Source organism: Mus caroli, unplaced genomic scaffold (genome assembly GCF_978045245.1).
Source record: "Mus caroli unplaced genomic scaffold, Mus_caroli_1 scaffold_14, whole genome shotgun sequence".
Classification (NCBI taxonomy): Eukaryota; Metazoa; Chordata; class Mammalia; order Rodentia; family Muridae; genus Mus; species Mus caroli.
The window spans coordinates 69,285,777-69,405,774 of NW_028227269.1; the positions used below are offsets into that span (position 1 = coordinate 69,285,777).

A 119,998-nucleotide genomic window follows, 5' to 3' on the forward strand; every position below is an offset into this window, starting at 1 on the left:
CCATCACAGTCTGGGCCCACATCAAGAGCCTACAAAGCAGTGATGTCAGTGTGTGAGCTAGCCACAGTGCAATAAGAAGCCCATCTATTGCACAGATGTGCAGAGTGAGGCAGGCTGCAGATGCCGGCTCGAAGATCAACCATCTCACTAAACAAGTCACTAACACAGCCTCTTCCCGATGATTACTTCCGATGTGTTTGCTGTTTGCACTACAAACACAGCTGCACATCTTTGAATTAAAAAATGAGAAAGTGAGTAATTATCTGCCTTAATTAGAAGGTAACCATAGAATTATAATAAAAAAAAAAACCAATGCTGTGTTTTTACAAGTAGAGCATGGTAAATCAAATGGTACTGATAGTAACTCTAATCAATTTTCACATCTGGACCTAAAAACCAAGGTCCTGAGAAGGAACGGAAAGGCTGGGAACTGACAGCAAAGTGGCTAGGTATCCCATGTGTAGAATGACTTTCGGAAGCAGCATCTTGCCATGCCTTCTCCCCCTCCCCGCCTGCTTTATGTTTATAAACGATTGTTGGGTGGACGGAGAAAGTCAGCACCTGCAGCCTGTGCTATGAGTTCAATCCTCTGTATTCTTAAAACTCTGTGTCATCATGTGTATGACATGTCACAGCAGAAGACACTGTCCCCAAGAAGAAAGCTCACATGAAACAAAGAGAGCTCGCCTAAGCACAACAGCTTGTATGGCTAGTGCAGAGTAGGTTGCAAGAGCTAACTCTGCAGCCCATTGCCTCTATGCTTACTATTATTTAATATATGTATGTGGGCTGCTTGAGTTTTCCCACACTTAAATGAATACATAACCACACTGAATATACAAGTACATTTTCATACAATAAAATGATGCGTAACTATCACTTAAAAATATTTGTATCTTGTCATATATGGTAGACTGCACATAGTCTTCTTACCATGCTTGGAAGACATCCACCTAATTTAAGTGAAGCCAGAATAAATAAATACACAGCCCCTTTGCTAAGAGGAGAAATGGGGGTATGGGGAACTCTCCCCTCAAGGGAAAGGACTATGCTGTAATGATGTATGCCTGACCTGGACCTAGCATGGTGTCTCAACCATAGTTGGCATGCAGTGAGTATCTCTTTGAATAAATGAATGGATGTTTATCATATCTCCGAATTATCTCTATTCCCCTATTCCCCAAACTAATTATTTGTCAAGGTGAAGGCTTTAATCAAAGCTCTTAGCCTAAGAAAATTAAATTGCTGGGCTTGGCCCCTTTTGTAGGAAATGCAAAACTCATGAAATTCAAATCCTTTTGAGAAATCCAAACACATTTCATTTACCTTTTTTCCCCTTTTCTTAAAAACAAAGGAAAATTTTTAAAAAATAATTTATTAGCTTTTTAGCAAGTCAAAACAAAACAAAACAAAACAAAACAAAAAAACCCTAGAGAAAAAAGTAGAAAATCCTGTCTCTCTCTCTCTCTCATGAATCTGGATGTAACTTGTAACTTAGTGTAGCTGAAAGAATGCAGTGAGGAAAACCAGACACAAGCCCTGGCACATTGGTTGCTCCTGATCCAGTAAAGTAACCTAATTGCTTCCCCTGTACAAAATGAACACGTTAACTTAAACTATCTGCAAGTTCCTTTCAGGTCTGAAAATAGTTTCCCAACTGTCCTTCGTCGAACAGAGACTAACCTGTGTTCAGTGGTAAGCTTAGCTTCTTTGGCAGTACTGTGCAGGGAGTCTGGCTATGTCCTGTTCTCGGATCCTTTAACATCACAAATGATGGGAACCTAGCTACAGGCAAACAAAATCCTTAGCTGTCGATCAGTGTTCCCAGTCGCACAGGGTTTGGTTTTGTTTTATTTTGTTTGTAAAGGATATTTAGGGGAAAACTCAAGTGCTCTCACTTCTTTAATGCTTTAAATACATTTTTACTGTGAGGCAGCGTATTTTAAGGTTTGAGAATATAATCTCTTGCATTGCCCAGGTTTGAACTGGGCTTTAGCTTCAGGTAGGGACTTCTTTATGCCGTAGGAAACTTCGCTTTTTAAGAAGAGTGATGATTAAATTACAAAGCGCTCGGCTTCTCGCGTTTATTAGGAGGCGTAAGAGCTACGTGAAACATTCTAGTGCCTGCCACATAGGGTGATCACTTGATGAAGCGGCCATAACTAACCGTCTTCATATTCTCTTGATCTAGAAGAACAGCATTTTGCAGCTAAACCACCATAAATTTTGTTACTTTGGGCTGAGTGTGATGGGGCGCACCTGAAATCCCAACACTTTCTAGGCTGATGCCAGAGCCTTAAGAGTTCAACGTCCTCCTCAGCTGCCATGGGATAGCAGAGTTGGAAGCAGCATGGGCTACTTGAGACCCCGTCTTAAAATACAAACACAAAACCAAAATACAAACCCACCTTGTAGGTGGGCCACCCTTCTCATGTTGTCCAACTTGTTTCCCTTTTGTAGACACATGAAGGGCATCGGTAGGTTACTGACAGCTCTGCCCACCCTTATCTGGAGGGCCAGTGGCCCCTGTCATGATCTGACCCTTTGGCTTGGATCACCCGCTTACCTTGCTACCTGGTTTTCTGTCTGGCTTTGTGCTGTGGCCCTTTATATTTCCAACCAGGAAGTTACTGCATGAGATGCCGTTTTGTGTGGAGGATGGCTCAGAAGGTCCTTCTGTCTGCCAACATCTGTTTCAGCAAGCTACAAGAGCTGTATCTGTGGTTTAAACATGTACCGTGTTTCTTATTAGTATCGTGAGGTTCAGTTTGAGGCCCAAAATGTGGGACACAATGTCTGAAAAGTCTCTCAGGGTGACAAGGTCACATGCTTATTTCCTGTGTGTGTTGTAGTTCCATGTCCCCAGTGCATGCTGAGAGGGAAGCAGTCGAGAGCCCATTCCCAGGACAGCTGAGAAAGACAACTGTAGGGAAGAAAAGCCCGGACTCATTTGGAACCATTTTTCCCATACTCATAAATACCAGAATAGCAGTTACAGTTCACATTTTAAAATACAAATTTCACTTTTTCACCGAGATAATTGGCCAGAAATTCTTTTTTGTATAAACATGCTTCCGACTTCAGGTCAGAAAAATAAACATTTTAAGTAAAAGCTTATTGCATCAATATCCTTTAGACCCTGACATGACTAATTAATGTGTTCCTGCTTAATATGTTAGTGATGTCAAATATGTCATATGTCATTCCTTTATTTTAGGCACATAGCTCTGCTCTAAATAGAAACATTTTTGAAGAGTAGCCAGCGCGATAGCAGTGCCCAGAAATAGCATCTGAGTTAAAGCATATGGCACGCCATCAGCAGAGGGCAGGGCACATTCACAGCTCTTCGCCACCACAAACTTCCAGGGCAGTGTATCCCAGGGAAATAAAGAAACAGAACAAGGAAAGCTTGATCCCCTGTCAACAAGCAGGGCCAGTCACAGAACTAAAGGGACCTCACTTTGACGTGGGAAATAGTAGTAAACCAAAGACTACATTCACATGTTGTTGTCTTCTCATGTTTGCGAATGTAAGCCGTACATCCAGCTAAGTTTTTTCACATCTATTCCAACTTAAACTTACCCTGATGCCACTGCCACCACCTCCACAACCACCACCACCACCACCACCACCACCACCACCACCACCACCACCACATGAGCCAAATCTCCCAGAAGATTCTAATAGTTGTCTTTTCTTGAAATTTGGGGATATTTATCTATGAATTCTCCAGGATGCTGAGAGCTGCAGGGTGGTCTGTAAAAAGCAGAAAATTTGCCAAGTTCATTCCAGGGTTAATGATTGGAAGGGCCGGGATAGCCTGGCAGCCAAGGCTAGAGGAAGAGGGTGTCCTGCCTCAATCCTCACATCCTGTATCCACCTGGCCTGTGAGCCTGCAGAGGAGGGTGGTTCTGCATTGTTTGAATTCCTGCAGAAGACTCTCCTTGCTGGGGCCACTTCTCTGGGAGCCACAGCTGACATCAGAGGCTCTGTCACTTTCAGGATTTTACATCATGACTCCAGCAGTACTACACAAAACCTGAGGACCCCATGGCACCAACGAGAGACTGACAGTTTCCCTCCTGTAACTTGAATGCTCAAATTCTCTTGTGGCTGTGTGTGAAAGTACAAAGGCTGAGTTCCAAACAGATCGCCCAGGGGTGTGGCATCTACTTGAGAGCTGGAGTCTGGTCCTTCCTTTAATCCCTTCAAGACCTAGGCAAGCCTGAGCTCTGGGGGAGGAAGCAGGGTTGCCAAGCTCTGCTTCTTGACTTCTGCTTGCCAAATAACCTCCAGGGATTCTTTGCAACTATTACTAAACAGGTCCCACCCACTGGAAATGGGTCGGGAGTTTGTCCCCAGCCCTTCCTGTTCCATATACATACGTGGGTCTAAATCAGTGAGTGGGCACACACCTTGGGTAATTTCCCCTGAATTCTGATACACAGCTTGCCGCCTGAAATCCTCACACTCTTGGAGAAGGTAGCTGACACTCACTGTCACCCATTTTTATTATTATTTTTTTTTCAATCAAAGCTAGGTGTTTCCACTTGTACAGACAGAACTGTTCTCTCTTTAAACTACTTGGAAATTTGGTTATTAATGAGCTATTCAATTGGGGATAATTTTAATGTCTTGCTTCTGTATTCGTAAGACAAAATCTAAGATGGCACCTATCTCCTAGTATTGCTGTCATGATTAAAACTCAGCACAGTATTTAAGACACTGTGAATAGCCATAAACAATCAGCTGTCACTATAAATGGATCACAATCCTAGAAACACTTACCCTTGTCATTTTCTCAAGAAACTTCTTTCCAGCCAAGCTACCTTGAATCTATCTATGAATTGTCTCTTTCCAAAGTCCAGATGGGCAGAACAACAGGGAGACATATTCATTTACATAGGTACACATGTGTGAAATATATATATATATGTTTAAACAGCCCATGTCAAAAGAGCAAACTCTGGAGTGGGAAAAAGAAATTGGGATGCTCACATATCTTATACAGTCTATATTCTTTCAGCGTCGGTGTATTTATGGAAATGTTAACTAAGGCTCTGATTCATTTATACACAATTAGATTGATGTGGCGGTCTCTAGGGACCAAAGGCAGTTATGCTCTTCACCATGACATTGGTAGTTTCTGTTTCATTATCTTTAGTTGAACGGCTTCTTACTGCCCAAATTAATAATCAATTTTGATTATTCTATTCACATCACAGGAAATTAAAAAGACAACCCTTCCTCAACCTGACTCGGCTACAATGACGTCAATGCCCTTATTGTGATAAAAACGTTACTAATCACATCTTAACACATTCCCTTGCCCCTACAGATTTTTATTCACTGAAAGAGGGTGGTAAGGCTGTAGTGTCTGCAGCATTTTAAAGCTTCAAATTGAACACTTGATAATCTTGACTTCACTTAAAACTTGCAATGGCATCAGCCTCAACAAGCCGACTACCCATGTGGTCATGAATGGCTGTCAGAATCACTTTCAAGTTTGCTACCGTTGTTTTAAATCAAGATTCTCAGCCTTGTCACCAGTGCTTACGTGGTTCCAATCCAATGCCAGCTTTAGAAACCATTGTCAAAAAGAAATCATCAAATAAATCTAGGTTGGAACTAGACACTATTTTGGCAAGATAATCTGTTCTACAGTTTATAACTATCCTCAAGTTGATGGTCATGAGATCATCAACATACTTAGGTATATAACATTTTTTGTTGTTGTTGTTGGTGGTGGTGGTGTTTGGTTTTTTCGAGACAGGGTTTCTCTGTATAGCCCTGGCTGTCCTGGAACTCACTTTGTAGACCAGGCTGGCCTCGAACTCAGAAATCCACCTGCTTCTGCCTCCCGAGTGCTGGGATTAAAGGCATGCGCCATCACGCCTGGCAGTATATAACATTTATATTCTTTATCATAAATGCTAGACATGATTTATGATGGAAATCTAGAGATAAGGAAGACATGTCACATGTCAATATGAATGTGATAATTTATATAATCAACTTTTGATAGCTCTCAATGATCATTTCAAAATTTAATTTTAAGTGATTGAGGATACAGCTCAATGGTAGTATGTTCACCTACCATGTGCAAGGTCCTGCTTTCAATCCCTAGAAATCAATAAAAACAAAACTTAATTTTACGTATTTAGTGATGGCTACTTGTTTAACATACATACTGTTTGATCTATTAAATACATCTCTGATGAATTGAAGAAGTATTAAAAAAGTATAGCAAAGTAAAAACAAAATTCGAGGCTTTTGGGCCCAGGCTTGGGAGTGTAGCCTTTGTGGCTTAGTGCTCCAGGTACTGGTCATAAAACAGATAGCGACATTCCTCCACCTACCCGCTTCCTGGGTTCAATTCAAAGAATGGCACCCTGACCATTACTGGAACCTGCAATGCAAATGTGCTATCTTTAGGGGCTCTTAGATTGTTAGGGGCTCTTAGAAACTGTCTTGAGAGATAACCTGACACTTGTGACTTTATACTTCCTTGTGACTCTTAACTGGTATTTTTGGTATTTTCCAACAACGCCCTCCCCACCTCCATGAATTGTGGTTTCTTCCTTTAAATACCCCCTTACTCAGCTACTCAGGGCGCCATGGTCCTCTACCCCTGCGTGGTGTATGACCATGGGCCCGAGAACGCTCTCGAATAAAAATCCTCTTGCAAGTTGCAGCAAGACCGTTTCTTGTGGGTGATTTTGGGGTGTCGCCTCTCCTGAGTCAGAACGTGAGGGAGTCCTCACGTTGTGGGTCTTTCAGAATCACTTTGTGGGTTGCAAAAACATGAGCTTCCCCTTCAGTGGCTTGGTTCCAAGTTTCCTGTAAGCTCAATCAGGATTCCCCAGGTGGATCCCACCCACCCCCAAAACACAGGCATACTATTCTATTTGCATTTACCTTTTAGATCACTGATCTCAACCAGTGGAAATTCTCCACTGTAGGCATGGTCCTCTGTACTGTAAGATGTTTAGCCATGTCCCCAGCCTCTACCTGCTAGCCTGACCACACCCCTTCTCCTCTCCCCTCCGATGGCTAAAAGCACCTCTCTAGACATGGCCAAATGTTCTCTGAGGACAAAGAACCACCAGAAGTGACAAATTATGAACTTGAAGATTCCTTTGTGTCACAAATATCTCCCACGTCTCAAGTGTTGAGATGCCTTTAAGACAACATATCCTTCCATAGTGGCAAAGTTTTCAGAATATTCTTGGGTCTGAAAGGAGCAGAGCAGGAGCTACAGGGGTTTGAACATTGTAAGGCAGAAAGAAAGATGACACTTCCAACCCTTTGTTACCTAGTTCATCTATTAAGCATGTGGCCCATGCTTTGGCAGATTATTTGCAGTGACTTTGCAGTCTAAGGAGGATTTAGGAGATGGGACATTTTGAATGTTTAAGACAAAGAGTGCAAATGAAAAGCTCTAGGCTGAGTGATGATGGGTCCTTTTCTGTATGCTGGGCTTTGATTTAGTTGAGTCCTTAATACCAGACATAGCACTACTTAGTAATTAAATATCTGCTAATGTGCCAACAGTTTATGATGGAGAAGGATACTGAGAAGTCTAGAGGTGGAGAGAGTGACTGCCCCTGAGGAAATGCCTGACCAACTGCACTGGAGGCAACCAGACCAGAGGGACAAAGAATGTGAGCTCAGATTTCCTATGGGTTTTCTGTAAAACTTTGAGCATCTATAAATGAAGATAGTGATGGTGATTTCTTCAAAGAACCACTCTGAGGATTCAACAAGGTCACATTTGTAAGTCTTTTCTATGACTGATGAGCAAGGAGGAAGGCTGGGTTGACAATGGAGAGTGGCAGGAGGAGGGATCTGAAAAGAGCTATGGATACAACTATATTAACACCAGACTGTTTAGCAGAGAAGGTGGAAAGGAAGGGAGAGGGAGATAGGTGGGAGAAATGCAAGGAGAAGGAGGCAGGAGAGGGGAGGGGAAAGAGGAAGAAGAGGAAAAGGGGAGGGAAGAGGGAGCAAATGCTATCTAGAAACATCTAAATGGTCTCTGTGCTAGAAAAGCGAGACAAGCGGGGGAAAAATATGAGACTGACCAAGCATCTGTGGGAACACTGATGGATCTGTTGCCTTGGTGACATGACTGACTACTCATTTGTTTGATTTTCTTAGGCTTCCTCAGTGACTTTAAAGCCAAAAGCAGGGAAAGCAGTGGTTGAGTTGACCTTCATTTTGAGGTTATTAGAAAAGCTGGATTAGAAGGCCAAGAGGCCCAGGACACAAAACTACCCTAGGGATTAAACTGAAAAGAAATGAAGCCAAAAACCCAGGGACTGGCCGGGCGTGGTGGCGCACGCCTTTAATCCCAGCACTCGGGAGGCAGAGGCAGGCGGATTTCTGAGTTCGAGGCCAGCCTGGTCTACAAAGTGAGTGCCAGGACAGCCAGGGCTACACAGAGAAACCCTGTCTCGAAAAACCAAAAAAAAAAAAAAAAAAAAAAAAAAAAAAAAAAAAAAAAAAACCCAGGGACTAAATTAAGAGACTGGGAGGGGCTTGGGAGGAGCTTGGGAACTGCTTGGTCTAGGGAGAGAGGGCAAGGCAGGATGTGGTGGACAGAGTGATCACAAGGGCTCTGAGGTGGAGTCTCTGATGCTAACTCCACATGGAGGAGCAGTGGCGTGCAAATAGAAGCCAGGCCACTGGTCCCATTCCCTGACCTCCCCACCCCACCATGGTGGAGCTCAAGCCATTCAGTCCCATCAGCATGTTTTGTTGCCAAGGATTCAGCAATTTGTAACTACCTGTAGAAAATGGCTTCAGCAAGCATCGTTGTACGTGGCAAGGCAACATGATTAGTCAAAACTGGAGGGAAGACTGTGGGAAGAAACACAAATCTACAGTAGGGAACATCAACTGACACAGGATTTTAATCAACCGCCCATATCTATACCTGAAAGTCTAAACATTAAGTGGGTTGATTGATGTAAGGCACTTTATTCATGCTGATCAAAATTCCTGTTAAAGGATGCGCCTTTTCCCACCAACCTCTGGGATACACGCCCAAAAAGCATCTCAAAAAATGTTTTTCCTTCCACATTATCATCTTGACATTCCTCTCTGCTCACCATGGTACCCTCAACACACAGACACAAGTGCATGGTGCATACATGTTCTTCCTCCCTCCATGTAAGTTATGAGATCCATCCATTCAGTAAATATATGCCAGGCATGTTCTAGGGACTAGGGCCACAGTGGTTAGAGATAAACTACGTGCTCATGAAAAGCTTAGATTCCAACAGACAAACACATTCACCAATAATTTCAGGGGCAAAATGTTATAAACAATATCATGAGTTCCTTATGCTGATTTTTATACATTGGTATTATGTGAAATAATCACAGACTATATACATGTGCCCATTATCCTTTAGGATGAGGACAAAAATTATTATGCAGTAGGGACCAGTGGCAGAGGAGACGATTCGCCTTCTGTTTCTCTAGCTCAGAAAACCACAGGAAAACTAGCATGGAGCCTACCTATGGTCCCAGCACTCGGGAGGTGAAGGTAGGATGATCAGGCCACCCCCAGCTACATGAGAAGACCGACACCTCAGAAAAGACACAGAAAGAAACCACATGGAATGTTTGGACTAGTTATACACAAATCAGAAACACATTGGTGCTCTTTAAAAGAGTATGTCTCACAAACGCATGCCCCTGTCTTACCTTCAAAGACAGCTAGTTAAAACTGGCACTGCCCAGGATTTTCCTGTCTCTGCAACCTATCAAAAGGCAGAACCTTGATCTGAGGTTCTTGAGGATAATTTCCCAATCCATGATTTCTAATTCAAGGTCTGAGCTACAAATACCAGAGTTCTTCCCCCTAAGAACTGCTGTACAGGCAATCACTTCTGAGAGATTCGATAGGCTACCCTTTAAAAGGGAACAGTGTAAGCATTGCTTTGCTCGGGCATTTCACTCCACACCCAAACTGAGTAAGAGTGACAGGACTGATTTTTTTTCCAACTTACAGATGAAGAAAGTTAGGGGTTCAATTAAGTTCTCCCAAATTATTTCTCGTATCCAGCAGGGCCTTGTTTTATCATCCGGTTGTTTCTAGAGGCCACACCCATGGTCTTTAGACTTTAGTGAATTTACTCCCTCAGCTCCAAGATCTCACTTGAACGTACACACCAATCTCTTTTAAGCCCTGAAAGCCAAGTTCAATAGCAGGTTTGTTATGCTTACAACCTACTCAAGGTGACCAAGTTAAGCCAGGAGGAGGGTGGGGGGCCATTTTGTGAAGACCTCTCAACAAACAGCACAGTTGGTGGTGTTCTCTAGAAAACCTGAATTCTCCAAGCAGGAAACACAAGTTCTGAAAGATCCATGTTCCCTTTTCCACTGTTCTCGACCCGAGGTTGCAGGAACAAAGTGATAAGACAATACAAAACAATGAATAAAACCTCAGACACAAAGATACCTATCTGTTATCATGTGTCTCAGAGTGACTCCTCCTAGGATTCCTCAGACACTTAGAGGAAGCCAGGACATGCCTGAAGCATAAATAAGGCTGAGGAGTCCATGTCCAGACTCAGGTTCCTTCCAGCTTTCTGCTACTGTAACTCCAGGTGGACGTGCCACCCATCAGCGTGGGGTGTGTTTTCTTTCAGCTTCTCAGAGAGCCACTGAGGAATCAAGAGCTGAAACACGGCTCTGGGTCTTCTAAGAGCCACACGTAGACAAAAAAGTCAACTACTGGTGAGTTCACAGTGTGGGGAATCCATCCCCACCTCTGCTCTGTTTTCTGTTGTGAGCCCTGTCCTGTCTTCCCCATCTGATGTGCAGTGGGAAGCCTCACTCTGAGACAGCATCTCATCTTCACAAGGAATCTCTCAAGAGCCCCTGAGTTAGCAGCACTGTCCCTTTGGCCAGCCCTGCCACTGCCATGTGACCTGCAACTCCTAGAGCTCAGAGCCATCCTTCAAACTGGGTCATACCTTTGCAGGAAAGGAAGACTGGGCAGGGCCCTCCTGGCCTTAATGTATGGAGCCTTCCTTCTAACTCTGTAGTATTTGAACTTTCTAGTTTTCCAGGGCTGAGACTGTGAAGTTTGTGGTAAAACTGACCTTTCATACTGCATGTGTTCTATATCCTTTATATGCTGCATAGACACACACCGTGTCTCTGATATTCTCATACATGCTGTACAAAACCATGCAGACTGTATCCTATATCCTGTGCATGCTGTATTAAACCAAACTTTGATTTTTTTTTTTTTTTTTTTTTTTTTTTTTTTTTTTTTTTTGGACAATGTCCTAACCAGCCTCAACTTGTGCAATTTTTTTTCTTTCTCTGACTCCCGAATGCCGGGAGGCACATGACATCACAGCTTCCTCAGGCCTTGTGAGTTTTTTGTTTTGTTTTTGTTTTTTTGGTTTTTCGAGACAGGGTTTCTCTGTGTAGCCCTGGCTGCCCTGGAACTTACTCTGTAGACCAGGCTAGCCTCGAACTCAGAAATCCACCTGCCTCTGCCTCCCGAGTGCTGGGATTAAAGGCGTGCACCACCACCGCCCGGCGCCCCGTGAGTTTTGATGTAAGGAATACATGCAGAAAGAAACCCAAAGGAACAAAAGATTATAAATTAGTTTTTAAAAATATTTTTAAGATTGAATTTGTTTAGAATTAAATTGTAATAAAAATTAACCACGTGAACATTTTCCAAATCACATCTGTTTTAGTAAGTATTCTATACAAGTTCTTTCCAGAATTTCCAGAATTATATGTGAACGGTTCAGATCAGCCCCACATATTGAAGAACATCTTTGGTTTTTTCATCTATTATGCATTCTGAGTCTTGGACACACTGTCTCCTATATTCTTGTACATGCTGTGTAAAAACAGCCATACAGACTGTGTCTCCTATATTCTTGTACATGCTGCATGTATAAAACCAACCATACAGACGGTGTCCTATATTTTCATACATGCTATATAAAACCAACCATACAGACGGTGTTCTATATTCTCATACATGCTGTATAAAAACCAAACTTTGTCCTTCAATAATCAAGTTATCCTACTTTTAAATACTTCCTCAAATATTAAAGAGTAAAGCCAAGCACAGTATTGAATGCCTGTAATCCCAGCTCTTGAGAGACTGAGGCAGGAAGAGACCTCAGTTCAAGACCTACTCAGTTTGCAGAGCAAGAAGACCCTGCCTCAAAACAAACTTGAAGAGCAAGTGAGAATCTAATGAAATTCTCTTTCAGTTTTGTGCTGCTAAACTCGATAGAGGTAAATCTTTTGAACTAGTTTGCTCAATAGCATTAATCCTTCTAATCAATCATTGATTGGTGCATACTACTGAGTGTATTGTTTACTCTGTGATTCTGTGACTTCTCTCTCTGTGTGTGTGTGTGTGTGTGTGTGTGTGTGTGTGTGTACTGGAGCTTGCTGAACTCAAGTTGACAAAAAGTATATCATTATCATGAACTCAAAGGAAGATCAAAGCTCCAAATCTAAACGGTGTGTGGGTTTTACTGAACACAGCCAGGTCACTTTTACAACAGAAAGTAAAAAGGGTCCCAAGTCACATGAGTTGGGACCATCTCTATTTAAATTTCTGAGTAGGTGTTCCTGGTAGAATAATTATATGGATACCTGAAATCCATTTTTCCAACCTGATCACTATAATCTCTTTCAGAGATTTTATTTTGCAGAACACAGTGATAACCTGCTGAGATCAGTAAGGGATTTACACATTCAGGCAGGAGAGCCGGCACAAAAGCACCCTACTATTTAAGTGTCTTTTATCAAGCTTTGTCTTTTATCAGCTACACAGACATTTAAACCTTACAACAATTCTGAAATGATTTCATCTAGAGTGTATTTTAGTTTGCTATAAAAATGAATCTCAATACTTACCAAAAGAAAATGTGAGCTTAATTGCTAAGACCTCCAGCCAATGTGATAAATAGTCTTTAATTTTGAAAATGTATTCTTTAAAAGCCACTGTGTCAAATTAATGACTTCTCTTTCAGACCAGAACTTATATTTTCAGCATTAAAATATACTATGAATCCCTCCGAAAACTGGAGTACACAACAGATCAGAAGACAAAGTTGGTCTTCACTATACAGAACTGATCTTAACTGATCTCACCTCTCATTCTGTTTGCTGGAAAGCATGTGGACAAGAAATGCTTACTATAGCAGATGTGATTTGGAAAATGCACACAGAGTTAATTTTTATCAATTTAATTCTAAATTCTAAACAACAAATTCAACTCTTTTTAAAAAAAATGTAGTTATAATATTTTGTTCTTTTGGCTTTCTATCTGCATGTATTCCTTACATCAAAATGCATAAGGCCCGAGGCAGCTGTGATGACATGTGCCTCCCAGCATTCAGGAGAAAAAGAATCTCCACAAGCTGAGGCCAGTCAGGAATGCATAGCTAGGCTTTGTCAGGAAGAAAGAAAGAAAGAAAGAAAGAAAGAAAGAAAGAAAGAAAGAAAGAAAGAAAGAAAGAAAGAAAGAGACAGACAGAGAGAGAGAGAGAGAGGGAGGAAGAGAGAAAGGAAGGAAGGAAGGAAGGAAGGAAGGAAGGAAGGAAGGAAGGAAGGAAGGAAGAGAGAGGGAGGAGAGAAAGAGAAAGCGCGAGCGAGCAAGCAGAGTTTGGTTTAATACAGCATGCACAGGATATAGGATACAGTGTGCATGGTCTTACGCAGCATGTACGGGAATATCAGAGTCATGATGTGTGTGGTTGGTTCTATGCAGCATTTAAAGGATATAGAACGCAGCCTGGAGAGTCAGTCGGTTTTACCACAAACTTCACAGTCTCAGCCCTGGAAAACTAGAAAGTTCAAATACTACAGAGTTAGAAGGAAGGCTCCATACATTAAGGCCAGGAGGGCCCTGCCCAGTCTTCCTTTCCTGCAAAGGTATGACCCAGTTTGAAGGATGGCTCTGAGCTCTAGGAGTTGCAGGTCACATGGCAGTGGCAGGGCTGGCCAAAGGGACAGTGCTGCTAACTCAGGGGCTCTTGAGAGATTCCTTGTGAAGATGAGATGCTGTCTCAGAGTGAGGCTTCCCACTGCACATCAGATGGGGAAGACAGGACAGGGCTCACAACAGAAAACAGAGCAGAGGTGGGCATGGATTTCCCACAGCGTGAACTCACCACTTTCTGACTTTTGTGTCTACATGTGGATCTTAAAAGACCCGCGCCGTGCTTCAGCTCTTGATTCCTCAGTGGCTCTCTGAGAACACTGAGAAATCAGAGAAAGGACGAGAATTACCACAAGTTGAAGCTAGTCGGGAATACATAGCAACACCTTGTTATAGACAGACAGACAGACAGACAGACAAAATTCATATGCCTCTCGACTCTCAGGAGTAAGTTGTACGGTTATCATGCTTTAAAAGAAAGGCATGCTTCTGGATGCTCTCTTACTCTGAGTCCCTACCCCAAAACATTTTAACCTCTGACCCCAAGTATTTCTCCATTTAATATGGGGATATTACAAATGTTCCAAAGCCACGTTTATATAGTCCAGGCAGTACATAGTCGTTGCTAATCTCTGGGTGATCCCAATATGCTGACAGATTTGAGAAGGACTGGTTCCTAGGCAAACTTCTGTTCCCACAGTGTCTGATGTTTTTCCTGGAGGCTCCAGGCTGGAGCACTGCTGCTCCAGAGCAGCTCTGTCGCAGCACTGAGGATGCTACAGCTCTGGAACAGCATTCTCCCAATCTGCTGTAAGATTCAGGGGGGTCTTTAATCTTTGAACCCCAGGGCTAACCCTATGCTCCATTATTGGGAGTACTTAATACACCCATGGACTAGATCCAAAGAAAAACAACTCAAAAAATGATGATATGTAAGTGCTTCCGAAAAAGTAATCATTGAAGATGTGCAGGATGCATCACTTGGTGAAGTATTCCACTTCAGAGAAACATCTCATCGGACCAGCGGAAATAAACTAGATCCCATTGTCAGAGGATAAAACCAGACCACATACAGACCTGCTGCATTCTTCATTGTAAGGAGCACATTAAGAGCCCATCCTGTGATAAGAAACACATCCTTTCTCAGTCCCCTTTAGTTGGCTGCAATGCTGCTTCCAAGGGGCATTTTATAAAGTTTATAAAACCGACTTAGACAGCTTGACATGGTTTACAAAAATATATCATGTAAGAGTGATTATTGTGGCCTTCACACTGTTAATATGACCATTACAATTCAGAAAAAAAAAATTCACATAGTAAATTTTACCACAATCTAGCCCTGGACAGTAAGTTTGATCTCACACTTTCTTTTTTTAAAAAAAAGCTCCATAAAATACTTTGCTCTTTGGATTACCTAATTGCTTTATAATCACAGTTATGTTTCACAGTCTAACAATATGCTGGGGTTTTTTTCTCTGCTAGATTCTAATATATATGAAACCTGAAAATAAGTCAGATTTAGGAACTCTTTTCCAAAATAGTAATATGTTTCTTGTTTGTATGCTTGTTTGTCTCATTAGACAGCAATTGATTACCAATTAATACCCAATTTGCACTCATCCGAAGTAAATATAAAAAGAGAGAAAAAAAATATCTTTTTTTGTATCACCGTCTCCAAAATGGAAAGGCAATTGAAAGGTCTGCTGGATAGTTGTTTTGGAGCCTTTTGTTTGTTTTGTTTCCAAGACAAGGTTTCTCTGTGTAGTCCTGGCTGTCCTGAAACTCACTCTGTAGACCAGGCTGGCCTCAAACTCAGAGATCCACCTGCCCACTTCTGCCTCCAGTGGGCTGGGATTAAAGGTCTGCGCCACCAAGGCCCACCAGGCTGGCTGGCTAGTTTTTATGTCAATTTGAAACAAGCTAGATTATTTGGGAAGAGGGAACTTCAACTCTTGAGACCTGCCCCCAACCACACTGGCCTTTGGTGAATTTTCTAATTGATGATTGATGTCAAAGGGCCCAGCTCACATGGAAGGGAGAGGGGCTACCGTCTCTGGCTTGATGGTCCTACATACATAAAGAAGCAAGCTGAGCCTGGCCAGTAAGAAAAACTTTTCCACGGCCATGCCGGGTTTCTGCATTGAGCTCTTGTCCTGATTTCCCTCAGCGACGCAGTGTGACTTGAGAGCTGTATGCTGTTTGGGTCATGGTGTTTAATCACAGCAATTGGCTATTTCAAATACAGCTTCTACGGGTATCAAGTGTCCTTCCTCAGGTGTCTGCACCTACATGAAAAAGCTAGACTCTCAAATTCTCCTCACTGGAGCAGCACCATCGACAAAACAAAAGCTTGTAGCTGTGGGTGGCAATGGGGGTCCCCCCCACACACACCCCTACTTAAGCTGCTAGACACCGAAGCAGGTCCAGATAGGTGCAGAACAAACAAGTGGACTTTGCTTCTTTACCCGACTATCAAAAGGAGCAAGGAACCCTCCATTCTTCTTGGGATCTTTGGGGTTATTGAAATCTTCTGTCTTTTGCACTGCTCATAGCCAAGCCGGCCACCTTCACCAAGGGTACACATCATTTTGAGGGCCACAGGCAGCGGCTGTTTCAACCTGGGGAGACAGACTGAGTGGGGGCGGATGGGCTTAGGAGGCACTCACAGCCCACATGCAGGATAAAAACCGTGAGGTCGAAGTGGGCGCCTGACAGGTGGGGGATAGAGGAGTCACGAAATCTCCTGTACTGGGGGCTGCCTCTTCTCGCAGGGGCCGCCCCAGTTCAGATTTATTAAGCCGCAGCTCCCGCAGCTCAGGTAAAACAACCACCCCCAGGTAACCCGTCTAGGCCTGTGAGGGAGCGGCTAGGGACTAGGGTGTGCAGGAGGAGGGGGGGGGGCATGAGCGGAGAAGGGGACCATTCGGAAGGATGGGAGGGCGGACAGTCTATTACCCTCGCACCGAAGCCTCTGTCCCTTTGGGAAAGGCATGCAAAGCATATATCACTCTATATAGCCCACTTGAGCCCGACTCGGTTATCCGATGTCACCCGCGTCCCTTGGTCCCTGGGTCTCTTCACCCCTCCGCAGGACTTTTGGTTGGGTCCTGGGCGGAGCGGGGCGGGGAGGGCAGCGCTCCACGTGCAGCCGCGATCGCCCCAGCTTTCTGCTTCTTCCGCTGCTCGGTCTCCGCCTCCAATTCGGGGCGGGGCGGGGCCTCGGGCAAGGAGGGCGTGTCTCGGGCGGGCCGTGGGCGTGAACTCGAGGGGGCGGAGCGGAAGGCGTGGGCGGGGGGCGGGGCAGCTGCAGCGTTGGTCTGGCGGCGGCAGGAGTGCTGGGAGCTGCGAGTAGGCTCGGCGCCGCTGGAGCAGACGCCGGTTGTGAGTCGGATGCCTGGCGCTGTCGACTTTGGAGGTACGCGCGGGAGCGGGCGCCGGCCTGCTGGCCCCCTTTCTGGGACGGCGCGCCCTGGCCGCCGCTGTGCCCCCTGCTGGTCTAAAGTGTGATTCCCGGCTTTGCCGCTCTCGGCGTCTTTCTTCTTTCTCACGGGGCTCTGGGCGTCGGGCACCGGGCGGGCAGGTCGCCTCTCCGCGAGTTGGAGCTCGCCCACGCTGGGGCGGGAGGCCCGGGGCCCCCGGGCAGCCTCGGCCGCGAGGGAAGCGCGGAGCTAGGGGGCTGGGCTCTGCGTTCCTGCGCCCCGATCTCCGAGACTCTGGCTCGAGGAGTGCCTGCCTGTAGCGCCCCGTCCGTGACTAGCTGGGACCAGCCGGGAGTCCCGCGTACCCGAGCGATGTACGGTATTGCCTGTTGTGCGCGCAGGCCGGGCAGCCCACTTCGGGAAAGCACCCCAGCGCGTCTGTCCGGTATCCCCGCCAGTGCCTAGTGTGGGAAACCCTGAAGGGGGCCTTGGGGACACACGAGTCCCGGGTGCGGCCTGCAGAATTTTGGTTTCTGGAGGAACTTAACACGACCAGGTAAAGGAGACCACTAGCCTCCCCTCCGGGAAAGCGGGGATATGGACAGCTCGGGGCCACCCAAGTGAAGTCTACAGGATTTAAACAACACTTGGAGTTCTAGAATGGCTTAGCCTAATGGTGGAGCGCTTTCTTAAAGGCAGGTATGGATGGAAAGCTGTCAAAGCAAGCACACTTAAAGTTGAGATAAAAGCTGGAACAATTTTCAGATCGTACAGTTGTGTGGCTAGTGTCGGAAGAAATTCTGGCTCAGTGGCCCCCTTACACCTTTTGGGGATTTGTTTATTTATTTATATAAGTGGCCAGTCTGTTTTGCTAGCATTGCACCCCGGGAGCTGTGTAGTGCCCACAGCGAGGAAGGAAAACTTGTGCAAGGATTCTCGGCGCGTTTGAACGTGGAAGGGAAAGCGTACCTTGCCAGATTTTCCACGCATGATTCCCCCCTTTCTTTGGACCGAGTGGTGTTTGTTTACCAGTCTTCGAAGCATCCACCTACATTTAGTTTTTGCACGAAATACCCCTTGTTGCCACAATGTGTAGTTTGAGGATTAGAGAATGCTTTTGGAGAAAACTGCTAGTGGCTTCATTTTCCAAGAATGTAAGTCATTTCCTTTCTGTGGTTTCAGAGAGTTGATATTTCACAGCATCAAAAACTCTGTGGGGAAAATTTTCCGTAATACATCTGTCATTTAAAAGGCCTGTGACTTTTGAGTTTTCTTAAGAGCAGTGCATAAATTTAGGCCCGACTTTGTTGAAAGGACAAAAAAAGTTTTTGTTTGTTTGTTTTCTCTTATCCCGAATCTAGAGTGTTGAAAGTGCTGTAGAAAGTTGTAACAGCCAAGACCTACAAATGGCTTGCAGGATGGAGAGTGGGGGAGGGGAAGAGAGCAGAAAGGAGCAGGAAAACAGATGCCTTTTGCTTCGGTCCTTTGTAGTAAAACTTCTAGCACCTAATCATTTTCCTTGGGTGTGGTTTTGAGAAATTATAGTTTTACCTTAAAAATGAGAATACTCCACAACTGGAGTGGTTGACATGGAAATGTGAGGGTTTTAAGGGGAGGGTATGTTTATAAACATACTGGCTTAATATTTTATAGTAAAGGAGACCTCTGGTAGATTATTGGATGGAGAGGGTCCCCCAGGGGATATCCTATATCAAGTTATCTGCAGGATATCTTCTCCAGAAAGCGCACTGACTGTAATAAGAACTACCTCCCCTTTCCCTGCCCACCTACCAGCTTTGAGTGGCTTACAGAAATACCTGCGATCTGACACAGTCGCAGTTCTTGTAGGGCTCAAAACATTTTGAGCCAGGAAATCTTTCTGTCTTTCCCATTGCTTCCTTTTTGGGGTTAGCAGGAGTTAAGACATCAGTTTCAGATACACAGTCTGAGGGTGTAGATTTGAGATACCCCGAGCTTTACAGGAAAATACCCGAAAGCAACACGGGCAGGCTGGAAGCCCTCCTTTTAAAACAAAATGCTAGTATGCTATACAGGTTTTTAAAAAATCTGCCATTCAACTGGGTTGGCTGAATTGGGGGCTGTTGGAGACCATTCCACATTTAACTATGCTTATAAAGCTTTTGGCTTTCAGAACTTATGACATAATGGGCTATGTAGCCTTTTGTGGCAGTTGCTTGGAATGCAGGTTTCAAATAGAATTGTTTTGGACTGAGTCCTCAGTTTTTAAGAGTTCTGTGTAAATGACTCCTGCCTCACAACTAACTTTCTGATAAAGGAATTCTTTGTAGTTTTCAACTTGGATGTTTAACGTTTTGATTTCTAAAGCCGTGTTTTCTTTCTTTTTCTTTTTTTTAAATAAAACCTGCAAACAATTATTTTATTACATGAAAGCCAGTACCAAGAAGAGATTAATTCAGTCCAGATGTAGAAATGTATGTGAATTGTAGGTTTGGATGATCTCAACAAGTTTGCCTTTTGTTGATGAGGCTGTCTGGATCCCAGATGGCATCCACAAATTATCCCATAGGCCTGTTTCTGAATTGAAGTCTGAATTTCATGGGCTTTCTCCAACGTCGCTTTAATGTTATTTTAAATCCTCTCAAGACTAGAGAGCTTTCTGGACATACGCAGAGAGGGCTATTTTCCTGTTATTCCTAATTGAGCCTCAGAGTGACCTAGTGTAGTACATGGAGTCTGTTTCTGCATGTAAGAGATATATACCCTTTCTGCAGGAGGTATATACCCTTTAGGGTAACTAGCCTTAAAGAGGGTTGGTTTTAGTTATTTGAGTCTAGCTTTTCTTTTCTTTTTTTAACGGGAGTTGGGGCAGAGGACAAACAAATTTCAGGTGTTTACAGTCTTCAATAGAATTCAGCTGTAAGAGTTTGTGGCTTCAAGTGTATTTTGTTGTTTGATTAACCTCAACCCTCTGCCCCCTCCTTACTCTAGACAAGCACAGGTTAAATGAGAAAATTGAATGATTGTTTTCCGAGAGTCAGGGTTCCTCTGTGCAACAGCCCTGGGCCTAGAACTCACTGTGTAGACCATGGTAGCCTTGAACTGGAAGAGAACTGCCTACCTCTGCTTCCTCTGTGCTTGGGTTAAAGATGCCCACCGCCACACCGACAGCCACACCGGTCCACACTGATACATTTTTTAACCAATCCATCCGTACTCCTCACACCCGGGTTAAGAGAGCTGTGACTGACATTTCCAACCTTCTGTTTTTAGGAAGTCTTTGTATGATTGTGGGGCTTGTTTTGTTCTTGTTTTTGGTTTTGTCTTTAGTTTGTTTTGTTTTGTTGAGAGGGGGTCTCACTATATAGCTCTCTGGCTTGTCCTGTGTAGACCAGGCTAGCCTCAGACTCAAAGAGATCCACCTGCCTCTGCCTCCTAGTTCTAGGATACTAGGATGAAAGGTGTGAGCCACCAGCTCTGACTTTTGTTTGACTACATAACAACACATTTGGTAACTTTGCTATGTTCTGGTTATGTGTGAAACATGGTTTCTGTGAAGGTGTTTTATGAATAGTGAAATTTTAATTAAAACCCATCTTCTCCAAAGCTGAGCAGGAAAAGTGGTAATGCCGGCTTCTCTGGCCAAGCTTTGGATAGGGGAGAGTTGAGAGGGCTTTTCAGTTTGCCCGTTGTCCTGGGGAAGGGCTTTGCTGATCTATGTAAGTAAGAAGAAACAAATTAAAGGAATAATTTGAGAGGAACTAGGTAGCAGAATATTGAGCACTGGGTTACTTGGAAAATTTAAACTTAGAAGGATAAATAGTGAAAAATCAATGCTGAAGTAGGAAGAACTTTTTATCTGAAAATAGAAATTAAAAGAATATCTTTCTAGCTGGGCAAAGGGCAGATTCGGAATTGATGTGCCTAGGGGTCTGTATAGTGCCTGGAATGAGCTGGCAATTGATTGTTGTCCTGGAAACCTTGACTCCCTTAATGTTGATTCACCAGTTTGCTGTTAAGTGGTGTGTATGGGCTGACTGTCATTATTGCTCACCCCCACCCAGCCACATCTCCTGTTAAAGAATGGAAACTTTTGTGTGTAAGTGCTAATGATTATACAGACATTTAATTGGCCAGTAGCATTTTAGAAAGCTATTAATACATACTTGATAAAAACTGGGACCAAAGGGTGCTTCAGTAATGCTGACATGATTAGGTTTGGGGTGGAAGTAGGCACTCTGCACATCTCATTATGTTCCATGATTTAGTAGTGTAATTACTTCTGGTGCAAGTTTGTATATGGCCACTCTTTGTATGCATCGAGTGGAGCCATGGTGCAGTATATCAAATTGATCAAAGAAAGATTACAGAACACTGAGGAGAAAAAAAGAAAAAGAAATTGATCTGACAGCTGGCTCTGTTGCTCCAGGAAGAGAAAAATGTGTTGAAACAAATTCACAGATGAACCAGCTATAGAGTCCTGAGGAAGAGAAGGCAATGTTTACCTGGGGCTTCCCTGACTTTGTCTCTAGCTCAGCATTTCTTACCTTTCTTTTCCCCAGTCTGCATGCCCACTGAGGCAGAGTTCGAATAGTAAGACAGTAGGGATTCAGGCATTAACCAGGTGACTGTATTTATCATGTACCCACGGGGCAAGATTCTGATCAAAAGTGTCAATTTAGATGCAGAGTATCCTTCGTGAATTATTCTCAGATGCTTTCCAGCAATCTTGTGATTTATAGAAAATGATGTTTTATATTAGCACACAGCCATGGCCTCATGGGAGAGAGAAAGTCTTCCCTAAAGTAAAGCAAACTCAGGAGCTGGCTCTCTGGTCACATTAATAGAAATGTAATTAATATTCTCCCCACAGGAAACAGCATGTGTTGCCCAGTTTCAGTGGCTGGCTGGCTTTCTTTCACACCTTTTGGTCCTTGCTGGTCCTTTTGGTCCTTATTTCTTTGAATCTGTTGCTCGCTTACTATATATGTTCGGAGAAATGCACAACTCAGAATCACCTGGCACAAAGCTGTCTGGGCCAAGGATGATCACCAGTCCAATTTCTTATCTAATAGGTTAGTTTTAATCTGTTCTTAGATTTCATCTAAATGCAATTACATATAGGTTGCTTGGGTTTCTTGTTTCCCTTTGGAGGGTTGCGTGGTGTGTCTTCTTTAGCCCAACAGTGTCCCGTTATACATAGAGATTGGTGTAAGCGTTGGTGGTTAGTATGTCTGTCTCCGAATTCTACTGACAGACACTTGGATAGTGTGGGATGATACGTAGTGACTAATTTTCTGATGACTCCAAAGAAATTTGAGTACTTCAGAATTGAGAGCATAATCTTAACATTAAAGGCAACAGAAATAACTTAAAAATAGGATATGGAAGGATGAGAAGGGCAGGAGCAGCAGCCACACTGCAGGTTCAACGTGGAGCTCAAGGTTTATGGGTTACAGTTCGAATCGTGTCAGCCAGACCGTGGCCACACTTAAGCTAAGCATCAAAGATAGGGAAAGGGGCCTTAGGTGACCAATCAGCTAACCATCGGTTTTTTAGAGGTGGAATGACTCATACCTCTTCTCAACCTAAGGACCATGTGAGCTTCTCCAGACCTGGTGTAGTCCAGCCAGCAGCTAAATAGATGGGCTGCTGCCCAGACCAGTGCAGGCTCTGCCCTGCTGGGGAGAACACGGGGCTGGAGCCCCGTCCTTCTCATTCTCATCTGCCTGGAGGCTCAGTGCCTAGAGGGTGATTGCCCTGTTCTGATTCACTCCACACTGCTGTGTGTCTGCTCAGATGGTCCGACCTGTCAGTCAAAATGGATCTGTAGCAAGGTCAAGTCTCAGTTCCTCTCTCCCCCTCCACTGCTGTTCTCCACCCTGAGCTGTTGGGAGTTCTCTCTTCCCCCTTCTCCATCCATCTCGTCTTCCTCCTGTCGAGGCTGGCCAGTGAGATGTTGGGTTGTAAATGCTGAGTGGGTATCTTGAGGACTGTCTTTAAAATCATGTATTTATTTTTATTTTATTTTATGTACATTGGTGATTTGACTGCATGTATGTTTGTGCGAGGGTGTCCGATCCCCCTGAAACAAGAGTTACAGACAATTGTGAGTTACCACGTGGGTATTAGGAATTGAACCCCAGTCCTCTGGAATTACATACAGCCAGTGCTCTTAACCTCTGAGCCATCTCTCTCTGTAGCCCTGTTGAGGACCTTTTAATTTGCTGCTGTTTCCCCTGTTTATGCTTTTCCCCACTCTCTGCAGTTTACTTTTCTCTGCATCTTCTCCCCCAGCAAATAAATATCCTCAGAACCATCCAGTCTTCACCAAAACCAGTGTTGAGATTCTGATGTTGAGTGCTGCGGCCTCCCGGGAAGCGCTTAACCAGAAGAGACCCAGTGATGAAACCAAGAGCTTGGGAACTATGGGTTCTCTCTCTCTCTCTCTCTCTCTCTCTCTCTCTCTCTCTCTCTCTCTCTCTCTCTCTCTCTTTCATGCCATGTCTCCCTGAAGAGTAGAGGACATTTTCATGGTTCCAGGCGAAGTATTACATTTCAGTTTAGGCCCATGAAAAAGGTAGTGATACAGATGGTAAAATTACAGAAAGTTTAGATGAGAGCACGTCATCCTCGGCCCTTTTGGGATGCTCTCAGCAGCACAGCGTAATCGTGCGTAGTCTTGGGAATGTTCAGATACACTGACCAGAGATCTGTAGCCTCTGACGGGTGCCCAGTAAACTCACAAGAGGAAGTCATGATAGCTTGAGCAGTGGGTTAAAGAGGCAGGGAGGTAAGATGAGGGGTCTTGTTTGTTTGTTTCTTTCTTCCAAGACACTGTACAACCCTGGCTGTCCTGGAACTCTGTAGACTAGGCTGGCCTCAAACTCAGAGATCTGCCTCTGCCTCCTGAATGCTGGGATTATAAAGGTGTATGCCACCTCTGGCTGGCTGATGAGGACTTTTTTTTTTTTTTTTAAGTTAGCATTTTTTTTTTACGCAGTGATAGGTTTCAAAAGATATTTCCATTCAAGTGTGTCACGTGATTTGTCTTATATTCACCCCTCCCCCTCATGCCCTTCCTTTATCCAACTATTATTGCTTCTCTCTTTATGTCACAGACACATAAGAATTTCATACATGTTTATGACATCTAGGGACCATGTATTAGAGAAAATGTGGTATATGTCTTTCTGACTTTGGCTTAATCTCATTTAATACAGTAATGTCCAAATTCCTTTCATTAACATGCAAATGACTTACTTTATGATTAACTAACACATACACTTGGGGGGGGGGTTGTCAGGGACCAAATTTTCTTCATTCATTCATTCATTCATTCATTGGCTGATAGGTAGGCACCAGGCAGACTCCACAGCAGGCTGTCATCACGACTGTGTGTCTCTAGTATGCTGACCCAGATTCCGCTGGGTAGCCTCAGAGTCACTCCCTGGCATCCATGCTCTGCTGTTCTCCATTGGGTAACAGGAGAAATCACCTGCGCTTTGCATTTCCTTCTCTTCTGTAAAATGATGGGTGATAGAAAGATTACCTGCCCCACAGGGTTCTCGTGATCGGTACATGAAATGGTGCATGCAAGACAACCAGCCTGGCTTTGGACATACAGTAAGCGGTCAAGTGGTTTTAGCTGTTATCAAGAGGAAACTACATATGGGAAGATAAATAGGCTTTTTAGAGGTTGTTTACTGCTAGTTCATCGGATTTTCTTCTCAGGAAAAGCAGGCAACAAAACCTAGTGATATCCATTAAAATATTGGGCAGTTTGTGCTGCAGAAGGGGCAGCCGGCCTTTCCCACTGATCACTAATTGATGGAAAGAAGTTCCCCTACCTCCTTCTAATGGGATTTGCCTTTACAGATATCAAACAGTAAATCCACATATTAAAAATAACCTCTTTATGGTCACTCATATTGGGTAAAGTACTTTCAAACTTAAGAGTGGCAGAGGACCCTGGTTTCTGTTCATACACCCTGCAGAATTTCCCATGAGCCCCTTTAAAGAAAGCCCCATTACTGGGATGAACAGTTGTTTAATACATATACATGCATGCACACACCCCCAGTTTATATACTGTGAGTCAAACCCTTAATGACTTTCTGTTATTGGGCCCAAAGTTTAAGATTTTTAAAACTATTCATTCAGAGGAAATTAATAGTCCGAAAGTTTCAGAGGGAATATTTAAGCCAAGAGGAACTTCGCTTAAGCACATTGGGAAGATGCATTTACATCTAAACAGCATAATTACAAGCGCAGCTATGGGCCAGCAGGACTCATGCTGTATCTTTCTCATCTGCTCCTTGGGAGTGAGAGGTGCTACCTCACATGGCCTGTTCCTGTCTCCGCACTCTGAAAACCTCAGACTTGGATAAACTGAACACTTGAGAAGTGTAGACTGAGCCCAACAGAGGCCAGGCTTTATGAAGTGTTCCGAACTGTGCCGGGGGGGGGGGGGAGGTTGGGGGCTGCAGCTCCTGCCAGAGTCCACCTGGGCAGTGAGATACATGCACATGGAAGGGGATTAGATGTTTCAAGCCTCAGTTATCAGATAACGAGCGGTGCTGTGCCAGTAATGGGTAGGAAGCCAGTCGGCACTCCATCTTCAGGAACTTCCTGGGGATGTGGGAAAAGCTTCAAGTATTACAAGGAAACTAAGTTAAAATGGCGAATGCTTAAATTCAGTTGTTCATCTAACATAAAACGCAGCCAGCATATGCCAGTTTGTGTTGTAGGCCCCAGAGATGTGTAAGTGAACAAACGTGTTTGTAATTAGGAATGAACAGTAATAGAGTACATTGTATGTGCTAGAAGAAGGTCATGAGTATGAAACAAAAGGAGGTCAAGGGACAGGAGAGATGATGGTCCAGGGAGATGGGGACATTCCCGCTGAGGTAAGGACACTGTTGTTGGGCTTATGTCTAGTAATTTCGTACTGAGTCGGTAATGCTGGGAGTTGAAAGTGTGCTTAAATGCACCTGACTGACTGAACAGCACAGTGCTGGGGAGACTGTGGGAGGGGTCTTGGGATCATTTGCCCTGCTCAGTCAGTATCAGGAGACTTGTCCTAAATATCACCAGCCCAGGAAACACCAAAAGCCAAAGTTTGGAACATTTTATTGTATATCAGTTTTTACAGTAAACAACAACAAACCCCCTCAGATTATCTACAGTGTAATTTAGCAAGATTGGAAACGTGAGTTGGTGAGAACCATGCAGAAGGTCTGAACAAGTCATTCCAGCAGAGAGTGGGGAGGATGGATGGAGCAGGCTCAGGTGGACAGAGTCTGAGAATGGTGAGCAAGAAGAAGAGAAGAGGAAGTCGGAGAGCTCGGTGACTCATCAGGTAGGGCTTGCCCAGGCCATTAGAAGGACTCTGGTTTTTACTCTAAGTGAAGTAAGGGAGCTGTGAGTGTTTTGAACAGAGAGGGTGCTTATGACTTGATAGGAGTGCCAGCTAGAGGGGGGCAGAAGATGCAGGAGTTGTCAGAGGTAGAAATAGGGTGCCAGTTTGCAGCTGTTGTTAGTAATCCATCTGGGGAGAAACAGGCAAGAAATCTGTAAGAAACAGTAGTGGTCTGACCATCTAAGCCCTGAGATCAGGCAGTCAGGCTCACACCAAAGCCTTTTGCTTCCTTGTGCCAGTGCCCCAGATGGGCAGGATTCCCGGAAGCTGTTCTGAGTAGTGTCTGACTTCCAAGTGGAGAAGCTGAAGAAACGAACGGTCGGCTGTATGTGACTCTGGAGTCCAGAGTGTTTGGCAATTGCTGACATGATATAGATCCAATAACTTGTGTAGACAGAGAAAGACCCACGAACCAAGCCTTAGGGCAGATAAGTATTTATAGTTGGTAGAGAAGAAAAGAAACAGTCCAAGATAGCATTAAGCCAAAGATCTTACACACATATTTCCAAAGGAGTGGGTCCTTCATTGAGTATTGATATTGTTACTGACACCATTGACCACACCATGGGCAGAGGAACTGAATTGTTTTTTTGTTTATGGTGATGTGTAGGATCAATGTTAGGACACTTTATCAACAGATTGGAATTTAGAACAAGCTACCAGAAGGATAGCTGGGAATACTCGTGAAGACAGAGCTTGGAGCTGAGACGGAAGGAAGGACCATCCAGAGACTGCCCCACCCGGGGATCCATCCCATATACAACCACCAAACCCAGACACTATTGCATATGCCTGCAAGATTTTGCTGAGAGGACCCTGATATAGCTGTCTCTTGTGAGGCTATGCCAGTACCTGGCAAATACAGAAGTGGGTGCTCACAGTCATCTATTGGATGGAACACAGGGCCCCCAATGAAGGAGCTAGAGAAAGTACCCAAGGAGCTGAAGGAGTCTGCAACCCTATACGAGGAACAATAATATGAACTAACCAGTACCCCCCACAAGAGCTGTGTCTCTAGCTGCATATGTAGCAGAGGATGGCCTAGTAGGCCATCAATGGGAGGAGAGACTCTTGGTCTTTCAAAGATCACATGCCCCAGTACAGGGGAATACCAGGGCCAGGAAGTGGGAGTGGGTGGATTGGGGAGCAGGCCAGGGGGAGGGTATAGGGGACTTTCGGGATAGCATTTGAAATGTAAATGAAGAAAATATCTAATAAAAAAAGAAAGAAAGAAAGAAAGAAAGAAAAAAAGAAAGGGAGAGAGGGAGAGAGAGAGAGAAGAAAAGAGAAGAAAAGAAAAGAGAAAAAGAGAGTGAGTGAGTGGTGTTACACATTACTCTGAGGTCTGAGGTCAAGTGGGGTAAGACTGGAGAGTCATTCTTTGGACTCTTGAAGTCATTCTAGCCCAAGGCAGAAGCTGTGGTAGTAGTAGGGGCATGGACAAAAACCAGTTGGAGAGGGCCTCGAGAAAATGAAAACTTTACATGAGATAACTATTGTTTGTAATTCTGTGGCTTACACAACATTTAATATTGGTTGTGTATATATTTTAACATGGGGGAGGATTTCAGAAATCGGATTGTTGGAAGCCGCGAGGGCTCAGTGCTCCCCTCTTATGGTTAGTGATTGTCTGGTTTGAGATTGTAGGTCGTCTACTTACTGAAATAGGAAAACCATTCTGATGCAGCTCTGACGTCGAAAGTTGGATGTCTCTGACTAAAGACTATGCTGAAAGCACTTTATATGACACTGATTTATCTGCCAAACAGTCTATTCTTGAGTTCCATATCTGAGTCCTTTTATAGAAAAAGAGCTGTGTGTTTTCAGGTGGCATTTTCTGAGATGGTGGTAGGTTTGGGGTATCCAGGCTGTGCATAGAACCCACCAGCCTGGAAGTCCTCATTCACAGAGTGGATTCGGGGTATGGGTTCTCAAGAGCCAAGACAAATAATAAACTTCTCTGTAGTGTTTATTCTATATTTTGTTAATGGTTTTCATGATGATCCTTATTTCTAAGCATGTGATTAAGCAATTTTTATAATTCTGTATTTTATATCATAATTGAACACCAAGAATTTTCCCTTCCTGGAATTATCTTTGAATTATAATGCTGATTTTATATAATACTGTCATCAAAGTGAATAACCACGTCTCTGATACTAATTATCTTTTCTTTCTCTAAGCTTATTAAATACTAATACTTAGGCTTTGAATGTGCAAGGATTGTTTTTGGAGCATTAAAAGCTTAAGAATGATTGGGAGAGTTAAGACTTGGTTACACGTATTTGAATATTGTTTGGTAATAAAAGATTCTTTAGAAAGTCACTAATCGTAGAGAAATGCTGGAAAGGGCAAAGATTTCTCGTTGGCAGTGGGCGACGGCACATGGTTTTTTGAGCAGTGGAGCACCACTGATTATAGCCTATTCCTAGTGGACTGTGGCGTAGGCATCTAATGTCAACATTCTCTTAGCTTCTGCTCGGTCGACACTTTTTTTTATTAGCATTTTGCATGTTTTTTCAGCTGAAGCTTACAAGTCACTCTGCAGTTAGTGAAGTGGTTATAATTGACTTGTAACAGAGGAACACACAAGGCCAGTGTGGAAGGATTCCGCAGTGCAGTATTTTCCACGGTGGGTGCCGAACTTTAAGCAGATTTCGAAATCACTGTTAGGCTAGGTCTCTTCTGTCAGGGACTGTAGGATGCTCTCCAGATTTCCTGGTGTGGGATTTTTCATGCCAAACCAAAGCTGCATGCCTGAGGCCCACCAGCAAGACTGGCTGTAGACATAATTTAGCTTTAAACACTTTTATTTGCCAACATCTAAAATTTGGGAAATTTAGCATTTAAAAAATTTTTTATTTTATGCTTTCCCTTGAGAAGTCAGAAATCCTGGCAGTGGCCTGTTGGCAGAGCGTAAGAGTTTCCTTCTTTGTGTGGCAAGCCCCACGGGGCCCAGCAGAGAGCCAGTGTCCACACCAGCTGGCCTTGAGTTGCTGCTTTCCACTGCCGCCTGCTCCATCCCTGAGGCTGTGCGCCTGCTGGGCGGGTGCTCTAACTAGTTACTTCTTGCTGGTGTCACTTCAGAACGTCAGAGGTCTAGTTAAATGGCCCTCCTCGTCATCCTGTCTGACACATTAACTCCATGCAGCTCTCTCTTCTGGGTCTCTCCAGAATCTGGGCTCTGTGCTGTTGCTCCTCACAGCTGAAACCCGGCACCTGCCACTTCGTCCAGTCATCTTCCCATGCATCAACCCCACTCACCCCCACCTCTGTTCATTTTTTGACAGCAATGACCATATGATTTACTAGCACCAAGACATTTTATTTTAAATTTACTAGATTAGCTGTTTTGATTTAGCTTCTGGTATGTAGTACTCTATAATTACGCTGATGGCATAGAACTAGAAAACAGCCTACTGTAAAATCTCCCTCAAATTGTACTTTCTAGATATGTTATTCCCTGTCCTTTGTCATAGCCTCTGCATAGTCTGCTGGGAATCCATTCACTGACCCTTCAGCCACCTTCCATGTTCTACTGTGTCAGTGTGTGGTGTTTCCAGATAAATGAGTCACACTGCCTAAAATCTGGGGGGGGGGCGGGGCTATGCTTCATCTTAATGATGAACACTGTCACAAGTCTAACGTTTTCTTCTTCTTTTTTTTAAAATTTATTTATTTTTATTTATACGAGTACACTGTAGATGTCTTCAGACACACACCAGAAGAGTGCATCGGACCCCATTACAGATGGTTGTGAGCCACCATGTGGTTGCTGGGAATTGAACTCAGGACCTCTGGAAGAACAATCAGTGCTTTTAACCACTGAGCCATCTCTCCAGCCCAAGTCTAAAGTTTTCATCCATTTGATGAATAATGTGTACATTATGGTGCCTACTCCTAAAAAATCTTACTTTCTAGCAAGAAAGATAAGATTGATTGATTGATTATTTATTTATTTATTTGGTTGGTTGGTTGGTTTTTCAAGACAGAGTTTCTCTGTGTAGCCCTGGCTATCCTAGAACTCTCCCTGTAGACCAGGCTGGTCTCAAACTCAAAGATCCACCTGCCTCTGCCTCCTGAGGTTTTTTGTTTTGGTTTTTGGTTTTTGGTTTTTCAAGACAGGGGTTCTCTGTGCAGTTCCCAGAACTCACTCTGTGCGCCACCACTGCCCAGCTCCTTTTTTTTTTTTTTTTTTTTTTTTTTTTTTAAGACAGGGTCTCACTGTGTTTTCCTGGCTGGCCTAGAATTCACTATGTGTGCCAGGTTAACCTTGAACTCACAAGTTTCAGCCTGTACCTACTGATACACACCTTTAATCCCAGCACCTGGAGGCAGAGGCAGGAGGATCTCTGAGTTCCAGGCCAGCCTGGTCTACATATCGAGTCTCAGGACAGCCAGAGCTACACAGAGAAACCCTGTCATCTTCAAAACAAAGCAGTAAAAGAAAAAAAGGATACAGTGAGATCTTACAGCAGACCTTAAAATAATCAGAATATAAAAACATAGACTTTGGGAGAAAATTTCATGAAGATGTAATTCCTGTAACTGTCAGAACCAGGGGGTGGGGTTTGAATGTTTAAAGAAGGAAAAACAAATTTCCAAAGAGATTTCTTAGGCTGTTGTCATTGCAGCAGTGTTAACACTTTACGACTCCAGAATTTGTTTGGTGATTCTTTCTCTTTTTGAAGATCGAATGAAAGACAAAAAGAAAATTAGGCTGAAAATGTAAGACAGCTAATTTGCAAAGTAACTTATTTTGATGAATATTATTTCAAAGACATTGACAGTAAGGACTGTTCTTTCTGAGATGAGAGAAATAAAGAGAAGTGAGCGCCCCTCCCCCATGAGGCATGGGTGGCACCTTTATTTAGTGAGTCCAAACTGGTAACTGAAGAGTGCCAGTGTTTTCCCCATCTGATTTCTTTGGGAAATGATGAGACCCATGGAGAGGAATCAGCTGATGTGAAGTCTGATGTGTGGGGAGGGTGCACAACCATCTCTGTGTTTGTGTTTATTCCTTCACCACAACCGGAAATTGCTCATGGTTGTCTTCCAATGAGAAGAGAATTCTCTGCTTAACGAAACCTATGTGAATGCAGTGTTAAAGTTAATGTTTTCATAGTAAATTAAAGTCAGCTTCAGGGGACCAGTTTGACATCTTTTTTAAGGAATTCAAGTTACTCATAGAAGGTGATTTTTTTTAAATAACATTTTTAAGTGTACTACTTCATACAAACCCAAGATTTTCAAATGTAACATTAAAAATATTTTTTCAAAAATCAAATTAAGGAACAGTTCCCCCCCCACACACACACACAAATGTCTAGTGCCTAAAATTTACAGTAAATTCTAATTGAATATGTTTAAAATGAAGCCTTTCTAATCACAAAAGTTCATTTCAGACATCAGAAAAAGGACATTTAGACGATTTGTAACTCACTGAATTATTTGCTTTTACAGGTGCCTAGAGAAACATTAAAAGAGAAATTTCCATGAAGTCACAGAGTAAAACCTGGTCCAGAAAACTAATGGAAGTGACTCAGATAGAGTAGAAAATTGCCTTTATCAATACCCTGTGTGCTCTTAAGTAGGCCTGCTTCCTGAGAAGTACGGTGTTAGGAGCTTGGGAATGAGGATGGTACAGAGAGAGATCTAAATCAATACGTTTTAATGCCTGCTTAGATAGGGTTTTACTGCTGTGAACAGATACCATGACCAAAGCAACTCTTACAAAGGACAACATTTAGTTGGGGCTGGCTTACAGGTTCAGAGATTCAGTCCATTATCATCAAGGCAGGAGTATAGCAGCATCCAGGCAACCATGGGACTGAAGGAGCTGAGAGTTCCAGGTGACTAGGCAAGCAACTAGGAAGATCCTAAAGCCACTCTCTCAGTGACACACCCACTCCAGCAAGGCCATACCTCCTAACAGTGCTACTCCCGGAGCCAAGCGTATACAGACCATCACAACGTATAACCAGTTTTTTTGTTGTTGTTGAATAGACATTGAAATAGTATTTTAAATTGCCTAAGAGATTGGAAAGGCTGTGAAATTTTGTTTGAGGCCTTGGGTGTGCTGCCTTGGAGCCAGCTAAACTGCGTTTGGGGCACCCCAGTCGTCGTGAAATGGTGTGGTGGTGATTCCTACATGTGTTTTCTGGTGGTGCACAGTGATATTGTTGGGAGGTTTTTGTGGCTTTGCAGGTAGGCAGCAAGCAACTTGACAACAGATAGATCCTCTCCTCTCCTTCTTGGCTCCTTCCCTGCCACCTGGAGCACAGCAGGGTCTTGACTCATGTCCAGCATTGTCACTGGGAATTTATTCCTTCTGAGCAGTGTAAGGTCATTCAACTAGCATTTGGGTTTACACCTTTAGCAAGTCACCATGTGACCTACTGACCCATAAGTGACACAAACAACTACAGAGAGTGTGTTTTATCCTAAGTCTGACATATGAGTAAAATCTGTGGTCTTGTAACAACAATACATATTCAGCTCTTAATATTGGCATTGGAAAAAAAATAGAAAATTTGTTCCTTAAATATTCAAAAGACCCTAAGTAGAGGCTGAGCATTTATGACTTACCAATAGAGGCTAACAAGAGAAATTACTTGTGATTTCTCAAAGTAAGATCGGGTATATTGGAATATATGAGATTAGGGATGTTGCGGGACAAAACTTTTCCTGGGGAGATGCAACACACGTCTCCTCACCTCAGATACAGAACCCACGAGAGACCAAAGTGCCCACACACCACCAAAGCTCAACTTGGTGAACCAATGAATTTTATAGGGGTTACTCGCAGGAGCAGAAATGTCTCGAAGACAGCTGAATCCTCAAAGCCCACCCCAGCATGAGTGAGAACTCACAAAAGCTGGGAACCTAGAAATTGATCTGGAAGCAAAATACAACTCCTTAGGAGCAAGATACCTATTTAATGCTTAAATTCCCTGAAGACTCTGAGAACTGAGCCTGAAGACTTCTAGTTAGACAAACAAAACAGCTGTAAAACAGACCTTTGAGGGGTTAAATGACTGGACGCCTTTATCTTGTGCAGTCAGTGTCAACAGAGGAGCTCAGTACTCTTTTAAGAACCGCACTGTCCTACCACTACTCACTGTGTTTGATAAAATAATTGCAGTATATGAAAAAATGAGCACAACACTTTTATTCCTACATATTCTCTCTCTCTCTCTCTCTCTCTCTCTCTCTCTCTCTCTCTCTCTCTCTCTCTCTCTCATTTATTTTATTTATTTATTTTGAGGTAGGTCCTCACTGCATAGCCTTGGCAGGCCTGAAAGCACTACTCTACTTAGAGCTAGCCTCTAACATGCCACAATCCTGCCTCAACCTTCCAAGTCCTTTTGGTACCTTAAAAAAGTCAATTTTAGTTTCTGCCAGATACAAGCAACTTTTTTTCTAGCGCGTGTTGATTTTGCCAGAGTTTTATTTCAGTCTAACTGAGGCCCACCTTTTCACACAGTTTTCTGCTTTTCACAACGGCTTCAAGTTGACACAGAATTCCAGATCATTGACCTTTAACCACAAAAAGCAAAGCCCTGTGTAAAAATGTACACTGTGGATCCTTTGTTGAATGCAGCTGTTACTTGTTACTTTACTGAACTGACTAAAAAAGTGAAAAGTGTTTTGAAATGATTCTACATTTAAGGATTAGACATTAAGTTCAGGGACGTGATCTACTCTCTACAACTTCATTAAAACTAGGCTGCAGAAGGCTATGAAGCCATGAGATCATTTAAGTACTGTTCTGTGGAAGTATTTCTGCCACATACCTTTTATGGGACACTCGCTCCCAGATCACTTTGAGAATGAGAACATCGATGGCTCCTCTCAACATTTGTTTGTGTGCCAGAGATTTTGCTGAAATTCAGAGATGAGCCTAGCACAGGTCAGCCAGAAAGTAAAGGAAAGCAAACGTACACAGTGATACAGCTCTCCTGGTTTTGTTTGAAAAGAAAGTACCTGTCACCTATTCAGAAGTCTTGCACGGTGGTAACTTTTGAGTATTTGTTTTATGAAGTTGCTGGTGTCCCGCCTTTTGGGGTGCTGAGCTGACGTGGAACCCAGTGTTGGACAAAACACTGAACATCTCCAACCTTGTAATATTTGCTAACTGGACTGGGGGGCTAGAAGCTCATGGCTTCTGTAAACTTAATACTCTTGCTTATTCCATGGCTGAAAACTGCTGGCTTCTTTAACTCTTTGTGCTTAAATAAGCACTGGGGAAACTTAACTGCAAGAATTCTGAACAGATAAAAGATAATTTCTTTGTCACTGCTCTGTGCTTCAATAAGCACTAAAAAACTTGACTCTTAATACTTAAATAAACACTGTAGAATTATGAAAAGGATGTATTGCTAATGCTCCTTTCTCTGGCGAATCAGAGTCAGCCAGAAGTCTCTCACTGGCCAGGCAAGAAACTTGGAGCTTGCTGACTCTTTTTGAACCAGAGAGAAGAGGAAAGAAAGGAAAGGAAAGAAGTTACTCACACAGAGAACATACACAAATGCGCACGTGCGTGCGCACACACATACACTGGTTAAAGTGGAAAATGGCTTCACCACTTTATTGCTTTCAGCCTTTTTATAGCTTTTAGGCAAAAATCTCTCTGTGTAAGAACACCTCATAGATAAAATGTTCCATAAAAGGGGAGCTACAGAAAAGTATCAATAACCAAGTTCAAAGCAGTGTTTCATTCTGTAAGCTTATTATAAGTTCAAAGCAACAGTTTTTAACATGGTCTTATTATTTTACATGCCTTATAGTACATACTTGTGGCTTTATCCTTAGACCTAAATGTTTTTCCTTAAAAACAAATCTATCCCAAGCCTATTTCTCTTTTTAGTGTAATTATAAAAGCTCATTGTATTTCTTATTATGCAACCTTTACTTATTATTATGAGTAGTGGAAACATTCTATTAGTGATTCTAACTTTATTACATCTTTCTAGCAAAACAGCTAAAACCATCTCTCAAAACTTTCTTCCTAAAATCATTTGAATCAAATCAGGAATTTCTATAAAATCATTAATTCATTTAAACAGTATTAATTCATGAAAGTTCATCTTTATGTTGATCTGCAGGAAGTCTGCTCAATAGGGTAGGCTAATGCCCAGGAATCCTTACACTATGCAATAGTGACAGGAAAGGCATATCAGTTGTAAGAAGCAATCCTGAGATGAACTCTTGGGGCCTTGCCTCTCAGAGCTCATCCATTACAGACCATGCAAAGATGATGGGCCAGGATGGACAAAGATGATCTCCAGGAAGGTCACCTTCTAGCCTTGGCCTTTCTTAGATGGCTCTTGACGTGAAGTGGCCTTGACTTCACCATAACTTCCTGCATTTCCTTTACCAGTTGAACTGATTTTACATTATATCCATTCATACATTTCACATATAACAAGAGGTTTGAGTTAATAACTGCTACTTAACATATAAACACTAGCAGATGTAAATTCATTTTTAAACATTTTAACTTTCCTATGACAAATTACATGCATGAAAAATAATGTTTACAAAATTTAAGTGGATAATTGAGCTTTGGCAAATGTAGTCACTCATGTAACCAACAAGACAACTAAAATATAAAATATAGAATATCTTTGTCAGGACCAAATGTTTACTGTGGCCCCATTTTAACTAACCCTCCCCCTTCCCCCGCCCAATTCCTTTTTTCACCTTGCTTTTATACATGGTTTCTTCTGTCATTTAGTGTAGTGTGTTTGAGGGATATCAAGCTTTGTTAGGGATTTTGGTGAACATGTTTGTGAGTGATTTTTTTTTAAGACAAAGTTCTTACTGCTTTGAATATGTTGCCCATACAGTAGTTCCTTTTGCCTTCTTGGGGGCATTCAGCTTCTCACTGCTGGCTCATCCATTCCCCTGCTGATGTAGGATATTTGCATTGTTTCATTTTGGAGCCATGATAAAGATACCGTGAATATCCACATTCTTTTCCTGTCTTATTTGCACGTTATACAGATATGCAACCTTAATAGAAACCGTCTAATTGTTTTGTGCCATTTCAGGCCTATCAGCAATGACCAAGAGTTCTTGCTCCGAATTCTCATTGAGTCTTGGTACTGTTGGTCTTCTCAGTTCTATGTGTACGCAGGGTGACTCACCATGGCTTTTATTCGTCTTCCTAGTGACCAGTGATGCAGACCATCATCTCAAGCATGTGTCTGAGCTGCAGTAACTCTTCAGATTTATTGGTATAGTTTTTTAAAGCTGCCGGTTTTGTTTAGTTACAAGAGCTATCTGTGTTATATTTTTTAGGCTTGTTTTGAAGCAGATGTTCAATTTTTTTCCAGTTTGAAGATTTCTTTATCTTTAAGGTGACGGTTCAAAGGACAAAGTTCTGTGAAGGTTTTGTTGTTGTTTTGGTTTTATTATTCTTGTTTTGGGGTGTTCTAAGAATGTCACAAAGGTCCAAACATTTTCTATAAGTTCCAGGAATTTATCTTTTTTAAGTTTAGATCTATAACTCATCAAAAGTTAGCTTCTGTATCAGGACAATGATAATTTTTTTCCATGTAGTTTCAATACTGTTGATAAAAATGTATTCCCCATTAAATTACTTGAGCACTCTTGTCAAAAGTTAGATAACTTTATACAGGTTTTAGTCCTGCATTCTTTATTCTGTTCTGTTGAATATTTCTGATTTTGTGCAGTTCCATTGACCTATATACCCATCCTTAGGCCCATATTATACTTTTGGATATTGTATCTTTTATAACAATTCTATGAATGAGATAGTAAGACCTAGTTTGTTTTCAAAAAAAATTTTTTTTGCTAATTTTGGATTCATTTGTTAATTTTTGTAAAGAAAAAAAAAACACTGCAAAGTTTAAATTTTTTACTTTTAAATAATTTGAGAACTACAATAAATTCCAAAGAGTAGTTCCATTGTGGAACCCTTTGATAGCCTCTCCACTAGGAGAAAATAAAAATCTCATAGCTATATATGCTTTCAAAACCAGGAACTTGACATTGACGTAAGACTGAATATTCACTGTGCTATAGGCTTAGAGTAGGTATAGGTTGTCCTGGGTTTTGGGGGGTAAGGGTGGATTTTGTTTTGATTTTTTGAGACAGGGTTTTTCTGTATAGCTCTGGCTATCCTGGAACTTGCTCTGTAGACCAGGCTAGCCTGGAACTCACAGAGATCTGCCTGCATCTGCCTCCCAAGTACTGAGACTAAAGGCCATGGGCTACCACTACCTGGCCTTATTTCCTTTTTAATTTATTTTTTAAAAAATTATTTGTGCTCTGTGTGCGCACGACCATGATTCTTGTCTAGTGGTCAGCGTGGGAGTAGGCTTCAGGAATAGGTTCCCTCCTTCCACTCTGGGATGCTAGGATTGAACTCAGGTTTGTGCATGAAGCTCTTTTATCCACTGAGCCCTCACTGGATCGAGTACTTTTCTTATTTTTGGTTCTTTTGAGACAGGGTCTCTCTCTGTAGGTCTGGCCATTGTAGAACTAAATAGGTAGCTTGGGCTGGCTTCAAACTCACAAAGATCTGCCTGCCTTTGATTCTCAAGTGCTGGGACTAAAGGTGTATGCCGCTGTGCTGGCAAGATGCATGCTTTTACTTAAAGCATTCGAAAGGCTTTGCTTCTGACTCAGATGAAATGGTTCTGAGGCTATGAGCAAGAGCTAGGCTTGTCCCAGTTAGGATTGATGGAGTTGATAGGGTGGTGCTGCACCACTGGTGATGGGCATTGGTCCTGCTGTGAGTGACAGCTGGCCACAGATGAGCCACCCAGCCAGTTCACCCAGGCCCAAAGTCCCTGGCTCATCTCAGGAATAGCTGCCTTTCCGGTGTGGTCACAGCCTTATGAAAAAAGTACAGAGCTAAGGTGGGGTAGTTTCTGGTTTTGTTTGGCTTGGGACTTTTTAAAACTGTAACCTTCAAGGTTGAGGCATATGGCTCCATTTTTCATGGAAGATTAAGCATGTTAGTGTAGGGTAAGGTGTGATTCTGGTCTCCTTCCTCCACACCCTTTAAGAACTAGACTGTAAGCCTCTCACAGCATCAGTGGGTGATTACCGTAAGAAGGAATGTGCTGTGTGGAGGGAGATGCACATCACACAACCAGGACTCCAGTGACAGGTGGGTCAGAGCGAGGTAACTGGACTAGGCTGGTCCTGACTCACTCTTGCACTCAGTCGGCCTCACATACCACAGGGCACAGAGGCGCAGTACGTGCCTCTGTTTCCATCCTTGTAGAAGAATAATTACATTGCCCCCGATTTGCATCTTATTTCGGTCAGTTAGAGAAATAAGACCTGTGAATGGGGGAAGCCATGCAGAATGCTACCCCACAGGTAAATGCCGTTCTGTTCAAAAATAACATTCCAGCTAGTGGACCTGTTTGATTTTGGTAGTTACCTTCCAAGAAGCTGAAGGAACTAAATACTGGCTACTAGGTAAGAGACAGCTTCAAGGTGAAGCGTCCCTGGGGAACAATATAAGGGCCGTAGCCTGGCTTTCCCCCATCTTCCAACAGCCACTTAACAGCGACACAACCCACCTCCATCTCCACAGAGCAGACCAGCTCATGAGTTTGATGACACATTTGGGACTCTTCACCAAGGCGTGGCCGGAGCAGATGTTTTTAATGTGTCTGATAGAGACTCCCTGTGTGAAAGTAGCTATGGTGAACATTTTGCGAAGCTGTAAAAAGTAGGTCAGGCACAGAACAAATACTTTTACCATTTTCCTTAAGTACTTTTAAAGCCATAAATTACAGCTCCGTCTGTATATGGCAGTCTCCAACTCATGTATCCAAAGCAAAATCCCCAAGGGGTGTAAAACAAGACTTCATAGCAGTATAAAGCTTTGTTGGACTGTTTTCCTTTGATGCCTGTAGACTGTGCTTTTGATCTTTTACTGAAAAGGGTGTCTGTCCCCAGATTACATGTGCACAGGTCATGAGTATATGTATGCGTGTACGAAGCCATACCTTGTGGAACTACCACATGTCTGGGTGTGCCTGTGTAACAGTGTAATCTCAGCCTCATAGTTAATATATATAGGGATAAAAGTTGAACTTCTGGCATGTCAAAGTCTTTCTCTAGCTTCGTAAGTTTTCCCATATAATTCTATGGCTGTCAGATTTTTTTTTAAAGACATTTTATTAGCACTTGAGTATGTTTGAGGTAGTCAAATGCTTCCAAATGTTTCTTAACTTTCTAGTAAATTTATAACTATTATACTTTCCGGAGAGATTTAAATTATCTCATATTCATTGCTGTTTTAAAGCAGGGAAGGAAAATCCTATAAGGAAAAGCCCAGCCCACATTGACAGGATCATTTGCTTAAATGACAGGTTTTTTTGCCTGTCAAGTTCCCAAGTAGCAGAGGTGAAGATTTCTCTGGTTGTACTTTGTTACAATGTTTCCGTTTAGTGTACTTTGAAACTCCAGACAGGAACACACATGTTGTCACTAAATGTCTTCTAAGCTCTCATTAACACTGGGCACCCTGGAGGTTGTTTTTCAGTCTCAAAGCTGTGATAGCAATTATGTGGTAGTCGTGGAATCTTTTATAATATGTAGAATGTGATAAGCCGCACACAGTTCTCAGTGGGTCCCATTGTGCAGTGTGGCAGGCTTGTATATCGTTTTAAAACTCAGTGTGTGCTGATTGTTGCTGTCCATACTCACTGATGTCACCTTCTAAATTGGAAGTTCACACATAGAAAAGAGCTTAAAGTGTCGTATGTAATTTTTAGTGCAGTTTTGAGATTAATGATTCCTTTGTCTTCCTAAACGAATCATCCTTTATTTTTGACTGTTTTTGAACTTGTTAGTCATAGAGATTGTGTCATATCTTTCTGTTAATTTGATTTTTGCACCATTTTTGAGATTTATATTTATTCATCTTTAGCTGTAGCTCACGTCTTTTCCCTGTGAGTGGTTTGAACACTGAATGCTTTACTCTTGGCAGGGGATGTCTCTGTTTCCAACTTGTATGTGTATTCCTATGAGGAACTATTTAATGATATAGAAAAAGTGGTCTTCCAAAAACAGATAGCAACTTCTCAAATGTTTCATTCCGTCTTTCTTGAAGTCATTGTAACTGTGTTCTCTTTGAACAAAAGTATTTCAGGAAAAACATCAAAAAGTTAATGTTTTAAATATGTGTGTGTGTGTGTGTATTAATGAGAATTTCACAACAAAGTTATCATTTACAAAACCATAATTCCTGTGTCAGATGGAATTGAGTGCAAGTCCCGTGGATGAAGGAATCAAAGATTTCATTGTAGAAATTAGAAGCAGATGCTTCTCGGGCCAGTGTTTTCCCTGAGAACAGCACTTTTTGTTGGCTGTGTCAGGCTGGAAGTTCATCTTGGCTGAAAGGAATTTTTGTGCCTCAGTGCTAAGCCTGCTATGACTTTTGAATGCAGAACGCTGAGAAAATAAAAGTTTCTGTGGTTTAAAATCCATGAATTTCCAGCATTGCTTCTGTGCTCTCTGCTGACTGCCTACCCAGCCGTACCATCCTGGCTTCCCCGTGGTACTAGAGGAAGATGGTTCTACCCCCGGATGTAGAAACAGACTTGTTCCTGCTTTTTGATGGGGCATCGTGACCCATGACCCTTGACCCTTAGCTGAGGATCCTTGTGTGCTACCGCATTCTAGTTACTGAAGCCCCTCTGAGAGACACCACCAGCCTTCAGATGTCAAGGTGTCAGGAAGAAATCAGGTCCTAGATGACATTGTGTGCTCCTCCATCAAATCCACTTAAGTCATTAGCTTTATACATTGTCCTTAAATTACTTAATGAGTTAGGCTACGTAAATAGTCGAGATTTGTGCTTACCCTGTGCCTTACAGTACAGAAAGGGAGTAGGACACACCCAGAGTCATACAGCTAGTAAATGACTGGTGAGTCCATCAGTGAACAGAGTCAGAACCAAGCAGTTGGCTCTAGTGTCCAAGTTTCCATTTCCCTGGGGTGGTTTTTTGGCCCTTGCAATTTGGGGAATCAAACCAATGCCTTTTCTGTGTGTGTATTTGCGGAATGGGGGTTGTTTTTTTATTTGTTTGGTTGGGGTTGTTGTTGTTATTGGGGGTTGGGTTGTTTGTTTGTTTGTTTGTTTTTCGAGACAGGGTCTCTCTGTGTAGCCCTGGCTGTCCTGGAACTCACTCTGTAGACCAGGCTGGCCTCAAACTCAGAAATCCACCTGCCTCTGCCTCCTAAGTGCTGGGATTAAAGGCATGTGCCACCACTCCCTGGCTTAATTTGTGTATATTTTAATAAAAATTGCTGTAACAGAAATACGGAGACTTTTAAAATACCCTTTGTTGAGAGTATTGGGGAATGTGTTTTGAGGAAAAGACAAGATGTAATCATTTTGTCTATACTCTTGTAGATATTAAAAAAGCTGTGGTCAGTACTGAATACCCATAGAGGAAAAAGGATTTATTTATTTGTTTGTTTGTTTGCTTGCTTATTCGTTAGTGTTTGAGACAGAGTCCCACTCTGTAGCCAGGCTGCCCTATAATTCACTGTGTAGTTCAGGCAGGGGCTGAAGCACTCAAGCACTCAACAACCTCCCTGCCTCAGCCTACTGAATGTTAGGATCGCTCGCAGTTATGAGCCAAAGGCTGTTTAAGAAACATAATATCACTTAATCACTAAGGAATTTCTTTGCTTGCTTTTTTTTTTTTTTTTTTGGCTAGCAAGTCTAAAGTAAATTCAGCAAGTCTCACTGGGGTTCCCAGTGAGTCTTCAGCAAGTCTCAGCAAGGTTCCCAGTGTAGCAGTGGAGCTGTTCCAAGCATTAGCAAGCTAATAAAAACCTGTCCAGCCCAAAGTGTGAGCTCCCCTCTGACCAGGAGCAGAGGCAGCAGCTGCTGACAGCCAGGGACCAGGAGACAGGCTTCCTAGACCTGCACCTGCACTGTCGAGGGAGCAGGAAGGATGGGGTTTGTTTTCTTGAAGAAGTTGGCAGATGGGACAGGATGCGAGGGAGGATGTTCTGGGCAGAGGAAACAGCGTGGTAAAAACAGCAAAAGAAAGGCAGTGAAATGAGTCACAGTGACCCAGAACACGAGTGACAGAGGACCACAGTGCCCGGACTGTCGTGTGTTCCAGAGAATCACTACAGGTGCAAGAACATGCATTATCCATGACCAGAGGTGCAGGTTGATAAGAGTAGCATGAAGTCCTGCTAGTCTGAGAATGTGAAAATCCTGGTGAGAAAAGCATTCGTCGTGGAGCGGGTTATCCAAAGGGTGGAGTACAGGAAGAGGGATGTTATTTTTCCCTTCTAAGATAATTTGTAAATGTTTATAGAGCACTCAGATCTTTTAAGCATTGAAGATCACTCTGTTATTTACCCCATCTCCCCAACCCCAGTCTTTTCTGTTTTGAAAGATTAGCTATCAAAACAAATCAGGTTGTCTGTTTTCATTTTATCACTATGCTGTCTTAGTCAGGGTTTCTATTCCTGCACAAACATCATGACCAAGAAGCAAGTTGGGAAGGAAAGGGTTTATTTGGCTTACACTTCCACATTGCTGTTCATCACTGAAGGAAGTCAGGACTGGAACTCAAGCAGGGCAGGAAGCAGGACTGATGCAGAGGCCATGGAGGGATGTTCTTTACTGGCTTGCTTCCCGTGGCTTGCTCAGCCTGGTCTCTTATAGAACCCAAGACTACCAGCCCAGAGATGGTCCCACCCACGAGGGGCCTTTCCCCCTTGATCACTAATTGAGAAAATGCCTTACAGCTGGATCTCATGGAGGCATTTCCTCAACTGAAGCTCCTTTCTCTGTGATAACTCCAGCTGTGTCAAGTTGACACAAAACTATCCAGTACACTATGCCATGTGAACTTGTGTTCCTCAACTAAGAATTCAAATGTAGGAGTGCTATTTAACTGAGTGACTTAACTTCATTTTCTCTGCGGTATGACCGGGGCAAATATGACATTTGTGTCAGGGTTTTAGGAAGAATGACAGATGGCCCTGACCCCTTTTATGGACTCTGAGAACAAAGCCTTTCTAGTCACTGAGCAGTAGAATGGTGCTTGTCCCTGCAGTCTAGAAAACAGGCATCCAAGTCTGCTCTGACGGAATAGGGCAAGAAAAGTCACTGTGGCTTCCTCGAGTGCCTCCGCTGCCTTGCCCTTTGCTTAACCTTCTCGCTCAAGCAAGTAGAGTGCAGTGTTACAGGAAATAATGATGGAGAGGCAGAGGTTGGGATCAGGAGTTGGAATAGCAACAGTAGAGCTTGAAAAAAACCTTCAGGATAGCTTAAGCAGGTGATTGGCTGAGTGGCCGTCCTCCTGACAAGTGTGCCGGCCCATTTGATAGCAGCACTTAGCATTTAGCTAGGATATCATAGTATTAACTCTCTGTTGTTTCTACTGCGTTAACTTTGACCCCTCTCACAGGAGTCCTCATGATCTCTGGTGGCCAGAATCTAGCAGCGGTCTGAGGGATAACAAGCACACACACAGGCTGGTCGTCTCCTCATATGACATCATAAGCTGGAATGCTGTGGCACCGGAAGCTTTATAGGCACCTGTCACCAGGACACTCCAGAAGTTTCCCATGTCGGAGGCTCACATTAGGAACTTTTGCTGTTATATCTAGGCAGGTGTTCCAAAACTGGCAAACCTCTAGAACCTGAAACACTCTGGTCTGTTGTCCCAAGAATTTCAAACGTAGGCTATTCAACTAGGAAGATTTTACCAAGCATCATGGTGCTCAGGGGCAAACCGGTTACTTATTTATTGGTTTGGATCCCTGCATTGCTCCTGTAGTTATACTGCAAAGGTGCATAGTGGCCGTGGCTGGTGTGGGTGTTTGTCATTGGAAGGATGTGTGGCAAATGGCTCTTCCTGACGGCATCTCTGATGCACTATGGCTTACAAGCACCTTGCCACGTATACACATCCGTTTCTTCCATCCTTGCTTAGATGCATGCTATTTCACTGGATGTGTTTGTTCCCAGGTGTAATATGCTCCCGTGCGATTATTGCTCCAGAAGTGCGGTTATTAAATCCAAAGATGTGACTATCTTTATCACTGTTTCTATAGATAATGCAGTATACGTTGTAGTGATTGGCCATGCCAGCCATGATGTAGGAGATTGTGTCAGCTGTTTTATCACAGTGTTACACACTTGTTTAGTTCTTCACATGATCTGCTCAATTCAAGAAGCAATACCTCATTTAACCTTGAGACCAGAGTGGTCTACTGTACAGTTCTTTTCCATTCCTAACTTTGAGGTGTAGCAAATATCACTGGTTAAATATAATTGTGAAATGACCACAGAGGGAAGGGTGGAGAGGAAAGAGAGGTTAGCTCCCACGAAGAGAAGAAATTCCTTTTAGCTCTCAAGATAGTCATTAGCAAAATAAGTTATAGATCCACATATGAGTCGTGTGCCCACTTTCTTTATATTATGTAAAGCCAGTTATATTACTTGGCATAAATAGTATACAGTGTGTTTACTAAGCATTTCACTTAGATGAGCAACCTGTTTGATAATCTTTGCAATAATCTCATATCATAGGTGAGAGAAGCAGTGAAGAGATTTGCCCCGTGGTTAAAGTGTCCCAGGCTGGCAGGCAGGTAGGCAGACACACACACAGACAGACACACACACACACAGTCTGGCAGACTCTGTTCTTGAGCAAGCAATTGCTCTGTGACCATCACATTCCTTCTTCCTAGACTTAACCTTTCTGCAGCTAACTGGCATTCTAGAGACAGAAAAAGGTATTTCCCGCACACTAACATAGCATCTGTGAGGTGGCTTTAACGATCACTTTAATGGCTTAGCTTGCCCCTTACCAGCCATACGAAACAGGCTCTAATTTTTTTGTTTCTTTGTTTGTTTTACCAAAAGTGTGTTTATATTGCTAATGGTTAAGTTGCCAAACCAGGGGGCAACTATTTTTTGGATTATCGTGTTTGCAGAGACTCTCCCACCCCCACCCCCAGCTACTGTAATTCAATTCTTTACAAATGGACAATGCATGCAGCAGCATGGCTCTGCAGGAAGGCATACTGGGACAGGGTTCTTCACCCACACAGTAATACTCAAGACGGGATGGCCCTTTGCTGTGGAAAGCACTCTTGTGAGTTAGTTGCCCGATATGCTTGTTTCCCTTAAATGAGTTTATTGGGTATGGAGCTCTTAGAAAGTAGTATTGTCTGCAAAGTGCGGATACCTGACATTTCCGAAGTCTCGTTTCCTTGGGCTCTCCCCCTCCCTTCTAGGTCTCCTCTGCTCACAGTGAATGTTCATCACACAGCTCATTCCCCATTGTCTCTTTCAAGTGGAGAGAAGTTTTAAAATACAGCATTGTTCTTTAAGTAAAATATGAATGTTGCTACACAGCAAGAGGTAGTCGTAAGTTCTTGTGAGTACATGGATTGGTCAACCAGTTAACTTATTGGATGCACTAAGTTAGAGAGGATCCACTCAGTAGTTGCAAGTGCCAGTAAAGGAGACCAGAAGGGATAGCTGGGCTTCTTATGGGAATTCCCGGGGGTTTCTGGGACAGATACCTATAACAGTTCAAATGATATGATACCTTGTTCTTCCTTAGTTTCCCTTCAGTGACGGACGGCATCCTTCCCAGGAATAGTCCTTATCACACCGGATGCCAGCAGGCTCATAGGAAGCAACCCAAAGAAGAAGATAGCTACTTCCAGCCTAGCATTTATATCACAAAGGTCTCGGAGGAGCCCCATTTTGCCTAGGGGTGTATGTTCACCTGATTCATAGATGAAGCATTGTGGTTGGAGACTGGGGTGCCCTACTTGGCCAGACTGGGCCACACCCACCCTACCCTATCTCTGAGCATCCTTCGGTCAGCCAACACACATTTGGACACACCCACCCATACTCACCTGCTCTTTTTAAACAGAATTTCAAAGGGGTAGTGACCTGATACACTGTCACTGCACCGTGTACAACCAGCAATGCACTTCCCCTTCCCAGGATAAGCCTGCAGTAACATAGCCCAGGTGCTGCATCCGGCTGTGAAATCGAGAGCTGAGATGACTTACTGCATGGCTCTGTTCCGGCTGTTCTCCCTACCTGGGAATTCTTAGCTGCTAGCACACAACCGTCTTACCTTAAAAACAACAACAACAACAAAGTGATACCGAATGCTTTATATTCATTTTGCCATTTCATTTATTCAGCATTTTAGGAGGCCACTGTTACGGACTTTACAAAATGTACACATGGTCGCCCAGCTGGTATATTAGGGTCTAGGGTTAACTGATATACTCTTTCCTGTATGTGCTGTAAACCCCTGAGAACCAGCTCTGGGGGCAGGGTGCATCCTAACCTTTTCCCCAGCGCTCCATTTCTCTACTAGAGCAAGGTTGGAAGTGCAGAAAAAGAGCAAACAGGAAATGGACATTCTTCCCAGACCACTTGGCTGCAGGGGCTTCGTGGCCACCTGGCACTTCCTTCTTAGGTGCAATTGTCACTACAAAAGCTAGCCATAGGGCTGGAGAGATGGCTCAGTAGTTAAGAGCACTTACTGCTTTTTTAGAAGACCCAGGTTCTGGTCACAGCACCTTCATGACAGCTTATAACCCTCTTGAATTATAATCCCATGGGACCCAGCTACCTTTTCTGGACTCTGAGCACAGGGCACTTATATGGTGCGCATACATAACCCTAGGTAAGCACTCAGACACATTAAAAACTGGCCATGAACAGACACAATCCCAGTTCACGATTCCTCTAACTAAATGATAAAATTAAATTTTACTATTCTCAAATATCTCATGGAAGCAAATGACCCCTTTTTAAATCCTTTATTAGCTAAAATATCCAGGAGGATCACAGACCAAACATCATGTTTCCAGGTCAATGTTCATATTTTCAGGTCTTGAGTAGAGAGAGCTCTTGGACCAGGTGCCCGGCCAGTAACAGGAGCGCATGTGCCTGTCTAAGCAGCCTGATAATAAAAGTGACAATGGATAATTTTGCCCCAGAGTAAACTTTGGCAGTGCCCATTAGCATTGTGGGTCGTCACAACTGGTAAAAAAGAAGGGGTTCTGGCACTTAGTGGGCAGAAGCAAGAAGCAGCTAACATGCATGTGATTCAGGGTGACCCCCACGCAAAGACTGTCTGGCTCCGGTGACAGCAGTGCTGAATTAGTTTATTTTCTCATTGTTGTGACAAAGCGCCCAATAGGAGTACCTTGGAGGAGGGAAGATTTATTCTGCTTCCCAGGCCATTCTGCAGGGATAACATTGGTGGCAAGGCTCTATGGTAACAGGAGCTTGTGGCCGTGTCCTATATGGTGGTGCAGCAGGGAAAGCCGAAACAACCAGGGGTAGGTGCAGCCTCCACAGGGCTTTCTTTTCTCAGGTACATATCTCTTTGAACTATGCCTTACATCTCAAAAGTTCCATAACGCCCCGCAAACAGTGCAACCAGGAGCCCCAAGTGCACCTGGAGGACTCTTTGCACATTCAAGGGCCAAGGCTAAGAAATGAGGTCTTCACTGTTCAGGGATGTGTGTTGTAAGCAAACAGGCAGCAGTTAATGAGTGTTATTCCACACGTCTGGTCTTGGCCATACCTAGTGGCCCCGCTCTAAGATCTGAGGAGAGCAGACAGACAAGCAAAGGCAGAATTGGAAGTGGCTGAGCTAAGTGGTCATATAGAGGTGATATTCTGATACAAGAACCAAGGTGTCTGCTTAAGGTGGTTGTCAGTGATGCACGCTCCTAGCCTGGCTTGCTCACACAGCACACCTAAGTTCTGGGGAGAAAGACCCCTGGTTTCTCCCTGGGGAGCATGACAAAGGGGTCACTATTTTCTTCCCTGAGTGCTTAGTAGCAATGCCCAACATGGAGCAGGTGTGTTGTAGCAAATGTTACTCCATCGTCAGCACTGTTACTTCATCCGTGCTGAGCAGCAAGCGAGCCTTCACATTTACCATTGTCTGCCTGGAGATCTCCTGAGACAGATGGGTGGGTGGGAGGGTGGGAAGACATGACACCCTGCTCTTTTCTCAGGTGTTTGCTCACATATCAGCCCATCAGCAAGAGGCCCCATCACCTGATACAATAGCATGTCTGCACTACATGGCCACAGCGTCAGCACCCTCATTCTGGCCTACCATATATGCTCACTGCCTGCTTGTCACACAGTAGGTGTTATTTTGTATTAATAAAATAAATGAGCAAAACTGTGGAACTTGTTCTATGAAAGACATAGGGTCGCATTTTAGGACAGTATACTAGAGCCGTGGTTCTCAGCCTTCCTAATGCTGCGACCCTTTAATACAGCTCCTCGAGTTGTGGTGACGCCCAACCATAGAATTATTTTCATCGCTACTTCACAACTCTAATTTTGCTACTGTTGTGAATTATAATGTAAATATCTAATACTTGACCCCTGTGAAAGGATCATTGAACCCCCAAAGGGATCTTGACCCACAGATTAGAGCCACTGCTCTGGACTGATTTTTTTTTTTTAATCACATAGTCTAGCTTACAGTATAGGCTATATTTCTGCACTTTAAAATCGTCATTCAGCTGTATCAGCCCTCGAGTTGACATGTCAGCTATGTATGTGCTTTTGGGAATTGGAGACAGTAGTCAAACTTCTTTGGCAGTGACCCTGACTAGAGAGTTGTCACCCACGTTGGAGGAGACGCCTTAGCTTCTGTGTTCTCTTTTTCAGCGAGTAGTGAGCACAGGGTCTAAGTGCTCTGTGTGTGCCCTAAGCTTTGTAAATGGCCAACAGTTAAATTAGAAGGTAGAGTTCTCACAGTCCACTTTCCAAAATAGTCTCCTTCGCTTTTGTTAGATAATAGAGTGGCCATATTGGCTGCTGATAGATTCTTTGTTAATCATGTCTGCCGTTCATGATCTCAGGGAGGATAGGATCATCACCCTACGTGTTAGGGAGGTAGTCCCAGAAAGAGAACCCTGTTTTGCCTCCATCCTTACTGAAACTGTATTATGTGGGTAAAAATTCAAGACTGAAGATTCTATGTGTATTTTTTGCAAGTCTCTTTGGGGAAAGAGTTGTGGGTCTGATCACTGCCAGCACAGTCTTTCGTCACTACCAGGTTTGTTCATGAATTATGGGACACAAGGGCATTGCTTTGGGGTAGGAATGTGTCTTCCTGGGACTGAGTTGGGGCTCAGCGTAGATCATAGAACCAGTAGCCAGTGGCCCTCTACCCAATTTTTGCAATCCAAATTGGTATAAATTCTGTCTAGGTACTGTTTTCCAGGACAGTGTAGTTTAAGACTAAACTTTATCCTTGTGTGAATTAGAGATAGGTTATGGTTCCATGTGTGTTTGCCTTTTTAGTGGAACCTTTGAACCAGCTTTAATGCTGTCTTGGCACAGTGAAGGCTTGGGGGGTTGAGTTTGCCACCCTCAAAATGTTAAGTGCAGCCGTGGACCAATGGTACTACTTCTGACCTGGGCTCCAGTAAGTCTGCTGCAGTCGTCTTTGTCCTGATTTTGTGCTGTGTCTGAACCATAAAATAAAGGTTGTACCCAGGGGTCTGGAGAGATGGCACAGCGGTTAAGAGTACTGACTTGCTCTTTCTTCCAAAGGTCCTGAATTCAATTTTCAGCAACCCAATAGTGGTTCACAACTACCTGTAATAGGATCCAGTGCCCTCTTCTGGTGTGTCTGAAGACAGCTACAGTGTACTCATAAATAAATAAATAAATAAATAAATAAATAAATAAATAAATAAATGTTAAAGGTTGTACCCAAATGAAAATTTTCATGTATTTTAATGAAGCCCTGGAAATATCCTAAACCTCAGAAGATTTTTGCCCCCTAGTTTAACTTTTAAATTCCAAAAAGTAGGTCAGTAGAAATGTCTTGCTTTAATTGGTTCAGTTAAAAATGGAAAAGCATAGTACTATCTCAATATGAAATGCAGATTTAAATAGGAATTATAATGGGACTAATACCACTTAACGGTATGATTTAAAATAAGATATATTTAATCATAGGCAATAATTTATGTAGTAAAGACAGGCCTGAATGTTGGAATATTTCAATTTTCCAAAGGGAAAACTTTTGCCATGAAATTTAGTAGTGTGATGAAGAATCAGTCCATAACGCCTTTCCCAAGAGACAGGCCTAAGAATAGTGTTTACCGGACCTTAACAGCAGGCTTTGGGGAGACACGTGGTCTGTGCTCAGTGAGTGTGTGAAATGTTGTCAGACTTAAGCAGTTTGCCTTCACAACTAACTTCTCAGAGCTTTTAATACTTTCTGAATGTTTGTTTGTTTGTTTGTTTTCAAGACAGGATTTCTCTGTGTATCCCTGGCTGTCCTGGAACTCGATCTGTAGACAAGGCCGGCCTCAGTCTCAGAGATGGTCCTAATTTTGCTTCCTCCGTGCTGGGATTAAAGCTGTGCATCATGATCACCCCTCCTTACTTTCTGAGTTTTAAAACAGGTTATAAGTATGGTGAGGACTCCCAGTCTCCAAATTTAACCCGTTTTAGGGATTGTATTAGATTCAGGTTTTTGAGACAGGGTCTCCCTCTGTTACCCTGGCTGGTCTGGCCCCAACTTGCAGCCCTCATCGTCCTCCTGAGGGCTGGGATTGGAAGTGTGCATCTCCACATCTGTCTTGTGTTTAGTTCCCTAAGGTAGGGTCTTGCTGTATCTAGAACTGAATTGGAACGTACAGAAAAACCCAGGGTGGCCTTGAACTTGAAATTTTCCTGCTTCAGTATATCAGCATGGACCTGGCTTGCTTCAGGGACGCATACCTTTGGAAATGCTGAGAACATTTTCAGCAGTAGCAATGAAGGGTCGTTCTCTGGTGTTGGTCAGCGCTTAGGCTGTTCTCCCAACATTTGCCCTGAGAGTGTAGTGGAATCCCGCACTGTGTCAGTCCCTTACCCATTTGATGTGGAGGTCTCCACATGTGCCTGTAGTTGTCGTGAGTAGACGTGTCTCTGTGGCTTGGCCTCTGCATTTATCTCTAAGCCCATGTATGATTCACACATAGCCAACATCATCCTTCCAGCAGTGCTTAGACACTGTTGACTGAAAAGAACTCACTTTCTGGATTAATGGCTACATTTGGAGAGCAGTTCCTGGAACTTAGGGACTGAGCATCCACTCTAGGGAAGATGACAGCCCTAGCCTCCAGAGGTGTGCTAGAAACCAAGTTGGGGAGCAATCACCCTTCCCCTTTGAGGAAGACATAACGTCCAAGCAATGGATGGTCCCCTTCCTAAGAAGGAACTACCACATACAAGATTACTGCCTAATTTCAGTTTTGAGTAATTCTCTTGACAATTGTATTTTATTTATGTTTTAAAAAAAAAAATCACTAGGTCCTGTTTACTCCTGGTACCATCTATGAATAGATCCTCTCTGGCTGAAAACAAATGAACTTTAAGGAGCTGATAGGTCAGGCTTCTGCCTTGGAGATCAGTTTCATATTTCTGGACTTACTTTCCCGAATCCTGCAAATATGGCTGCAGAGGAATAATGTAAATAGCACTGACATGAGAGACCAGCGCTAGTCTTAACACACTGCAGTTGAGGAATGCCCTGCTAGCAACACATGAAGCACTCCGCAAGAGAAGGAAAAACTCACCAAGGCTTGCAAATTATTCCACAGGGTCTCACCAATGCCCGGAGACAGAAAACAGAAACGAAGGACAGAATACTGAAGACTAGAAATAAAAGTTTCTTTACTTGCAAAGCAAAGTTCTATACTTCAAAACTTTAAAAAAAATCAAAAACAAAAACAACAAAAAACCTTAATGTTACTGGACTGACGAAACTGGAGAGGTTTCTAAAGCCCATAGCTCTTTTCCATATCGACATGTTTTGATAATACAGTCTTACTACTGCTCTATGTTATTTGATTGGTGAACTAATGAATTAAATTTTAATCAGCCAGCTAGAGAACCAGGAGAAAGCAGGACATAAAAACTAAGGAGGACTTAAGACCCATGGGGAATGTCATGGAGAGATCAGTGACATGAGTGACAACCGCAGCTCCCGTGGCGGGTCCCGCAGCCAGGGCTTCCTTTGCAGAGCCAACCGTCAGGCATGACTGAGACAGGAGCCAAAGACTCATCCGGATTCTGTAGTCCTGGAAGAGAGGCTTTGTTGATGCTGTTTTTATAGTTCACTCTAGAACCCCGTCACCTCCCTGGTGAACTGGACACTCCTCAGTCAGCCTTGACCTTATGGTACTTGGTCCATCTGTGAATGTCTGGGCTCTCGCTGTGTCTGTTCACTCATGTCTAAGAGCGAAGCGTGAAGACAGTTAATAGACAGGATGTGTGTGCACCGAGTATGGCTGTCTCGGCTTGAAATGCTCTTTCCTGTTTCCCTATGCCTGCGTGAATAGTTGTGTGCCACTGGCCTCTCTCCCCTTACCAGACTCTCTTTCCCCTTTATTCACAGGTCTCCCAGTGGACTTTCTACAGCTATGAAACCTACACTGTGGGGCACCACGATGTTTCCGTTGGCCATATGATGAGGAGGAGAAGTTGGCTTTGGAGTGCTGGGAGCCTGAGAAGTTGCTGAGCACCCAGCGCCCCCAGCCCGCCCACTGGCCCGCCCATAACACAATGAACAAACTGACCTTCCATAACAACAAAGTCATGCAGGACCGTCGCAGAGTGTGTATTTTCCTCCCCAATGACAAGTCCGTGAGCATCATCATAAATGTGAGTAGCTCCAGCTAGGGATATTTCAGTGTGCTCTTCCCTGTAAGACCACGCCCACATTAGGTGAGGTGGTTCAGGGTTAGATCATTGCAGAATGAGCCAGAGAGGCCTGCAGGCTTGCGCTCAGGCATCCACAAGCTATAGACAGCATTATGACTTCAACAACAGCATGCTTGGGGTCAAATTAGGACTTTGGGTACTATACTAAGACAAAGCAAAAAAGTCTGTTTTTAAACTTCATTGAAATGTTTTCAGGTAAATTAGTTAACTGGGCTTCTCTGCTTCCTTATCTTTCTGTGTGTTCAGCTGTGGTGTACATTTCGAATATCTTCCACATTTCCAGTCGGGTCTAGGGAATGCTTCTCATTCACGGTGCTCAGCCACGGTGCCCCCCTCAGATCCCACCAGTTTCTTTGAGTTTGCTTCACTCTCAATTTCTGTATTGAGAAGAATTCATTTTATTATTTCTACTGAGCGGAAGCCTCTGTCTTAGCTAAAAAGCAATGTGACACAATGGGAACTGGAGACTAGAGATGGAGGAAGGAGAGAATCTGAAAATGGCAGTAAATTTTATTTCAGCATTGGTTTTTGTCTCTCAAATTGCTTGGCTTCCTGAATAAAATTTCTATTTTGTGTCTGTCTGTGTTTTAAATGCTCAGAGTTGTCGACCGCGCACGTGAAGTGGTAGCAGTTGCTAAGTTTCTCGTTTTCATCTTGACTGTAGTTTATCAGTAGTCAGAGTCTAAGCCGTGGCCGGGCTGAGCGGATGCTGTAGATGAGCTAAGCTGCCCTCTGCCTCTTACATCAGAATCAGATACTGGTTAACCAGTATTGAGAACTGAGATAGTCTTATTTTTCCCCTTTTTTACTTTTGGCAGTTAAATTATACTTTGCACATTGCAAAGCATCAACATCCTTCAGTGTATAGTCTAGTGTATCTCTGTTAGTTTATGCTTCTATGTAGCTGTTGCCCAGTTTCAGAGAGAATTTTCCTGTCTCCTCAGAAAGACCCTTTGGGACTCTTCCTTACCAGCAATCCATTTTCCTCACTGATGACAACTGTTTTGATCGGAAGGCGGTCCTGCTCAGTTACGACCCTCCTGCCTCCAGAATGATGCAGTTTTTATCATAAAGCCCTTTTCACTCAGCCTCTGACCATGGGATTGCCACAGCAGCAGTCATTTGTCTTCCTTATAAGATAATATCCCAGCAGTATGACCGAGTCCCATCTTGTTACACACTTACTGCTGTTGATGGATATTGTGCCATTTGAAATTCCATATTAATAAAACTGCTATGATCCCTTCTGGGGTGTAGTCCTACAGACACAGACACACTTAGGTCACTGTGATTTTATCAGAATAGATATGTAACTCATAGAACATCCCAGGGAGTACAGTTGCTGGAAACTGCCAGCAGGCTCATGATAATCCATTTTGTACCTATCAACTTTGGGGTTTCTTTGTTGTTTTGTTTTGAGATAAGGCTTCACTATGTAGGCCAGGCTGGCCTGGAAATTTCTGTGTAGACCAGGCTAGCCTCAAACTCATAGGCATCTGACATCTGCCTACCTCCCAAGTGCTGGGACTAAAGGTGTGAACTGCCATGCCTGATGGAACTAAGGAAAGCTTGCCTCAAGTTAGTTTTCTACTTGTGTGCTGATATAGTTTTAATATGTTTTGCATAATGAAATAGTTATGCAGAACATAAATGACTTGTAAATAACTCGATTAGAAGTTTAGGTTGCAGCAAGGTTCTGCCTGTAACCATAGGCATGTGGTTTGGTTCCAGCAGCCGACAGTTCCTTGTTTGACTCAGGTCACCTCGAGGCTGCTCATCTCAATTTCGGGAGCATCGAACCTGCCTTGTGGGTGGATTTTACTGCCTGCAGGGCAGAGTTTCTAATAATAAGCTAGGATCCTGATTAGGGAACTTGAAATTGGTTTTGGGTGTATGGGGTGATAGACTATTATCTTTACCGGACTTGATTTTTAAAATGTAATGGAAATTGGAAACATTTCAGTATGGGCACCAGGAACATAAATTAAAATGAAAGTAAAATTCTACTATTTATGGCTCTGTTGTGTGAATACACACACACACACACACACACACACATACACATACACACATGCACACATACATATATGTACTCATATATGTGTTTATATATATATATAAATATATGTAATATATATATTGTATCCTTTAAATTTTTAAGCACATGCAATCTAGGACATACTACATAAGCATTGAGGATACTTCCACCTTTCTCTGCCACCCAGTGAGGTATAGTGAGGTGTGTAAGGGTGTCCATGAGTGTGCAGCATACACAGATGTGCAGGATGGGAGGAGTCCTAACACATCTGTCTTCATGAGGAGCACTAAGAGGTGGCTACAGTTTCCAAAGGAATTCACTGGCTCTGGAGTCTCTGCCTAGGGAAATAGCTTTGGAGATCAGACTAACAGACCCCAGGTGGGCTCACGGCATGTTTTATGGGTCGTACCTAGCGTTTTTAAAACATTCTTCCTACTGTCAACCTTCTTTTTTTTTTTTTTTTTTAACCCAATTTCACTCTGGTAAAATTCAGCAGACATTGCCTTAAAGTGGCACTGTGGATTTTCCCACATGCACGCATGCTGCTGTGTAGATGGGTGGCTTTAAAACTAGAAGTATTGGGGAGAGGCTGTTTGGGCTTCACCCATGGAGAGACTGATGTAGGTCTGGGGCAGGAGACAGGAATCTTCATTTAGCAAAATTTCTCAGAAGGGACTGAAAACTCAATAAAATCCTAAGGCAGTCAGGAAAGGCTGAGGTGCGGGCCACTGAGAGAGAGAGAGAGGGGGAGAGAGAGAGGGAGAGGGAGAGGGAGAGGGAGGGAGAGAGAGAGAGAGAGAGAGAGAGAGAGAGAGAGAGAGAGAGAGAGAGAGAGAGAGAGAGAGAGAGAGCTGCTTCTTACTGTACCTTGGAGCCTATGTCCGTCACTGAGGCTGTTGATACTAGGGACCTGGACTGAACTGTCTGCTCCATGGCTTCCTTTACAGCTTTGGGCATGCTGCTTAGGTCTGTCGTTCATTATTTCGGTCTGGTTTCCTTATATGTGAAGTGGGACTATTCTATGCCTCATGTGGAATATATCAAGGATTTAAAGACACTCCATGTGTAAAGAACTTTGTATCCTGTCTGTCCGTGGAGTTACTCAGTAAGACAATCTTGATGGAGTATCACCTCGCATGTCCTGTCCCCGTGCTCTTTGTCATTCCGTTAGGGTACTTTGCCGCTGGCATGCAAGCCCAGATTTCCTACTCCAGGAAACATAGATCCTCCGCCATGCCAAGGCTCCCCTTCGGCAAGCCTTGGGACCTCTGGAAGGATGAGGTTAAACAGCAAGGAGACTTGTCCACTGCTAGAAAAAACAGTCTTAAATATTTCCAGGGCTCCCTTTCCCCACAGCAGAGAGTGGTGATTTTGCTATTTGCAGTGTTGGGCATTATGGAATTAATTGTAACAAAACTGTTTATCAGTGGCCTTCCCAACCCCTCCCTCCCCCAGCAGTCAGGATGCACCCACATACACTTTTTTAAAACAAAGTTTTCCCCTGGCAGGTATAGTTGACTTCATATTGGCTTTCTGCATCTGGAATAAGTGTAATGTTTTAGTCATTTTGAATCTCCATGAATTATACTAATAGGAGCTATTTTAAATTAATCATAATCATCAAACAAATACCAAAAAATGGACACTTAAAAAGAGAAAATCCTGGTAAATGTAAGAGACAGAGTTTTTAGAGTGGCAGAAATCACAGAGCCAAGAGCTTGCACCTCCAGTCCCTGCAGTTAGGCGAACAATTCTTTCTTACCAGAGACTGTTTCAAATATCCTTGCCTGGTAACAAACAATTGGCACAGCGAGGATCAAGCCCCATTCCGAGTTCCACACAGAGGGTATTTTTAGATAAAGCCTACGCTGGTGAGAATGTAGTGCTTTCTAAAGCCCCATTGCCCCTCAAGATGAAAGGGATTAAAAAATTTCACAAGCAGCCATGTGGCCTTAAAGATTTCTAGTCTGCAAATACCCAACGCTGGATCCTGTTTTCACAGCAGGTAACACTCTCAAGCCACATCCTTATTTAATTATAGTTTTGAAACAAGAGCACTATACTTACTTGATGATCGTTAAAGAGCTCTAGCAGAAGGTTCTAGATACTTGATTTAAAGTAGCGGAACAGTAATAATTAGATGGGAGGCCTGGAAGAAAGGCACAGCCTTGTGGAGTCAAGAGTCACCACATATTTTACTTTATAAACCTTCAGTTTGTAATTTGGAGTTTAGCAGCTTGTTACATTTCATCTGACTGCTCCAATTCCAACTCAGACTTAAACGCAGCCAAGCTAAGGGTTAAAAGGGCCCCAAGAACAGTGCGACATTTTAAGTCTCAAGCTGATGGGGCTGAGTTCAGCATAAGAGCTGTCTGTAAATGTGGTCCTTTCTCCTCTTCACTATCAGTCTGTTGTTTAAACTTGTTTGTAACAGTATAGTTACGAGGTGGAATACTAGCCCAGTGTTTACAGTGAACGTTGGAAATAAAGAGGACTTCACTAGGACACAAAGTAAATACCCGAGCCGCTGGATTAAGCCGGCCCAAGGGGCCAGGGGTAACGCATTCCCAGGCAGCCAGTGGGTCTTCCCAGGGGTGAGGTGAGCTTGCATCAATACATTGTTATTAAATTGCTGGATGACAGGGCTGGAGAGATGGCTCAGAAGCCAAATGCACTGGTTACTCTTCCAGAGGACCCACAGGAACTCAGTCAGTTCCAGGGAAGCGAATGCTCTCTTCTGGCTTCTGAGGGTACTGCATGCTTGAGGTACACAGACATATCAGGCAAAACACCACCAAGGACATAAAAGAAGGTTTGAAAACATTTGCTGGATGGCACGAGTATATGCTAGAGTGTCCGTAGGGGTAACCGGGAGATGAGGCTAGTGGAGCACGGTGAAGGTCCTTGGAAACTCCCTGGGAACGGGATCCTGCTCACTCTCAGTAACCACCATGGTGCCTGCCTCATGAAGGTCCTGGAGAAACGATCCTGCCTCAAATGGCCCATCTTTGTCACTGTGACAGGATCTAGAACCACTCAGGTAAACCACTCAGCATGTCTGTGAGGGGTTCTCTGGATTAGGTTCATTGACACGGAAGATACACTCACCCCATGAACTGGGATCCCGGACTGAATAAAACTGAGAAAGTGAGCTGAACGGAGGGCAGTCATCTCTGCCGACTGTGGATGCCACGTGCCCTCCCCACCCCCACCTTCCTACAGCAATGGACCACAAGCCAGGTGTTAAGTCAGAGTAGCGAGAGTAACAATAGCCTCCATATCCTCCTCCTCGCAGCTTCCTTCATGGCTGCTGCCTGAAGAATGAGCAGGTGCCCTGGCCCTCGGCAACTTCTGCTCTTTCCTCTGGGATTTTGCCTGTTTTCATTTTCTTAGTTTTAGTTCTATATGAAAATATGATAGGATCATTAACCCAAAGTTAAGTAATTTAGGTAAGTAAATCATAGTCACTAAAATTATAAATTATAAAATTATACTTCAGTTATCATTAAAAAAAAAAGAACATGAAGGCTGATAATGCCTCTGAGAGGAAGTGGGCATGTAACATGTACAGACAAAATCACAAACGTGTTGTCCGTGTGTTAACATGTATGTAACTTTGGACATGTAACATGTACAGACAAAATCACAAACGTGTTGTCCGTGTGTTAACATGTATGTAACTTTGGACATGTAACATGTACAGACAAAATCACAAAGGCTGTGTTGCCCGTGTGTTAACATGTATGTAACTGTACATATAACCTTTGAGGGTCTGCCTTTGTCACTACTCACATGACTTGGAGCAGTTTTATTTTCTACTTCTATAAAATACAGAAATTGAGCTGGGTGCATTCTTGGGTGATTCAGTTTCAGTGAGGCAGATGCGGGAGGCTCATTTAACTCCCACCTGATAATTCATTCACAGTTGAGAAAGCATCAGAACTACATCTGGGGCCTGGAGATTTGCCTCAGGGTAAAAGTGCTTGCGGAGTTCAAGCCCCCAGAACCTAGTTAAAAGCTTGGCACAGCAATATAGGCATGTTACAGTGTTTAGAATCAGAGGACCAACAGCAAAGAGATTCTCAAACAAGATTGTCCTTTGACACCCCCCCACACACACACCATTTACATACATGTACAAATACATGCATTTATATAAACATACATATATACAAAACAAAAATATGTACTGTCCTCTCAATTCAGAATAGCTCATCTCCAGAAATCTCATATTAGTAGATATTAATGTCAGTATGATTGAATTATACTGAGACTCAGAAAGGGAAAAGTGAGTTAAACAGTAACTGGAATTGATTAAAGTAAATAAAATCTGGGCAGTCTGTCACTAGAGAGAAGATGAGTATTTGGCTTATACCTTTAAGAAGAAAACTTTGCTTTAAAATAGATGCCCTAAACAGACACTTCTCATGGGAAGATCGCAGGTGACTGATGGGTATCTAAAGAGTGCTTGGCTCAGTAAGTGTCAAGAAAGTGTCGATTAAAACTGCAGCCAGGTACTGCCTTACAGAGGTTTAAATGGCTGTCACCAAACAGAAAAGTTGACAAGAGTTGCCGAGGACATGGGGAGGGGCACCTGTCATCTGCTGGTCAGAATGTAAAGCAGTGTGGCCTTCTGGTAAATAGCATGGTGCTTCCTCAAAGTACTAAATACAGACTGACCTCACAGGGCCTCTCCTGGGTATCCAGAGGAAATGGCATCTGTACGCTTAGAGTTTCTCAAAACCTCCTTTATTTAGGGTTCTTAAACGCTTCGACCTACCGTCCAGAGGTAGCAGGGAGAAAAAGTCCGTAGGAAAGCAGTGTTGTGGACCTTTTAGAAGTAGTTCCTTTGGGAGATTCCACTCTTCCTTGTCAGGATACCCCAGTCCACTTCAATAGTAAACCCCAAACAGGAATCAGTAGCAGCAGCAGAAACAGCAAGGCTCCACCTCGTTAGCACAGGTCAGCACGAGTCAGCAGAAGCAGCCAGAAGCAGCTGGAATACCACAAGAAGTTCTTGGGTGCTTTTCTCCCTATGAGGTGAAGACCAGTGAAGTGTCGCATGATGTAGCAATGCAGAAGCCTCCTCGCTGTTCGTGGGGTTCCTTTTATATTCTTTCTAAACATCAGGCACCTTCTCTGGTGTCTGTTTTCATCACAACATCAATGCCCTCTCACAAGACAGCTTCCAGAAACACATCACTTGACACAACTGAACTGAATTGTTTAAAAAAAAAAAAAAAGGTCACTTCAGGCATTACTGTGGTGGACGTGCACCTACATTCTCATTGCCTGCAGCCTCGTTCGTAGCAGTTGGTGGTGCCCACTGGTGACTAAAGAGACAGTGTGGTACATCCACACATGGTGGAGTAATAAGCCACGTCAGGTGGGAAACTTGTCATTTGCTACACTATGGGTAAATCTGCAAAGCATTATACTAAATGTCATAAGTTAGGCATAGACTGCATGGGCTCATTTGTGCGGTCATAAAAGGATACCTTACCTCATAGGAGCAGAGTGCACGGTAGTTACCAGGGCCTGAAGTGAACAGGGCAGGGAGATGCTGGCCAAAGGATCTGACGTTTTAGCTAACAGGATAAATAAGATCAAAAAAACTATGCAGAATGGAAACCATAGCTAATAATGTGCCAGATACCTAAACATTGCTGCCTGAGGGTAGATCTTAAGTGTTCTTACCACATACCAAAATGATGTGAGGCGTTGCATTGGTTAAGCCATTCTGCAGGCAGCAGTTCTCAGCCTAGGGGTCATGACCCCTAGGAGTGGTAAACCACCCTTTCACAGGGGTCGCCTAAGACCATCAGAAAACAGATATTTGCATTATGATTCTTAAAAGTGGCAAAATTGCAGTTATGAAGTAGCAACAAAAATAACTTCATGAAGGCAGTTCACCACAATATGACGACCTGTGTTAAAGGGTCACAGCATTAGGACATTTGAGAACACCGCTGTAGGGCATACTTATACCAAAACATTGAATACTGTATCAAAATGTATCCATTCATCTAAGGAAAATTGTAAAAGGCAGAACATACTGCCAAGTAAATACCTTTAATGGAGCAAGCTCTTCTAAAGGCCCTGTTTTTCATGCATGATCTGAGACCCTGACCCATGTGTCATGAGATTTATGAGTCTTGTGTAAGACTGCCTTGGTACCCCGTTAACATGCTGTACAACCGATAGTCATGGAGACGCAGCCACAGGTTGCAGAGATTTCCATGCACCAGGGCAGTTTTACTGATGTCAGTGTGTCCTGTGAAGGTGTCGATTTACAAAGTTTAAAAAGCGCCTGATTGTGTCAGTTTGGCTGAATTTAAGTAGCTCAAGTGTCTTTCTTTTTCTCTCCCTCCCACAGGTTAAAATTCTGTGTCACCAGTTGCTGGTCCAGGTGTGTGACCTGCTCAGGTTAAAGGACAGTCATCTCTTTGGTCTCAGTGTTATACAAAGTAAGTTTCAGTCCACTCTCTGGGATCTTTAGCCAACTGTGTCCAAGGACATGACATTTTAGAGTCTAAAGCCATCGTGCTATGTGAGCTAACTGTCAAAATACCCATCCGCTAACCCTCATCCCAAGTGTAGTATTCACTTTCCAATGTCAGCTGATGTGCTTCTCATGTGATTTAGGATTTTTATTATTGTTATTACGTTTTAGACTTAGTAATGTCGTTCCTTTTGTTTCATTTTGTTTTAATGAGCCAGGCTTGGTTTTTATTGTTGCTGCTGTTTTCGTGACCACGGAGACCAGCCCTATCTTGGAGGAAAGGAGATGGCTTTTGTCATTTGTCATTACCATCTACAATGCTACAAATGATAATGGCTTGTGACAGTACCGAAATTTTGAACATAGTAAAACTGCCTTTCTTCTGTTCAGATTCTCTTGCAATTAAAAGTATGACAATGATGGATTAATTGAATTTTTTTTCTGTTTTTCGTCACGTCCTTTTTTTTTCCTAGTCAGGCGGTGTGACTGTGAAATGCAGTAATTTTCTTCCACCATTATATTAGGAATTTGCAGGGGAGGATTTCATAGGCACTCCCTGTCTCATGTCCCTTCCTTAGCACGAGACCCTTGGGACTTACAGACATTTGTTAAAAGCTCTCTTATGTCAAAGTATATCTAGAAATTTCCCTGCTTTACTTTTTAAATCTCAGAATATTTTAAGATGTCTGCTCATCCTTTTCAAGGAGATTTACTTGTGTTTAATTATACTCCCTACATTTATGTGTACAGTCGTTTTCTCGGATTGTTTTAAATCTAAAGGATTGTGATAGTTTGAGAGTCTGGTCGGTGCTGTGAATGTTTATATCTGCCAAGTTAGAAAATATATTGTCAACAGAAAAAGCGGGCTCCCTTTCTTCCAAAATGGGAACTGGGTTCGGTTGCCTTTCTTGGAACATGGAATGAGGAATGCAGACAGCCCTGCTAGTCAGCCATTTGCCCTCTGCTTCGCTCCTGTAGTAGTCAGTGCAGTGAAAACAGGAAGGCTAACCACCATCTTTGGGTCTAGAAGCAGGAAGCTGCTGCCCAGATTCCAGACGACTCTTGCTGTGCTCTCAAAGGCGTTCTTCCTTCTGCACCTGCAGCCAGACTGTTGATCTCTGTGGTTCAACAAGTCGGTCCAAGAAAACCAGTTCATAGCTTCCTCCAGATTCCAAACAAGAGCTTTTAAGTTGCTCTTTAAAGGAGAGTTTGCAGTGTGGTGAAAGAGCGTTGGAACAGCAGTCAGGTGACCTAGTTCAGATTCTGGTTCTACTGCTGGCTAGCAGTCATGTCTGAAGGGGTTCAGACATGCCACCAGACTTCCCTCACTGTCAAGACAATGTGACAGACAGAAGCTGCTGTCATGCCAGCTTTGCAGGATGGACGTGCGTTTGTGAATTTGCATCATAGGTTTTGCGTTCTTAGTGTGGATTTGGATTCCCAGGCAGGTGAGGAGGAAGTATAGGGGATTCTAGAACACCATGCACATGCAGGTATAGCGTCCCCACTGTCAGCCCCAACCAGATACTCTATCGCCCAGAGTCCATCCTTGCCACGTGGCTTCCCTCCTGGTGTTTGTATCCCATGACTTCAGACAGATGTACTGCATGTATCCACCATCGGGGTGTGGAGGATGGCTTTACTGCCTTGAAGCCACTCACACCATTTTAAATTGGTGACTGAAATTATCACTGTCTGTTCAATAGTTGGAAAGAATGTACTTTGAACACTGGCATTTTAAGACTCAGTCAATCTAACACTCTTTTTAAAAATCCATCTAAAGAGCAAGAATCCCAGTGCCATTCTTTCAGTTTTGTATTGAAATAATTTCAAAGTTCCAAGAAGCCAATAACAGTCTCCTGCGGTATTAACACCGACATTTCTTCCTCCGTCTGTGATCTACCTTCCTGTTTCCCATCTCTCCACACGTGAGACCAGCAGCATCTTCTACGTAACCACGTGGCAGCATTACAATCAGGAAGTCCATGCCCCGATGCTAGGTAGTGTTTAGTTTTCTCCAGGGGTCCTAGGACTGTCCATCACAGTCACAGATGGTCTGGTTTCAAGTCTGTATTCTTCAGCCATCCCTCAGCCTCCCTTGTGGCCTTGGCATTTTTTTCCTCCCCCTTTTCTTGTTTTAAGAGAGCAGTCAGGTTACTTTGTGGAATGTCCTTTAATTTGGGTTTGGTTTCTGTTTCCTCGTGGTTAATTCAGGTTATGCATGATTTGGGTGGGGATATCAGGTAAATGATAATGTGCCATTCTCACTGTACAGTATCATGGGGCACAATAATTATTTATGTCCTGATGGTGATGTTAGTTTTGGCAAAAGTGTCTCCACATACTTTCTGTGATATCCGTGAGCTCGAGTTAACACTTCGGATGACAATCCAGTCCCGTGAGATTCAGTCTGCCTCTTCTTTCCATTGTTTACGGCTTCTTTCTTCAACAGTGAGAAACCTGGCTTATTTGCTTGCACATTTAGGAGTATATTATCTATAAAGGATATGACAGAGGTACAGAGGAGTCTAGGGCAAAGTTTGGGAAGGGGAACGCAGTGCTTCTGCTCAGTTTGTGTCTACCAGTCTATATGTGTCCAGCTACCCAGAGTTCTCAAACTAGATAGCTCTGGTCACACTGTCAAGTGACAGACACATAAAGGTAATTTAAGGTGTGCACTGTGCTCATAGACTCCCCGAGACTCTGGCAGCACACGAGGGCTGCACAGGTCGCAGCTAGACGAGAGTCTCAGGCCGAGAGGGGGAAGGAGTGTCCATTCCTAACCCAGACTCTATCTCTAATTAACAGCCTCTTACAGGAAAGCTTAGTTTTTTCTAGTGGCGTCTCACTGGGTATACACACCATACTTAAGGGAAGGCCCCAAGCCCAGTGGGAGATGGCCAACACAATCCAAACTCAATGGTATTTTTGTAGACATTTTGTCTTGTATTGCTTTGTTTGGGCATTTTTTTATCTTAACTGTTCTTTTGTTTGTATATTACTGTTTCTGATTTTGCATTTGTGTGGGTGTTATTTGTGTGTGTCTGTGTTTCTTGTGCTTTTTCTTTGTTTTGTTTTTAAAATTCTGATTTTTTATTAGCATTTTTTTTTCTAAAGAACTAGAGGAAGCATGGAATTGGGTAGGAATGGAAGGGAGAGAGGATATAGAAGGAATGGGGAGGGGAAACTACGATCAGAATATAGTCTATGAAGAATTTATTTTCAATAAAAATAAAATGTAAATATGCATGTGCTGCTCTGAGCAGTCTCCCTTCTGGTCATCATTGTGCTGCTTCCAATAGGAGCTCAAACCACACACTAGTCAGAGTCATGTTCAGTCAGAAAGATGAAAGGCTAGGAGGCAGCTTCCACTGACCTGGGTGTTGGGTTAAGTGGAAGATGTTAAGAGGCCTGAACAGCCCACTTACAGACAGAGTAGCATTCCTTTTTCAATGACATCTTCCAGTCAACCCCAGCGTTCATCAGGGTTTCACTGTGGAGTCAGCTCACATCTTCCTGGAATGAGAACGTTGCACATCCCTTCATTGTGAAGGTTGTTATGGAGCATCCAGAAGAGGATGCCTTTAATGATGGAGAAAAAATTAGCTGGAGTGGGTGAGTGTGTGTGTGTGTGTGTGTGTGTGTGAGAGAGAGAGAGAGAGTATGCATGTGTGCATGCGCGTGTATTAATTGAAGCCTTGTACAAAATCGGAATGCCAAGGACTTCTCCTGTGAAATAGATCTTTACAAAAAATTCTCTCAAAGAAAAGTTAAAGAAACAAATGTGTTTAGCCCAGCTCGTTTCCTTACGTTTCGCTCACTTTATGTAAGTTCCAGGAGACGGATTTTCTGTTCCCTTTAAAAACATGTCACCACTCCAGCCCCACTTGAGGGATTGTTTGGAGTCAAATCTTGTTTTTCCGCAAGACTTTTCTCTTGTGTGGATAGATCCTGAAGGCAGACCGAGGGGCGGTTTGTCCTTCTGGCAAGCTCATGCACTGGTGTGGGGAACACAGAACAGATGTTTTAAAAGCCAACTCCTCAGAGAGCAGGTGTTGGCCCATGCTTGGACATGTGCTACCGTCAATGCCCCAGTGTTCAGAGCGACCGGAGCACAGTGCTGCTGTGTCAGCACTTTGCACCTATGATAAGATTCTTCTCCCCACTAAACCGAAGTGTTTCTCTAAGCTGTGTGTCCACAGGAATGGACGCTCAGGGGTCTGTAAAGATCCTGGAAGCTAAGCACATGTGTTCATTAGAAACCACATGTCTTCTAAGCTTTTCATCCTCTAGAATCTCGAGTGCTGTGTTGCAGAAGCAAAAGACCCCATCAGCTCAGTAATGTCCAGCTTGTGCCCTTGTGTCCTTTTGTGTCCTTGTGCCACATTCTCAGATCAGGAGGCTGGTTTCTGGAATTGTAGCTTTGGGTAGGTTTTTTTTTTTTTTCTTTGAAACAAATCTTTTTTCTTTAGCATCTCTTATCTCTCTCTTTTTTTTAATGTGCAGATAATGAACATGTATATATGGAATTGTCACAAAAGCTTTATAAGTATTGTCCAAAAGAATGGAAAAAGGAGGCCAGCAAGGTACGGCAATACGAAGTCACTTGGGTGAGATTACATTTATACGCAAAATTCTTTTTATTCTGTAAAAATGTTTATTTTAGCTGTCACGTTAGAATAAAAAAAAAATCATAGGCAATAATTTACCCAGTAGAAACTGAAAAGGGGAAATGAATTATAAGCACTGAAATGCCTTGTGGATCAGATGTGAGTACCTGACAGCATAAACCGATAGGTTACAATGTTTTGATAATCATGGGGTAGTGCTTTAAAGCGAAAAGCAGGAAAGAGGATCTGATTTTCTCCTGTGACAGTGTTGTCAAAACTTGTAGGAGGTTTTAGTAATTTTAAATTTGCTTTTTTTATGGTTCTTGCATCCAAGCTTTTGTTGTTTCACTGTGCAGCATGGTATCTTTATGTAGTTAATATCAGTCAGGTTGGGGGAAGGGGAAATCACAGGCTAGTCCCCATAGTTTCTGCCATCACCTAGTGAGTCAGGAATGAAGTTACATCCAATCCCAGATCCTCCCATCACAGTGCAGGGGATCCTCCATAGCAGTGCAGGGGATCCTCCCATAGCAGTGCAGGGGATCCTCCATAGCAGTGCAGGGGATCCTCCATAGCAGTGCAGGGGATCCTCCCATAGCAGTGCAGGGGATCCTCCCATAGCAGTGCAGGGGATCCTCCCATAGCAGTGCAGGGGATCCTCCATAGCAGTGCAGGGGATCCTCCCATAGCAGTGCAGGGGATCCTCCATAGCAGTGCAGGGGATCCTCCATAGCAGTGCAGAGGATCCTCCCATAGCAGTGCAGGGGATCCTCCATAGCAGTGCAGGATTCTTGGGCTAAGCTGGAAGGCGACTTCAAAGCCAACTGCAGAGCAAAGCCTCCAACATTTAAGTAAACAAGCTGTGTGCTAGAATGTGCTGTGTGGAATGCTGAGGGAACAAGACAGCATTTGTAATAGGGAGCAAATGGTCACCACAGGGGACAGAGCTGGGCCAGGAGCTGGCTCTCAGCTAGAAATTTCCATGACATTTATTTTTATCTTCCCTTATGTTGCCATTGGCAGCGTGGCAAGCAGGCGAGTGAGAATCCGGAGAGGGAGGGTGTCCTGCTTTACGTTGTAACTTCTTGGTTGGATGTGGACCTGGTGCCCATGTGGGACAACTTTCCGCTGCTACAAGCCCCATGTTAGGAACAGATGAGCCTGTTTGTGTTTGGAAATGTGCCTTGCAAGTGACGGTAGCGTGGTTGTGTTTGATGCCTGTCTTGGAGATAACAAAACACAGCTCACTACATGTGTCTCTGTCTCAGGGCATCGACCAGTTTGGGCCCCCCATGATCATCCACTTCCGGGTGCAGTACTACGTGGAGAATGGGAAGCTGATCAGGTATGAGGACAGCCCACAGGCCGGAGCCTTGGTACCCTCTGCAGCGCTTCTTTCGGCAGACACCAAGCACATCCTGGTGCCAGTGCTGCCTTCCTTCTGCCTGTTAGCACATAAACTCTGCTGCTGCAGCAGCAGCACTTGGGGCTTTGCTTGTTTCTTCACATTCTTGTATTCTTGGTGCCCACCACACCAGAGGCACATTGGTTACTTACTGAGTGTGGCAGGCTGAGGGAGAAAATGTTAATGTCACCAGTTCACATTTGCACTCTCAGCCCAAAGGAGCTGTCAGTGTTTTGGAACAAGATTTATTAAATATGCTTATATTCTTTCCCAAGTGGGACAGGGCCACAAACTCTCTCAAACTCCTTGGTTTTCCATTAGCCTGGTTTCCCCTTCACTTGAGGTCTTGCTCGTACTCTTAATCACTAGTTTAAAAATTAAGAGTAAGCACACATCTTTAATTCCAGCACTCGGGAAGCAGAGGCAGGCAGATCTCTGCGGCCAGCCTGGTCTACAGAATGAGTCCCAGGACAGCTAGGGATACATAGAGAAACCCCTTCTTGAAAAACAACAAGAAACCAAGAGTGAGCCTGGAGAAGGGGGAGCTTCCTGTGGAATCAAGGGTGCAAGCTGAGGGGCAGGGAACAGACTTTGTCTTCTTGGAAACGGATGCATGATCCAGATCCGTGTCATGGTGTAAACTAGACTTAGCTGGTTGTGAACCTCTTTCTTTGGTGTGGGATTCAGTGCTAGAGATCACACTTCAGCTAACAGAAACTACAGGAAACATGAGCTTGTTTTCCTTTTCCTTTTAAACTTTGAGAGACCTTCCTATGAAAGAAAAAATACGCGGGGCTAAGTTCCATGAAAAACTAGCATTTGCTATTTTCTGTCATCAGCAGGTACATAGTAAAAGTAAGGAGTATTAGTACATAGAGCATATTGCTAAGGCCTAGAAAGGTCATTAGTCAGCCTTAGCCTGTATGAAGTGCACACCCACTTTACATGGTAGGGATGGAATGCCCTGTAAAGAAGGAAAATAGATGACTTAGCCATGAGTAAACCCCATAGGGCTAATGAATGTTAACCCTTTATCTCTGTGCCACACACACACACATCCCTCCACAACCCATCGAACAGCATGTAGAGAGCCTTATAAAAGGCAACCACTGAGTAGTGCCCTATCCGCGGGAAAAGAATTCCACAGATGCCTTCCCCTTAAGCTCTTCATCCTTAGCCCTGGTCTTGGTTACAGTAGGCACGTATGTTTCTATCATCATCTGCTGGTGAGCTGTGACCGCAGGTAGAGGCCAGGGACCTCGCTGAAAGCGCGCATGGCCACAGTCGTTTTCCTTAGTTATAATCTGCTCATGAACATTTCTTCTGACTAGAGATCCTGTGAGCCACCCACCTCTGCCAGCACTGCCCATTCACCTACTCGGTGGACTGGACTTATTTCTGGCTCGGGTGGATTCGAGTGTTCACTTTAGCTTTTCCTTATGGAGGGAGTGTCATGGTTGTCGAGGCTTGTGCCCGTGAAAACACTCCATAAAGCATCCTCCTCCTCCTGTAGAACAAGGCGTGTTCTTCAAGGAAAGCATTGGCTCTTTCATCCTCAGGGCAGCGGGGAAAGTAACAAGCCGCTGGTGCTCCGATCTTCTCCTATAAGCGTTTTACGTGCTGTAGAGCATCTGTGATGCGCTAAGGAGGGGAACAATCCAAGGACCATCAAACAGGGAGGCCAGGCTTGGCCCTCGGTTTGTTCCCACTAAGGGAGTAAGAAGTACAACTCACAATGCAGGCTACAAGCGCCCAGCTTCTGGCACGTCCAGCCTGTGTTCTGTGACATGTGCACCTTACTGGAGTGGAGTCCCTCAGAGCTGCCTTTTCTTTGGATGAGCCAAAGGCTATGAGCTTTAGAGTCTGTTTTTGGCAGCTGAGCCTTCTGCCCCTGCAGCCCCCTGAGGTGGTGATCTGGTTCCAGCTTGGGTCGTCCCCACCTCAGTGAGGAGGACCCAAGGGGAGCCGAAGCCAAGGGCCTCAGCTAGCAGATGCACATGGGATTTGGGATCTGTTGGCATGTGCTTGTACCATTCCACCAAAACATGACTGCTATTTTCCCGTATTTTCTAGTGACCGAATTGCAAGATACTATTATTACTGGCACCTACGGAAACAGGTGCTGCACTCCCAGTGTGTGCTCAGAGAGGAGGCCTACTTCCTGCTGGCAGCCTTTGCACTGCAAGCTGACCTCGGCAACTTCAAAAGGAAACTGCACCACGGAGACTACTTTGAGCCAGAGGCTTACTTCCCGGCATGGGTAGGTACTGTCTGGATTCTCCATACTGCCTGTTCAGACACAAGCCTCTTCAAGAGATGAGCCTGCATGTTCTGGGCCCAGGGAAATCGCTGTGATGCCCAACTACCAATCGGAAGCTGGGAATCTTTCCTAGTCTGCTCATTACTGAGGAGGCTCTCTGGCCATCTTAGATGCAGAAGAACTTCAGCTTACCCAGCCCTGTGTTGGAATGTGCATAGCAGTGATACTCTGGGGTCTTTTGGTTTTGGGTTTTTGTTTGTTGTTTTTTTAAGCAGGGTTTCTCTGTGTGGCCCTCACTGTCCTGAAACTCACTTTCTAGACCAGACTGGCCTTGAACTCACAGAGATCCACCTGCTTCCACCTCCCGGGCGCAGGGACTGAAGGTGCGCATCCCCACGCCTGGCTAGCGGTGACACTCTCAATCCTCCTGGTGAAGTGTATTTTTCCCCTTTGAAGGAAAATGATTACTTCTCAAGCGATGAGATCATTCACAGTTTTAATGGGCTGAGAAAACAACTGTGAATCAACGTTTGGCTCTGACCTCTGTGTCCTTCCCTGCCAGGCGAGGAGCCGTCCCCTTCTGTCAGGAGAAGATAGATGTAGGTCATTCTGGCAGGAGTGGGCTCACACACATGCTCCCTAGCCTGTTGGAGTTGCCAGTCCTCCTGCAGGCCGCTCTGTCCCTCTCTTCTGTGGCCTCGGCTCTGGCTCAGGCTCTTTCCCCTACTGTTGATGTTCACAGAACAATGGGTCACCTGCGTCCACAAAGCAGAACCACCTGGCTGGCTTCCCAAAAGATAGGCCAAGTGTACTTGACTTTCCAGCAGCTTCCTTCCCATCCGTGCACGTTCCTCAGTCCTCTTCCCCCACCTGCTCCCCCTCAGCCAAGCACATGCCATCTCTCAGGTCATTCATGACCCTACTCCCCCTCAGCCAAGCACATGCCGTCTCTCAGGTCATTCGTGACCGTTAAGTTGCCTGATTCAGTAGACGCTCTCCTCTCCTTTTGCTGAATTTTTCTGCTGCCCTTGGCACTTGGGAGATTTCATCCCAATCACGGTTTTTCATGCCCACCTTCAGAATATGCAGATAACACCTAAACATGCCTGCCCTGTACAGTGAGGTGGCTACTCATTCCTTAGTTCCACAGAATCACACTTAGTTCCCAAATCACACTCCTCCCTCCCCCACCTCCACAGAAGCAGCCCTACCTCTGTTCCCCTGGTGTCAGAGGGCTGGAGGCTGCCATAGGCCCAGTTGCGGGAACCTGGCATCACATGGACTTGGCTTGGCACTGTGCCTCTGCTACATCCTACCCACATGCTCTGATGTGCCCACTCCGTTTCCTGTTCCCCTGCTTAGTCCCTATTTTGTCACTATTGGTTTCCTTCTAAGTCCACTGCATCGCTCCCTTCGGCGTTCCCTCCCTGGGTCTCAGAGCTCAGCACAGTGTTGCAGAGCTCTTCTTGCTTCGGTGTTCGCCAGCTTGCTTCTGAGAGGAGCGAGCCTCTTACTTTACACAGTACCTGCAGGGACTCCCCAGGCACCTGTGGTGTGAAGTCCTGACTCCCAAGTGTGCAACTCCAGGATCTGGTTGATTTCTTAGCCTGGATGCTCTGGCACCATCCAGCTGGTGACTCTGCAGATGTGTCTGCACAGCTGCTGGGATGTCTTAAACTTCTGAACCCACCGCAGCCCCAAGCAGGGTTTCTCTGTGCAGCCCCGGCTTCCCTGAAACTGCCTATGCAGACCAGGCTGGCTTAGCACTCACAGAAATGCTCCTGCCTCTGCCTCCTGAGTGCTGGGATTAAAGGGGTGCGCCCCCATCGGCCTCCATGAAGAATCCTTTGTGAAGTATGAAAAGTAAGCACCAAACAGCCGATTCTGAAGTCACATGAGAGCTGAAAACTCGCCGGTGTCCCCACTGCCACCATCTGAAGCCCTGGCTTCTGCTCATGCTGCCACTGGCTTTTTGTGTTTTCAGACCCTTCTGAAATCAGCATGGCCATTCCCAACACCCTCAGTATGCAGCCACCGATGCAGGGTGTCACTCACATTTGAAAGCTCGGTGGACACCATCCGTTCTAAGCCCCAGCAAATCACAGGGAGAGCGTGTTGAATCGAAACCATTTCCTCCTGTGTTTTCAAGTAGAGTTCCTGGCCTCTCCTGTGAAAACCAGTATTCCAAAGAGTCCCGCCTGTTAAGAGTGTAATCCATGAAGTATGTGAAATTACTTCAGTTTGCGTGGGACTTATGCTCACGTCGGTGACTTTTTAAACCAAAAGAATCTGTTTTTCCCAATTACGATTGTTTGTTCTACCAAGTGGACATTATATCTTACAACCTTAGCTGGTTCCACCCAGTAGCCTAAGAAGACAGCGAACATGGGATAAAATTGTTATTTTCTAATGAGAAGTATCCAGCTTCATGTGGCCTGTTTTAGCTTCTCATCCTCTTGTCGGTTGGGGCACGGTGTTCCAACAGGTTGTCTCCAAGAGGGGGAAGGACTACATCCTGAAACACATCCCAAACATGCACAAGGACCAGTTTGCCCTGACGGCCTCCGAGGCCTACCTGAAGTACATCAAAGAGGCCGTCCGACTGGATGACGTTGCCATCCATTACTACAGACTGTACAAGGTAGGAAAACCCTCCTTCCTGCGCGAGATCTCAGCTCGCCTGAGAGCTCTGCTCTCCTCTTACAACAAGTGGTGGGAAGCTCTTCTTTTGGCCTGCCCTTGGTTTCACGTGTCAGGCCTCCGTGATCTAGCCCGGAAGCAGCATGTTAGAGTTCTGAAATGTTTGTAACGTGTGATAACAGAGGTCTGCGATGGTGATCTGGCTCTGAGGGCCGTATGCTATAGCTCTTTTTCTGCCTGGAAGAGTAACCTTTGCAAGGTGTTTGCTGAATGTTATTGTAGTATTGCCCTGTGAAAGCCCCGCCCTCGTTATGTTCCTTTAATTGTGGGAATGTTCTCACTGACCCCAGTGCAGACAGAGCACCGTATGCCTCCTTTTTTTTCTTCAAACCCCCACACTGTATAAAAAGTGATCATTTTATAGGCCAGGAAACTTGAGGCTTAAGAAAGTTAAATAATTCACTAAGGTTGCAAAACCAAGTGGCAGAAATGTGGATGCAGCCCAGGCTCCTGGGTGACAAAGTTTCTGTGTATCAGTTAAGTGCCTCAGGGACTCAGGCGCTCCGTGTTCTCTTTGCATCCCATGTATCCCAGGCCTCATATTCCACAGGACGTTGTGGGGACGTTCTGCACACACTCATGCTGGGCCTCAGCATGCTCTGCCTTCTCTTCCGTGCTCCTCTCTGTATCTTCCCTATCCTGACAAGGGTCATTCCTGACTAGAACTGGATTCTTATAAGTACTCAGGGTATATTTGCAAACCCAGTGGGATGAAGTTGTTAAAACATGGCCAGTGAGGTCTGACCGTGGGTTGAATCCCAGTTTGGCTCTTTACTATGTGACCCAAGGAAAGCATTTAACATCTCTGTGCTTCAGAGTTCTCATAGCTTAAAGGACACTGGGACCTACCTACCCCTTAGGACTGTGGGAATTGATCAGTGAGCCATACCTGTCACATGACAGGCATGATGATCAGCATGGGATTTTGTTGATATGTTGGTTGTCCCTACCCTTACACTGAGTTAATATAAATGGGACCATTGTCCGGGGAGAATATGTTTGGTCATATTGCTGGGTGGTCATGTTACTAAATGTAACTTCCTGGCTGGTTCCAAAGCTCAGAACACTCTCCCTCCCTCTCTCTCCCTCCCTCCCTCTCCCTCCCTCCCTCTCCCTCCCTCCCTCTCCCTCCCTCCCTCTCCCTCCCTCACATTACTGCCTCTCCATCCTTGGAAGGCATATGGAGGCCCGTAGATCTCTGTTGAAATTCCTAAAGGGCTGACTCACTTTTTCTGAGAGATTTCATTGTGACATCTCACTTTACACGAGAAAATTCCTATAAGTGGCATCTGGGACAGTCGGCTCCTATTCTGAAGTATATTAGAAATATAAACAGTACACTGGACAGAGTCCGGCCTTGGGATGGGATGTCAGTTAGAGGCCCTGGGGATCTGGGCAGCTGTACTGGTCATGGGCCATCTCTTGAGTAAGGGAGACACTGCACTGTGAAGGCCAGAGGGGTCCATGCAGTAACCAACAGTCCTGACACGGCAAGGCACGACGCCCATGACATCAGCAAGTGTTCAGAACCTATCGCTGCTATTGCTTTATTTGCTGGGGAGGTTTGCTAGTTTAAAGAAATCTGATTAGAAATTAATCTTTCAATAAAGCTGATGTGTACAAATTAATCTTTTGGAAAAAAAAAAGAAAATTTGCTCAGTATATAGTTCTGCATTGTATAGAAAATGTCTGCTTTAAAAAGACATTTAACAAAAGCTATAACTGAAGCGGGGAGATGAGTTACTGGTACCTGACAGACACCGCCCACTTGGAGAAGTCAAGCCATTGCATCTGCCTCACATAGGGGCAGCTTATAAGGGAAGCAGGCCATTCTGAAGGAAGCACCTTTTGCCTGGTTTCCCATACACGTCTCAGACGTGAACTGCGGCACTGCCTTGGCCCCAGGCTTACTTCAGAAAGTGTGGACATCGCCTGGGGAGGGAACCTGCCCTGAGTGTGTGCTGATGGAGCAGGCTCTGTTGAGCACAGCACTGCATGTGCCTTTCCATGCCAGAGACAGGCCAGTTTCTTCTCTATATGCCAGGCAAGACCATGCTTTCTAATACTTCTTCCTGTGATCCTGAGAAAACTGGCCTTAAACTTAATAAAGACCTGGGGGGCTGGAGAGGTGGCTCAGTGCTTTGGGGTACTTGTTGCGCTTTCTCAGGACATGGGTTCTATGCCTGCCACCCAAGCAGTGGCTCACAGCCATCATTACTCCAGTTCCAGGGCGTCCAACACCCACTTCAGCTTCTGCCAGCCCTGAGTACATGGGTGGTACACAGACATACACCCAGGCAAAATACCCAGGCATATAAGATAAGCCTAAGCATCCTTTGAATTTAATAAGTATTGGACAATATTCACCTACTGTCTTATAATATCTGGTAAAAAAAATATTTATTAGTAACTTTTAAGGCTTCATGCCTTACTCATTACACATAAGTCCTTGAAGATTGGCCAAATCTGAGCACGTTTTTTAATTGTACTGTTTTTTCCTTACAGTTAAAATGGCTTAAGGTTTATCATTTATATACACACATACATACACAACAGAATGTAAATCATATCAGCAATTAGCAAATTAGCACTATCAACCTTCTGAGGGAGAGCCCTCGGTGTTTGGTCACTTGTCTGTCCTTTTTGAATCACAGATAGAGAGCTGAGAAAGCTACAGGATTTGAAAACCATAAAGTCAGACGCATCTCAGACTGTAACTAGACCATTGCCCTGACATTCTAACATCCACACATCCATTAAGCACGGGGAAGATAAGAACGTTCACATGGCGAGGGCGGCGTGCAGTGCCCATGTGCTGGAGCTCTCAGAGACACATGTACCTAGAGTAGTCTCAGAAGCGTGCATACAGCGCTGAACTCTAAACCTGAAGTCAAAAGAGTCTGAAGGAAAGGATGCAGCTGGTTTAGCAAATACTCAAGATTTTCTTAAGTCTTTCAGGAAACAAAGACTGTGGAAAGATTTGAGCAGCTATTTTAAGTAAAAAAAAAAAAAAAAAAACCAAAAACCTTACAGTTCTGAAATGTCTTTTTCTTCATTGTTCAATTGTTTGTTATAGAAGGAAAAAGTGACTTTTCATAAACCTTTATTCTGTCAGGATAAAAGGGAGGTTGAAGGCTCACTGACCCTAGGACTGACCATGCGAGGAATACAGATTTTCCAGGTTTGTATCAAATGGTGTTGGGCAGGTTTTACTACAGAGAATGCTTGTGTGACCCCCACCAAGGCTCAGTCCTCATTTCCCTTTTGTCAGCACAGAGGTGGGTGACATAAGTCTGTGGATGGCGTGGCTCTGCCTGCCTAGACAGTAGTCAGTCCCCTTAGCAGAAAATGCAGGGTGGACGATCGGCCCAGGCTTGACACTCACAGAGTGTCACTGTCCAAACGTTGCCCCTTGGAGCTTATGACTTGTCGTGTTCTTCTCTCCTACCTTAAAAAGCACCCACCCAGGGACTTCAGCATGCATTACGGTTGTCTGATATACATAGTGTCCCATAAATGGGTGGGGACAGTGTTATCCTTTAGAGATTAGGAGGAGTTAGCTCCCTGTGAGGAAGCTATAAAGATGTCTTATCTTCCGTGTGGGAAAATACCCAATTCTGGAAGTCTCAGTCCCTTCCCAGTTGCTGCGTGTCTGAGTCCTTTGGACTTCATATTTAAACTTAGAAGTAAGTGACAGTTGCCTTTGGAAGGCCAGTGCATACAGTGCACAGGAACTGCAGGCTGTTGTCGCTGACCTTAATGACTGTCGGCCCTTTTCCAAAAAAGGGCTGAGGACTGTTTCAGATTTGAATTACTGAATTTTAGTTTATTATAAGTCAAGACAGTTTTAAGATAATCTATCCCATTTCCCCTAACTGCCTATGTACTGAAATTCTTCCCACAGAATCTAGAAGAAGAGAAACAGTTGCTCTATGATTTCCCCTGGACGAATGTTGGGAAGTTGGTGTTTGTGGTGAGTGTACAGAAACTTAGGGAAGAGGGGTGCGGGGGGAGGGGAAAGGAAGTCTCATCGTTGATTTTGAGAATTTTGGAGGTTTTACTTTGAAAATACTGTTTCTAAGGATAAAAGTCGTCTCTTTATTTGAAAGGAGTTGGGGTGGGTTTTGTTTTGTTTTTAAGTAGAAGCTAGGGGCAGGTGGAATGACTCACCTTGGTGGGCTTGCATCCAAACTTGGCAACCTGGGTTGAATCCCTTGAACATACAAGACTGTCTTGACCTGCCCCCATACACAAAGTGGCTTGCACACACACATACCCCAGCATACACAAAATAAATAAATGTTAAAAAGCTTTTTTTAAAAAGCTGACATTTTGCTTCCATGAGTATCCTCATAAGCAGTTATTTATGTCAGCAGCAAATTAAAATCAAAGACTATAATCTGTGCGTCCAGTGTCTGCCACACTGTCTTAAGTAACTGGAATTGCAGAGGAGGAAAGCGAAGGGGAAATATAAGGTAAATCGATCGAATAGAACCATTTAAAAGTCCACAGCAGACAGCCTGTTGGCACGCAGGGTAAATGAGGCAGTGTGGAGACTGGCTGGTGGCCTCAGATGGCTCTTAGTGCGAGTGAAGAATTAAAGTGACATCAAAAGATGTTCCCATTAATGCTGGCTATTAACATTCACCCCGTGGTCATCTTCAGTAGTCTGCTGTAAGCAGTAGGGAAGCGCTCCATCTTCAGGATCTTGAGGGTGAGTCGGGTTCTAGGACAGTCATGTTCTCCGTGGTAGCATTCAAAGAGTTGCAGTCCCTGTTATCTGTGTCTGTTTGGAGGCCACTGAAACCCACAATTTTACTGATCTCTGAAGCAATTTAGAAAAGTGGACCAGGAAAAGCGGCAGCTGGGGACATACATTCTTCCCTGCAGATGAGAGGGCCTGTGCAGATGAAGGGCCACCTTAGCTTGTTGGCCTCACACTGGCTCCTCACAGCCTGCCACTCAGAAGGCCCAACTCTGCATAGTTGCTTGGGTGCCGTCTGCTCTGGCCTCGCTCACATGCAAACTGGAACATGTTTTGCCCACACTCCATACCGCTGCTGCCATGGTCTGGACCTTTTCCAGAACCGTGAAAATCAGAGCCAGACCATGGTGGCACACACCTTTAATCCTAGCACTTGGGAGGCAGAAACCTGGTCTGCAGAGTGAGTTCCAGGACAGCCAGGGCTACACAGAGAAACCCTGGCTCAAACAAAACAAACAAACAAACAAAAAAATGAAACTTGTGACCCAGTTTGCCCCCTTCATGGCCCAGAATCAGTAGTGATGTTAAGACTCTAGGGTACCGTGATCCTCGACTCCTGAAACTCACACCACATCACTCTTAGTTAAGATTTTGTTGAAGATGACAGATCTCTCAGCCTCATTCCCTTCCTCAAGGGATTTTTGATCCTGAGATTCTAGCCTGGAGAGAGGAATCCATTTTGACCAGTTTCCCAGTGCAGTCTACATGTGTGACCTTGAGCTAGTGACTCAGTTTCTCTCATTCATTCTTGGGCGGTTGTAGCAGGCTTTTCACTGTAGATGTCTTGTGAGGATTAAATGAATTGATGCCTGCTTAGTGCTCAGATATTGCCATCCCAGCGTTGGGGTCCAATAAATTGAAGAGCCAAGGCTTTAAAAGAATCCGCACAATCTATATGTGAACTACAGTTCGCTGGTGCTTGGCCTCAGCTCCATTTCTTATTTGCTACATTAAGGTGTTAGGATCGCATCTGGAGGGAGGGGTCCCCTATGCTAGGACAAAGAAGATGAACACGCCCAACCCAACCCACTGTCCAGGTTTCCCAGAAACCCTGAGTTTGGTGTCCCATGTCCTTTGACAGCTCTGATGAGGAAACATGTCCCTCAGAGGATGGTCCGTTGAGCTTCACACATCTATAAGAATCTTACTAGCCGGGCGTGGTGGCGCACGCCTTTAATCCCAGGGAGGCAGAGGCAGGCGGATTTCTGAGTTTGAGGCCAGCCTGGTCTACAAAGTGAGCTCCAGGACAGCCAGGGCTATACAGAGAAACCCTGTCTCAAAAAAAACAAAAACAAACAAACAAAAAAAAAGAATCTTACTTGAAATATAAAGGGGAATTTGGCAGTTCGTAACGTTCTCTGCCACAACCTGATTTGCATGTTTCCTCCACAGGGCAAGAAGTTTGAGATTTTACCGGATGGCCTTCCGTCCGCCAGGAAGCTCGTCTACTACACAGGCTGCCCCACGCGCTCCCGGCACCTCCTGCAGCTCCTGAGCAACAGCCACCGCCTCTACATGAACTTGCAGCCCGTCCTGCGCCACCTCCGCAAGCAGGAGGAGAATGAAGGTGAGACAGTCATGGTCATGGCAGTGTGCAGCCCAGTCCCTGATGGGGAAAGCAAAGGGTGGCTTGCCTCAGCTGGCCTCTCTTTATGAGATAGAATTTCTCTGTGTAGCCCTGGCTGTCTCGGAACTCTCGATGCAGACCAGGCCTGCCTCTGCCTCCTGAGTGCTGGGATTAAAGGTGTGAAGTACAGTGCCCAGCTGCCTCTGCTGGCCTCTTTCTCTACCTGCTAGGAGCAGGAAATTTTAAGAACCTCCAGAATGGGATTTTTAGAGACATGGACCAGAACTTGAGAACCAAGTTGCATTCAGTTTGCAGTCCTGTAGGGATGACCGAGCAGGTCCTCCACCTCATGTGTTTCTAGCCCCTGACTTGAAAAGCTTGCAATGGGCTAGGGTGGAAGCCTTCTGTACTCGAGTGCTGAGTGTTCCTGTCTACAGCTGTCTGCAGGAAGTTGTAATCCCTTCCAATGTGACGCTTTCCTTAGCCCCAAGTGAAAGTGAACATAGACCACAGCTTCTCTGATTGACAGCAGGGAGACCCTCAAGCTGACCCTATAATAATAACAATGGAGAAGGCCTTTTCCATCCAAGGACTTTGCCCAAGGCCCTGTCAGGGCTTTGAGGAGATGTGCTGGACCTGAAGACGATGTTTGAGTTCCTAGTGCTGTTCCTGACAAGGGGCAAGCTGCGCTGTGCAAGGAAGGAGCCTGTGTTGGCGGCCTCTGGCTGCTGACGAGTTTAGCAGTTTCTGTCTTGGTCATCAGTTATGGCGCCCCAGGCCTCTTCCACTTAGTCAACACCAGCTTCTCATCCGCAAAGGCCTTGTCACATATTTGCTTAGAATTGCTTTCAGTTTGTTCCACAAAATCCTATTGTGGTCATTGTCACAGTAATCAGATTAGAGATGGAATGTCTGCCTGGGCCCTGGGACACAGTGACTCCTGCTTTAGGACTCTATATGAGACAAGTGCTGACCAATGCTCCCATGGAGAGCAGGGGCTGTCCTCCCTCTGTCTAAAGAAGACGTGACGTGCATCTGATCAACTTTTCTAAAGCCAGACATGGCCAGATGTGTGTGGAGAATCCCTGACTGTACAGTGATGAGAGGGCGAGTCACCCACTCCCTGCCGTCTGCCACTGTGACTCTTCTGTGACAGGAGCTGGTAGCACCGTGCGGTGTAGTGCTTCTACCGCAGACTGCCCGTTTTTCCCAGGTTGACTCATCTCTGGGCTGACATGAACACTAAGAGGAATCCAGACAAATGTACCAAGAGGGAGCTTATGAGACAGATGAGCCAACTGGGTACAGAGCCCATGGTTGTTTTCCAAATGTACCTCATTGCTAAGTGGCTACCATGGCACCTTAAAAGGTTCATCTGTCCCATCAGCTCTCAACCCAAAGCATTTAGTAATGCAGATGACCTTAAGGGGAGCCCTTGAGAGTCTGATCTTCCCTGCAGAGATAAGGTAAAAGTTGCGAAAGATGCTGAGCTCTTAGAGGCCAGGGCATCATCCCCTTAGTGTATTGGGAGCTTAAGTGAGCAAATGTCTGTTCACTCTGCCACCATAACAGAACACCCCAGGCTGCTGACGCATAGAGAATGTCTGGCAGGGACTTCCTGATGCATCATCCAAAGGGCAAGGAGCAGGCACAGGAGAGTGTAGGAGGCCTCTCCCACGGCAGCGGCAGCAGCAGTGCTGTCCCTGAGTAAGGACAGAGCTCCCACAGCCTAGTCACCTCTGAACAGCCCCACATCTCACTCTGATACAGCACTAATGAAGTTTTAGCCTGAGTTTGAGGGGGTATTCAGAGCACAGTAAGGGTGGAGGAGTGATAACGGTGTAAACTGCAGTGCTTATTTGGTTGAGTTTAAATAAATGATAGAGACAGGATTCTTACAAAGAAAATATGTTTGTTTGTTTGTTTGTTTGTTCATTTGTTTTACTTAGAGGTATCTTCAGATCTGAAGAAACTGTCACACCAAGTTTCTGTGAGCTAGCTTTACTGCAGATCCACTAGTCCACCTGTAATCTGGATTATTTTAACCAGAAAAGCCCTTTTATGGGATTAGTTGAGCATAAAAAGAAGGAGTGTTCTTACATTTCACTTCTACGCACCTTTCTAAGATACTACCGTCTCGCCATTTTTATAGACAGTGATCACAAGAATACTGCCATGGGGGTGAGAGGGGAAGAAAGTTGCCTTGAGTCATGAAAACTGTTACAGTTAGGCTGCAGTTCCTAGAACATCCGTGGGTCGCAGGCCAAGAAGCCACACTTCCTACACTAAATTCCAAAACAGACTCTGTAGAGAGCATAGGTATCCTGACCATACGCCTTGTGCTCAGAAGGAGGCAGGGCTGCGTCTGCCAGACCTCTGTTCTCTCTTCCGCCACCCATTTTCCCCTGGAGAGCAGGTGGAGGTGCAGGTTCAGGGCTGTGTGCAGACATCAGGGCTGCAAATGACTCCACCTAGCCAAGAAGCAGGGCAAGTATGTCTATTAAGAAGCCCCCGAGATTCCAGCTAGACTGCTAGTCTAAAATTACATCAGTTTAATGTTCTTCCAATGTACTCTGTCCTTAGCATTGGTCTACTGTGTTTCTTTCTCCTCAGTAGTAAGACAAGGATAGACTGTTTCTCTGACATTTTTCTCACCTGAGATATAATAGGTATTCCGTTCTGAGCACAGCGCCCCACCACTACCACCACCACCATTATTCAGCTGAGACTCCTAACTTTGAGTGTGTTTAGCTCAGTGTTTGCCAAGAACGTTTCTTAATGTCTGGCTTTCCAGGGTCTGACTTTGACCGTATCAACAACAACACTGATCTGTTAAATCTGAGAACTTTTACCAATCAGAGGGCACCTGGTATGTCCCTAAACCAGTAATGATGACTATGGTAGATAACACCTCCTTGTTTGACAAAACAGGAGAAAGCCAGTCTTGGATTACTTTTGAAAAGCTAAGTTTTAGAATCTTCGAAAGAAATTTCCTGAACAACTCTGTCTTGTTAGGTTTAGCACCTAAAGGCATCAGGAGCCAAACTGAACATAGAGGCATGTAACATGGACAGCAGTCAGCACACTGACAGAGTGTGGAGGACCTGATTGTATGTAACATGCTGTTTTCTGACAGCTTTGCAGAATTCGGAAGCCTGTCGTGGCTGTCATGCAATGTCCCATTGCTCTGCAAGGTGTTAGATGCTCTCAGTTTTGAACTTGTATCACAGTGAACAGACAGGAAGGGGCATGCCATGACACTCTGAGGAGCCCACTTCTCTATAGTGAAGCTTCATTCTAAAGCCTACCTCCACCCAGATCCCCTGCTCTGCTGCCCTGGTGTTTTCTCCTTGTATAGTGTTCTGTGTCAAGCTCCAGTTCCCAGAATGCCTCAGTCACTAGATCAGAGAGGCTGCCCTTGATCTCAGCCTGACACCGTCCATGGCCTGGCTTAGTAGAGTATGCCGCTGAGCTGTGTTCTCCCACACAGAGAAAAAGCAGTACCGGGAATCCTACATCAGCGACAACCTGGACCTTGACATGGACCCACTGGAAAAGCGGTCCCGAGCCAGTGGGAGCAGCGCTGGCAGCGTGAAGCATAAGCGCCTGTCCCGCCACTCCACTGCCAGCCACAGCAGCTCCCACACCTCGGGCATCGAGGCAGACACCAAGCCCCGGGACCCAGGGCCGGAAGACAGCTGTTCAAGCAGCGCCATGCACCGGAAGCTGAAGACCTGCAGCTCCATGACCAGCCATGGCAGCTCCCACACCTCAGGGGTTGAGAGTGGAGGCAAAGACCGCCTGGAAGAGGACTCGCAAGATGAGGGTAACTTCTGTCGCTACGGCTACTCACTCACATGTTGGTCTTGTAGCCCTGTCGTCTGGGAAGTGACTAAGTGATGATGAGAGAGAAGAAGTCTCATTGCCTCCCCAGTGACCTGATTGTGTTGCCTGTGTCTGTTACGGACCTTTGCAACTAGAGGGTTGGCGGATTGTGGGACGTGAAGGGGACAGAAACCCTGTAGCCCTTATGCCTTACGTTTTTCATCCCCGTAAGAAGTGAGGCAGTGGTTAGGTCCACACCGTCCAGTATCCCCCTCTTTCTCTAAAAAGAAAATTGCATCCAGTACATGGTATTAACTCCCAAAGTGTTTCTTGAGTGCTCTACCTTTTAACCAAAACTACAGGGAGTATAAAAGAACTACAGAACCTGGCTGCCAGGAAATTACTCTCCGCTGAGATAAAGCAACAGGTCCCAGCCTGTGTCAGGCAGATTTAGCATCCATGTGCTTCTTTTTAAGCCCATTTCTATTTCACATTAGAGCTATAGCATCTGGGGTTGATGAAAAAAAAAAAGCCTATTAACTCTCTTAAGAAACACTGCACAGCAAGTCAGGCTCCTGAGTGCTTCCTGCAGCTCTGAGGCAGCTGCCGTGGGAGGTGGGAGGGCAGGTGGGTGTGGGTCAGCAGTTCTGGCCCCGGTGCTAGTGACCCATCAGCATCCGTGGGCCCTGAGGCATGGCAGCAAGACCATACAGCTTCTCCTCTTCCTTAAAGAGTAGAGTAATTGATATCAAACATGGCATGAGAGGTCATGCCGTAACAACAGTTCTTCAGAAGGGAGCATGTCACACTGAGAATTCGTCCCTAGAGTTCCCAGATGTGAACATCTACCTGGCTACCCTCACATGTGTGCTATGGCTGTGGGCTGTGGTCTTCGTTTCCCTTTGGGTCATTAACTGTCTTCTTCCCTGCCTACGTCTCAGAAATAGAGATGCTGGTTGATGACCCCAGGGACCTGGAGCCGATGACCGAAGAGTCGCTGGAAGTCAGCCCAGAGATGTGTATCTACATCACGGAAGATATGCTCCTGTCGAGGAAGCTGAACGGACACTCAGGTGAGCTCTTAGGGCAAGCTGTTGCCTGCAGAAGCCCCCAGGCAGGCGCCTCTAAAAATAGGATGGTGGTTGGGGACTCTGAATCCACCAGGGAGAAGAGCCACTGCAGGTGGCCTGACCCCGGGCCAGGTGCCTTCTGTGGCAGAGATGGGTGAGGGCACCAGGAAGGAATATTAGCATCTTCTACCCAGATTGTGGACCACAAGTCCATGTTGGAGGATAGCTAGATTTTGTCTTCTTCCTTTCTACCCCCTTGCTCCCTTGCTGTTATAAATCTGAGAACTAGAGAACCACATAATGGCCCTAGAGGAAACCTTGGAGACCCTTCAGTTTTGAAAAAAAATAGAGATTAACTAGAAAAGTGCCCATGGCTAGCAACAGAAGTCAGCCCCCAGGCTTGCTTTGGTTTGTGTCCTATACTGTATTATATGAATAGAAGATCTGCAAGAAAAAGTGTCAAACCAGTTTGACTTTTAGATAGACTTTCTTAAATTTTGTATTTACATGAATTCTTCTAGGAAGTGTGCCTTCACTGTAACTTCAGCTCGAGGGTTGTATCAATGTTCTGTAGGGCACGTTTCTCTGAAGCTAGCAGTGTGGGTTTGATCTAAACCTTTTACCACATGTCACCAATCAGAGTCCTCTGTTGCTCAGGCATAAGACTTGGGGAGCCGGCACTGGGAAGGGGCCCTGGACGGTTGTCCTCCAGACACTGTCAGCTTTGAGCATCAGTTGTCAGAGGGGAACTACACAGACACACGGCTGCTGCCATCCTGGCTCTTCCTGGACAAGAGTACAGGGGACAGTTCTCTGTGGGAGTGCATTGGCTCGCTCAGCCCAAGCACAGCTTATAGATGTTTAGCCTGAGCCACGGTAGACAGGCCAGACCTGTAGATGGGGAGTCCTCGCCCCCACCACACCAGGTTCATGATGCTAACCGACCTTGATTCTCCTACCCATTCTATTTATTATATTGAATTGTCTCCTTACATAGTAAATGTAAAGGAAGTGCTACATATTTGTGTTTGTAAAAAGGAAATGATTTAAAGGAGCATATACCAAAATGCCTAGGAAAGTAGAGTACATGGGCCACTGGAAAGTTCCTCAGATCATGTTTCTGCATTCAATTTTATGAGATTATTAATTTTGTAGTTTCAAATAGAAATATAATTTAAATAGAATGACCATTAATAATATTCAATAAACATGTATATGCCTTTTTAATAGTGAAAGAGAAAACAAACAGTGGATAGTTGAATTGCCTGATCACTAGACACCAGACTATTAGCCTTTACATGAGATTTGCCGAAGGATACTATGCAGAATTCAGAAGCTAGGCCAGAAAAGCACAAATTATGTAAAAGTGACGTAACTAAGACACGGACCATGTCAAATGTGACTTTGGGACCGTGGGGGCTTCCAGGATTTTCCTTGCTTCACCCTAATGTCCAGCATCTCTGCCACATGAGCCTTGCTTTTGGACCCTGACCTCAGATTCAGATGGAGGCAGCCATGCTTGAGTCTTGACTTCTTTAGTGGTGATATGGGCTTGGAGGAGATTGTTCGCAGGCAGAGGAGCCAAGGACACCAGAGAGCCCCCACACAATCATACTGTATCCCTGCCAGCGCAGAGCCCCTCAGTCCTGTGGGATCTGGGGTACACGCTCCTCGTGAGTCTAGAGCAAGCATCTGGCAATGCAGTGTGTACCACGCCCAAACGTGAGCGTCACCCAAGCATTCTAAACCACTGTGTGTGAACCAGAAGCAGCTTCACAAGTCACTGGGTTCTGTGTATTTACAAGGTGTATGCTAGGCTTTGGGCTGCTAGCAGTGGCTGAGTAAAAGCTTCCTGGAAGGTGGGGGACCCCACCCCTCTGAAGCAATTGTCCTTATGCCTCTCCTGCCAGTCCTCACTTGTTTCATCAACTGGCAACAAAAACTCCAGTGGTGTTCGGTCTGATACCCAGCTGGAGCTGGAAACATTTTTTTGGAGAGACACATCACTTACATGCTAAAGTCAGAATGTCAGCCTTAGATTTCTAGTTCTGAAAATTGAGGTTTCCTCGCAGCACAGAGGTGATTAAGGGCTGTGCTGACCTGAGACCCAGTGCTGAATTCTCCCTGCCATCCACATCCTAGTCTCTTCCCACTGGCGACTGCTGTGGGGGCGGAGGTCACAGTGGTCTGTTGACAAGCTGGAGCACCCAACCCTTGTGGACCACAACTCTTTAGTCATCGCTGAAAAGCTAGTTGAGAGCAGCCCGGGTATAAAAGGAAGCTAATGAGATATGGGCCTGGATACACAACCGGTTAATTATCTGGGCAGATTCCAGCCCTGGCCCATCTGACTGCAGAGGTCAGCATCCCACATCTGTCCACGTGGAAACAAAACTAGATGATATTGGTGCTCCACTCCGAGATGCGTGGAGAGAAGGGAGACTTGCAGATGGGGTAAAGAGGCCTCTTTACACCTAAGACCTGCATCTAACATTATAAATGGCTCACTCCTGGACCTCGCTCCCCCAGCCGCCCCGTCCTAGCTGTTCCTTGCTTCCTGCTAAGGAGTGGGCGCCACCAGCTGTGAGGCACAGCCACCACTCCCACCGGGGAGTCACTTGAGGCCTCAGCAGTGCTCACAGTTGGTAGTGGTACTTGTTAGAGAACACAAAGAGCTGTGTGAAGAGGTTACCGTGTTTTCTCTTTTACCTCAGGGTTAATTGTGAAAGAAATCGGCTCCTCCACCTCCAGCTCTTCAGAGACGGTTGTCAGGCTGCGTGGACAGAGCACCGACTCCCTTCCACAGGTACTGTGGATTGAGCCCTTCATCGTAGCAGCTAGAGTGACAGGCCTACTTACGTCAGACTGCGAGTCATGCAAATGAGCAAACACTAGCCAGAGGGAAAGGATTCGTGACATACATCCTCACTGTCTGCTGACTTATTTCATTTCGCTAGCTAGTTCCACTTACATTTGGGTTTTGATTTGGATAAATGTATACATTATTGCACGATCTCTCTAGCGCCCTCTGGGTGGGAGCCCCTAGTCTTCAGGCTTCTGGTTAACTGAGTATGTACACCTGAGCGGGTATGTCTGTGTCTTTGTCTGTGTGTCAGTGTGTCAGTGTGGTGTGTCTCTGGGCTGACTAGTCGCCTCAGCAGGTGAAAAGGAAAGGTTGCTGTTTGAGTGTGCTCATTGAAGAGCAGTTTCCACCCCGCTTTGCCTTTCAGATTGAATTCCAAAATGTGCTTTGCTGGGCTATCTATCTGCCAGCTGTGACCACTGAGTGGCTCAACGCTAAAAATGTATTATATTCTTTCCCCTTCTTTCTTTGCTCTTTGTGCGCGCTCTCCCTCTCTCCCTCTCTCTCCCTCTCTCCCTCTCTCTCCCTCTCTCCCTCTCTCTCCCTCTCCCTCTCCCTCTCTCTCCCTCTCTCTCCCTCTCTCTCTCCCTCTCTCTCTCCCTCTCCCTGGCATCCTCTTTCTCCTCTACCTTTTACCTCTACTTTTTTTTTTACCCATTTTTTGTACTTCTATAAAAGAAGCCAAACTTTGAAAATGACATTTACTAAATATTTTTCTAAAAGTCCCAGTATTAACCAGTATGTGTGACATGGAAACTAGAGGCCAGCTCTGCCAGCCCGTGTATGCCGCACTGCACACGGTCATCCCTGGACATCACAGGTGTCACAGCTGAGCAGAAAAGACCAAACCTACAACTCTCGGCCATTTGTGTGCCTTGAGGGTTTGTGGCAATGCCCAAATAATTTCACCTCTGAGACCCTTTTGAGACTGGGGAAGACTACTAGCAAGTTAAAGGGGTTATTCTGAATAGCTGATGTCACTCAGATGTGACACTTTGTAGCAAAATGTGTTCCTAGAACTTTTGTGTCTAGCAAATTGGTGTCTTTTTTCCCAACAAGATGTCCATTTTTGGTGCTAACCAGCAAACTTCGCCTGTCTGGTTTCTTGACTGCTCAATAACCATCTCCCATTTGTGGTATTACCTGAGTCAGCTTTTAACTTCTCTATTTTCCACCAAGACCACTTGGGATCATGAGTTCAAAAAGCCGGCCACCCACTGGTGGCATTTGGTAGGACAGGACCTCTTTGAGTGACCACAAACTGCTGATTTTTTTATTCTGCATTTCAAAAATTATTTTGTGTGTGTGTGTATGTGCACATGTGTGCACACACATGCAGATACCTGTATAAGCCAGACGAGAGTGTCATTCCCCAGAGACTGGAGTCATGAGTGGCTAAGAGCAGTGCTGTGGGTGCTTGAAGGTCTACCAGCTTGTCTGCAGGAGCAGCGGTACTAAGGCTAAGCCATCTCTGAAGCCCCAATTTCTTCCCAGCCTTTGGCAGCCAGAACACTTTATGTCCTGGACTCTTTAAAACTTGCTTCTTCAAGCTATGTTTCTTGAGTGATAATTGCTTTTCCATTTCTTATTAAAATATTAACAGACCCAAGCAGGAGAGGTATTAGCAAGTTGAACTGCCCTATCCTGATTCATTTATGTCACTCAATTTCACAAATGCTAGGACTGTAGCCCGCCTGACTTTGTGCTGGCTGTATACACTGGGAGGATTGCCACACAGCTGCCCCAGGCATTGTGATATACTCGGAGTTACTCCCCAAGAAGGGCACGTTCGGGTTGGAAAACCATTTCTAACATGAAAGGACTACTTGACATTTTACAGTTTGCAGCAGCTGTCTCTGCTGGGCAGAGACGTTACCTTCTCATGTGATCCATAATTGCATTTTTCTCACCCTTCTTTTATCTTGCAGACGATATGTCGAAAACCAAAGACTTCCACCGACCGCCATAGCCTGAGCCTTGACGACATCAGACTGTACCAGAAAGACTTCCTGCGCATTGCGGGCCTGTGTCAGGACACTGCTCAGAGCTACACGTTCGGGTGTGGCCATGAACTGGATGAGAGCGGTCTCTACTGCAACAGCTGCCTGGCTCAGCAGTGCGTCAACATACAGGACGCATTTCCAGTGAAAAGAGCCAGCAAGTACTTTTCTCTGGACCTCACTCACGACGAAGTCCCAGAATTCGTCGTCTAAGTCGCCCCTGCGGGCAGCCCTGCGGGCAGCCGCTGTCTGCTGGAGGCTGTGGAGTCTGAGGGTCTTTACACATTATTTGTGCCATAACTTTTTCACCCCAAACTTAGCTTTTTCTTTATAGTATTCGAGATGGAAACAAAAGCCTTGGGACAGTTGCACTTTAAGTATTATGCAGAGGTAAAAGAAACACAGAATGTAAGAGGAAGACAAGTGCCCAGGTGTCTATTGCCCCTTTGGAAGGAAGTGTGCGTTCCAGCTTTACCCAGCTTTCAGACTGTCGGACTGCAGTGTGTTTGTTCATCTCTTGTGTTCCGGTTCAAATTTATGTTTATCATGTGAAAGATATTATCGGCTTATCTGCTTGCTTATGAGTTTTTTAGCCACTTCCTCATGAGGCACAGTTTGAGGGGGAGGACAAAGGGGAGTTCTCTCTTATTTTATGGAGAGCCATTCTTAGTACGTAGCTATTGTTGCCTCACAGAGGTTGGTCCGAAATGAACACTGAAGTTGGTGGGGGTCTTATGTTCTAGCCAAAGATGTGTATGTGATGGAAGATGGAAGCCCCACTCAGAGTCCAGAAGGCATGTGCCGGGACACTGGGCTCCTTCACAAACGGACAGTGCTCTGTCCGCTGTTTTGTTCTTCCATGACCTTCCCAGGAAGCTCTGGGATTTGCCTGTGTTTGTGACATGGTACATTTTGCAGTTTACAAAGCTGGTGTATGTTAACAACCATTGGGAATGTCTCAGAAGACATTTGTTTGGTTGTATTTCCTTTGTTGGTTTTTAATGGTGGCCAACAGATGGTGATGCTAGTTTCTGCTTTAACAAGATACCCTAACTGTATGTATATGTTATACGTATCTAGATACGTGGAACTCTGTGTGTTTATGTGTTTGAAGCTTAGTGACTTCATTTGGACTTCAGTATATGTCTTGCACACATAGAATTTCTTGTTTAATGTCGAGGATGCTTAGACACAGACAATCAGTTGATAAATGTAGAGTGACTTTTCCATGTGTGCCTTTGGCCAAGATTCTCAACCCTGACTGCATAATAGACTTGTCCAGAGAGCTTTTAAAACATACCCAGGTCCCACCAGGCCAGTTTAAACCAGTCTCCTGTGGCTGGGAGATTGATTTAAAGTGTACCAGGTTGAGACAGTAATGCAGTAGGATTGGAGATCCAAAATTGTCTTTCTATTCATTTTGAAGTAAAAGTATACAGAAGATATTAGTGATGGAGAATGGGCCATTTTTAAGACAGGGCCTGCTACTGTTACAGTGTATAATGAAACCAAGCCAGGAGAATGAGTTTGGTCAACTTGATATACATTGAAGACGTTGCTTGCCCTTCAGGAGAGAACTTCATAGCACAATGTCTTTCTAGGAGATGTTTTTAATGATTTAGTATTTTACAACATTTGTTTACCATATTTTGATACTCCATTTTTGCTATCTGCCAGGTTTTATTAAAAAGAAGACTATGTATTATTTTCTAAAGAAACTCATATTTTTGTACAAACTTATGTTTCCAAGTAAGGAAGAAATAGATTTAGGGTCAGGCAGAACATAGCAGTGTTTCCCCCTGTCTAGGTCAGTGTCCCAGAGCCCCGTGGTAGCCGCAGGCATGCCCGGTCACCATGCTGCCCTCCTGTGCCGGCACGGCCTCAGCAGGGTCACATCCAGTAACTCTCACCTGACACTTTAAAGAAGGAAAAAGAAGTTCTGTGCTCATGACTTTATTTTGCTTTTGTCGAATGCTTTTAGAAGAACCAAAGTTTCAGATGCCAGAATGTATAAGTGTCTCAGTGTCCACAGATAGGCGAAGGGTGAAGGGGTCAGTCACCTGATGGCTTCTTTTGCTTCCGAGTCATTGCATAGTCTCATCACTGCTCACAGATGCTTAGGGGCCACACCCTGGTGAAGTACACGCTCTCCAGAGCCCAGATTGCCGTGCGTCCCCACAGCCCTCGGCGTCTCTTGCAGATACAGAGATGGAGAGGTTGCTTACTTGGATGTGTGCTTTATACCTTTTTTCTCTCTGCTCCAGAATCTAATCTTCGGGGTTCTGCCCAGGCTATCGATCGCCATTTGCCCTCTTCCAGGCAGACTTGGAAATAGTCTTAAAGGGTTTTCAAAGACAAGATCAGCCAGGAAACGGTTTCTCATTTCTGATCCCCCGGAGAATCATAGACATACGTGTATGTGGAGATCCACTTTGAAGAATTGACATTCTTGTATTGGGCAATCGTTTTCCAAAGTAAAAGGAGGAAAGTATAAAGCCGTCACTCATGCTGCTCTTGCTAGCGTGTCCATGGCTGGCAGACAGACGCACCCGTTCATCCGTCACCTCCCTGCATCACCTGCATCTGTATTTGCAACGGTGAGCTTTGTATCTAAGTAAGCTATAAACAGTCCTTTCTGTGAAAGGATCATCACGTCGGGATGATACTGAAAGTATGTTTAAAAAAAAAGAAAAAAAGCTACGGCGTTATTTTGTAATTATTTCTTAGAGGTGTTTCATGGTATGCGCGACCATCAATAAAGTTAACTTTTTTGCCTTTAAAGGCGTCTGTCTCTCGTTATTATACTTCTCAATGAAACAAGAACCAGAGAGAATCCATTGTATGCTTTCTTTCTGATCTTCTGTCCCACGATGAATAATATTTAAAACAACATTGTGATGATGGGGATGCTGAGTTCTGGGCATACCAGGCCTGCATTAACTCGTAATAGAACGGCACATGTTGATTGTAATGTCCATGGGGCAGTGATTACTGCCAGCTAGGAGAGCCAGCAAGGTTTCAAGGGCTTTTCCAGACACTGGAGCAGTCTCATCAGAGGCTAAAAGGACTAGTTCAATATGTGTGTGTGTTTGCATGTTTACATTTTTATTTATTTATTGTATGTACATGTGGGCACACATATGCCATGGCACTGAGGTAGAGGTCAGAGGACAGGCACAGACACTGGTTCTTCCTTCCATCACGTGGGTTCCAGAGATTGAACTCAGACTTGGCGGCATGTACCTTGGCTCACTAAGCCAGCTCCTTGACTCTAAAGGAACTACTTTAAAAAAAAATTAATCAATTAAAACAATAACTTAAACGTAGTCCTTTAAAACTGTCTGTGGGGTGTTGATTTTGGTCATTTTTATGTGGCTGCATTCACAAGGCTGAAAGGTAAAGGCCAGAGGCATAAAGGGAAGGGTGGCTCTCTCCAAAGCCCAGCTCATCCCTGAAGACAAGACCAAACGTTTCTTCACTCCAGTTTTCTTGGCTACAAAGTGGCAGTAATAATTCCAAGGATTGTTTGAGAAATTAGATGCCCCTGGTTAGTAGGGTGAGAGACGAGGGTTTTCAGAATGTCAACAGACATTTAGCTCTTAAGACACAGAGCCGTTTAGCAGTCTAGAATCCCACATGAGAGGTAGGTGCATGAACACTTTGCATGTGGAAGTTAGGCACCGTCCTAGTTAGGGTTTTACCGCTGTGGCTAGACACCAAGCAACTCTTACAAAGGCAAACATTTCATGGGGCTGGCTTACAGTGTCAGAAGTTCACTCCATTATAGCATGGAGCATCATGGCAGCATCTAGGTAAACATGGTGCTTGGGAAAGAGCTGAGAGTTCTACCTCTTGTTCCAAAGGCAAACGGGAGAAGGCAGGCTTCCAGGCAGCTAGGAAGAGGATCTCCAAGCCCACCCCCACAGTGACGCACTTCCTCCAACAAGGCCACACCTCCTAACAGCACCCACTCCCTTGGCCAAGCATAGTCAAACCACCACAGGTACAGTGACTATCATTTCTCCACTCTATTCAGTCTTGGCTGCTTGTTACAAAGACTGTAGAACAGAAACCAGCCATGGCCCCAGGGGCTAATCCAGAGCGCATCAGATCAGTCTTCATCCTGAGTGACTCTGCAGGGGAAACGGATGCACAAGAGATGAGCCTGTTGTCCGATAGCTGAACCTGGGCGCTAATGGACCAGCCGGACTACTGCCGCTAAACCACCATGAGCCTTGCTTGGGATGAGCAAGGTCCCCAGAGCATCCAAATGTATTGCGTTTTGTGAGAGGAGTGACATTCTTTCATCAGTAGAGCTGCTAGAGTTCAGATGAGGTAAGGGACTCGATGTTTCAGGACTTGTGGATACATCCACCCTTTCTGGGTGAGAGCATTAGGTACTGTTTAGCTGAGGACGAGGGTAGGGCCGAGGGAGTGCTGTCAACTGTTCTTAAATCCCCTGTTACTGTTTTATTTGCTTCATCGTTTCTCAGACGCTTTGTGTAGGCCGATCCCCAAGCAGCGGATAAAGAAAGTGAGCTACTCCACCCAGCCCTTTCATTCTTAAGTCATGTATGTAGAGTCAGCAGAGGAACGTGACTTTTGAGAAGATCTGCTTAAATGCTCTGAGCCATTGTAGGTGACAAAGTTAAATACTTAGAGATTAGTGGAAGTCTATAAACACGACAGAGCTATAATTAACCAACTCATTACATAGGGTGGGTGTTTACCCATCCAGTATCAACTGCAATCAGCTGAGGTCGACTCCAGGTATTGTCCTCCTTACTGCCAGAGGTTGATTTTGTTAGAGCAGGCAGCTTTCAACTAGGAAAGGAACTGTGTTCCAAGTTTACTTCTAAACTGATTAGCTGGCATTTAAGACACACATCCCAAACTTCCTTTACTAGCCTGAAAAATGCCTGTTTTATCCCGGGATACTGTCAAAGGATTTTAGTTTGGATGGTTGGTTTTGGTTTTGTCTTTTGTTTTTTCGGTTGGTTGGTTGGTTGGTGGGTTAGTTGGTTGGTTGGTTGGTTGGTTGGTTGGTTGGTTGGTTGGTGGGTTGGTTGGTTGATGGGTTGGTGGGTTGGTTGGTTGGTGGGTTGGTTGGTTGGTGGGTTGGTGGGTTGGTTGGTTGGTGGGTTGGTGGGTTGGTTGGTTGGTTGGTTGGTGGGTTGGTTGGTGGGTGGGTTGGTGGGTTGGTTGGTGGGTTGGTTGGTGGATTGGTTGGTTGGTGATTTGGTTTTGGTTCTTTGTCTTTTACCTGCCTTTTGACTTATAGTAAAAACCATCTGTCAAAGAAGGTCAGTGGAGTGGCCCCACAGGCAGATGGAAAGATGACAGCAGAGCCCGCAGGGAAGGAGCGCAGTCTCGGGGCTTACTTCTCAGGGTCATACTCAGCTAGAACACACAGAAAACAGCATCCGGGAAGCAGGCCAGACGGACGAAACGCTTCAAACCCTGTCGATCCTTAGGTTGAACAATGGTCACTGTTACCTCATCCCTGCCCGATACCCTGCCCCAGTTCAGAGCAGCACTTGAAGATCTGCCGTCATGGTAGAAAGGTCTAGAAAAACGTAACCTTCTGATTCACAGAGGGAAAGGGGGGAAGTGGGGTTAGGAGTTACGCCGGGGATTCTATCCCTGAATTGTCCCAGGGGAGGTGATGCTTTCCAAAAACGTTGAGGACCTTATGTGAAAGTTTTTAAATGCCGTATCAGTATGGAAGTGTGTGATGATTAACTTTTCTTTTCTTTTTTTTTTTTTTGTTCAAACCTCATTTATTTCACTTAACATAATATACATCCTCCAAGTTCATATACGTGTTGCCACCGATGAACAATGCACGTATACCTGGAAAATGTTTAAAATTTTTAATGTTTTCATCACAAAACATAAACGTAGGGCTGGGGGATGTAGCTCGGTTGGTAAATTGGTTGTCCGAATGTGCTTAAAACCCTGGCATGATGTTTAGCACCATAGTAACTGAGCATGAAGATAGGCCAGAGGTGGCACTTGCCTTTAATCCAAGCACTCATGGGGGAGATCTCTGAGTTCAAGGCCAGCTTGGTCTAACTTACTGTAGTAAGTTACAGGGATAGCCAGAACTACATCGAGAAACCCTGTGTCTTGAAAAACAGAACAAAAAACAACAACAAGCATGGTCCACACTTATAATACCAACACTTGGAGAACTGGTGACAGAAGGGTCAGGAGCTCATGACAGTTCTCAGCTATGATACTGTTTAAGGTGGGGGGGGGGCAGGGGAGGGGATATAGGGGCCAACAAGATGCCTCAGTGGGTAAAGCTGTTGCCACAAAAGCCTAAATACCTGAGTTCAATCCATGAGAAGTGGAAAGGGAGAAGGAACCTATAAAGTTGTCCTTTGACCTCCACAAACACTGTGACACATGTGTTTTCTCTCTCTCTCTCTCTCTCTCTCTCTCTCTCTCCATAAATAATAATGTTCAGAAGATCAAGTCTGACCTTAGCCATAGAAGACTAAATCTGCCCAAACATAAAAAGAAACAGATATATTAATCAGTTTTATTTAATCATTCTATAATATGTAAATACCTAAATTTTGCTGTCAGTTAAATAACTAAAGGGACTAGGGATGTGGCTCAGTGGTAGAGTACTACTTGCCTAGCATATGCAAAATCTTGGATCCAATTTCAATACACACACCAAAAAAAAAAAAAAAAAAGTTAAGAATTTGCTCACAAAATAACAGTGCTATAAAAATAAGTCCCAAAAAGAAAAAAAAAAAAGAAATAAAGAAAGAAAGAAAAGAAGTCCTATCTACAGCCCACAAATATTCAAACTTTTCCTTGACCTAAAGATATCTACAAGAGATAGGTCAGTCATGGAGCATTTGCCTCAGATGCACAAGACTCTAAGTTCAATTCCCAGAACTGCCTTCCCAACCCACACGATGATTAACTTTTCAACTTGACTGGATAAAATTAAAACCCTGGGCATGAGCTGGAGAGATGGCTCAGTGGGTAAGAGCACCCACTCAGTGGCTAAGACTGCTCTTCCGAAGGTCCTGAGTTCAAGTCCCAGCAACCACATGGTGGCTCACAACCACCATGAGGTTTGACTCCCTCTTCTGGAGTGTCTAAAGACAGCTACAGTGTACTTACATATAGTAAAAATAAAATAAATTTAAAAAAAAAAAGAAAGGAAAAACCCTGGGTATTAGTGTGTAGTGAGGATTATGGAATTTTGGTTTCATAGAAAACATAGAAATATTGTTAAGAATATGGTTTTGTTTTAATCCCAGGTGTGGAATATGGGGCTGCTTCAGACTGTCCATAGCAGCTATGATTTGCTTCATGCAAAAACAAAAACATTATATTATGAAGTTTATAAACATATATGAAAAAGAAGTGTCTGGCCATAAAGCATAAAGACCAAAAGAGATGAAAATATAAAATCAAAAGAAGTAGAAATTTGTTTCTTATAGAAAGCCAAAAATGAATATTTTAGTTTTTTTCAGTCATGCGAAGTTTATTAGAACTACATACCTCTATAAGTATAGCATGGATGCAGCCTAGATAACATAGAAGCAAAGGAGTATGGATCTGTTCCAAATAAAGAGATAGTTATACACACACACACACACACACACATACAGAGAGAGAGAGAGAGAGAGAGAGAGAGAGAGAGAGAGAGAGAGAGAGAACAAGCTGGTTTTGGCTCCCAGGCTATCTATGATGGACAATATTGATTGTCAGCCTGAGTGAATTGAAAAAGTGCCTAGATTATAATAAGGTGTCCCCCAACCCCAAGTATATCTGTAAGAACATTTCAGAGAAGATTAACTAGTGGGCAAAGAACTGGACTGGATGTGGGGTGCACCATCCCATGGGCTGAGACACAAAGAGATTAAGAAGAAGAAAGTGAGAGCTGGAAAGATGGCTCAGAGGTTAAGAGCACTGACTGATCTTCCTGAATGTCCTGAGTTCAATTCCCAGCAACCACATGGTGGCTCACAGCCATCTGTAATGGAATCTGATGCCTTCTTCTGGTGTGTCTGAAGACAGCTACCGTGTACTCATATGCATAAAATAAATAAATAATTTTTTTTACTTCAGCCTTTTTAAAAAACTTTTTATTACATATTTTCTTTATTTACATTTCAAATGTTATCTCCTTTCCTAGTTTCCCCTCTGGAAACCCGCTATCCTCTCCTCCATCCCCCTGCTCACCAACCCGTACCCACTCCCACTTCCTGGCCCTGGCATTCCCCTATACTGAGGCATAGAACCTTCACAGGACCAAGAGCCTCTCCTCCCACTGATGACCAACTAGGCCATGCTCTTAAATAAATCTTTAAAAGAAAAGGAAACGGTGGAGACAGGCCTCCTCTGTGTGCATCCTGGCTGCTGTAACGATCTGTTCGGTTGATACCCCTGACACCCTGAGACAGTGAGCTAACACAGGTACTCTACGCTAGCATGGTGCAGAGACACGGCATGGTTATCAGTGTGAGCTTAGGGTTAGGTGCATTGCAAATGAGCGTGAAGGACATTGAGCAAGGGTCTGAGTAAATTTGAAGAGACCAGCGAACGACAGAAAAAGACCTTTGCTGTTTTCTTCTAAACTACACATTCTTCTCAGGAAATTAGTATTTCAGAGAAACATCATAGGCTGGGGGGCGGGGGTGATTTAGTAAGCACAGGTGTTTGCAGCCAAGCCTGATACCCAGGTTTGAGCCCCAGAAAACTCATGATATTCTCCCACACACTGTCCTCTGACCTTCACATACACACACATACCACATGCACACCTCCATTAAATAGATGTGAATTTTAAAAATTAAATGAATTGGGGAGTAAATGCCTTTTAGAGAAAACTCTATCATTAATATTGTTGGGGTAGAATGTATTTCACGCAGAAGACTAGAGAAGGTCGCCACACAGAGAAGAGAGAGTTTTACAGTACAGAGCTAAGTGAATGTTCCGGGGGAAGAGTTGAGAGAGAATGGGAGTCCTCCCCAGAAAGCAGTAGCAAAAGGTCAAGAGGACAACAGGAAGAGAAAGAAAAGGCGAGGGTGCTGACATCCAGGACCTGCAGACATGGAAAACCAGCTGGTGCTCATGGGCCAGATGGGAAGAGAAGGCTTGCAAGAAATGACTCAGAGGGAAGACAGGCATGTCCAAACGAGGGGGGAAAAATGCAGGGAACGCCCCCCCCCCAAAAAAAAACAACAACAACAAAAAAAAAAAAAAAAAAAAAAAAAAAAAACCGAACAGTGAAAACCAGTTCAAGGCAGATCGTCAGGGAATTTTCAAAAACCGAGAAAGTCTCATAAACGTGGTTGTTTCTTAACGAGCGATACAGGAGGTTTATAGTTCTGTAAAGAATGAAAAAGCTGGTGATACAAAGTCACACTGAGCAAACCAAAGAGCAGCAAACTGAGGACACCTGGTCAGATAGCTCTGTCTGCTCCCTTCCGGAGCAGAAAACCGTGCGGGGGGGGGGGGGGGCGGGGGGGGTATAAAGGTGCCTGGGAGAGTCTCACTTTTGCTTTTAGAAAGTTGCTAATGGCCTAACGTGAAGGAAGAAGCGTTTAGAAAGCAGAATGCCTTTGAGAAGTATGGACAGAAATCCTCCTCTGAAACCACGCTGTGGGTTGAAATCATTGCTGTGTGGAAATGGTGCCTAGTAGTGTCTTTGACTCTTAACTTATGCAAATGTACCGCTTGAATACAATGTTTTTTTTTTTTCTTTTTTAAAGAGACCAAATTTATTTCACTCACTAATTACTGAACTGCTCTTAGTGACCTGGCTTTCTTGGAAAGGTGGTGGCGTTGATGGGGTGGTGACATGGCTTCTGTCAGGCAAGTATTGCTGTGTTTTGGGTAGAAAAGATAGGACGGGTGCATAGCCCAGCGGGCTGTAGCTCCTCTAGAGGCCCAAAGACTTCCTGGCAGTGAACTCGGACTATTCAGCGAGGTGCTGGGATATTAATGAAAAGCCTGGAGGGGCCACACGGGAGTTGTTAGTAGGAAGGTGCCAGAAGGTAAGGCGGCTCCCTTTTCTGGGCAGGCAGGGGAGCGTGGCGCTAATGCCCCTGAGAGCGATCTGGCTTGAGTTTCCTCGCTGAGAACAGCCAACAGATGGGTGTCTGGTAACCCAACGCCCCTGTTAAGAGGACCCAAGTCAATTGTTCCACCTGGCACTGGGGCGGGCTCTGCCTCCAATTTCAGCTTCAAGCCTCTTGGAGGCTAAGGACAAAAAGTGGAAACTGAGACTGTATTCAGAGGGAGGGGCTGTAGACACAGAGGGTGCAGTGCCTGGAGTTGAGGGAAAGGATCTCAGCAGAAATCTGTGAACCACGCTAGATGAAGGGCTAGGAAACCTAATGGAGGCTCTGAAGCTACAGTGGGAGCTTTTCTAGGAGCCAATCAGAAGAACCTCGAGGAGTGCCGCTAAGGACCATGAAACCCATCCATCCTTCAACTCCTCTCAGACTCCTGTTGGTACTAAATATACACACCCGAGCTGTCACAGCCCCAGGCAGCCATCTCTGAGTTCTTTATCTTCTTCTTCTGTCCCTTAAGTTCAGGTGCAAAGGGAACTGTCTGCACCCAGGGGCCTGGGATGAATGTTGAAACTCTGCCTTTTAAACTGGGGACCTGACCACCTCTGTCTGTGATGTATTGGTGCTACAGGAGCCACAGGTGCCCACAGAAGGTGGGGCGTGGCTCTCCGGTAGGGGCGGAGCTCCCCAGTAGGGGCGGGGCTATTTGGTAGGGACTCTCCTATAGGTCATTGCCATTTTTTCATTCCAGTCATCCCCAGGGAGGGATGGTGTGAAAAAGGAGGGGCAGAGATCATCAGGGAAAGTGAAGTGATGAATGTATTAGATGCTAAAGATTAACAAAGCTTTCTTTGTTCTTTAAAAATTGCAGTTAAGTTGTTCGAGTAGGTTCAGAAACCATCCCCCTCCTCGTTTGCAATGACATCCCAAGGACCTAATTAGTGCAGGGCCTGGCATAGGAAAGGTGCCCAATTAATGCTGAAGTTAGCGACAAGTGGAAGTTCTGTAGCCACGTGCCAGGAAGCCAGGTGAGTAGGGTAGGTCACAAACACGTCTCCCCCTCTCCACTCTTCTACGATCCATCTCTCCATTCTGGTCTGAGCTCGCGCCTCTACTCTGACAGTTCTCGCCAGCCCTCCAGTTCTTTTTTTTTTTTAATTTAATTTTTAATATTTTATTACATATTTTCCTCAGTTACATTTCCAATGCTATCCCAAAAGTCCCCCATAGCGCCCCCCACTTCCCTACCCACCCATTCCCATTCTTTTGGCCCTGGCATTCCCCTATATTGGGGCATATAAAGTTTGCAAGTCCAATGGGCCTCTCTTTCCATTGATGGCCGACTAGGCCATCTTTCGATACATATGCAGCTAGAGACAAGAGCTCCGGGGTTCTGGTTAGTACATCATGTTGTTCCAACAATAGGGTTGCAGATCCCTTTAGCTCCTTGGGTACTTTCTCTAGCTTCTCCATTGGGAGCCCTGTGATACATCCAATAGCTGACTGTGAACATCCACTCCTGTGTTTGCTAGGCCCCGGCATCGTCTCACAAGAGACAGCTATATTTGGGTCCTTTCAGCAAAATCTTGCTAGTGTATGCAATCAGCCCTCCAGTTCTAAAGCTGGCTTCTATTGTGTCTTTACCCTGTAGAGGCTTGTCAATAGCCCTGTCCTAACCTCCAGTTCTGACTCACTAACGCATTTATTTACTATTTTCTGATGGTTGGTCTCCTCTTACATCATCACAGCATAGGCTCTGAGAAAGCTTGCGAATAGCAGTACTAATCATAATGTTCCGGGGGCGCAGAGCAGAGCAGCGATACAGGCACCCATCTGACCCCTCGTGGAAACCCTACTGGACCAGGTGTACATGCACCCCTATGCAGCTTCTGATCAGATATGTAGAGCAGCAGACATATGGGTTTAGGTAAGTGACTATAGTAACGCTTGGCTGTGGTAGAAAACTTAGCCGTAGATGAACGAGAAGAGGAAGAGGAAGAGAAGACTTGTATTCATCCTAAATTACACATTTTTTTTTCTGAGTGGGGCTGATCTTAGGATGGATTTTGCCTACTCGGTGTTAGCTTTCCTCCAACTCCGTCCTCGGAAGCTGCTGGTGCCCCAGGGTGGTCGTGCTATGCATTGAGTTTTCCTCACCGATGGACAAGCAAGGATTATCTTAAGCAGAGAGCTTAGCTGAAGCGCAGTGCAAGATGGTTTTGCTCTGGGGAAGACAGAAGCACATCAGACTGGATGAAATAGGAAAGCAGCTCTCCGAAGTGATCAGAAGACGCGGAGCACTGAGGGTCGGTGGGGAGGGCGGACCGGCTCCAGGTGGTCTTCGTTCTGCACCAGACAGTGAGAATTCTCTTTCATCCCGGCTAGGTGTTTATGTGACCAAATGCAATTGTGTGTCTTCAAATGTTCCAGGAACCCCACATTCTGAGGTTTACAGGCCTGAGGGGAACCATGATTCCTTCTTGGGCAGGACCCCAGTCAAAGGCTCAGCTTAGAGACAGCCCTAGGTGGATGTCGCTCACAGCACTGTTCAGGACTGGTGAACAAAGCCAGAGGCAGCGATGGCATGCCGTACAGATTCCTGGTCCCACCCTGTGTTTCCAAACGGTGAGCAAAGCAAGGAATTGGCTCTTAGAGCATCTCCCTCACTTCCTTGGTTGGCAGATGAGCGATTCCCAAGCATGATATGTGGGAAAGGGGAACCGTTTTCTGGAGCTGTAATCAGATTGCAAGCAGCTTCTTTTGTTTCTGCTCACGTCGGTGACAAACAGGAAAGGAATCCTGCTGTCACTACTGGGTGTTAGGCAAGCCTGGGTGAGTCTAGATGAACTGCCCTGCGGGGCAGGGAGGACCTCAGTCAGAGCTGAGCTTTTTCTGGGCCCTGCCTGTTCTGACTGCAGCCTGACCTCTGGTGGTCGAAGAGAGTAATGCACAAGAGCAGCTCCAGGGGGCAATGTATAAATGATAGGCTTGGAAACGCCCCCTGAACTTCATTCACAGCGGCCCTGGCCAAGCCTAGGACTAGCTGACGAGGTTGTATCAGCGGATGGATTCCATGGTCCTGTGTTCACCTCTAGCTGACCACTGAACTACCTTCCTGTGTTTCCTCCAAGAAAGCACGGGGGGGGGGGGGCTAGAGATTGCATCTTTCCATGGCACACCAATTTTGTCCTTTTTTGTCTTTGTTTTTCTCCTCTGAGAGGGGAGGTTGGTCATGGTTGACAAAACTGCAACTGATAAAGTACACTGGTGCTGGCGGCTTGCTATTCACGGTTGTAGCTTCCTTTCAGTTTTCCTCACAGGCGCTTCCTGACTAGAACAGGAGGAACAGAGCTGGCTCTCCTTTAGCACCGGCTCCTTCTCTGTCCCACTGGATCCCTGTGTGCGCTCACTTCCCATCCAGACTCAGCTTCCTAATCTGCAGTCACTCATGGGTTGGAAAGGATCATGTCATTGAAAGAGGCTTGTAAGGAAAAGTGACACACGTGGATCACAGCCTGTGTATTCCCAGAGCTGGACCTTGAATCCATCTCAAGGAGTGGCCATCCTTTGGTCTGGTGACTCCTGGGTTGTGAAGGCAGAGGTCAGGATGGTGCCCTTGCAGTGAGCTGTTTCCAGTCAGGAGTCTGGAGAGGTAGATGGTGACTGTGTATGGTTCATTTAGCCAGTTACCTAACACACCGATGAAGGCCTGAAATTACTTAACACATGAAGCACTTCTGGGAGGGAAGTTCTTTTGGTTGGTTGGTTGGTTTTGGGTTTTTGAGACCAGGTTTCTCCATGTAGCTCTGGCTGTCCTGGAGCTCGCTTTGTATACCAGACTGGCCTCAACCGACCTGCGTCTGCCTCCCGAGCACTGTGATTAAGGGCACTGCCCAGCTGAGGGAGGGCCTAATATAACACTCATTTTCCAAAAGAGAGTCTCAGGGAAGATCAGACTGTTGCCCAAGGCCACCTAGCCCCAGTCCCAGTCAGCCTTCCTTCAGTGCGCACACTGCGGTCCACACTGCCCTCTGGTGGTCACTAGAACCCTCTGCGTCCCTCACCTCCAGTCTTTGTGCCTCTGTTCGGTTGCTTTGCGTCTACTTCTCTCTCACTTTAAGGCTTATTTGTTTTTATTTTATGGGTATGTTTGCTTGCATGTGTGCAAATGTAACACATATCTTCAGTGCCCATGGAGGCCAGAAAAGCACGTCAGATCCTCGGCAGCTGAAGCTAGAGAAAACTGTGAACCACCATGTGAGAACCAAACCCGGGTCTTCAGCCAGAGTACCCAGAGCTCCTTACCACGTCTCTCCCCCCACCCCCCCACTTTAAAAGTCATCTCTACTCACTCGCCCATCCTGACGCTCTTTCTTCTGCCCTGCACGATGTTGCATGCGCACCTGCAGTCACCATTTACTCACTGCCGCCCTGTCTCTTCCTACCACTTAGGACCACGCCCCTTCACCCTCGTCTTAGCCCTTTAGTTCATGTCCCGAACTCACTCCCTCCTCTCAGTCCATGACAGAAGCTCTCCTTTTTAAACCAACACACAATCAAAACACAGAAGCAGAAGAGACTCTCTGCCCTCTGTCCACCTGTCCATCCTCCCTTTAGCGTACAGTCCCGGAAGGTATCCATCCCAACCGTCTCTGCTTTCTCAACTCCATTTCCTGTTCACCTGCTACCCTCTGCCTCTGCAGCCTCCTCGTTACCAAACTCTTGAGGAGGCTTCCAGGCTACGCTGTGATGGAACTCTGCCTGTTGGCGAATGCTTCCTCTTTGGGAGCTCTTGTCACTCATTTCTGTGACAACAAGCCCTTCTGTGCTCTTTCTACCTCAAAGGTCATCCCTTGGTCTCCCTTCTGGCTTCCATCAGCAGCATCTCTGGTCCCTTCCCAGGTCTGCTCCCAGACTGCCCTCCATGACCCACTGGTTTTATCTCTTGACTTCCATCCAGAACCATCTTAACCACTTCATGGTTTGAACTGCAACGTATCCAGTGCCGTCTCCCAGTACAGAGGGAGCCTAGCCATACCACCCCCCAGTCCCCAGCCTTGGATACCTGCTAGTCACCTCTACCTCCCTGTATTTAGAGCACCTCAGATCATTATCACAACATTCACTTCTAAACTAACTCCTCCTGGGAGTCTCCCTATCAGCTTGTGAGGCCACTGTCTGGCCCCATCCCTCACCCCCTTAAGCCAGAAATTTGGAAATAATTTGGAAATAACCTTTTTTTTTTTCAGTGTTGAGAACTAAAGACAGAGCCACTGGGCAACTGCTCTTTGTCTGAGCTTTGTCCCCTGCCCAGAAGTCATCCTTGATACTTGACAATTGGCCATTTAGTAGACCCTCTTATGTGGGTCTCCCAAATGTTTCCAGGTATGTATTTCACCAGCATCCTGCTTCTAGCCACCATTGTCTTGTTCTTAAACTACTGTACTGTCATCCTAACCTGTCTCCACATGCATGGGAGATGCATGGAAATCTGCTTCCCCGTCTCAGAGGGATCTGTGTACATTTTGAACTGCCTTCCCTGAAATCTCCAGGGCCTCTCCACTGCTTCCAGCAGGAGCTCCAGCCCTTTGGTGGTGTCTTAGTTAGGGTTTTACTGCTGTGAACAGACACCATGACCAAGGCAAGTCTTAATAGAAACAACATTTAATTGGGGTTGGCTTACAGGTTCAGAGATTAAGTCCATTATCATCAAGGTGGGAGCATGACAGTATACATTCAGGCTGTCATGGCGCAGGCAGAGCTGAGAATTCTACATCTTCATCCAAAGGCTGCTAGTAGAAGACTGACTTCCAGGCAACTAGGGTGAGGATCTTATGCCCACACCCACAGTGACACATCCATTCCAACCAGGTCACACCTATTCCAACAAGGCCACACCTCCAGATGGTGCCACTCCCTGGTCCAAGGATATACAAACCATCACAGGTGGCCTGTGCAAGGTACCCTGAGATCTCGAAACTGTTTCTGGTATGAGTGTCTCCTTCACCCTCTGTGGCCAGGCTCTCCAGCAGCAAAGAAGTACTGTGGTCCCTGCAGGTGACTTACAGTTCCTCCATTCTCATCAGCGTGCCTCTCTAAGGACAATTTTTTTCCTCACCCTAGCCACACTCCTCAACCCATTCAGAGTTATCAGGATCAGCACAGACCTGCAAGCAGCCTGGCGAACAGAAAGTGCCTCAGTGGAGAGGCCCGTGTCTCACTGGGGGGCTAAGATGGTCATTGAAGGCACTGAGGTAGGGTCCAAAGGAGTTTTCCTTGGTCTCTTAACTACTACGGTGTCATCTGGAGGTATGGGTTCTGTGACTACCCCATTTCCGGGTGTATATTTCCAACCATTTATTTTTGCATCTGTACCACATTTTGCAGTTTCTTGGGAAAGATATCATCACCTAATGTAAGCACTGGGCCTGTGATTCCCTCATGCAATCCTAATAGTCTCTGTTTGCAAAATGAGATTTACCAGCCACCCACTGCAGATACTCTAGGTTTCCTAACGTGCCTTATGCAAGTAGGAAGGACTTGAAAAGAAAATGAACACCCCCGCCAGCAGAGGGCAGCAGGGAGCCTGGGCGCTGAGGACTGGCCGAGTCAGGCCTGGGTGTGTCTGAGAAAGGATGCAGATTAAGTCCACTCCTATCTTGCCAGGACTGGCACAGCCACAGGTGGTAGATGGTGTATGTGTATGGACATGCTGAAGCAGGGGACAGGGAGAGAAGTGTCAATGCATGCCTTTGATGATGGGAGAGGAAGAAGGAATATATTCCAATCTGTTTGACAGACAGGAAAAGGGTTTGGCTTTTTTGTTGTTTTGTTTTGTTGAGATAGAGTCTTACTCTGTAGCCCGTGGTAACCTCAGATCCATGGTGACCCTCCCGAGTGCTGGAATTACAGATGTGAGCTATCACATCTGGCAAGGAATTCATGAATTTTAAAACCTCACCAGGGCTCAGATGTTCCCTGATCGACAGAAGAGAGCCCCCCGCACCTACAGCTCATGTTGGAGTTGGGAGACCTGATTGTGTGGAAACAAAGACAAGACAGCAAGGTAGACGCCAAGCAGGCAGGCTCTGCCTCTTTCAAGACACTACCGGGCCTGCACGCTCCGGCTTCCTCCACCCTTCAGGTCTCGTCCCAAGCAGAATTCCCTTGGTGCTCTCTGGCATAGCCTTACTATTTCAGGAACGAAGGAGGCAGCTTTTGAAAAATAAATACATTATCGTCTCACTTGAAACCTGTTCTGGGGGCTGGAGAAATGGCTCAGCGGTTAAGAGCATTGACCGCTCTTCCAGAGGTCCTGGGTTCAATTCTCAGCAACCACATGGTGGCTCACAACTGTCTATAGGGGGATCTGACACTCTCTTCAGGTAGGTGGATGTATATGCAGCAGAGCACTCATACAGTAAATAAACAATTTTTTTTTAAATAAATTAAGAAACCTGTTCTGTTTTAGCTCCCTATTTGACCAACTTTGTGAAAGATGAGAACTGAGCGCCACCTGGTGGTTGATAGCCTTCTTTTTTTTTTTTGATTTTTAATATTTTTATTACATATTTTCCTCAATTACATTTCCAATGCTATCCCAAAAGTCCCCCATAGCGCCCCCCACTTCCCTACCCACCCATTCCCATTCTTTTGGCCCTGGCATTCCCCTATATTGGGGCATATAAAGTTTGCAAGTCCAATGGGCCTCTCTTTCCATTGATGGCCGACTAGGCCATCTTTCGATACATATGCAGCTAGAGACAAGAGCTCCGGGGTTCTGGTTAGTACATCATGTTGTTCCAACAATAGGGTTGCAGATCCCTTCAGCTCCTTGGGTACTTTCTCTAGCTTCTCCATTGGGAGCCCTGTGATACATCCAATAGCTGACTGTGAACATCCACTCCTGTGTTTGCTAGGCCCCGGCATCGTCTCACAAGAGACAGCTATATTTGGGTCCTTTCAGCAAAATCTTGCTAGTGTATGCAATGGTGTCAGCGTTTAGAAGCTGATTATGGGATGGATCCCTGGATACGGCAGTCTCTAAATGGTCCATCCTTTCATCACAGCTACGAACTTTGTCTCTGTAACTCCTTCCCTGGGTGTTTTGTTCCCAAGTCTAAGAAGGTGCACAGTGTCCACACTTTGGTCTTCATTCTTCTTGAGTTTCATGCGTTTATCAAATTGTATCTTATATCTTGGGTATCCTAAGTTTTGGGCTAATATCCACTTATCAATGAATACATATTGTGTGAGTTCTTTTGTGATTGTGTTACTTCACTCAAGATGATGCCCTCCAGGTCCATCCATTTGGCTAGGAATTTCATAAATTCATTCTTTTTAATAGCTGAGTAGTACTCCATTGTGTAAATGTACCATAATTTCTGTATCCATTCCTCTGTTGAGGGACATCTGGGTTCTTTCCAGCTTCTGGCTATTATAAATAGGGCTGCTATGAACATAGTGGAGCATGTGTCCTTTTTACCGGTTGGGACATCTTCTGGATATATGCCCAGGAGAGGTATTGCTGGATCCTCCGGTAGTACTATGTCCAATTTTCTGAGGAACCGCCAGACTGATTTCCAGAGTGGTTGTACAAGCTTGCAATCCCACCAACAATGGAGGAGTGTTCCTCTTTCTCCACATCCTCGCCAGCATCTGCTGTCACCTGAATTTTTGATCTTAGCCATTCTGACTTCATTTCAATGGCTGTTAATAATCCAGCCTCAGGGCTACCCAGCACAGAGGTACACGAGGTTTGGTGGAGAAAAAGTGCCGCAGTGGAGAGACCCGTGTCTCTCACTCGGAGATACTATGCCCATTAACAGAATCGAGGTGTGGGGTTCGAGGGAGTTTTTCTTGGTCTCTTAACTAGTATGGTTTCATCTAGAGGTATGGATTCTGATTCTAAGCAGTCTAAAAGTAAAACTTTTAGTCCAGTGGCAGGAACACCAGACTGAAAGCCAAGACATTTAGTATCTAACTGCCCCTCTGCCACAGAATACACAACTATGTTAACATCAGAAGGTGACAGACAGGAACCTCTATCTGAGCCCAGGTACACATGTGTCCATAGGCTAGGAAACCCTTTGCTGAGTGTCTTTCCTTCATTTTTCCCAGTGTGTTACATAACATATATATTAAAATGGTATTTATTAGATTGGCTTATAGGGTGTGGTCCAGATAGTGCAACAATGGCTGTCTCGAGTCAGAAAGGCCTAGAACCCATTCGTTCAGCCCATGAGGCTAGATGGCTCAGCTGTCCCCAATCTAGCACAGGAGTCCTGGAGATTCCTGGAGAGTTGCCAGTCCATCTTCAGTCTACACTGGATCCTGACAGAGTTGGTTTATTACTGACCACTGCAACAGGATAGACACTTGCCAGAAAGTGTGAAGGCAAGCGGACAAAAAGCAAAATGTCCTCCTTCTGCGCCCATCCAGGCTGCCACCAGAAGGTGTGACCTACATTTAGAGCAGGACTTCCTGACTCAAATAGTCTGATTAAGAACACCCCTTCCTCCTTAGAACTGGGAACAAAATAGCCATGAAAGAAGTTACAGAGACAAAGTTTGGAGCTAAGACGAAAGGATGGACTATCCAGAGACTACCCTACCCGGGGATCCATCCCATAATCAGACACTATTGTATATGCCAGCAAGATTTTGCTGAAGGGACCCTGATATAGCTGTCTCCTGTGAGGCTTTGCCAGTACCTGGCAAATACAGAAGTGGATGCCCACAGTCATTTATAGGATGGAACACAGGGCCCCCAATGGAGGAGCTAGAGAAAGCACCCAAGGAGCTGAAGGGGTCTGCAACCCTATAGGTGGAACAACAATATGAACTAACCAGTACCCCCAGAGCTCATGTCTCTAGCTGCATATGTAGCAGAAGATGGCCTAGTTGGCCATCACTGGGAAGAGAGGCCCCTTGGTATTGCAAACTCTCTATGCCCCAGTACAGGGGAATGCCAGGGCCAAGAAGTGGGAGTGGGTAGGGGAGCAGGGCGCGGGGAGGGTATAGGGAACTTTTGGGATAGCATTTGAAATGTATATAAAGAAAATATCTAAGAAGAAGGAGGAGGAAGAGGAGGAGGAGGAGGAGGAGGAGGAGAAGAAGAAGAAGAAGAAGAAGAAGAAGAAGAAGAAGAAGAAGAAGAAGAAGAAGAAGAAGAAGAAGAAGAAGAAGAAGAGGAGGAGGAGGAGGAGGAGGAGGAGAAGGAGAAGAGGAGGAGGAGGAGGAGGAGGAGGAGAAGAAGAAGAAGAAGAAGAAGAAGAAGAAGAAGAAGAAGAAGAAGAAGAAGAAGAGGAGGAGGAGGAGGAGGAGGAGGAGGAGGAGGAGGAGGAGGAGGAGGAGGAGGAGAAGAAGAAGAAGAAGAAGAAGAAGAAGAAGAAGAAGAAGAAGAAGAAGAAGAAGAAGAAGAAGAAGAAGAAGAAGAAGAAGAAGAAGAAGAAGAAGATCCTTCACTGAAGTGCACAGCATCTTGGGTCTTAGTCGAACACAGATGTAGTCAAATCGACAACTCTATAAAGTAGATGACCTTTATTTTTCAAAACTTATTTTCTTTTTCTTTCTGTCATGGTGAAGATGGGCTTAGGGATATTTAAACCACGTGGCTTAAATATCTGGCACCTCTTGGAGGTGGATGAGTACAGGTACCAGGGGTGTTCAACAAAGTGCCAGGTACTCACGCTGCTGCCTGCTCATTCTGTGAATTCTCCCTTGTTTCCATATGACTTTTGGCAAAAAAAAAAAAAAAAAAAAAAAAAAGATAAATAAAGTACTCTTTAATTTCTGAAGATAAAAAGGTAGAACCAAGACACACAGAGAATGGGTGTGGGGGATGGAGGGAGAAGATGTTTCACTGAGGAATTAAGAGAAAATCTGTTACAGGGCAGACACGGTGCTGCGCTCAGCATGGACACAGACAGCGCTGTGCTCAGAACTGCACCTAACCATCTCATCTGACAAATCACCTTGTGAGATTCATGTCTTCTTGCCTTCTTTTGACCCACAAAGGAGTTCAGGCATAGAGAGCTCAGGGTCACATAGATGTGCCTTTAACACATGCCCTTCTTTCCTTTAAGCAATGCTACAGAAGTATCCTTGACACAACAGACTGCACATATTTCAAGCATAAACCTGAATGAACCTTGGAAACCATTGCCACTATCAAGACGACGCACATCCCATCCTCCTGTCCACTTCCCTGCAATCTTTGAGATCTCCATACTGCTCTTTCCACCAACCCGTTTGTCTTAGTCAGGGTTTTACTGCTGTGAACAGACACCCTGACCAAGGCAAGTCTTATAAAAAACAACATTTAATTGGGGCTGACTTACAGGGTCAGAGGTTCAGTCCATTATCATCAAGGTGAGAGCTCGGCAGCATCCAGGCAGGCGTGGCACAGGCAGAGCTGAGTTCTATGTCTTCATTCAAAGGCTGCTAGTGGAAGACTGACTTCCAGGCAACTAGGGTGAGGATCTTATGCCCGCACCCACAGTGACACACCCATTCCAACCAGGTCACACCTATTCCAACCAGGTCACACCTCCAAATGGTGCCACTCCCTGGTCCAAGAATATACAAACCATCACACCATTGATCTGCTATCGGCACTGTTTTTGTTATATATACCGTTGTGTGAATAAAAGCATACTGCATAGTCCAAATGGCTTGCTTTTCTGCCTGACTGTTTCATATTCACACTGCAGTGTGTGTGAGTTGCCCATTCCTCTCCATTGTCAAGGAGCATTTCTTCTTCTAGATGCACCACCATCCCTTCACTATGGACATTTGGGTGTCGGTGAGCTCTCCATCGCTGCAGGTTCTGTGTCTAGAATTCAATAGACAGGCTGTGCAGTCAGTCCCTTTGTGTAACCTTGAACATGTGCAGACACTTTCCTTTTGCTCCTCCATCAGCAATACAGCTTAACAACGGTCTACACAGCATTCACATGGTGTTAGATGGAGCAAGTGATCCAAAAATGCTTTAAATCACACAGCAGGATGTACATCGATTATGTGGCTGTGTGGTCATACTGGGCTGCTTTGAATAGAAGATTTGAGCATCCACACATTGGGTATCCACAAGGGACCTAATAGCCAATCCCCTGAGGATACCAAAGGATGGCTGTATGTTTATGCTGGGGCTATTCCAAATGAGCATCAGTGTGCAAGTCTGTGTGATGGATCTAAGCCTTGTTCCTTTGTGGTAAAAGCTGAGGAATGGAATGTGGAGCTTCTGTGGCGAGTATAAGGTTTAAGGTTTTAAAGACGAGGTAGCCTGTTTCCAAAGTGGCTAAACCTAAACCATACTCCATAGCAGAGTGTCTGGCTTCTCCACACCCTACCCAGTGCTTGCTGTGAGCCTTCTCCACTTCATAGTGCCAGTGGGTATGCATTGTCCACTGTGGTTTCAATAGCCTTCCCCCCCCAACATATTTTTACTGACTCTTTGGGGATTTCACATCATATCACACACCCCAATTCTCCACTTGCCAATCCTTCTCTGTTTACCCCTCCCTCCACCCTGTCCCTTTTACCTTCCTCCCAGGTCTTTTTAGCCCCCACTCCTGGAGACAGCACCTGTGGTTACAGGTGGATGAACAACCAGACCAACTTTTAAGTGTTGAGATCCTAACTCTTGCCCTCATGTTTGTTCAGCCAGCCCTCAACCACTGAGCCATCTCTCCAGCCCCAAGGCAGGACATTCTAAATTTAGGTCCTGTTGCTCCATCTTGACTACAAATGGCAGAGTAGCATGCAAGACCTCTGATAAGAGTACAACTCACCCAGTCTAGCCTCACTTTTTTTTTATTACATTTTAATTTATTTTGTTTTTAGAATTTTATACATGCATTTACATCATTTTCACCCACTCCCTCTTCTCCAGACTCCAACTCCTCCCATGTGGCTCCTCTCTTCTTCTCAAATAAGTGTATTCTCTCTCTGGCCTCTCCCTCTTGCCTCTCTCAGTCCCCCTTTTCTCTTCCTCCACTCTACTTCCTTGGAGAAAACTGTTTCCCCCCTCTCAGCCATTTATTGCCTACATCTCTGTCTGCAGATGGACCTTCAAATGTTGCCATGTTGAATTGACTACTGTCCTCATTGTACAGGTCTGCTTCTTGTCATTTCATGGTGTTTCACATCTGCTGAATATTCCTTGTGTGTGCGTTTTTAAATTTTATTGTATTTCTTTTGAGTAGCCTCACTTTTAAAACTATCACCATTGCTCCTTCAATAGAGGCTAAATAACTGTCCCCTAGCCTGATAAGATGAGGTTTTATAGACCAACTGGAAATTTTTCAACTTGACTCTCATAGCTCAAGTCTGGGGAAGATGGATGGTGAGCTATAACTCTGAGCTGAGTTCTTTTCTCCGACAAGGCTGCAGCCTTTTGTGATCAAAAGAATATCTGCTTCTCATAAAGCCATTGGGGAATCCATCTGGAGGTAAAGATAATGTGTGCGTCTGGTCATCAATGCTTAAAGCTCCATACACTTAGCTTGACCTTAGTAGTATTTTTAGGAAATTAACCAGTTGGGGAAGTTAATTGAATGTCATCCACTCAAAAGACAACATAAGAGATGAGATTGTGATACTGAAGACACTGAATGTAGCTGGTGCAATGAAAACCATTCTCCTCTAATGAAAACCAACTCTCCTCTATTTCCAACCAGGCCTTTAATTAAAATTTCTCTTAATAGCAGAGTCAACTCAATAAGTTCATATAAACAACAGATTCCAATTTACACATACCAGAAAGTGACACTTTTGTACATAGGAATCTGTGTGTGATGTCTCTGCACAAAAATAGGACCTAATGCAATAAGAAAATTGAAGAAGATCAAGTAGATACAAATAGGAAAAGGGGGCTGGAGAAATGGCTCAGCGGTTAAGAGCAGTGACTGCTATTCCAGAGGTCCTGAGTTCAATTCCCAGCAACCACATGGTGGCTCACAAACATCTGTGAAGGGATTTGATGCCCTCTTCTGGTGGGTGTGCCTGAAGACAGCTACAGTGTACTCATACACATAAAATAAATAAATCTTAAAAAACAAACAAACAGAAAACAAAAGCCTAATGGCAGAGAGACCCTTTACAGTGCTGAGGGGTACAGTTCTCTTCTCAGGGTTTGGGTCCAGCTTCATCACGTGACTGCCCTCAGTGACACTCTTGAGTATGAGGACATGGGTGGAGGCACCCAGCTGGGCTGACTCTGGCACGAATCCTCCTCCTACATGCTCTTCAAAAGAAAACTCCACCAGGAGGGTATTGCCATTCTAAACATCTATGCACCACGCACAGGAATATCCAAGTTTATAAAAGGAGCACTACTACAGCTAAAGTCACATATGGACCCTTACACAGTGATAATGTGTGACTTTAATACCCCCTCTCGCCAATAGATAGGTCACACTGACAACTAAACTACTAAACAGAGAACTGCTGGAATTAAACATCATGAATCAAATGGACCTAGCAGATATTTACAGAAAATTTCACTCAAACACAAAAGAATATCCCTTCTTCTCAGTACCTCATGGAACTTTGTCCAAAGCTGACAATATACTTGAAAAGAAAATTGAAGTAACACCCTGTATTCTATCTAACTATCATGGATTAAAGTTGGATATTAAAAAAAAAAAAAAAAAGGTCGGTGGTAGCGCATGCCTTTAATCCCAGCACTTGGGAGGCAGAGGCAGGTGGATTTCTGAGTTTAAGGCCAGCCTGGTCTACAAAGTGAGTTCCAGGACAGCCAGGGCTACACAAAGAAACCCTGTGTCGAAAAACCAAAATAACAACAGCAGAAACAACAAAATGCTTACAAAGGCATGGAGATTGAATAACTCGCTACTGAATGAAAACTGGATCATCAGAAATCAGGAAGGAAATAATTAAAACATTATTTAACTATTGGAACAAAAAGGGAAATACAACATACACAAACCTACAGGACACAATGAAGGCAGCTCTAAGAGGCGAGTTCATAGCACTGACTGCCTACATTTTAAAAACACAAAACTTGGAGAGATTGTATTAGCAAGTTAACAGGTGTGATGGTTTGTATATTCTTGGGCCAGGGAGTGGCACCATTTGGAGGTGTGACCTGGTTGGAATAGGTGTGACCTGGTTGGAATAGGTGTGCCACTGTGGGTGTGGGCTTAAGATCCTCACCCTAGTTGCCTGGAAGTCAGTCTTCCACTAGCAGCCTTTGGATGAAGACATAGAACTCTCAGCTCCTCCTGCGCCATGGCTGCCTGGATTCTGCTGTGCTCCCACCTTGATGATAATGGACTGAACCACTGAACCTGTAAGCCAGCCCCAATTAAATGTTGTTTTTATAAAACTTGCCTTGGTCATGGTGTCTGTTCACAGCAGTAAAACCCTAACTAAGACAACAGGAAACCTGAAAGCTCTAGAATAAATAATAATAATAATAAAACCCTCAAAGGGAGTAGACAATAAGAAATCATCAAACTCAGGGCTGACACCAACAAAATAGAAACAAGGAAAGTAAAATATTACACAGAATCAGTGAAACAAAGAGTTGGTTCTTTGAGAAAAATCAGTAAGATTAATAAGCCTCTAATCAAATTAACTGAAAGACAGATTCAAATTAATAAAATTAAAGATGGAAATCTCAATAGATGTTGAGGAAATCCAGGGAATCTTAAGGACATACTTGAAAAGCATGGACTCTGCCAAACCTGGTGGTGCATGCCTTTAATCCCAGCACTTGAGAGGCAGATGCAAGCAGATCTCTATGAGTTCGAGGCCAGTCTGGTCCACATAGTGGTGTTATAGCCACTACAGGACTATAGAGGGAGATTCTATCTAAAAAAGTCTGTAAAACATTTTTAAATGGATAAATTTCTTGATAAGTTAAATCAAAATCAGAAAAGCAATTTAAATAGGCCCATATCCTAAATAGGCCCATATTTAAATATGAGTAGTAATTAAGTCTCCTAACCAAGCAAATCCCAGGGCTAGATGGACTCAGCACAGAAGTCTCCCTGCCTTTCAAAGAACTGACACCAAAACGCCTCAAATTGTTCTGCAAAATAGAAACTGATGGAACATTGCCTAGTTCTTTTTAGGAGATTACAATTACCCTGATAACTAAACCAAACAAAAATTACAAGAAAGAAAATGACAGACCAATTTCTCTTGTAAACATAGGTATAAAAATTCTCAATTTTAACTTAAAAACTAAATCCAAGAATACATCAAAAACATCCACCATGATCAAGCAGGTTTTATCCCAGAGATACAGGGATGGTACAACATCTATAAATAGATAAACATAATCTACCATATAAATAGGCTGAAAGACAAAAACTATATGATCACTTAATTAAATGCAGAAAAGGCCTTTGACAAAAGCCCTCTGTTATAAACAGTCTTAGAGATACGAGAAGCATACCTCAACATAATAAAAGCAATATACAGCAAGCCCATCTAACATAAACCTAAATGGAAAAAAACTCAAAGCCCTTTCACTAAAATCAGGAATAAGACAAGGATGTTCACTCTTTCCAAACCTATTCAATATAGTACTTCAAGTCTTCTTTTTTTTGGGGGGGGGGCAGGGGGGGGTTGAGACAGGGTTTCTCTGTGTAGCCCTGGCTGTCCTGGAACTCACTCTGTAGACCAGGTTGGCCTCGAACTCAGAAATCCGCCTGCCTCTGCCTCCCAAGAACTAGGATTAAAGGCGTGAACCACCACTGCCCAGCAGTACTTGAAATCTTAAGTAGAGCAATAAGACAATTGAAGAAGATCCAGTAGATACAAATAAGGGGAAAAGGGCTGGAGAGATGGCTCATTGGCTGATTTCCCAGAGGTCCTGAGCTCAATTCCCAGAAACTACACGATTGCTTATGACCATCTAAAAAGGGATCTGATGCCATCTTCTGGTATGTAGGTGTACATGCAGACAGAACACTCTAAGTAATAATAATAATAATAATAATAATAATAAACAAATATGAAGAAAGTGTCTTTATCTGCAGATGATATGATTTTATACATAAAAGATCCTAAAAAACTCCACCAGGAAATTTCTACAACCAATAAACTCTTTCAGCAAAGTACCAGATACAAAATTAACACACAAAATCAATAGCTCTCCTATTTGTAAGAGACAGACTAAAAATGACTATCCCACCAAAAGCAATCTACAGATTCAAGGCAACGCCCATCAAAATTCCAATACAGTTCTTCACAGAAATTAAAAGAAATGAAGTGGAAACTTTTAGTTTCTTTGAAAAGTTATGTCAAAATGATGTTTTGCTGGGGCCTTACAGGTGAAAGGATGTTTTGCTAAAGCAAACACATGAAGGCTGTCTTGAGGACGCAGACACAGGCGAAAGGATGTTTTGATAAAGCAAACACATGAAAGGAGGCTTGATAAAAGAGTACAAATATGACCTGACAGACAGTGAGGGATGGGCACTGAGCTTTGGTTTTTGGTTTGCTCCACCGTGCTCTTCTTTGCTAAAGACAGACATGTATTGGTTTACTTTACATAGCGTCGTTGAGCTCAACTTGTAGCAATACTGCCATTGAGAGAAGAAATTCACCCAAGAACTGCTGTAAGGTTCCAGCAGCAGCTTGCTGCTTCTGCAGCCTCGTCTCAGGCTGGTTGGCTAGGCTGGCTGTTTCTTTAGGTTTGAACTACAGCTGCCTGGTGTCTGCTTGCTGAAAGGACTGGACTGTAGCTGCCAGTTTGTGCCTGGTGTCTGCCTACCTAGAGAACTCGTCTGCAGCTACTGAATCGTATTTGGTGTTTGCTACAGGACGGAACTGCTGCCAAAGAAGATCAAGCTTGCCCCCAAAGAACTATTGCTGAACAGGTCCACTCCTCCCAAATCCTAATAACATTTCTCTTCCATTACCTCTGCTGGATGGTGGGCTAGAAGAGAGGTTGAAGCCTTATTAAAAGTAGGTTGCAAAAAATGTACGCCTAGAGGAAAAATTTCAGCTTTGCACAGACACACACGATAGCTAAAACAATTCTGAACAACAACAACAATAATAATGATAATAATAATACTTCTGGAGATATTACCATCCAGGTTTCAAGTTGTACTACATAGTAATGAAAATAGCTTTGCACTGCCATAAAACAGACTTCTATTGATCAATAGAACTAAATAAAAAATCCAGACACACTTGTGGATGTAGGAGGCATGGAGGTTTTTGTGCTCACAGATAAGCACTAGAGATACCTGAAATGTTAAACACACGTGGTTGTTTCTCCAAAGGAGGGGATGCATAACCTGTTATCTGCCCACAGGGCTGGGAGCAGACATGGTTAGTAGTCTGGTGATCCTTGCACTATCTGTGTGGCCACACAGAGCCTCCCCAGACCCTTATTGTGAACTTGTTTTTTCTCTGTCAACCTATGGAACCCATCTTTCTAGAAGGTGTCACATCTATAGAACCTATCTTTATAAAAGGTGTCACACATACTTTATAATGAGTTTTGATGTAATCATATCCAACCTTCATTCAGCTTACTTTGTGCTTCATTGTGCATGTGGGATTAAATTTATTATCACCAGTAAAGTTTTCACCAGATTGTGCTGTGCTTAAATATGCTTAGAATACATACTCAGGGTCAGACTCCTGAAATTTGAATCAGCACTGACAACTACATCATGATGAACAGAGCTACCTTCTCGCCTCGTGTGGATTATTACTTTGCTAGCTGCAGAGACCCTCAAATATAGACACCTGATTTTTAACAAAGAAGCCAAAAACACACTGGAAAAAGTATCTTTGACAAATGATGCTAGTTAAATTGGATGGTTGGATGTAGAAGAATACAAATGGATCCATATTTATCATCCTATGCAAAACTCAATCCAGATGGCTCAAAGACCTCAACCTAAGCAAGTGTCTTAGTCAGGGTTTCTATTGCTGTGATGAAACACCATGATCAAAAAAAGTTGAGGGCTGGAGAGATGGCTCAGCGGTTAAGGGTTCTTCAGACTGTTCTTCCAGAGATCCTGAGTTCAATTCGCAGCAACCACATGGTGGCTCACAGCCATCTGTAATGGGATCCGATGCCCTCTTCTGGTGTCTCTGAAGATAGTGAGAGTGTATTCACATACTTAAAACATAAACAAATAAATCTTTAAAAAAAGAAAGAAAGAAAAAGAAAGAAAGAAAGGAAGGAAGGAAGGAAGGAAGGAAGGAAGGAAGGAAGGAAGGAAGGAAGGAAGGAAGAGAGAAAAAGAAAAAGAAAGTTGAAGAGGAAAGAGTTTATTTGGATTATACTTCCAGATTAAAATCCATCATTGGAGGAAGTTAGGACAGGAACTCAAGCAGGGCTGGAACCTGGAGGCAGGAGCTGATGCAGAGACCACGGATGGGTACTACTTACTGGCTTGCCTCCATGGCTCATTCAGCCTGCTTTCTTATAGAACTCAGATCCACCAGCCCAAGGATGAAATTACGCATAATGGGTCAGGCCCTATCTCATCAATAACTAGTTAAGAAAATGCCTTACAGCGGGATCTTGTAGAGGCATTTTCAAAATTGAAGTTCCCCCCCTTTCAGATGACTCTAGCTTGTGTCAAGTTGACATAAGATTAGCCTGAATATCCTGAATCTGATAGAAGAAAAAGCAGGACAACAGTCTAGAACTCATTGGGACAGACAAAGACTTTCTGAACAGGACACCGATAGTCCAGGCACTGAGAACAATAACTGGTAAGTGGGACTTAATGAAACTAGCTGGAAAGCTGTATGACAATGGACACTGTCAATTCAGACTAAATAGCAGGCTACAGAAGAGCAAAAGAAATTTACCGATCACACATCTGCTAGAGAGTTAACATCTAAAATATATAAAGAACTAATGAAAACTGGACATTAAGAAAACAACCCAATTTAAAAATAGGCTACAGAACTAAACAGAGTTGCCAAAAGGTGAAACAGAAATGACTGAGAAACATTTAAATGTGTAACATCCTTACTCATCAGGAGAATGCAAATCAAAACTGCTTTGAGATTTCATTTTACAGCAGTCAAAATAGCCAAGATCAACATAACAACTGGCAGCTCATGCTGGCAAGGATGTGGGACATGAGGATGCACTGCTGGTAGGAGTGCAAAGAGGTGGGTTTGGGGTTAGGGTTGTGTTGGAGTTGGGGATGAGGCTCAGGTTATGGTTTGATATGGCGTTGGATTTAGGGTTGTGGTTGGTGTTGGGCCCAGGGTTAGGTTCTGGGATGGTGTCAAGGTTGTGGCTGCGTTTGGGTCAGTGCTGGAGCTGGAACTGGGTTTGGGGATAGGGTTGGGGTTATATTTGGGATCTAGTTTGGGAAAAAGTTAATGTCTGACTTAGTTAGGGTTTTACTGCTGTGAACAGATACCATGACCAAGGCAACTCTTATAAGGACAACATTTAATTGGGGCTGGCTTACAGGTTCATGGGTTCAGTCCATTATCAAGGCAGGTACATAGCAGCATCCAGGCAGTTAAGGTGCAAGAGGAGTTTGAGAGTTCTATATCTTCATCTGAAGGCTGCTAGCAGAATCCTGATTTCCAGGCAGCTAGGATAAGGGTCTTAAAGCCCACACCCACAGTGACACACCTACTCCAACAAGCCCACACCTACTCCAACAGGGCCACACCTTCTAATAGTGCCACTCCCTGGACCAAGCATATACAAACCATCACAATGTCTTAGGGTTTCTATTTCTGTGAAGAGACACTATGACCACAATCCTTATAAAGGAAAACATTTAATTTAGGCTGGTTTACTGTTCAGAGGTTTAGCCCATTATCATC

The 119,998-nt window shown here is 44.6% G+C and overlaps 1 protein-coding gene across 3 annotated transcripts; it reads left to right on the top strand.

Annotated features, from left to right (window-relative positions):
* The first annotated feature begins 17,256 nt into the window (after nucleotides 1-17,256).
* Nucleotides 17,257-91,917, top strand: Frmd6 (FERM domain containing 6). 3 transcript variants are annotated; one of them, XM_085830431.1, is made up of 14 exons: nucleotides 17,257-17,357; nucleotides 53,212-53,477; nucleotides 61,952-62,042; nucleotides 66,584-66,687; nucleotides 67,956-68,032; nucleotides 70,166-70,352; nucleotides 72,838-72,993; nucleotides 76,168-76,233; nucleotides 76,957-77,025; nucleotides 79,210-79,384; nucleotides 82,875-83,210; nucleotides 84,151-84,277; nucleotides 86,989-87,085; nucleotides 89,071-91,917. In XM_085830431.1, the coding sequence occupies exons 2-14, from the start codon at nucleotides 53,379-53,381 to the stop codon at nucleotides 89,353-89,355; spliced, it is 1,869 nt and encodes a 622-aa protein (XP_085686557.1). In that variant the 5' UTR covers nucleotides 17,257-17,357; nucleotides 53,212-53,378; the 3' UTR covers nucleotides 89,356-91,917. The 3 variants fall into 3 exon arrangements, with proteins under 3 accessions (XP_085686557.1, XP_085686559.1, XP_085686558.1); XM_085830433.1 differs by having other exon boundaries at nucleotides 66,584-66,663; XM_085830432.1 differs by lacking the exon at nucleotides 17,257-17,357 and adding an exon at nucleotides 17,371-17,917.
* Nucleotides 91,918-119,998: the final 28,081 nt, after the last annotated feature.

Bases quoted from the DNA above. Each gene is read 5' to 3' on its own strand.
- Frmd6 (XM_085830431.1), top strand. From the start codon at position 53,379: ATGAACAAACTGACCTTCCATAACAACAAAGTCATGCAGGACCGTCGC. The intron at 66,688-67,955 runs GTGAGATTACAT...TCTCTGTCTCAG, and splicing joins GGCAATACGAAGTCACTTGG to GGCATCGACCAGTTTGGGCC. The intron at 77,026-79,209 runs GTGAGTGTACAG...TTTCCTCCACAG, and splicing joins TTGGGAAGTTGGTGTTTGTG to GGCAAGAAGTTTGAGATTTT.